The sequence below is a fragment of the Alnus glutinosa genome, chromosome 4 (assembly GCF_958979055.1).
Source record: "Alnus glutinosa chromosome 4, dhAlnGlut1.1, whole genome shotgun sequence".
Lineage (NCBI taxonomy): Eukaryota > Viridiplantae > Streptophyta > Magnoliopsida > Fagales > Betulaceae > Alnus > Alnus glutinosa.
The window spans coordinates 26787464-26930012 of NC_084889.1; the positions used below are offsets into that span (position 1 = coordinate 26787464).

At 38.8% G+C, this 142549-nt stretch overlaps 11 protein-coding genes across 18 annotated transcripts in view; 4 read left to right on the forward strand and 7 right to left on the reverse strand.

The window, feature by feature from the left end:
• The first annotated feature begins 8928 nt into the window (after positions 1-8928).
• Positions 8929-12603, forward strand: LOC133867232 (wall-associated receptor kinase 2-like). 4 transcript variants are annotated; one of them, XM_062303946.1, is made up of 4 exons: positions 8929-9150; positions 9246-10137; positions 10281-10439; positions 11259-12603. In XM_062303946.1, exons 2-4 carry the CDS (start codon positions 9306-9308, stop codon positions 12473-12475), a joined length of 2208 nt encoding a protein of 735 aa, XP_062159930.1. In that variant the 5' UTR covers positions 8929-9150; positions 9246-9305; the 3' UTR covers positions 12476-12603. The 4 variants fall into 4 exon arrangements, with proteins under 4 accessions (XP_062159930.1, XP_062159931.1, XP_062159932.1 ...); XM_062303947.1 differs by having other exon boundaries at positions 9270-10137; XM_062303948.1 differs by having other exon boundaries at positions 9279-10137.
• Positions 12604-26388: 13785 nt separating this feature from the next.
• On the forward strand, positions 26389-30987 carry LOC133867084 (ras-related protein RABA6b). The gene is made up of 2 exons (XM_062303765.1): positions 26389-26815; positions 30500-30987. The coding sequence occupies exons 1-2, from the start codon at positions 26475-26477 to the stop codon at positions 30933-30935; spliced, it is 777 nt and encodes a 258-aa protein (XP_062159749.1). The 5' UTR covers positions 26389-26474; the 3' UTR covers positions 30936-30987.
• Positions 30988-32959: 1972 nt separating this feature from the next.
• On the forward strand, positions 32960-40927 carry LOC133866250 (uncharacterized). The gene is made up of 4 exons (XM_062302782.1): positions 32960-33192; positions 33285-33513; positions 34338-34384; positions 37927-40927. Exons 1-4 carry the CDS (start codon positions 32960-32962, stop codon positions 40925-40927), a joined length of 3510 nt encoding a protein of 1169 aa, XP_062158766.1.
• A 1482-nt stretch (positions 40928-42409) lies between these two features.
• Positions 42410-68831, reverse strand: LOC133866015 (DNA mismatch repair protein MSH2-like). Its single transcript, XM_062302567.1, has 13 exons — positions 68673-68831; positions 68456-68505; positions 68245-68277; positions 57571-58644; positions 56491-57045; positions 56306-56416; positions 56101-56190; positions 55932-56003; positions 55252-55362; positions 53380-53506; positions 45566-45768; positions 44302-44454; positions 42410-43254 (listed from the first exon to the last, which is right to left on the reverse strand). Exons 1-13 carry the CDS (start codon positions 68719-68721, stop codon positions 43054-43056), a joined length of 2829 nt encoding a protein of 942 aa, XP_062158551.1. The 5' UTR covers positions 68722-68831; the 3' UTR covers positions 42410-43053.
• Positions 68832-70914: 2083 nt separating this feature from the next.
• LOC133866252 (protein FAR-RED IMPAIRED RESPONSE 1-like) lies at positions 70915-72344 on the reverse strand. The gene is made up of 5 exons (XM_062302783.1): positions 71643-72344; positions 71382-71474; positions 71187-71252; positions 71023-71101; positions 70915-70922 (listed from the first exon to the last, which is right to left on the reverse strand). The coding sequence occupies exons 1-5, from the start codon at positions 72342-72344 to the stop codon at positions 70915-70917; spliced, it is 948 nt and encodes a 315-aa protein (XP_062158767.1).
• Positions 72345-72413: 69 nt separating this feature from the next.
• On the reverse strand, positions 72414-73799 carry LOC133866253 (protein FAR1-RELATED SEQUENCE 5-like). The gene has a single exon (XM_062302784.1). The coding sequence runs from the start codon at positions 73797-73799 to the stop codon at positions 72414-72416; it is 1386 nt and encodes a 461-aa protein (XP_062158768.1).
• A 10706-nt stretch (positions 73800-84505) lies between these two features.
• Positions 84506-104545, forward strand: LOC133866460 (golgin candidate 2). The gene is made up of 10 exons (XM_062302995.1): positions 84506-84803; positions 85185-86294; positions 96612-96722; positions 96919-96978; positions 98323-98380; positions 99459-99511; positions 99995-100087; positions 100781-100906; positions 104029-104076; positions 104168-104545. The coding sequence occupies exons 1-10, from the start codon at positions 84750-84752 to the stop codon at positions 104513-104515; spliced, it is 2061 nt and encodes a 686-aa protein (XP_062158979.1). The 5' UTR covers positions 84506-84749; the 3' UTR covers positions 104516-104545.
• Positions 104546-108783: 4238 nt separating this feature from the next.
• Positions 108784-113186, reverse strand: LOC133866536 (uncharacterized). 2 transcript variants are annotated; one of them, XM_062303091.1, is made up of 10 exons: positions 113014-113186; positions 112856-112925; positions 112503-112570; positions 112190-112251; positions 111457-111538; positions 111080-111313; positions 110325-110453; positions 110179-110240; positions 109980-110096; positions 108784-109096 (listed from the first exon to the last, which is right to left on the reverse strand). In XM_062303091.1, the coding sequence occupies exons 1-10, from the start codon at positions 113062-113064 to the stop codon at positions 109048-109050; spliced, it is 924 nt and encodes a 307-aa protein (XP_062159075.1). In that variant the 5' UTR covers positions 113065-113186; the 3' UTR covers positions 108784-109047. The 2 variants fall into 2 exon arrangements, with proteins under 2 accessions (XP_062159075.1, XP_062159076.1); XM_062303092.1 differs by having other exon boundaries at positions 108784-109090; positions 113014-113184.
• Positions 113187-116859: 3673 nt separating this feature from the next.
• Positions 116860-118436, reverse strand: LOC133866682 (peptidyl-prolyl cis-trans isomerase FKBP17-2, chloroplastic). The gene is made up of 3 exons (XM_062303289.1): positions 117999-118436; positions 117391-117435; positions 116860-117299 (listed from the first exon to the last, which is right to left on the reverse strand). The coding sequence occupies exons 1-3, from the start codon at positions 118361-118363 to the stop codon at positions 116945-116947; spliced, it is 765 nt and encodes a 254-aa protein (XP_062159273.1). The 5' UTR covers positions 118364-118436; the 3' UTR covers positions 116860-116944.
• Positions 118437-130244: 11808 nt separating this feature from the next.
• Positions 130245-132085, reverse strand: LOC133866254 (uncharacterized). Its single transcript, XM_062302786.1, has 2 exons — positions 130723-132085; positions 130245-130606 (listed from the first exon to the last, which is right to left on the reverse strand). The coding sequence occupies exons 1-2, from the start codon at positions 132083-132085 to the stop codon at positions 130245-130247; spliced, it is 1725 nt and encodes a 574-aa protein (XP_062158770.1).
• Positions 132086-137412: 5327 nt separating this feature from the next.
• The window catches only part of LOC133866663 (probable serine/threonine-protein kinase SIS8), a 19077-nt gene continuing 13940 nt past the window's right edge, over positions 137413-142549 (reverse strand). For all 4 annotated transcript variants that reach the window (XM_062303261.1, XM_062303260.1, XM_062303262.1 and 1 more), the window contains exons 11-13: positions 139063-139112; positions 138773-138949; positions 137413-138152 (exon numbers count right to left, since the gene is read on the reverse strand). In XM_062303261.1, coding sequence (XP_062159245.1) covers positions 138017-138152; positions 138773-138949; positions 139063-139112 — 363 coding nt within the window. In that variant the 3' untranslated portion in view covers positions 137413-138016. The remainder of the gene's footprint in view (positions 138153-138772; positions 138950-139062; positions 139113-142549) is intronic.

The following is a 142549-nucleotide window of genomic DNA, read 5'->3' on the forward strand; positions in this document are numbered from 1 at the left end:
TAAAATTACTATCCGAATTCGCATATGCAAATAATAGCTTTTACTAACTACATCTGCATGTGTGGATAATGAATGAGACGGTTATTATTCGTTTGCATTTTCACCCCTAGTCGTTGGTACGGCAAAGTGTAGGGAATAAGGTGTGGGTTCCTTCTCATCTTTTTTGTATTTTTTATTTTTTTACAAATTGTCTATATGAATGCTTTTCTATGTTGAATTACAATTATGAGCTATCGTATTTAGTTTTGTAATATAAATGAACAATTTATATTATTTATATAAAAATTTAAAAGACACATTTTATATAGTCTATAAAGTAATAACAATAATTAAATAATTATAATGTTTATCGGGAATCTTAAAAGAGAGAGAGAGAGTTTAAAAAAGAAAAAAGAAAAAAGAAAAAAGAAAAAAGAACTCATATTCTTAACCGAATAACCCATCAAATCCACAGTTTCTCAAAACTTCACAAGAATCGCAACCTATTAAGCTCGGCAATAAAAAAAGAGTAATACTACACATCATCCCCTTGTCCTCCTTTTGTCCTCCCAAAATTGATGTGGCTCTTAAAATCACCATTGAATTTTTAATATATCACTATTGAATTTTGATCCAATGGTGATTTTAAGAACCACATCAATTTTGGGAGGACAAAAGGAGGACAAGGGGATGATGTGTAGCATTACTCATAAAAAAAGAAAAAAAAAAAGAAAAATAAAAAAAGAAGAAGCTCAAATTACTAAAAATCACGAAAAAAAATAAAATCTCTCCAATAGCTTCAACAAAATGGTGATTTTTGTTTGATAATTTGGTGAGTACTCGTCACTCACCAAAAGAGTTAAAAATAATATAATTTCTCTCTTTCCTTTTTTTTTTTTTTTTTTTTTTTTTTCACACTCAAAGTAAATGTTCATTTCTATCCCCCCCCCCCCCTTTTTATTTCTTTTCCCACTCAAAGCAAACGTTTATTTCTTTCTCCCCATTTTTATTTCTTATCCTAATTGAAAATAATAACTAGACTCCAAACAACACCTAGAAGGGGGGTTAAATATGTGTATGCCAATATAATGCGGAATTAAAAATTTAATCAACCACAAACAAACAATCACTAAAATATGAAAAACACTAAAACAATTGACACAAATATTTGGTGATAAAGTGGAAACTCTTTGAACACATAGAGAAAAACCACTTCGGGGTAGCCAACCCAGGAAATCAATCTAATAATGAAGAATCCGCAAATGACAAGATGTTAATACTCACAAAACTTTTGCGATCGTCACACTCTTGAATTACAACAAGTGACCCACTTGTCTGCTTGTCTCCCAGAACCTCTTGAGAGTTATTCTTCTTAATCTCCTTAAATTGTTTAAGGTTGATGGTTAAATAATAATCAAAACTCTAAGATAGATAGAAGATTAACACTCCAAGTCCAAAACCCTCTCTTAGCACACCGAATCCTAGAGTAAAATCTTAATAAATTAGTGCCTAGAAGTCCCTTTAAATAGACTTATAAAGAAAACTTAGTTCAAGTTGGAATAGGATTTCAGTAAAAATTTGCCCAGATTTTCAGTCTTACAGTGCGAGACGATTTTGACATAGTAAACGTCCGAATTAAAGAAATCCTATTTCAGCTATATTTGTTTCAGATTGAGTTAGCTTTCCAATGCCACTAATTTCATCTCAATTCAATACTTGAGTCGAAAGTATGGTTAACACACTAAGACGTGCTCAATTTGAAATTGACAAATCCGATTTTAATTCCATTTAATGAAATTTCGGTTTGCTCATTCCCTCAATTGATTAGCCTTAACCATATCATATAGGTCTTCTACCCCTTTAATGATTAGGCTTAACCATATCTTATAGGTCTTTCCGTTTGAGTTGGATTCAACTCACTTTGTCGGGTTTTTAATATTGGCAAATTTGGTGTCAAAACTTATTTGTTTTATGAGAAAATTATAATTTGGTCCCCCAAACTGCTAGCCGTTTTGCAAATAGCTCCACAAACTGCTAGCGCTTGGACTCTAGCTCCCAAACTACCAAAAAGTTTCAAAAAGTCAATTTTGTTGAAATATGCCTATAATACCCTTGCCACGTATCATTTTTTAATTAAAAAATAATTTAAAAAAAACTAAGAAAAAAGAAAAAGAAAAAGGGGTGTTTGGGGGGTGGCCCGAAAGCCATCCCTAGGGGTTGGGGGGTGGCGCGAGGCCATCCCCAGGGGCCTGGGGTGGCCATGCGGCTACTCCAGTGTTTGAAGGTGGCTGTGCGCCACCCTCCAACCCCTGATGGTGCCTTTCGAGCCACCCCGATATGAATTTCGAAGGCCACTCCTAGGCCATCGAGGTGGTCGTGCTGCCACCCTCGGCCATTGGGGGTAGTTGTGCAGTCACCTCTGGCCCTTGAGGGTGGCAGCGCGGCACCCCTAGACCCCTAGGGGTGGCTTTCAACCTAACCCTAGGCCATGGAATTGGCCACGCGGTCACCCCGGGCCATTGGAGGTAGTCATGCAGGCCATGGCGGTGGCTGCACGGCACCCCTAGATCCCTGAGGGTGGATTTCGGGCAACGCCCAGGCCATGGGGATGGCCGCGCGCCACCCCTAGATCCCTGGGGGAGGCTTTCGGGCTACCCCTAGCCCCTGAGGGTAGCCGTGCGGTCACCATTTTTAGGGCTGTAATCAACCAAAGGTGAGTATTGAATGTTTAAGCTTGGTTCATTTAATTTTTTAACGAACTCGAACTTGTTCACGAGCTACTCAATTTATTTATTCATTTCATATATAGAGTAAATGTCGCGATTGATTAATGTTTTTTTTTTTAAAATTAATACTAATTATTAGTTACTTAATTATGGTTAAGATTTATGTTTGAGTAATTAGAGAAATTAACTCAAATATTAAATAATCTAACCTCAATTTTATATGTTTATCTTATAGTTTATTCATACATTCATATACACACAAATGCAGTCATATCTATATCCAGACTCACAATTACAATAATCAACTTATATATATATTACATTACGAAGAACCTTTCTTCTTTTTTCTTTTTTTCTTTAAATACTTAACATGTTCTCATTGCAAAGTTAAAAATGATATTATAAAAATAATAAAGTGAAGTTATATGAGCTTATATAAGTTTATATGAGTCAAGTCGAGCCGAGCTTATATGAGCCGAGCCTAAATTTATACGAGCTTGAATTTTTTGTTCAAGCTCTATTCGTTTAATAAATGAACCGATCCTGAGCTGAGTTAATTTGAACTGAGCCTGAGCATATTCACGAGTAGCTCTGCTCGCTTATAACCTTATCGTCCCTATGGGGTAGCCGCGAGGCACCCTTTGAGGTGGCGCCGGCCACCAGGCCACCCCCCAAACACTCTTTTTTTCTTTTTTCTTTTTTTTTTTAAAAAAAAATAAAAAAAAAATTAGTTTTTTAATTTTTAATTTTTAAATTTTAGTTTTTGATTTTTTAAATTTTTGATTTTTTTTTTAATTTATTTAATTGAAAAATGATATGTGGTAGGGGTATTATATGCATATTTCGACAAAATTGGCATTTTTAAAACTTTTTGATAGTTTGGGGGCCAGAGTATAAGCGTTGGCATCAGGATGGCTTTGACAGTAGTGTAGGCCACCCGAAGTTGGACTCAGTCGGGTTGCTAGTATATGACGTTATGTGGCAATATCTGGGGCACCTTTATTGTACTACGAGTCCTTGGAACAGCGCGAATTCTACCAATAAGGTGTTAAAGGCTTGGATAGACTATATAGAGTTGAACTATGACATGATTTTCTTTTTACAACATATATTATATCTTTATTGTATTCATGATAATCTTGTCAAATGAGGAACTATAACTTTACATTGCTGCATGTGATTTATACCTTAAACATCTGAGTTCACCATATGATCACATGTACATCATTCGCATTTATACTCACTAAGTTGTGGGCTTACACTTGTACATTTTCCACCTGTAAAACATATGTTGTTTTATAGATAGTTTTGGAGAAAATATAAAATGGTATGAGATATCAAATCAAGTGTGATTAAAATGTGTTCAAATTTGATTTGATCACAACCAATTACAATCAATGCTGAAATCAACTCCTATAATATAAAATCAAATATTGTAATATATTCTAACATCTCCCTTCAAATTCAAGGTGAAAGATTCTGGAAGCTTGAGTTTATTTTTTTATTATTTATTTTGCTGGAGATGGCAGCGATTAACGGCTGTCGGTGATGGTGATCAAAGATACGCTTTAAATAACATTTAGCCAGAATGATTTGGATTCATTGATGGTGGAAGCATTGATGGTGGCCAGAATGATTTGGATTCGTCGGAATTCAGTGGTTTTTGGGGAGGGTTTTAGTCCTCCAAGTCAGATTATGGGGGCTGTAAAGCTTTCTTTAGAAGAATTTCTCCATTCTGTCACAAGCTCAACTGGCTCACCCATGGATCCGGTAGGAGACCCACCTGGGTGGGAAATTCCTCCACCAGGAAGTTGGAAGATTAATTGGGATGCAGCAGTTTCAAAGCAATCTTAGAAGATGGGTGTGGGAGTTGTTATTCGGGATGATTTGGGAAGAGTGGTGGCAGCTCAGTCGAAGGTTATCCCCCTTATTACTGATCCTACCTCAGCAGAAGCAGTGGCAACCTGTCATGCGGTTTTATTAGGAAGAGAAGTAAGAGGGGTGAGGCTTTTGCTGGAAGGAGATCAGCTGAGGTGGTCTCTGCTCTAAATGGAGAAGATCCTTGTTACCAGATGTATGGCCAGCTTATTGAGGATATTAAATCTTATTTTGCCCATTTCTCCTCTATCAAAGTACGACATGTTTGAAGGGAGGCGAACAAGGCAGCTCATATTTTGGCCAAGTGTGTGATTTCTCAGTTGCTAGACAAAGTTTGGGTTCAGGAGTGTCCCTCCTATATCTCGGATTTTGTATTAGCAGATTATGATGGAACCATTTAAGTAATAAAGATTATCCCCTATTTTACTAAAAAAAAAAAAAAAAAATTTAGCCAAAAGAGGGTTAATCATGAGCCAAAATGAAAGCCAACAAAGGGCTGAAATAGGCCAACTATGGGCCTTAAATGAGCCTGAGTCTTTAAACAATATTACAAAGGCCAAAAATACGTTTGGGTCAACAAATGAAAATAAATCAAATAATAAAAGCCAACAAAGGGCCAAAATATGGGCAACTTTACGTTCTTCTTCTTCTTCTTTCTTTCTTTTATTTCTTATTTTATTTTTTATTTTATTATTTTTTATTTCATCTCTCTTTTTAACCAATTTTTTTTTTCTTTTAGGTTTTTATATTTTTTTTTCTCATAAAGATCATTATTACATAGAGAAAACCTCAACACCCATTGAACAAACCTCACCTCCTCTATCTTTTGACCTTTTGGAACTGTGGACTTTTTCTTAGATACAAGAATGAACTCACCTAACATCCTGCTATTGACACCATCGATCTTGTTGGGAATAAATTCCAGTCAACCCGGTCTAAGGAGGAGACAGCAGAACTCCTGGAAAGTCTAATTTCGAGAGATAGACACTTAGCAGCTATTCCTGAGAAATCAGGTATTAGTTATCCCAGTAGATCCGGATTATGATTCTACTCCAAGTTGAATTGAAGTAAAAGTTATAATCTGTTCAGCAATCTTATCTCGGTAGAATCAGGATAGGACTCTTAGTCAATGTATAGTTTGATCAGTAGTCCTATTCCCGGTAGAATCGACACAGGACTCATGGCCCAATCAGATCAGAAGTCTAATAAGGGATCAGTTCACAAATCTAATAAAGGATCAAAGTCCAATTGGAACTCTAACAACAATTCTAGATCAACAAGGAGCATGAATCCAAATTCAGGTTTGACTCCACCCAGTGGCAGAGTTAGGAATTTGTTTTAGTAAGGGCGGAATTAAAATAATAAAATATAATGATAAATAATTTTTTTTTTCTTTTTATATACTATTTTTATAATATATAAAAGTATGGTAATTACAATTCAAAATATAAATTATAAATAATATATGTATCACAAAAAATGTATCTATCAAATTAACTTCATAAATATATGTCAAATTCATATATCAGTTAACATGTAGACACTAATACAAAAAATAAAAATAAAAAACAAAATACAAAATTAACTTAAAAAAAAAAGGAAAAAAACATGTGGTTGTGGCCACGTTGACAAGTCACATTGCAACTTGCAATGACTAAAATTCTGAAAAGTATCTAAAAAAAAAAAAGGAAGGAAAAAAAAGAGAGAATTCTGAAAAGCAAAGGTTTCATTATTATCCTGAAAACTAAAAAGCAAATGAAGAAAGAGAACAACTCATCAACCATTGTCTCACACAATCACACTCTCAGCTCAGTAATAGAAAAGAAAAAAGAAAAAAAATAAAAAAAATAAAATAAAAGGTAGAAGGCTTACGGTGCCAGAGATTGTCCAGGAAGAAGCGGAGATGCTGGAGGCCAAATAACAAGATTTGTGTTTTTTTAAAAGATTTGTGTTCTTGGCTTCCGATTGTTGGTTTTTCTATGTAGGAGTTTTGAAGTTTTCTCAAGATGGAGAGATAAATGTAATTTTTTTATTTTTTTTTTTATTTTTTTTATTTTTTGTGTTTTTTCACAAAATTGTTCCGTTCCTCTTTTTGAGCATTTAATGGTTGTTTTTTGATATATATATATATTTTTTTACAGTTGGTTTTTCCATGTAATTTTTTTTTTCTTCTATTATCAGCAGGGGGCGGGATTTGTTTCCTTTCCAGGAGAATACTCCTTTCCAGGAAAGCATGCAGGGGGCATACCATACCTGATACAAGAGTTCTTTTTAATGTAATTTTTTTTTTCTTTTTTCAGATATCTAAAAAAAAAAAATCTTTAGACATTTAGGGGGGGCGAGAGCCCCTGCTCGCCCCCCTTTGTCTCCGCCGTTGGCTCCACCTATTTACCTATAAATAGGCCCATTACCTAGGTATAAACTCAGATTCAGTATTTTATGCATTGAGCAAATTTTTCCCTTATAAGCTAATTTAGGCATCGGACTGAGATTCATGAAAAGGTCCCGTAATTTTAATTTTTTAATTTTTTTTGTAGAATTATTGAGAAGAGTGAAGAACATCAGAATAACGTGTAGATTCATATCATACCGAAGACTATACCAACAAGCAACAGATCTCTTTTACCAACGTTTTGTACGTTGTTGGTGACGTTGTCAAGCCCACAATTTTCACTATAGTTCCCAAACTTTGTGTTGAATGTTTATTGTAGTCAGGGTTTCCCTTGAAAGACTTGTGATGAACAATGGACTCATCAAACGCACATCCGGCCAAGTGGGTATGCCGAGTGCAACAAAATCTGCCCACCGAATCGATTACAGAATGGAAGGAAGACAAAAGTTGTGATACACAATGCAGAATATTGGTGATGGACTAGTCTCATGAATCGCTTTGTTCTCTAATATTATTTGAAAATCAGAGACAAAACGATGAGAGGATAAAACAAAGAAATAAAAATTGAAATCCACAATATCGAAACCGGCATTACCCTCTAACTCGAGTAATGTTCTACACCATCCTCTCATCCTCCTCCTATTTCCCTAAAGTTTATGTGGCGTGGTGTGGTCCTCCAAACCAAAAAATAAATCTCTGATCCATGCATCAAATACTCTAGAGGACCACGCCACGTAGGCTTTAGGAAGATAGGAGGGGGACGTGGGGTACCATGAAAAAATTAATAAGACTAACTGAAATTTGGTCTAGGACTTATGTTCACAAAATAAAGTCTTAAGGACTGTATTGTTGCTTCTATTCACTTGATGAATTTACAATACAGAAGGTCTTTATTTATAGCTAGGGAGGTGAAGAAAATACAAAATGATATGAGATATCAAATCAAATCAGTAAATATATTCAAATATGATTTGATTTATTACAATCAATTACAATTAATGCTGGAATCAAATCCCATAATACAAAATTAAATCTCTTAATATATTCTAAGAGTTTGTTGGTAGCAGGTAACCTATATAGTTTTTGTTTTGTTTTGTTTTGTTTTTTTTTTTTTGTTTTTTTTTTACATATTTAATATGAATGAATTTCTATTAGCAACAAATCAAAGAATTACAAAACTCTAGCTCCAGCCAACACGCTCGACCACCAAATTCCATAAAAAAAAAGCATCTACCACCAAACTACATCAGTTCCTCAATACAAAAAAAAAAAAAAAAAAAAAAAAAAAAAAAAAAAAAAAAAAAAGAAAAGAAAAAAAAAAGAAAAAAAAAAAAGAAAAGAAAAGAAAAAGAAACCAATTAGATTTGTGTTATAACAAATTGATTCCAGATAAAGTAACCAATAGTGAAAATCAGTGTAAGGAATGGCCAATAAAAATATTCCATAAAAGCATAAAAAAGTCAAACAATTGGAAGAACAAATGCCAAATGGGCTTTCGTTTAACTGGTTTGTCTCCAGGTGGATTTTCCTAGTTCGTTAATGACACCCAATCTTGACAACGTCAAGAGACAGCCATGATCGATGTCTTTAGCATTAATGTTTCAGATGTAACCACTCAATACCTTCAAAAAACAAGGCCACAGGAACTGCTAAACTCCTTGATTTGAAAAATTAATATAAATCAAGATCGTCATTGCAAACAATTGGAAGAACACATGCAGTATTACAAGTGAGCTTTCCTCTAACTGGATTATCTCCAGGTGGACTTTCCTAGTTCGTTAATGACACCCAATCTTGACAAACTCAAGAAGCACCGATCCATGATGTCTTTATCAATGTTTTCACACGTAAACACTCTCAATACCCTCAAAGAACAATGCCACAGGAACTGCTAAATTACTTTATTTGAAACTAGTATAAATATAGACCATGCCTTACCACCAAGCATGCCTCAATAGTTTCTCTTTTCTAGTATTTTTCAACGAGTTCTAGCACACGTACAAGGCTGATTCATTTCATTAAGAGTGTGATTACCTGTACGTTCAAGGCTGTTCTTATTGAAGACTCCAATCTTCTTTCAAGATTTTCTCTTAGATTCAAAGCCCACCATATATAGGAGTTGAATTTGCTTGCCGGAATATAAAGGTTGGTGATCGACACTGCAGGGCAAGAAAGGTATATATGCATCGATCTTTTTCTAGTTTTAATATCTGCAATCCATATTATTTAATTGGGTTCTGATTTTCTATTAGTTTTTATATCTGCAATAGAATAATAGACTAAATTATACAAAGATCGAGTAGCAGGACACACACATAAGGCCGCAAGCGATGGCTTTCTTGCAACAACTGGTGGCTGGGGCCATAATATTAGCAGGAATAGCAGCATCAGAACCCAATCCAAGCTGCATCAGAACATGTGGATCGCTTGATATCCCCTACCCATTTGGAACAAGCGAGGGCTGTTACCTTGATCCATCTTTTCTCATCACTTGTAACAACTCAACCCCGTTACTGAGCCCTGGTAATATTATAAAGGTCATCAACATATCATGGGATGGTGAGCTGCGAGTCTCAAACTCAATAGACCGTTATTGCCCCGGGAACTCCAGCAGCGATATGGCTTCCGAGCCCACAGTGTTAAACTTTCCCGTCTCACATACGAAGAACAAGCTGACTGCAGTCGGTTGTGACACTTTCGGGTTTATTAACGCTACAGAGGCACAGAAGAAATACTCCGTTGGATGCTTGTCGCTCTGTGACAGTATTGACAGTGTTGTTAACGGGTCCTGCGAGGGAATTGGCTGTTGCCAGACTTCTATCCCAAAAGGAATGACTAGTTTTGCTTTTACTGCTGGGAGCTTGAGCTATCCCTCCACAGTAGACAACTTCAATCCATGTAGTTTCGCTTTTGTAGTAGAAGAAAAAGCATACAACTTCTCCTCCTTGGATCTTGTAAACTTACAGAATAGACAGACTGTTCCTATGGTGCTTGATTGGGCAGTTGGGAATGAGACATGCCGAGATGCTAAGAAAAATTCGACAACCTATGCATGTAAGGCAGCGAATAGCGAATGTTACGATTCCACCAACAGTCCTGGTTATCTTTGCAAATGCCACTCAGGTTATGAAGGGAACCCATACCTCTTTGATGGTTGCAAAGGTAATGATATATATATATATATATATACCCATTTTGTTTAATTTCTTCCTTTCTTTTTCCCATTTGGCTGAGCTATATATATATATATATATATATATATATATATATATATATATATATATATGACAAGTTGGTTGTTTCAGATATTAATGAGTGCGAAGAAAATCCAAACGTCTGCGGCAATGAAAGAAAATGCACCAACACTCCGGGGCGTTTCAAATGTGATTGTCCCAAGGGGAAGTCCAAAGAAGACGATTGCCGTAGTAAAGTCGGCTCTTCTCAAAAAAGCCTTATTGCAATGGGTGAGTATATAAGGATTGTAAAAATTTTGGAAAATTTTTACTTAATATTTTATTAATTTTGTAAAAATTTACTCAAATTTTAAAAAAATGTCACGTATTTTATAGTATCCATCTTTTAATTATTTTCAATTTTAACACTCCGTTAAAATTTTTCCTTAAATCTTATCAAAATTTTCAAAATACCTACGTGTTTATTTTTTATTTTTTTAAAAAAATTAATAAAAATTTTGAAAGACTCATGCATTGGTATTTTTGTAAATTCAGTTAAATTTTGACCAATGCCTAAATCCTAGCAAATTTTTTTTTTTTTTCCCCAAAAAAGAAAGGGATATTTTGAAAATTTTGATAGAATTTAATAGAAAATTTTAAAAGATGATTGAAATTGAAACATTTTTTTTGAGAAAATTTTTATTTTTATTATTATTATTTTGATAATTTACCAAGTACGTACACGACGGGATTTGGTTTCTCTATCTCCAAAAGAAAAGTAGTTACTGTTAAATTACTACTTATCCCAAAAGTTTAAACTAATAAAAAAATATAAATTTAATTATTTAATCAATACTTTAATAGTCACACCCATTCTTTTGCCCTTCTTCTGAATGTCCTAAACATTTTTGGCTTCTAGCAGTTGGATTTAATAAAGGTTGAATAATTAACAAAAGGAAGTCAATTCAAAACATGTTTCACTTTTGTATTTTATGAAACTTGTTTTTATTATTATTATTATTATTTAAGTACTATACCATGTAAATTTATAACGAAGACAGCGGTAATGACAAATTACTTTGGTTGAAATGCTTGGTTGAACTTGTGTAGGTATTACCATAAGCCTCTTAGGCCTGCTTGTGGGAGGTTCTTGGATAAATTTAGGGCTTAAAAGAAGAAAGCTCATCAAGCTTAAGAAGAAATTATTCCAACAAAATGGTGGCTTAATGTTACAAAAACAACTCTCGAATCGCAATTGGACGGTAGAGACAGCAAAAATTTTTAGTGCAGAAGAGCTTAAACGAGCTACTAACAGCTACGACGAGAGTAGGGTCCTCGGCAAAGGAGCCAATGGAACTGTTTACAAAGGAGTATTATCATGTAACAAAGTGGTTGCAATCAAGAAGTCCAGAATTTGTGATCATAGCCAGATTAAGCAATTCATAAACGAGGTGTTTGTGCTTACCCAAATCAACCATAGGAATGTCGTTAAGCTATTAGGTTGCTGTCTTGAAACAGAAGTGCCCTTGCTAGTTTATGAATTCATCACAAACGGGACTCTTTTTGACCACATTCATGATAAAAGCCGCTCATCCTCACTTTCATGGAAAATGCGTCTAAAGATAGCAACAGAAACTGCAGCAGCCCTTGCTTACTTACATTCTGAAACTTCTATACCAATTTTTCACAGAGATGTGAAAACTACAAATATACTTTTAGATGATAACTACACAGCAAAAGTGGCCGACTTTGGAGCTTCCAGACTGATTTCTCTTGATCAAACACAAGTAACCACTTTGGTGCAAGGAACTTTCGGGTACTTGGACCCGGAGTACCTGCATACTGGCCAACTTACAGAAAAAAGTGACGTCTACAGCTTTGGTGTTGTTGTGGCAGAGCTATTGACAGGTAAGAAGGCAGTTTTTTTTGATAGTACGGGACGTGATAGAAATCTTGCTATGTACTTTGTTTCTACAGTGAAAGAGGATCGCCTACTACAAATTCTTGAAAATCACATTATAAATGAGGGTAATATTGGGGAACTAAAGGAAGTGGCTAATCTTGTAAAAATGTGCTTAAGTGTAAGAGGGGAGGATAGGCCCTCTATGAAGGAAGTGGAGATGGAGCTTGGGGCTTTGAGAATTATGGAAAAGCATCCAATGGGAAAGGAGAAGCTCGACACAGAAGAGACAGAGTGCTTTCTCCCTGCATCTGCACGCTCTTTTAGCTTTGACATCGATCGTGCTGGCTATTCTTCTACCAAGTCAATTGCCGAGTTTGATAGCATCAGAAACCATCCATTGAAATCACTGGGTGGTGGCAGATAATAAGTTTCCATCTCCATGCCATACAATCATCATGCATGGCTCATGATTGTCTGAGAAAGTCAGCTAAACAATGTTGTAAAAAAAATTTAAAAATCAATAATAAATTTGCGTATATGTTTTGGGTTTTATTTGTATGATCTGGTGGTGAAATGACTTGGATTGTAAGATTAGATTAATTAACTATAATTTAATACTAGTTAAGATTAGATGACCATTAGTAAAAGGATGCATTTTTTTTTTTTTGTAAAAGATTTGATCTTTGAAATCATATGGTCCAACTTAAGATTTGATCTTTGATTATCTAAAAATCATACAATCTCTCGTTCTCTCTCTTAAGAGACTTTGATTACTTGGAAAAACGTTTTCATCAAATTATCATTACAATCTGTTAACTGCATAAACATATTTCTAATCTCTTCACAAAATATATCTTCAAGGGTCGGGTTTAATGCAGTTAAAAAACAGATTGAATATGGACTTCATTGTATCATGTTGGCGAATTCATTGTAACCCAAAATATATCCTTTTGGAAATTCACGGTAAAAAATTTCATTGAGCCAAATCCAAAAAGAAACCTAATTAAATGAGTTATGAGAACTATATATAGACTGACTCAGAATATGTATATTATCCAGAAAAATAGATATAATGTATATATCCTATATAATTGAACTATAAGAAGCTGCTGGAGTTGTTTTTCATCTGTCATGCTTCTCAAAGAAAAAAAAAAGAACAAAAAAAAGGAAAATACCAATGGATTGTTGATCAAAACTAAAAGCCTGCAATACCATGGGAAGCTTCTTAGCTTGGGGGTATTCTATACAAAAGAATTTTTGTTTGTATATGCATATTACAAGTTGGTTTTGTCAAAGAAGGTTTTAGTCTGAATACGTCTCTTCGTGGGAGTTGCTTAATTTCTTTATATAGAGATTGTCGCACACTACAAGGCTGAAAATCAGCCATTATATCGGACTATACTACATATACACAAATATCAGTTCCTGATGGCGATGACGAGAGAGAGCCTTAGTGAAAACATTAGCGGTTTGGTTTTTAGTGGAAATGTGTGGAAGAGTAATCTCCTGACGAGCCAAGGCTTCAAGATTGGAATGACAATCCACACTACAAAAAAAAAAAAAAAAAAGCAAATTCTGGACAAAACCATCCAGAAATGCAAAAAAAAAGGGTCTGGAATCAATTCCAGACGGTTTAAAACCGTCTAGTATATAATGTCGCTAAATAAATTTTTGGACGGTTTGGGCAAAACCATCCGTAATTCCAGACGGTTTGGTCCAAACTGTCCAGAAACAGTTCTAGGCGGTTTGCCCAAAACCGTCCAGAAAAATTTTGGACGGTTTGCCCAAAACCGTCTAGAAATTTTTTGGATGGTTTTGCCCAAAACCGTCCAGACTTAATATATATATATATATATATATATTTTTCCTGTTTCGTTTATTTTATTTTTTATATTAATTAGTTTTTTAATATTAAAACTAATTAATATGGTTGATCTGAATGTTTCATACGCCGGTCGGTGATAGAGAAGGAGAGAGGAAGAGAGATCTGTCACCAACACACACCAGCTGGCGACAGAGAAAGAGAGAGGAAGAGAGAACTGACCGGAATACATGGTATTCCGGCCAAATCTCTCTCTGTATCTGGCCAGAGAGATGCCGAGAGTGGGTTTCAGCCGAATCCGGCCGGAAACCCAGATGACCTCGCTAGATCTGGCCGAAAATGTCGTGACAGAAAACCCACGCACACCGGCGTGGGTTTGACAGATTCAACACTCCATCTTCGGCGCTCTCTCCCGTTGTCCCAATCCCGTCGTTCCATTGAGATCCCCTCGTCATGAGGGTTGTCGTTCAGCCGACTGGGGTTCAGATCGAGGGGCTGGGGTTCACATTTGCGATGTATGTGGGGTTCAGAGCTAGGGGTTGTACGCCTTTTTTGCTTGGTGAATGTACGATGTGGGGTTCAGATCGAGGGGCTGGGTTCACATTTTACTCATTTTCTTCTCAATCCGCGTCATTTTCTTTGGACCCGTTTAAGCCGTTGATAATGTTTCAATCTACGACTGAGGGTGTCAATCCGCGTGTGACTACCTTATGAATTTCCAGACGGTTTGAAAAAAATCGTCCTTAAATGTAAATTTCCAGACGGTCTTTTCCAAACCATCTATAAATTTATAGACGGTTTGCATAAAACCATCTGAAAATTTACATTTCTGGACGATTTTTTTTCAAACCGTCCATAATTAATAATTTTTTGTTTTGTTTTGTTCTTTTTTTAATCCATGCGATTTTTGTCACCATTTTTTTTTTTAAAAAAATATCATTAATATCAATAATTCCAGATGGTTTGAAAAAAACCGTCCGAAACAAACCGTTTATAAATTTATAGACGATTTCATCAAAACCGTCTGAAAATTTACATTTCCGGACAGTTTTTTTTTTTTCAAATCGTCAGTACATTTATGGACGGTTTACTCAAACTGTCAATATTTATTTATTTACAGACGGTTGTTTAAAAATCGTCTGTAAAATTTTAATTCTAAATGGTTTTAGAAACCGTCTAGAAAAAAACCGTCCATAATTGTCATTTTTTTAGCCATGCCACTTCAATATGTTTGGTGCGCTCATGAAAAACAGGATTGGCAGCAATCTGAATAGCACTGGTATTATCAGCATGAAAGGGAGTAGGAGTAAGCTGCGGAACACTAAGTTTGCTTAAGAACCCGCGAAGCCATACAATTTCAGAACAGGCAGACGACATAGCTTGATATTCAGACCCGGTGAATGAGTTCAAGACACGAGCCTACTTCTTACTCTTCCAAGAAATGAGGGCATCACCAAAGAACATACACCAACCCGTAACAAAACGATGAGTATCCGCACAACCAACCCAGTTGGCATCACTAAAACCCTCCAACTATAAAGAATTCCCTGAAGGAAAGAACTAGCCACGACCAGATGTCCTTTCGAGGTATCAAAGAAGACGACAAACAGTGGCCAAATGTGTCTGGCATGGAGCCTGCATAAATTGATTGACCTGCTAAACAGCAAACGAGATATCAGGTCGAGTAATGATCAAATAATTCAAACTGCCCACCAGCTGCCGATACATCAAAGGATCAAATAAGGGATCACCAACCGCCTTAAGCAGCTTCAAATTGACCTCCATAGGAGTAAGAACCGAATTACCATCTTGAAGGCCAGCTAAAGAAAGAAGTTCTTGGGTATACTTATGCTGATGTAAGAGTGTGCCAGTCGGACAATGTTGAACCACAAGTCCAAGAAAATATTACAAGGGACCAAGATCTTTCATATGAAAGGAAGATTTGAGGCGCTGTTGGAGCTGGTTAATTAACTGGAGATCATATTCAGTAATCACAATATCATCAACATACACAAGAAGTATAATGATCCCAATGGCAGTCTTGCGAAAAAATAGTGAGGAGTCATACTAACTATAAGTAAAAGTGAAATCCAGTAGAGTAGTACGAAACTTCTCAAACCATGCCCGTGGTGCCTGCTTCAAACCGTACAGAGACCACTTCAAGTGACAAACCTCAACAGAAGAGGAAGGAGACATAAAAATTTCTTCCTTTAGGTCACCATGTAAAAATGCATTCTTTACATCCATCTGACAAAGCGACCATCCTTTTGAAATAGCAATGGCCATAACAATGCGGACAATAGTCATTTTGGTCACAGAAGCGAATGTTTCCTCATAATCAAGCCAATACTCCTGCCACCATACTAGCTTTAAGTCTTTTAATAGAGCCATCAACACATAGCTTAATGGTGTAGACCCATTTGCACCCAATAAGCTTAACTCCAGTAGGACAAGAAATGATGTCCCAAGTATGATTGTCCTGAAGAGCCTGAAGTTCCTCATGCATAGCTTGGCGCCAACACTCTTGAGTAGAAGCCTGAGAATAAGAACTAGGCACAGAAGTATTATCAAGAGTAGCCTGAAGAGCAGAAAAAGAAAAACCATACCAATCCGGGGGCTGGGAAACCCTAGTAGACTTGCAGGGCGCATGCAAGACAGGATCATGTGGCGGTTTAGAGGAAGGAAGAGGCAGTGGGCGACATTGCTGATACACAATACCTGGCTTAAAACGAGAAGGAATACTAGACATGTCATCAAAAGGAGGAAGCGAAATAGAGGAAGACACTGGATTAGGATGAGACAGAAAGAAATATTGATTTTTTTAAAAAAATCACATTGCGAGAAATACGAAGCTTGTTAGCATCCGCATTATAACACACAAACCCTTTATGAGAGTTACTATAGCCAAGAAAAGCACACTGAACAGATTGAGCAGCAAGCTTGTGACGTTCAATGGGAGGTAAGTGTACAAAACAAACGCAACCAAAAACATGCAGAGAATTATAATCAAGTGGAACACCAAACAAACGAGAATATAGAGAATCAAGATGCAAAGTAGGAGAAAGCAGATGATTAATCAAATATACAACCGTAGATAAGGCTTTTACCCAAAATCTAGAAGGAACAAAAGATTCAAGCATCAAGGTACGAACAACATCTAAAAGATGACGATTCTTACGCTCAGCAACACCATTCTGTTGAGGGATGTAAGGACACGAACGCTGAAAGAGAATACCCTCCTGTTGGTAGAAAATTGGGTTTCTACATAGGCAACAAAAGTTTGGAAGGTTGAGAACACATCAACTATCGAACGAAGAAAATAGACCCACATGAAATGATTGTAATCATTAATAAATGTCACAATACTTGTATTAAGCATGAGAAATAACAGGACTCATACCCCAAACACCAGAATAAATAATTTCAAAACATGTAGAAGCACGATTACCCTACAAAGGAAAAGGTAAAGATTTGCTTTTGCCAAGTTTACAAGGAGCACAATCAAATGACAATGAAGAAAACTCATTTGTATTATTCAAATAACCATGCTTCATAAGATGTGTAAGAATTACAGAATTGGGATGACCCAATTTCTTATGCCAAACTTAGCTATTATTATTAGCAATAGCAAAACAACCAATAGAAATTGAATGAGGAAGGAAAAATGAGTGAAGAGGAAAAAGACATCCCACTTTAGGCCATTTCGCTATCTCCTGTCCCGATGCTTGATCCTGCACGCAACAACCAGAACGATCAAAATGAAGAGAACAATTTCCTTCTACTAATTGTGCCAACCGAAATGAGATTAGTAGATAAATCAAGAGACACAAAAACATTAGTAAAGGAAGACCCCAGATTTCCAACCACTGTAATAGGAAGAGTACTACCGTCGGCGATCTGAATATGCTGCTTACCATCATACTTACGAACATCATGTAAAGCTGCCGGACTGCCAGTCATGTGATTGCAAGCCGTAGGGTCAATTAATCAAGAAGAAGTAAGAAGACGTTTCTTACCTTGGAAAGACCAAGAGAAGAAAGGGCGAAAATAATTATTTGTTGAACCTGCTCGGGAGTAATGTTGGAAGAAGAACTTGGAACAGGGGGCTGTGCGGAAGATGTAGGCACAAAAGTGGGTTGAACAGCAGTATGTTAAGCAGAAGCAGATCGATTTTGAGGGCGAACACGGCAATCCTTAATGATATGACCCTCATTCTTGGAATAATTGCAAAATTTCTTGCTGCAATGTTATGCAATGTGCCCAATTTCCTTGCAACTATAACATTGTGACAGAGATCTGGATCGTCCTTTTCCGTGAGCAACGTAGGCCATATTAACCATTGCAAAACCACCAGCATCTGAGCAAGGCCAAGCTGTGAGGCGAGACCCTGTTCTTCACGCAAGAGTTCACCCAAGCAAACCTCCAACAATGGGACAGGTTGGCGATTGATTAACCCAGCTCGTGCACTTTCAAACTCAGGTTGGAGCTTCATCAAGAATTGATCCCATTGGCTCTCAGAGTGAACCTTTTGTAGTGCTGCTAAAGCTTGTTTGGGAACTTAAGAATGCACCAACCTAGAATAATCATTCCATAAATTAATAAAACCAGAATAAAATTGCTCAATAGAGAGATTCCCCTAGCGATAGTTTCTGATGTCTAACTCCGATTGAAACTTTTGTGCAGAATTATCTTGATAATAAATTCACCGAAGGTAATCCCACATCACCTTAGCAGTAGTGAACCCACCACGAAGATTGTTGACCATATGAGGTTCAACAGATCTAAGTAGTCAGGAAGTAATTTTGACAACCTCTCCTTCCCATGAACTAAGTTCCTTGGGATCAATGGGAGCCGTAGAAGACCCATCCAAATGACCCCATAACTCCTTCCCTTTCACAAACATCCGGAACTGGAATTCCCAACTAGCATAATTCTTTCCAGTAAGGTGAACAATAGAATTTTTCTCCCAACATAATAACCACCAAAAAAATTGATAGAATAGAAAAATCACCACAGGTACAAGATGTGCGAACAAGACTTCCCAACAACACTAGAAAATCAACAACCCAAACCAAAATGCGATAGGTGCAGAGAAATATTCAACAATACCAAAAGTATGATAGCCCAAGTCACAATAGGTGCAACAAAAAAAAGTATCCAATAGCGAATAAAACCAAGCAGCAACCACCGCAAGACCAAATATCCAACATTCAACAATACCAAAAAAATTATCCCAGCACCAAAAATACAATCAGGAAAAATAAAACCTGATGCATTGAAAATTCTCTAAGAACCAAGGCTATACAGGACCTGCCGACACCCACCAAACCAGAGACGGCCAAGAATTCTAAACCAGAGAATCACCCACCACCGAAGAATATCCAGAACCTCCGAGAAACACCGCATTGCACTAGAAACAGAACCTCCGAGAAACCAAGAAACAACCGCACCAGAAACCAATGAAACAGAACCTCCGAGAAACACCGCACCGCACCAGAAACAGAACCTCCAAGAAACCAAGAGATTACCGCTACCCAAGAAACCAAAAGAGGCGGTCGAGAACTTCACAGAACTGTCTGACACCTTTTGCCACTACCCAAAAAATTCAAAACCTACTCTCTGTCACTAGCCACAAATATTTTTTGAATAAACCAAGGGACCAAAAATTCAGCCAAGCTGAGAGAATACTATGAAAATAATTTAGAGCTCTGATTCCATGTCAAGGAAGGTTTTGGTCTGAATACCTCTCCTCGTGAGAGTTAATTTCTTTATATAAAGATTGTTGCACATTACAAGGCTGAAAATTAGCCATTACATCGGACTATACAAGGTAATTATAAAGCCTATCAATTGTATAATATATATTTTTAAATAGAGTTAGACTTAATAAGGTAGCAAATATCGAGCCGTTAATTCTACTAACAAGTTTTCGTTGCTATATTGCGTGTCGGGATCATGGGCTGCACTATTTTTTAGATATTAATGAGTGCGAAATTTCAAGCTCTTGCGACAAACGAAAGTTGAATCAAAACGTAGTTCAACATCATTATCTTATATAATCGTGGCTTTCTTTGTTAATTTTTTTTTTATTGTCAAAACTAAAATATTAATAAATAGCCTAAAATACAAAATACTCAAAATTAGCTATTTTCACATTTATGTAACATCAGAACACTTTTTCAAATTAAAAACCAAAAACACCTCGTAAAACACATTATCCAACGTTTTGTATTTTTTAACAAGAAATTGCAGATAACTACCTTGCCATTTGATTCGCTTTTAAAAATGTCACTCAATTTTAATAATAATCTATGGATATAGTCATATCAACTATATCCCTAAAAGATATAATTTTTTTTTCAAAAAATGTAACAAAATGAAAGTAAAAAATAAATAAATTGAGAGCTAGTTGAACCACCCTGCCACCCCTTGACGGGGTGGCCCGACCAGTAATGTGAAAATATTAAATGGTACACCGATTGTGCAGGATAACAGCTATAAGCTTACTATTATACAGGTTAACCCTATGGTCAAAGAGATTTACTTTTATATTGGTCCTTGGATCCAATGGTTGTTTTGTGACTGGCGCACCATGTACAGATGGTGTCACGATTATGACTTTGCTAGTAGCGTATGCCACCCGAAGTCGGACTTGGTCGGGCTGCTAGTTTATGATGGTATGCATACAATATCGGGAGTACCAATATTATTGTTATTATTGGTGCCTTTGGACAGTGCTAACCCTGCCGAAAAGGAGTTAATATCATGAGTATGCGATATGGAGTTGAACTATGACATGATCCTCTTATTATAGGATATGTTATATCCATATCGCATCCACGATTAATTTGTCAAATGGGAAAACTATAATTTTACACTACTGCATTTGATTTATATCTTTAACATTTGATTTCATCATATGATAATATATACATCATGCATATTGTTTCTCACTAAGTTGTGGATTTACGCTTGTATCTTTTTTACCTATAAAACATGGTTGTTTTGTAGACATTTTAGTAAATGACGGACCCTGTGAGGAGGATGGTTCTTTTGGTTGAAGGGCACGTGAGATGAAAATGGAGATACTCATCATGACATGTTGGAGGTCCCTCATCTGCTTTACCTTATGAAGATTAGGCCCTGAACTTTATGTTATTTTGTTACTGTTTAGACTTGTAATATTCATGTTTTGTTGGAAACTGGTCTTTGACCGTAACATTTGGAGGTTTATCTATATTATGATGTTTTAGTTGCTTTGGATGTTTACGTTATTGTGATTTTGAAATTAGTAAGCTATTAATGTATGTAAGTGAAAAGTCTTTCGTTGTAGGATCTCTTCAGAGAGTGTGATATTCCCGAATCTTATTCCGTAGGGAATAGGACTGGGAGGCGAACCATGAAATTAACTATTGGTTAGTTAATTTCACTGGAGCGTTACAAAATTTAGGGTACTTGGACCCAAAATATTTCCATACTGGCCAACTAACAGAAAAAATTGATGTCTACAACTTTAGTGTTGTTTTGGTTGAGCTGTTAACAAGTAAGAAGGTAGTTTTTTTCTTTTTTCTTTTTTTCCCAATGGGACAAGAAGTGATAGAAATCTTTCTATGACATTTGTTCCTACAATGAAAGAGGATTGCCTACTACAAATTCTTGACAATCACATTATAAATGAGGGTAATATTAGGGAACTCGTCAGTTCACGGTTAAAGGGACTCCACAGCAGAACGGGGTTGCTGAAAGGATGAACATGCCATTGTTGAAAAAGGCGAGATGCATGAGGTTGAATGCATGATTGCCAAAGAGTTTCTAGGTTGGGGCAGTTAATTATGCATGCTTCATCACTAATCGATCTCCATCCATGGCAATTGACTTCAAGGTTCCAGAGGAAGTGTGGTCAGGTAAACTAGTTGATTATTTTGTGTTGAGAATATTTGGCTGTCCTATATATGTTCATGTGCAAAGTGGAGAGTGGTCGAAGTTAGAGTCAAAGTCAAGAAAGTGTATTTGTCTTGATTTGGAATCTGGTGTTAAAGGCTATAGGCTATGGGATCGAGTCTCAAAGAAAAATACTGTTAGCAGAGAAATGGTGTTTGATGAGTCCTATACGCTAAGAAAGGGTGAGGATGGAGCATTAACTGACGGCCAGAAAGGATAACAAATCATGGAGGTGGAGCTTGATGAACAGCGTTCACTCACGGATGAATGTGATGACGAAGAATTTTCAAGAGACTCACAGCACCAAGAATAGCCTTATTATTTAGCAAGAAGTAGAGAGAAACATGATCAAAAAGCACCAAAGAGGTATGGCTTTATGGATATGGTTTCCTTTGCTCTGATAATTGGTAGTGGAGATCCATTGTCTATTTAGGATGGTATGTCGAAAGAGGTGGACTCATTATAGAAAAGTAAAGCTTGGGAATCAGTAGAATTGCTCAAGGGAAAGAAGGCTAAAGGGTACAGATTGGTCTACATGAAGAAAGAGTCATCAGAAAATCTATATGGCCGAGAGGATTGGTAGGGAAGCATGGTGGTATGTCTAAATCAAGTCCTATTCTTAAGTTCAAGAGATGCTTGGACATGAGTGGCACTTGTGGATTGTAATTACCCTTAGGGGCTGAGGTGGAGACATCTAAAAAAGATTCGTATTTATCAAACTTGATGGGTTTCAAGTCAAGGTGGAAATTGTTGGAGTTACATATGACTTCCACCCATCATGAGTGGGCCCCACTCTTTTTCATTCCTTGTGGGTTTTGGGGACCTTTTTCCTTGTTTGACTCATATTTGGAGAATAGGTTAACCCAATTATGTTTGGATTTTTTGTTAACTCACTTTATGTGCTTATAAAACGCACTTAGTCCTTTTTCTTTTTCTTTTTTTTGGTGGAAAAATGAGAGCATTAGAGTAGGGGTGTAAAACCGGAGCCAGTTCCCAGTTATTAAAAAAAATTCTAACGGCTCTAGAACCAGGGACCCCGGTTATTCGGATTGGGTACTAGTGTTGTTCTTTACTTTCTCAGTTTCTTGGAAATCAGACAGAGGGTAAATCTACTAAACCGAGAGCTAATCTAACCAAATGTTCCTCTCAAACAATCTAACCCCAAATTTTCCTTCGAAACAATCACTATTCAAATATCCCAAAAAACAAGAAACAATCAGACCCTTCATTTCTCTAATTTCTCTAATTACTTCTAAATTTTCCTCTGATTTCTTGGCAACCAAACAGAGGCATAACCAAGTCAACCAAATCCAATTGAGTCAAAACGAAGCAGATCAGACATAGAATAAAACAATACCATTAAGGGTTTTGGATTATTACCTCATAGTTGGTGAGAATAAGTGTGGATCTGTGGGCAAAGAGGGGATTAGAGCGGAGAGCTTTGGTGAGGAGAGGCAAGCTTGATCTGATGAGCCCAGCCAATGTCATATCCCTTCGAAACCCTAATTTCTCTGATTCTTCTTCTTCTTCTTGTCCTAAGAGACCGACAGAGAGATTATTACAGATAAATAGCGAAACCAGTGAAGACTGAAGAGATTAGAGATGAAGTCGAAGATCGGCGTTGAAGCCTGAAGGAACTTTGATGACTGATGAGGAGCTCAAGAAGCCTGAAGTGAAGATGGCGCTGATTCGACGAAGGAAGAGCTGAAGAAGAGTCTAGAAACTAAAAGAAAAATGAGTGAAAATTGAAAAGAAAAGACTAAAAGTGAGTTTGTATATTTTATATTTTTTTAATATATATCCGAAGCCGGTTATAACTGGGTTTCTAAGAAATGAATAACCGGCTCCAGCTCCGAGTGCTCGGTTACCCGGTTATAAATAACCGGGTACCAAACTGGTTCCTCAGTTTTCCGTTTACCCAGAGCTGATTGGTGCTCGATTACCATTTCTCGGCCGATTATAACCGGTCCGGAATTACCCCCTTACATTAGAGTGTGCAAGACGTAGCAGAGCATAAGAGAGGCTCCAGTTCTTCTTGGTTTTGATATTCAAAGCAAGAGATAAAAATAGAGGGCTTGCAGTGCAATTCACATGGTTTTTCTTCTTGGTTTTGGAGAGAGCCAAAAAAGAGAAAAAGAAAATGGTGTTATAGTGAGAAAGGAAAATAGAGAGACCAGCTGTCATCTATCAAATTAAGAACAGAAGCTCATTGCTTTTTTTGTTTCCCTTTAATTGGAGTCTAGCAAAAGAAGAGTTTGTATTTTTGTCTTTTGTATTCTTCTTTGGGGAATAATCTCTATTGTGTAATAGTGAAATTTGGGTGTGTTGAGGTTTTGGATTCTAAGTGATTTTCTCTCTACTATTTTTGCACTCCATCTTCATAGTGAATTTCTTTATGATTGCCTCCGCCCGTGGGCGTATCTCACATTGAGGGAACCACTTAAATCTTGGTATATTTTGTAATTGCTTATTTTTTGCTTTCTTCTTATTTTTAGCATCTCATGGGTCTTGGGAAATAGGATAAATTTCTTAACATTATACGGTAGTTTTTTCCCAGCTAATTACACGTTAATTAATTTGGGAAGTACTGTCGGTAACTTTATAAGTTAATTACTTTAATTAATTAAATATGGGGCATTACAGATTCGTCCCTAAAAGAGAAAGCAAAAAAAAAATGATAAAGGTACAAACTCCTCTTTTGCTAGACAAACAACAATTTTGTTAAACTATTTTTCTCTATCACTATTTAATCTCGTGCCGCGCTAGCTCTCTTAGCTTTTCTTTCACCTAGTTCTGTGCAAACAGATTTTGTGCAGCAATTCAAGAAAAAGGAGTTGAGCTCGTTTGGCAATCCACTATTTTTTCTTTAAAAAAAAAATAAAAAATCAAACTCTTTTCTTCATATTACCATTGGTCCTTTGAGTTGGATTAAATTACAAATCACTCCCTATGGTACAAAAAATTAGTATAGAGTCCTTGTGGTAAACTAAAATTATGAATCACTCCTTGAACTCATTTTTCGTCCACCAAGTTAACAAAATCCATTAATTTGTCATGTCATACCCAATAGAAACGCGACATGTGTCCATTACAATAAAAAAATAAATATATTAATAATATAAATAAATAAAACTTAAAAATTAATTAATTTTTTTTTTTAAAAAAATGAAAATACTTAAGGGATGACTGCCCAACCGGCAACCACCCCTTTAGGGGTGGCCACGCGTAGGGATGTAAATAAACCAGTCTGTTCGACAACCCGCTCGGTTTAGTCCGATCCGAACTCGAGCTCGATACTGTAGAAACCCACTCAATTAGTAAGTGATACATACCTGACTCGCTTGACAAAACTCGATAGGGACTTGCCAGCTTAGCTCGTTTAAAGCTCAATTGGATTGTTCGCCTGGCTCGTTAGTTTGACTCGTTAGATCATTCATATATATATATAAGCATATAGTATACTAGCGAAGTAAATATAGGTTATAATACTTTGATAATAGTATTTAATATGTTAAACTAACATATTAAGTTATTAATAGTTAGTATATAACAATATAACTATATTAAATAGTTAGTATATATAGACACAATATATCACATCACACATGGTTAACAATAGTATCATACTTATATTATAGTTACTTAGTTATATAGAATATATTAGACTTACTACTTGTACACATTATACGTATACCATAGTTTATACTCTCTAGTTATATATAATAACATATTGTTAATTTGTTACTTATAGACTATAGTAATGTACTATATTTTATAATATGCCTTATATAGTTATATATTATATATTTATGTGATTAATAAATGTATAGAGGTTGTTCATAAACTTAGGCTTAAACTCCGCTTTAATCACACATTGAAAAAAAATTAATAGCTTAACTCAAGCTTTCGTTGAGCCGGACTTGTCGAGTAACCCGGCTCGGCTCGAATGACATTCTCAACGAGCTCGAACTCGCTCGAGTTTTAAACGAGTCGAGCTTGAACACACATTTCAAGGTTCAGCTCAAATTCGAGCTTGACTCATAAACGAACCAGTCTTGAAATCTTAAAGCTCGGCTTAGTTCGGCTCGATTACATCCCTAGCCGTGCGCCACCCCCAGAAAAGGTCGGGAGTGGTAAATATTAATAAATTTTAAATAGCCAAGATAAATTCTGCAGAAGTAGCCAAGATAAATTCGAATCCCCAAACAAAAAATCTAGTTCCGCCCGTGAACATATATAACATATGTACAATGAGGCTCATCACAAGACAAACGGAATCTAACAACCAACATACGGTTACATTTAAACATTTATTTTCTAAGATTAGAGAATTTGGAATGATTAACTATGATCACTAATGCTGTACTTTTAAGCAACCAATGAGATGTATGTTATAAACAATTGTTTCTAGATAAGGTAACCCATCGTTAGAATCATGTTAGGAATGCCCAATCAAAATATGCCACGTACATATTAGCATACAATTAACTGGTTTTATGTCCTAGTTTGTCAAAATGACACCTAATCTCGACAACGTCAAAGAAACAGCCATCATGTCTTTATCAATGTTTTCACAGTAAACACTCGATACCCTCCAAAAACATTGCCACAGGAACTGCCAAATTACTTGATTTTAAATTTATATAAATATAATCAGACCATGACTTACCACCATGCCTCAATACTCTCTCCTTTTCTGGTATTTTTCCCACTGCAAATTTTTCCCCCTTTTTTTTTTCTCTCCTTTTTCAATCTTTCTTGGGATAGATTGATCAGGCCGGACATGGCTGATTCATTCGATGAAGAGTGTGATTACCTGTTCAAGGCTGTTCTTATTGGAGACTCCGGTGTCGGGAAATCAAACCTTCTCTCCAGATTTGCAAAGGGTGAATTTCGCTTAGATTCAAAGCCCACCATAGGGGTTGAATTCGCTTACCGGAATATAAAGGTTGCTGACAAGCTCATCAAGGCTCAGATATGGGACACTGCCGGCCAAGAAAGGTATGCATCTTCTTCTTCTTCTTAATTATATCTGCAATCCATACTCTTTACTTGTGTTCTGATTTTCTATGTATTATATCTCCATCCATCTATCTTTTGGAATTCATGCTAAATTTTTCCAAAAAGAAACCCAAAGGAGTTGTGATTAAGCATATGAAAGGTTTTTATTCACTCCTTTCTTTAATTTTTCTTTTTTTCTAGTTATATGTTAAGAGTTCTACATTGCCGATATATACTAAGTTAATTGCTTCCATGGCTACGTTACCCAATTAAGTGGCTTCAACCCTAAACTCGTTATTCATTATCTTAATGTGTTTTAAATAATTTTTTATGTCAATCATTTAAAATATATTACGTACATTAACCAATAAAACATATTATATATGCTAACCAATAAAAATAAGCGTGAAGAGTAGCGTTATTGAGAAGATTTTGATTTCCTGAGTTTGATTATGTGATCTTTTAGAGATTGTGGACTGCTCATCCGTGATTTAATGGAGTTAGAGGGTTGTAATCACGATCAAGTAGAGAAAGAAAAGGTGTGATCCCACCGAGATGGGACCCAGAAACCGAAAGAAATTTATCCTTAAGTCATATCCGACGGTGTACAATTCATTCATAATGGAGTTCTTGAAAAGTTGAACCACCCTGTGAGCTTTGTTTGACTCGTGCCTGCTTTTTCCGGCCTCTTTTGTTGTGATTGGGGGTAGGAACATGCTCTTTTCGTTTCACAGCAATTTAGGAATTCTGGAGATGTTTCTCATCTGCCACGCTTTGACATGTGGCTTCCTAGTCTCATCAGAAACAATAATGGCTATGATTAAAAGAGAGAAACATTGCCCTCACTAGGATAGATTTGGCTGAGGTGTTTTCTTTTTCTTTTTCTTTTTTTTTTTTCGTTTTATTTTATTTTATTTTTTGAATTGGGTTAAAAATATTTTCGTTGGGTGTAAAAAGTTGTCAAACATGAATTTTAAAAATAAATAAAAATAGTTGAAAATAATAGGAGACCAAACAAACCCTAAAAGTGTCTTGAGTTTTTTGAATGGAATATTTTAGTTGGAAGAAGTTCACGTGCCCTTATCAATCTATTATCCAATTGATAATATTCTCCAAAACTTTTAGTTTAAACAGTGTATTTTCCAAATTATCAAAAAGTTGTTAATATCCTTCTAAGGCCAACATAAAGACAAAAATGACCTCAATTTTTTTTTAATAAGACAAAAATATTCCTATAAATTCGAGAGGAAAAAAAATAGAAACTTTAAAGTAAAATGAAAAATCTCGGGGCCAAATGGGGTTGGTGGCTCGGCCACCCCTTTGGCCGACTAATTCTCTTTAACAATCCCAAACGTACGCATCCGCTTAAATGTTTATCAAACCTAGCGTCTTTTTTAACCTCAATTTTGCACGATAGAGAGAGATGTAGAGTAATACTATTTAATAGTGATCCATCATAAATTCAATTATGATAAAAGACATATTAACTTTGGGGATAAACATGTAATATAAGTCCTACTTATAGTATTACTCAAAGAGATGGGTGCCAAAGTCAACGGTTAATTATATCCCATGCTCTGTCTATAGGTCACTTGCTTAGAAACAAAACCTACCTTTTTCTTCAACCTTCAATCTTGAAGAGAGAGAGAGAGAGATGGCCAAGGCAATTACTAGCAGTCGTGACTTTCTCAGCAATGGAAGTGATATTTTTGAGGGAGAAAGAGAGAGAGATGGTCAAGGCAATTACTAGCCGTCGTGGCTTTCTCAGCAATAAAAGTTATATTTTTGCCGGAGAGCTTTGGATCGAAATTATGAACCACCCACTATTTTTTCTTTCTTTCTTTTTTTTTTTTTTTCTTTTTTTTTTAAAAATAATATATCTTTATTAAGAGTATTTTTTTTTTTTATTATTTTGAAACATTAATAATTTTTTAATAGTTTAGGAGGATGTAACTTTACTAATTTTTTAGAGTAATAATATAGACATTATTAGTTGTTTTTTTTTTTCTTTCTTTCAATGGAGAGAGAGAGAGACATCATGATAAGACGCGCACTCTATGTGCCCCACGCGCAAGGAAGCTTCCTAGATTGGGGCTTTTTGCTATGACATATTGTAAGGTACAATTATGACATGTTGCCCCTATTTCATCTCTTCGTACTCCTCCTTCCTTCTCTCCTTCTATAAACTATGATTTTATCTGAAATATTTGTAATTTTTTTTTAAAAAAAAAACCTTTGAAAAAGGAATTGATACTCCAAAGTTGAGCCTCTTGCAATGCATGGGGGAAATTTGATTGGGGGAGAAATACGTATACTAGCTTGTTTGGTATCGTTTGATGATTATAAAGAATAAGAAAAAAAAAATTGTAGAGAAATGCTATATGGTATATTCTAAGGGTTTATACGTGGATGTGGATGCAGATGCGGGTATAGTTATTTGTAATCAGATAAAAATTAACTATAAATTGGTTTGTAACTAATTCTTATAAACATGTCTAATAAAGTGACATATATTCTTGAAGTATATATGTAAGAAGCACATGCTAATGATGCTATTAAAAAAATATGTGCTTCTACATGTTAATGGACAAATGTACTTTATTAGACTGGTTTGTAAGAATTACTTACAAACCAGTTTGTAGCTAATTTTTGTCCTTTGTAATATCCGCAAAATGTGTATTTCACTTTTAGATATTCGCATCCTCATATTTTTTTACTAACCACACTCATGCGGTTATTGAGGTTATTAAATGTGATTATTATCCACTATCTGCATATTAGGTAATGAGCCTTTTGATCATATTTTAGTTTTTTGGGTCTGTATAGCCTATTTTAAATGATTTTGAAAATACATTGAGTCAGTTTTTAGTGTTTTAGGCTTTTTTTAAAAAATTTTAGGCCCTAATGTTTTGAAAATATATTGATTTCACATTAATTTTATCTTTTCGCCCAAGTGTTACACGAGAAAACAACACACCTAACCAAATTATCTACATCACCTACTGCACAATTATATATATAAAGGGTGGGTAGATATGGATATTAACTGCATCTGCATATGTAAATAGTAATTTTTGCTAACCATATCTACATCTGCATGTGCAAATAGCGGATAGTTACGGATAGCAGATTCGAGTAATTAATATTCCCCCACATGTATACCCCTAATACATTCTTTTTCAATTAGGATGATGTGACAGTGTTACATCAACCCAGTTGAATAAGATGGGATAATTGTGTAGTATATAGCATTACTCTAAAATTTATTAACAAAAATATTTAAAATATCATTATGAAGTTCCTTGTATGATCATCATCAGAGGAAAATAAACTTTTTTAGTCTTTCCATACAATAGAATTTGATTACATATTCTTTAGAAATGCTTTTGGAACTCTTAAATGAAACTCATGATCCTTTAAAATTCTCTGGCCGAATTGCACGCAATTCAAGCAGCCTTAACAAATAGGTCAGGTGCAGGGCATACTTACCTTAATCAGTTCCGAGTTTCTAGATGCAGGTGAGCTCCGCAGTCTGCCCCCTTTTTGTAGATTAACCAAACTGCGCGTAATTCAAGCAACATATTTTAAGGGATCCATCTCTTAAATAAATTAAATGTTTACATTTTTGGTTCCATTAATTAATCATCGACATGAATATATATGCATGTAACTTGCATGTTGTAGGTTTAGAGCCATTACCAGCTCATATTACCGTGGAGCATTAGGAGGGTTGCTAGTCTATGACATAACGAGGCGAGCAACGTACGAGAATGTGAAGAAATGGTTGCGGGAGCTCCGACAGTTCGGTAGTTCAGACATGGTGGTTGTTCTTGTGGGTAACAAATCTGATTTGGGTCACTCCAGAGAAGTGGGCGAGGAAGAAGGAAAAGAACTTGCCGAGGGAGAAGGTTTATGCTTCATGGAAACATCTGCATTACAGAATCTGAATGTGGAGGAAGCATTTCTGCATATGATTACTAAAATCCACGAAATCACAAGCCAAAAAAGTTTAGAAGCTAAAACAAATGGAACCTCCATAAGTCTTGGCAGTGGAGAAAAAATAGTCTGTATTGATCATGAAGTAACGGCTACTAAACAATCAAGTTGTTGCTCAAGGTAGAGCTAGAGCTAATTACAAGATTTGGAGATGTTCTTTTCTTTTCTTTTTTTCATCTCTCATGTGTTCTTACATACATGCCTTTTCTTTCTTTTGTTTTTGTTGTTTTTTTGTTTTTCGATATAGAATGTAGATGGTGAGAGAAATCTTTTAAAAAAAAGTTAAAAAATTGTTATTACATTTTTTTTTTTTATTTGTGGGGGAAGATTGTCAATACATGAAATTGATTGAGTTTGACCCTTTTGAACTAATGGATGATCAGTAAGTCCCAACCTTTTATTTTATTTTATTTTAATTTTGATAGAATTATCCCTACAAAGAAATCTAACATTTCTTAAGAGAAAAAATATATATATATATATAAATTGTACATTTCTTAATAAGTTAAAATTCAAAATTCTTCTATTCGCAAATTGATCAGATAATTTTTTTACAGTATTTTGTTATAAAATATTTTTTGGTCCTTCATAAGTAAATTGCACACTTGAACAATGGTTGTCTCTTCGTATTTATAGAAGATTTACAAAGCAACAAATCAATACAAAAACATAAATACTATAGACTAATCATTATATAGCACACAAACTTTTCATCTCACTCTTTCACATTACAAAGTAAATGCTAACCCACAACCCTTTCACTTTACTCTCTCACGTTATAGAGTAATCGCTATAGAATTAAAAAAATAAGAAACTATTGGACTTCATCTTCAGATGTCTCAATACGCCCCTCCAATCTCAACATTGGAGACCATACGTTAAGATTGGATTTCAATTGTTGAAATCGATAAGAAACCAATGGTTTGGTGAATATATCAACAATTTGATCTTTATTAGATAAATATTTCACCATAAGAGTCTTGGATGCCACACGATCACGAACAAAGTGGTAATCAATCTCGATGTGCTTAATACGTGCATGAAATGCAGGATCAAATGAGAGATATGTAGCGCCAATATTATCACAAAATAAAATTGGTGAAATGAGAGAAACACACCAAGTTCCTGAAACAAAACCTAAAGCCATAGTAATTCAGAAGCTCCATTGGCAATAGCCTTGTACTCAGCTTCAGTGGAGGATCTAGAGACCGTAGGTTGCTTCTTAGAACTTCATGACATAAGGTTTGAACCAAGGAAAACACAATAACCAGATGTGAATTTGTGATCATCAGGACACCCAACCCAATCCACATCAAAATAGGAAAATAATTGAGTGGAGGAACACTTCTTGATTAATAACCCATGATCATTTGTGGATTTTAAATATCTCAAGATCATTTTAACAACAGACCAATGGATATCTCGTGGGGCATGTCAAGGCGTGTGAGTGAAAAATATTGTAACGCACCCACTGTGCTACGATAAAGAGTAACATCACTGTATGGAGAACTTGAAAATTTACTAAGGGACATGTTGGCTGCTATAGGGGAAGTGATTGGCTTGGCATTGGACATCTTTGTGCGAGCCAAGATGTTAGAGATATATCTTGATTGGGATAAATGAAGCCTAGGAGGTACACAAGCAACATAGATGCCAAGAAAGAAATGTAGATCACCTAAATCCTCCACTGGAAAATCACGTGATAAAGTCTGAATAAGTTTTGTAATAGCATCTGAATGTGACCCAGTAAATATAATGTCATCCACGTGCACCAATGCCAAGATAGTAACTGAAGCAGATTTGAATATGAAAAGAGAGCGATCAAATTTCAATCCCTAAAACCCCAACTCCAAAAGACGAGAACTCAACTTCTAATACCAAGCTCGTGGGGCTTGTTTAAGACCATACAAGGCTTTCTTGAGAAGACACACTGTATCGAGATAAATAGGATGGACAAAGCCAAGAGGTTGAGTCATGTAGACTATCTCCTGCAAATGGCCTTGATTTTCCATGAAGGAAAGCATTACTCACATCTACCTGTTTTATGCACCATCCTGCAGAAATAGCCAAAGAAAGCACAGTACGAATAGTAATGAGTTTACAATAAGACTATATGCCTAAAAAAAAAAAATTAACACCTTCTTGCTAATGAAATCCTTTAGCAACAAGGCGAGCTTTGTAGCAGCCAACAATACCATCAGCCTTACGTTTGATGCAGAAAACCCACTTAGCCCCAACAATATTCATAGCAGAAGTTTTTGGAACCAAATTCCACATTCCTGTTTTGATGAGCGCATTGAATTCTTCAGCCATGACATTCCTCCACTTAACATCTTTAGCAACTTGAGTATAAGAGGGTGGCTTCATCAGAAATCAGAGAGGTAGTGTAGGCACGAGGCAAGGGATAGCGCATAAAAGCATCAGTGTAACATTTAGGCTAATGAATATTATTTTGGGCTTTAGCGACCATCAGATGTGTACAAGGGGTTGGAGCAGTAGATGAAGAGGACACTGAGGACGGAGAAGGGGAGGATACAAGCATAGACTCACTGGATGGAGAAGCAGCGGAATCTGAGGCAGTGTTGGACGCCAAAATTGGAGAATCTGAGACAGATGTTGACATTAAAGGAGTAGATGGAGACAAAGGGGGATATAGAATTGAAGGAGACAAATTTGGAGAGACATTAGCTGCAATGGAATGGGTAAGATAGTAGAGTTGGAATTGGAATTGGAATTCAAGGGAGCAACTGGCACAGGTTAAACCTGAAACGGAAATTTGGTTTGATTGAAAACAACGCATCATGCGATATAAAGTTGACATGTGAGAATATGTAAATATTTATAGCTAACGTGGGTTTTGCTATAGCCTAGAAACACACAAGACAAAGATCTGAAAGACATTTTGTGAGAGTTGTAAGGCCTAAAATATGGTCAACGCTCACACCCAAAAACTTTAAGAAGATTAAAATCAGGAGATTAGTTGAAAAGTAATTCAAATGGAGACTTGACAATATTGATAGAAGAGGGTAAGCGATTAATTAAGTAATATGTTGTATCAAATGCATCATCCCGAAATTTTAACGGGACATGAGAATGGGCAAGAAGAGAAAGGCCAATATCAACGATAGGGCAAAGCTTTCTCTCCACACTCTGACTTTGATGATAAGTATTTGGGCATGTTTGGCGATATGAGATACCATTGGAGAAAAGAAACTTCTGAACAGGAATAAACTCCCTTCCCCCATCTAATTGTACAGACTTGACAAGACAACCAAAAAAAAAAAAAATTCACCAGTCGTTTGAATTTAGTAAACGTCACAAGTATATCAGATTTGTACACAAGAGGAAAAACCCAAGAGTAACGAGAGAAGTCATCAACAATACAAAGGAAATAACGTTTATTATTATTATTTGAAAACAAAGGAGCAGGACCCCATACATCCATAAAGAGAAGGTCCAGCGGACCATTTGGCATAGAGGGACTTACAGGAAAATGTAATTTATGAAGTTTGCCAAGTTGACGTAGGAACAAAGTGTAGTGGATTTATTGGAAGTAATAGAAGTTGGTGAGAGGTAAGAACACGACGAACAACAAACAAGACATGATGACCCAATCAAGAGTGCCATTGATCAATAGAGACCCGTTCACCAATAAGAGCTGATGGAGAAGTTGAACATGACAACCGAGAGGGCCACGGATACAGACCACCATTACTCAACCCTTGGAGCACTAATCTCCCTGACTTGAGATCCTTAACACAAAAACAAGTAGGATGAAATTCAATAAAAACGTGATTCTCACGAGTAAAATTTTTAACCAAAATCAAGTTTTGAATTTTAGGAACATGAAGTAAAGATTTTAAAGAGAAATTTTGATTATGAGATGGAATAGAAGCAAGACCAGTGTGTGATATATGCGAACCTTGCCCATTACCAACTCTGATTTGATCAGCAACCGTATACTCATCCGCATGAATGTTGAGGTTGGAGAGATCATTCGTCGAGTGATGGATGGAGCTCGTATCATGATACCATGAGGAATCAAAAGCCACATGAGGAGTAGAAGAAAAAAAAAGAAAGAAAAAAAGAAGAAGCTAGACCCTGGGAACTAGCTTGGAAAGAATGATTAAAGCGATTGTAGCACTTAATAGAAAAATGACTCACCCTACCACAAATTTGGCACAGAGGCCAATTACTGGAATTAGACTGAGAAAATGAATTGTTGTGAGGAGAACAACCTCTCCCATGACTAGCATGATTAGAACCATGTGAATTGTTGTTGGAGAATGAGGGGTGACGTTGGGCCATATGCACACTGGAAGAAGACAAATCCAAAGCAATATTGTGGAGCTTAATCTGCTGCTCATGAGTCAAAAGATGCCCATAAAAGATCTTCCAAAGAAACAGGGTCAATACGAGTGGTGATAGAAATGACCAATGAGTCATAATCGGTGCTCAACCCAGCCAAAATATAGGAGACAACTTTAGAGACCTTGAGAGGCTCATCTATGGTAGCTAACATATGAGCCAAGGTCTGGGCCTTTTACCAAGTTTGATAGTCAGGATTGGAAACTATAATAAACTTTGGTGGACAAGAAACAAAACCGTCCACATGCCCAAAAAGCTCATGTTCTTCAAGGAATGAGACCATCAAAAAATGCCATAGTGGATAATTGTCACAGGATAGTTTGAGAATTATATGGTGATTGATAGTGACAAGTGGGGTAGGGCTAGAACCAGATGTGAGAGTGGAAGAGTTTGATTGTGTGGAAGCCATTGAGAAAACTGATGTAGTGGCGTGAGTCTTACTAGGCTCTAATACCATAAAATGACAATAATATACTTGTGGTGTAAATTGCACACCTGAACAATGGTTGTCTCTTCATATTTATAAAAGATTTACAAAGCAACAAATCAATAAAAAAAAAATGTAAATACTATAGACTAATCATTATATAGGACACAAACGTTTCATTTCACTCTTTCACGTTACAGAGTAAATGCCAGCTCACAAACCTTTCCCCTTACGCTCTCATATTATAGAGTAACAGCTATAGAATTAAAGAGATAAGAAAATATTAGACTTTATCTTCAGATATCTCAATACGCCCCCGTAATCTTAACGTTGGAGACCATATGTTGAGATTGGATTTCAATTAATGAAACCGATAAGTAACCAAATATTTGGTGAATATATCAGCAATTTGATCTTTACTAGATAAAAATTTAACCATAGGAGTTTTGGATGGCACCCGATCACGAACAACGTGGTACTCAATCGATGTGCTTAGTTCGCACATGAAATGTAGGATTAGATGAGAGATATGTAGCCCCAATATTATCACAAAATAAAATTGGTGCAAATGAGAGAAACACACCAAATTCCCGAAACAAAGCCTGAAAGCCTGAAGCTATAGTAATTCAGAAGCTCCATTGGCAATAGCCTCGTACTCAGCTTCAGTGGAGGATCTAGAGACCGTAGGTTGCTTCTTAGAACTCCATGACAAAAGGTTTAAACCAAGGAAAACACAATAAACAAATGTGGATTTGCGAACATCAGGACACCTAGCCCAAGCCACATCAGAATAAGAAAATAATTGAGTGGAGGAACACTTCTTGATTAATAACCCATGATCAATGCTGGATTTTAAATATCTCAATATCATTTTAACAGCAGACAAATAGATATCTTGTGGGGCATGCATAAATTGAGAGACTTTACTCACAGAAAAGGCAATGTCAGGGCGTGTGAGTGAAATATATTGTAACACACCCACTGTGCTACGATAAAGAGTAACATCACTGTATGGAGAACTTGAAAATTTAATGAGGGACGTGTTGGTTACTATAGGGGAAGTGATCGACTTGGCATTGGACATTTTCGTGCGAGCCAGGATGTCAGAGATATATATTGATTGGGATAAATGAAGCCTAGTAGGTACACGAGCAACAAAGATGCCAAGAAAGAAAACAAAGAAAACTCAAACCACACACGTGTGTGTGTATATATATATATATATATAATTGACTATAGAAGATTGTGCGTGGTCGTGTAATACACAAATGAAATGATATCCCACACGTGAAAGTCAAAAAGATGTCCCTTTTTTGGGGCAATTTACGACATTCTATCCATACGTGGCAAGACATGAATTGAGGTTGGAATAAAGTAAGCGTGGACCTCATCATGCACACTCACCTCGCACCATCTTTATCTTCCGGTGAATCATTATTTATTACTATTCATTCATTCCCACCTTTGGATAAGATATTGACTAATTATTTAATTGAGTTTATTGCTCCATAAACATACATTTAAAATTAACTAATGCTTAATCATATTTTATTTTTGGTTTCAATAATCAATACAATGGTATGTTTTTATGATTTTGGCGTTTTCTTCTTCTTTTTCCTCGTTCCGTCAAACCAGGAAGCAAAGCATGTAACCCTCCAAACTAATCATTTTTAGGAGAAATTTTACTTTTTGAATTTTTATCGCTTTTTTGTAAACACTCATTTCAAGTTTAAAACTCTTCATTTGGTGTATTAAAATTTAAAAAATTTATAATGTCACCCATCTTGTTAATTTTAGAGTTAAATCGGACATAATATAGGTAAAATGTTTCCTATATCCATGTATTTAGAAATTATTCTATTTTTAGATAATTAAAAATTCTACAAAAAAATAAAAATAAAAATAAAAATCACGGGACCCATGGGCATAAAATTTTTCTTTATTTTATTTTATTTTTTAAAAAAATGGGTATTTTGGGTAATTTAACATTCTCCCTTAGAATTGAACAAAAAATCCTAATGAATGGGTGATATTACAATTTCTTTTAAAGTTGTATACACTAAATTAAGAGTTTTTAAACATTAAGAAGTTAATTGCAAAAACGATGAAAGTTAAGGGGGTTAGATAAAGTTTTTCATAATTTCTATAAATAAACATCGGACATGCTAGTCATTTACTCTTTTGACCTTCAAGTATATTATTTTACATTTTGCAATAAAAATGTAATAAATATACAAGTCAAAAGGTTTGAGCAACGGAAAAATTTAAACTTTATATATCGCATACAAATAAGTTGACCATCTTGATTTTTTCATACTAGCACCCTTATTCGACGGAGAAGAAATGCTATTGATCTTCTACATTCCTCCAATGATGGATGGATTTTAGATAGGAATTCTATTGGTGATTGTTTTGTTTCAAATTTCAAGCTTCTATTTGCCTCCACAAATCCTACTGCTAACAATGAGTTATTAGATCTTTTTCACTGCTCTGTCTCTACTGAAGAAAATAGTATGTTATGTGCTATTCCAACTGAAACTGAAATTCATGCTGCTCTTGCCAGCTTGGGTGCCTCTAAGGCTCCTGGCCCTGATGGTTTTACAGCTCTTTTTTACATGAAATATTGGGGTAGTATTAAATTGACTGTTCTTCAAGCTGTCTGGAATTTTTTCAGGAATAATCATCTGCTTAAGGAACAGAATCACACTTTCATAGCATTAATTCCAAAGAAGTTGGGTGCCTCCTCGGTGCATCACTTCCGCCCCATCAGCCTTTGTAATATTATTTACAAGATCATTTCAAAGCTGCTTGCAAATAGTCTGAAGCCTCTCCTCAACAATATTATCTCTCCATTTCAGACAGCCTTTGTTCCTAATCGCCATATTCAGGACAATTCTATACTGGCTCATGAAATGCTCCACACTCTCAAATCCAAAAGGGGTAGAGGGGGCCTAATGGCTATTAACATTGATATGGAAAAAGCTTTTGACAAGATGGAATGGTCTTTTCTGGTAGCTATTCTTACAAAACTTGGATTTCATCCCACCTGGATCAACTGGATCAGGCTCTGCATTTCGACCTCTTCCTTTTCGGTTCTTCTGAATGGCAGCCCTTTTGGTTTGTTTTCCCCATCTAGGGGTCTTCGTCAAGGTGATCCCCTATCCCCATTTCTCTTTATTATTGGCACTGAAGTTCTCTCTCGACTGTTTCATCAACGCCTTCGTGGTTTCAAAATAGCTAGATCTTGTTCTCCCTTAAACCATCTTTTATTTGCTGACGATCTTGTTATTTTCACCACTGCCACCTCTAGTGAAGCAATTATTATTAAGGAGTGCCTCAACAAATATAGCTTTTGGTCGGGACAGACTGTCAATGCTAGTAAATCCAATATCCTTTTTAGCAAGAACACAGCTGCTTCCACTATTTCGGCTATCAGAAACTTTCTCCCTTACCAGACCACCCCAGCTACTGCTAAACACCTTGGGCTCCCTATCCTGTATGGAAATTCAAAAAAAGCTGTTTTCTCAGATATCTTAGATAAGGTAATTGGTTGGAGATCCAAAACTCTGTCACAAGCTGGTAAAACTACTTTGATTAAAACCGTGGTCTCTGCTATTCCTTCCTATGCCATGAGTTCTTTTCTGTTCCCGGATGGTTTCTGTAAACAATTGGACAGGGCTTTTAAAAATTTCTGGTGGCGTTTCCCAAAGGACAAAGCCCGCAATCTCTCACTTAAATCTTGGGCTTCTTTATGTTTGCCAAAAGATCAAGGTGGCCTTGGATTCAGACTTATGAAAGATGTGAATTTATCTCTGATTTCGAAACTGGGTTGGAAAATGCTCTCAAACCACAACAGCTTATGGGTTTCTCTTTTTCAGAATAAGTACATCAGGTATGGTAATTTCTTATCCTCTCCTTTTACATCTGGTTCCTGGATTTGGAATGGCATCAAGGCTACTCTCCCTATCATTTCTGCGGGAGCTTGTTTTATTCCTCATAATCACTCATGTCTCCCTATATGGTCTACACCATGGATTCCAACATTATCTTCTTTTACACCTATCCCAAGATTGGCTTCTATCCCCTCTAATCACCCTTTAGCCATTTCTGATCTTATTCATTCTCCTACCATGTCCTGGAAGCTAAATCTCTTGCATTTCTTGTTCGACCCCACTACCACCTCTGAAATTTTAAAAATTCAGATTCGTACCCACTCTGACTCCCTTCTCTGGACCCCTTCAACCACTGGTGTTTTCTCAACCAAATCTACACATCACCTCATTAGCTCTTTCTCCCCTTCCACTCCCTCACCTCTCCCCAAATCTTGTTGGACAGCTCTCTGGAAGTTAAAGCTGAATCATCGTTTAAAACTATTTCTTTGGAAGATGGTTTGGAATATTATTCCCACAAAATTTCGTATTTCTCAATCCATCCCTGCTTCCCTATCAGACACTAGTTGCTCCCTTTGCTCTTATCCAACAGACTCCATTTTTCATCTCTTTTTCACTTGTCCCATTGCTCGTGTGGTTTGGCGTCAATCTTTTTGGCCTTTGGATACAATTGCTTTAAATGTTACTAACATGACAGATTGGCTCATTATTATTCTTCACCCACACCGTATGCTTGGAGTCCCTCCAGCAGAGACTCATAGGTTTCAAATATTTGCTGCTGTTGCTTGTGACTACCTTTGGTTTACCAGGAATAAAGCTTGTCATGATGGCATTATCCCAAATGCTCTTCTTATATCAACTACTATCAACAAGACAGCTCAGGAACACTTTTCAGCGTGGAAAACCAAATATGATAAAACTCCTGAAGTCTGGAAGAGTCCCTCTCCTCCATTTTTCAAGATCAACTATGATACTGCTATCAGGCCTACTTTTTCTGCTCAAGCTGCAGTCTATAGAGATTCCACTGGTTCTATACTCAAGTGTTCCTCCATCATTAGCCCTCCTTGTTCTGCTCTTTATGGTGAGGCTATTGCTGCTCTTCTGGCTGCTCATTTGGCAGTTTCGTTAGGGTTACCCTCTTTTATCTTAAAGGGTGATTCTCTCAACGTTACAATGGCGCTTCAACAACCAGCAATTACTATTGATTGGCGCATTGCTTCCACCATTTCCATCATTCACTCCATCATCCCACCAACAGCTAGCTGGAAAGCTAGTCATGTAAACCGAAGTGTAAACTTCTGTGCCCATCATGTGGCAAATTGGGCCGCAACCAGAATTCATTCTGGCTGCATTCCTATTCTTTCCCCTCTATCCTCATCTTTTCCTCCATGTTTTGGAAAAGACTCCCCCTCCACTTTCTTTATTCCTTAAGTTTTTGTTTTCTTCACAATGTACTCACAAAAAAAAAAAAAAAAAAATTGACCAGAGCTCTAATAAAAAACCTCTTTATCATAAAACCATTTTACCACCTACCAGCTTATCTCATAGAAAACAATGTTTTGTAAAACATTGCACACTACATAAAAACTCTCTTACTTGGTGGCTTATGCAGTTTATTTTCTTTCATTTTTTTAATTATATATATATATATATTTCTTGTCCTTGTTGATGTGCTCTGTTTAACCCCCAGAGCATAGTTTATGCATCGTATGGATTGACTCCTCTTTGCAAGACTAACATGTACCTTCCCTCTCTATGATATATCACCATATTCACCAGTCCCTATAACACCTGAAGAATTTATGTCGCTTAAAATTCATTTTAGACTTGATAATAATGGTGAGAAAACATTATCATTAAACTTTTATAATTGTTCTAGAGATGCCCCGGAAGTTTGAAAACTTTTTGATTGAGTTTTAAGGTCTTTAAAAGACAAAAGTAACTTTGAGCTTAAAACTTCCAACATATGAAAACAAGGTCAAACAAACTCAAAATGAGTCAAACGAAAAGCCATAGTGTTTGTCTCAAAGTCCTCTATCCACTTGTAAAATTTTAAAAGAATCTATTTTTGGTAGAAATCCATAAATTTTTGAGAATGCCACTAACTCAGTACCATGTGGCAGCTTGTGCTGCTGCTGCTATGTCAGCTTCCAATTTTGGGGGCTGACAGGGGCATTTTGTCCTTAAATAAATCAAAATCAGTAACTAAATAGTTGTCCATTTTAGTTAGACAAGTTAAAACCAAATAGGATAGAATTTTAAAAATAAGAACAGATTTTTGGCATTGTTTTTCTCCTTACGGCGGGCCACCCTAGCTTATTTTTGGCCATTGAATTGCTTAAAATTAGGAAGCATGCCTTAAGTCATATTTACAAAATCTAAGCTTTCATTTTCACACCCATTCCATACAACATACGTGGCCTTGGTGAGGAGAGAAAAGAGGAAGAAAAACCTAGGTGAGAAGGAAGAAAGGAGTTCCAAAAGTGATGTTAGAATTGATTGGTAAGTCTTCGGTGCATGAAGTTGTCTCTCGAATATTATCGTGTCCAAAAAGTCACAAAATATAGATTGAATGTGAGCTTTTTAAAATATATTTGAAGATTCACTAAGCATATCTCTAATCTTTGCTTTAGATTATTATTTGATGTAATGTCTATAAGATTATTGTTTTATATCATGTTTTTCTTTTGGATTAACATGTAAACGTTATGCCACCATGGCTTCGGCTTTACTTCACCGTTTGAACATTAATCTTGGGTTTTAGACCATTGTAGATGCTTACTTTTTATTTCAATTGATTATAATAGCATTATTGCGAACGATACGGACGTGTAAACCACAATAACTCTATTATAATCCTTATTTAATTGTCACAGACTCTATTAAAAGTAATGGACAAAAAGTATCAAGAGATGAGGGCTCAAAACAACGAATTATTCAAAAAGAAAATGATGCATAGTCATGCAGAAAAGAAGTGGAGAATCCAGTCAGCAGACTCCCTATATCAGTCCAAAGTAAATCGCCATACATTCACAGGAATCATAACTTGCTAAACAATGTAAACCTTGAGTTCAATCTTTGAATCCAATTAGAAATTTCACGACTTCGTGGTTTCACTACTTTTGAATGCCAGACAATAATATTGGAGCAGTTAGATAATTTATACAAGAGCTAGCCCCTGAGTTATCCAATCTCATGGCATCCTTAACCCTGTAAAGAGTTTCTCCACCATTTCAAAGTTAGCTCCCAAATCTCCTCCCCTCTGCCTCCCCCCAAAATGAGAGAGAGCATTGCCAGGCTCAGATCGAGAAGCATCTTTACGGACACAAAATTGGCATTCCGCATTAGAGAGAGAACACCAGCCAGGGCTCAGAGACACAATCTTCCCAGCAAAAAAGCCACGTGCCACATGAGTGGAAGCCTGCATTTGAGTTGAGGTCTCCAGGGGGAGGCAACATTCCGCCTTAGCAAAATTCATTACAAGCCATCTTATTTACAGCAACGAGCTATACAAATATCCCAAAAAACAACCAAGCCCACCTACGTTTTAAGGACCTCTAGAAGAATTGCTGGAGCCAGCGACAGTTTACTGCATCCTTCTGCAATTCCTCCTTCAATTTGTTTACTTGTTGCAGAGCCTGCTTCAAATCCATTTTCTCTAACGGGAGATCAGAGAACTCCTTCAGAAACTGGTGAGCCCGGGCAGCGCCTCTAGACATCTCATCAGGATCACACTCTCTCTTTCGTTTGGATCCTACCTGTGGATCATAATAACAAAATTAGAAACACAAAAATGAAAAAAGGGAGCTAACAGGACATCATATAAGCTAACAAATTGAATTCTTTTTGGTCTCAGCTAACCAAGTAGTATAGAAGGATATCTACACTCACTTCCCAAAAAGGGGAACTTTGAGCTGGCTTCCAAGTGCAGAAAACCACGCTCCATACACAGTTTTCTTTTTGTCACAACTCAACTTACAATGTCTATATGCTTCTGAATCACTTTGTTTCATTTATTAGTTTGTAGTACTAATTTTCAATTTTTGAACAGTGAACTGAATATTTTACAGAACAAGAACTTAATGAGGCTACATTTACTACAGTGTAAATGAAGATTGAGGATATTCTACAATGCCTTTTCAGTTAGTTAGCTAGGGGAGATTGATATCTTTATACGTTATGTTTTCCCGGAAAAAAATTTCTTGGTAGTAACTTACACTTCAACATGTGAAATATAGGAGTCTCGTATATTCAAAATGTTAGTTGACTAAACTATTTTTTTTTTTTATTATATTATTTTAGAGGTTCATTTAAGTTCTCTAGAGTTCCTGAATACAATAAATTTTTGAACATACCTGAAATGGTGACTTAAGCTTTCAAGTCATAGTTCTCGTGTAATGTTAGAAGAAATCAAACTTGAAGAATGTTACAATGAGCTATTTGTCCTTGCACAAAAGGTAGACATGACATCTCTCCAAGACTGATTCAATATGAAGCTGGCTCTCTTGTTAGCATGGCATTAAGTCTTTCTATTCTTGTGGTGCAAGTATTGTGCTAAGTTCACCACCTAAGTGGTATCGACACTTGGATTCAGAAAATTGAATGACACTTATATTTGCAATTCTAGAGCAATTAATCAATGCATCAACTTATGTAGTATGACCTGGGTTTTACTTTAAAGTATATGCATTTATAGCTCATCAACATAAAATCAATCAAAAGGTTTGCATAATCAAGAACCAGTGCCAAAGCAACACAGCTAGTTACTGCCTTGCCATGAGGACTGAGATCATTACAGATCCCACCTCTTCTTGAGCATCATTGGAAATGATTGCAGTAGGTGAGAAATCTTCCAATTCAGCAGCCTTTTCTCTAGCAAGGGCAACAACGCTTTCAGGAAAGTTTGCAAATTCTGCAACATGGATGCCAAAACTTTGATCACAAGCCCCTGGCTCAACCTGGAGAGTATGGTCAAATAAACGGGCATGACCACATGAGTGGATACAGTTTTGTTCAAGCATTCAAATAAGCAAGGGGGACAAGCAAATATCTTGGAGCAATTCAACAACGGAATTATTAGTCTCAAATCTTCTTAAAATGTGTAACCCCAAATTTATTTACACAGTTCTGCAAAATCTTTTGAACATTCTTCTCAATGGAAGCAAATAACTACTTTGTATCAACATTTAGACTTTATGACACAATGTGTGTAAATATGAGAAAGCACATTCAAACTTTGCGCTTGGAAATGCCAAAATACTTTTTATTTTTTATTTTTTTTTATGCCAGATAATACTAGAAATAATTAGAGCACAAACAGATTGAAATGAGATATTATGACAATTGACTTGCTTTTCAACAGAAAATGTCTGAAGTGAATTTAAGAATATCTTTGACAATCAATATTCCTATATATTTGTCATCCTTGACTATTTGAAGCCAACCCACTGGACCAATACATACTTGAAATTCTTAAAAAAAAAAAAAAGGGCAGGTGGAAAATCTTATCTGCCTTTGAGGTGAATGTAAACCTCGTGGGGTGTCTCCTCATGGCAACCATCACTGACTTGAAATTCAATCATAACTTAAAATTGCAATACAGAAGGCGATTTTTTTTTTTTTTTTTGGTCTTTTCTTTTTCATGAATTCATCCCCATGAAGTGCACATATCAGAAGCATACAACAAAATCTTCTGTAGAAAATTCTATGAAGATCTTGATTAATTGTATTTTTTAAACAAAATAAAGACAAAGTATTGACAATGATTGAAAATAATTTGCCATTAAATTCATGCAGTACAATATTAATAATATACATCATCAATCATAATGGTTCCTTTCAGCATACACGACTTTTAAATTAGAAACTCACTTTCCCTCATTTCCATATTTTCTTGGTTTTTAGAAACAACCACCTACTTCTCAATCTAAAATCGACCATTTTAATGCTACGAAACAAACTTGGCACATTAAAAGTAAAAAAGAAGTAAGCTGACTCCTAGAGGTTGGATTCATTACAAGGAAAAGAGTGCTGTAAAATAACCAACATATTATTGGAGTGTGCATCTACCTTAAAAAGCATAGTCAATTTGCGACTTGATGAGTCAATGTGTGCACTAACATGGTAGTTTGCCACACCAACATTTTGCTTCTTATGGGGCTCATGATCAGGATTTTCATGAGTTAATGCAGTCAGTTCATGAAAGTGGGTCGCAAATAAAGTGGGTGCTTTGATCACTTCAACAAGATGCTCACAGATGGCCCAAGCTAAACCTGAACACCAGAAAAAGACTTTTTGATGAGATGTTAGTTGAACCCACAATGAAGCCTTACTAAAAAATTAAAAGCATACTTCAACGGATATGATTAGAGCAAACAGCCAGATCATTATTCTGCAACCAAAATGCAAGAAAGTTACTTGACTTAAAATTACTGTATAAACCACGCATAAAAAATTAAACTTCAAAAAGTCTGAAGCCTAGTTCTTAGAATCAATATTTGTAAAAGCTTATGCACAGTAGTAATCCATGAATACTTTGAATAAATTTCCCCAAACAAAAAACTTGTCAAATTCATAGTAGTTTTTAGACTAGTATATCATTCATCATTTGGACAGAATAGAAAAAGGAACAAGGAATAACTTATCAAAAAAAAAAAAAAAAGGAACAAGGAATCAATACAATCTGAAGAATAGGAATTCGTGGTAGAGAATCTAGTCGCCACCTCCACCGTCCACGAATAAAAAAAATTCTTTCTTTTCCTTAAATCAATACAATATGAAAAAGAGGAATTCGTGGTAGAGAATCTGGTCGCCACCTCCACGAATAAAAAAATTATTTCTTTTCATTAAAAAAGACACTGCATGTCATCATCTTTCAACAAAGATTCACTGAAACCGCTTGTCCAATTTTTATTTTTTCTTCTTTTCTATATATACCAAATATTGATATCGTGCAATTAATTTATTTACCACAAATAAGTAGTTTCTCTTCACAAAACAGCTCAAAATAACCCTCTGCACTTTGATGGAAAATTAAGAAATTTCGGTTATGCCATAAAGACATTATTACTCAACAGAACAAATTGTCTGCAATAAAATGAACAGGTTTGATAAACTAAGGTAAACATGCATTAATGCTATATATAAATTCGAACGTTTCTTATTAATGGTTTGCCAGGCGAGCCCCATATGAAACATAGTATGACTGCTGGATGTGTCGAGCACTAGTCTTATTTTATTCTTTTGAATAGTCTGGAAATGGATGATTAGTTTTGGACTGTTCATACATTTTATAGTTTGTATGACTACCTGATAGGAACCCGAAAGTTGGGAACCAAAAGAGAGAACTTTTATCGATAATTCATAGATGATTAGCTCATAGGCTAGGGTTACATTTATAGGAGAGATTATTTGGTAAACAAGGAAAAAAATATGGCTTATTGTCTTGCTATATTGGGATAGAGCTGAGAGGGAAAGTAGCCGTTAGTGGCTATGCAGAATTGGCGCCAGCTGGTGCTTGCCTTAGGTGACCGCTGGCCTTAGGTGATAAAACCCTAATTGATAGATATCCCTAATAAGCTACTCTTGCCTTAATTAGAACTTAACATTCCTGCCCTCTCAAGATCAACCTTGACCTCAAGGTTGGAAATTAGGGAAGCGTTCGTAGAGGGAATGAACCTCTTCCCATGTAGCGCATTCCGGGGGTAAATTGGTCCATTGGCTGAGGACCTAAGTTATGGTGCAACCCAATTTGTGGACTTGGCGACGGTCGAGAATGCGGCATGGCGAAACCTGCAGCGTGCCCTGGTCATCGAAGGAGGGTAAGTCCTGAGCTGAAATGTTGGTGTGGCCCATGACCTGCTTTAGACAAGAGACATGAAACACAGGATGGACCGTTGAGGCTGCTGGAAGTTCCAGGTCATATGCAACCTTGCCCACGCGGTTGAGGACGCGAAATGGCCCACAAAGTCCAGGCGCCAGCTTCAGGGATCGGCGGTTGGCGATTGAGCTTTGGCAATAAGGTTGGAGGCGGAGGAACACCATGTCACCTTCAGCAAATTCCCGTTCTGTTTGGTGTTGATCCGCTTGCTATTTCATGTGGTTCTGAGCCTCGGTAAGGTGCTGTTTGAGAGCTCGGAGTATGCTGTCTCGGGTGGTTAATGAGTCATCCACCGGCCTCATATTCTACCATGGTTGGAGGGAGCCGCCCGAAAACAGCCTCGGAGCGGGTCATCTTTGTTGAAGTATGATAGGTGGTATTGTACCAATATTCTGCCAATGACAACCATTGAACCCACTGCTTGGGTTGGGTACTGACAAAGCACCGCAAGTAAGTTTCGAGGCAGCGATTTACCACCTCCGTTTGTTCGTTGGTTTGGGGGTGATACCTGGAACTGAGTTTCAGCTTAGTACCCTGCAAGTGGAAGAGTTCCTGCCAGAATTTACAAGTGAAGATGCGATCGTGATAAGACACAATTGACTTAGGGAGTACATGGAGTTTGACGATATTATCCATGAAGGCTCTTGCCACCGATGTTGCTGTATATGGGTGCTTAGAGCCACGAAATGGGCTGCTTTGGAGAGTTGATTGACGATCACCATGATCATGGTATAGCCACGGGAGTTCGGGAGTGCATCAATAAAATCCATGGACAACTTTGACCAGATGCAATCGGGCACGGGCAGTGGCTGCAGCAACCATACAGGGGACATGGTCTCATATTTATTGCGTTGACATACCTTGCATTCCGCAATGTAGGCGCGGATATCTGGTCGCATATGTGGCCAATAGAAGAGCTTATTGATGCGTTGCACCATTTTCAAGTAACCGGAGTGGCCCACGGCGAGGCTGGCATGAAGTTCATCGAGAATAATGGTCCGCCAAGGGGAGGTTGGGCTAATAACCAAGCGGCGATCGTACTGCAACAACCCATCTTGCACCAAATAATGCTTAGCCAAAAATTGATCATACTGCAACTTATCGATCTTGGCTTGTATCCAAGGATCTTGCTTCAATTCTTCCTTCATCTGGTCCAACCAATCCAGGTGCACATAGGATATGGTTGACAAGGATGCCGGATCCTCATGCTGTCGAGATAAGGCGTCTGCGATTCGATTTTCGACCCCTCTTTTATATGAAATGGTGCAGTCATACCCGAGGAGCTTGGTGAGCCACTTTTGCTGTGCCGGGGTAGAGGTGCGAGCATCCAGAAAATGCTTAAGACTTTGATGGTCGGTCTTGATGATAAAGTGGCGACCAACGAGGTAAGTGCGCCATTTAGTGACCGCATGAATGATGACTATCATCTCCTTCTCATATGTGGAGACTGAGATGGCGAGGAGCTAAAGCCTTGCTTGTGAAAGCAATAGGTCGGTTGGACTGCATCAAGACAGCGCCGATACCGGTACCACAAGCGTCGCATTCAATGATGAACGACTGGGAGAAATCAGGCAATGCGAGGACGGGGGTGGTGGTCATGCCTTCCTTGAGAGTTTGGAAAGCCTCTTCGGCAGCCGCATTCTAGGCAAAGGTCCCTTTCTTGAGAAGGGCGGTGAGAGGCATGCAGATTTTCCTATAATCCCGAACAAACTTTCGATAATAGCCTGTGAGCCCGAGGAAACCACGTAGCCCAGTGATAGTTTTTGGGACGGGCCAATCGAGCATGCTACAGATTTTGGCAGGATTGGCAGCGACTCCTTTAGAGATGATGTGACCGAGATACTCTTGTTCCACCCTGAATGAGCATTTAAATCTTTTGATGAACAGTTGATATTGCTGGAGTTGCAACAGTGTCGTCTCGAGACTTTGAAGATGAGACTTTCAAGTAGGGCTGTAAACCAAAATATCATCCAGAAAAACCAAAATAAATTTCTACAGAAATGGGCGAAATACCTTGTTCATCAAATGTTGGAAGGTAGATGGTGCATTGGTGAGGCCAAAGGGCATGACCAAGAACTTGTAGTGGCCATCATGCGTACGGAATACTGTCTTTGGAATATCTGTGTCATGGTCTCGAATTTGATGGTATTTGGAACGTAAGTCGAGCTTGGAGAAATAACATGCACCATGCAATTCGTCTAGAAGCTCGTCGATCACCGGTATGGGAAACTTGTCCTTAACCGTGATGTGGTTGAGAGCCCGATAATCCACACACATCCGCCACGTACCGTCCTCCTCGCGTACTAATAAGACCGGGGAAGAATAGGGGCTATGGTTGGGTCGGATTAGCCCGGTCTCTAGTAGTGCCTTAACTGCCTGTTCAATCTCATCCTTCTGGATTTGGGCATACCAGTAAGGGCGCACGTTGGTAGGAGCGTTGTCTGGCAATAGCGGAATCTGATGGTCGTGTGAACGCCGATGAGGCAACGACGTAGGCTTGGCAAAGAGTGACTAAACCGGTCCAAGAGAAGTTGTAGCTTCGGTGCAGCCTAATGACCCGAGGTGGTGATCTCCAGTAGCTAGGCATCTATGATCCATCTCGGTTGGACCAGTAAGCTGCTCACCGGGCTCTCTTTTTTCCAGACATGCTCCATGGTGCGAACTCCTATCTCGTGGACAGGTTGTATCTTGTTGCCCATGATTCTGTACCGCTAACTCCCCACTGTAAACACCATGCTCAATTCCGAGAAATCCAAGAGAATAGGACCCAAGGTGCGAAGCCATTGAGCGCCCAACACCATGTCAAAATCTCCGAGTGGCAAGATATAGAAATTGGTTGAAATAGAAAGGTTCTACAATTTAACCAGCATGCCCGGACAGCACTCGATGCTTGTCAGTTTGCCCCCATCTACAAAACGTACCTCCAACACTGCATCGGTATCGACCTGGCAGAGAAGACGTCGCACCACCCGAGGATGGAGGAAATTGTGCGTGCTTCCGGAGTCGACCAATGCCTTGAGTGGCTGCCGCATTATGTACGGTGTGACTTGCATGGTTTGTGGGTTTGTTGCACCGGCTAGGGCAGCAACGGATATCTCCAATACCTCCTCTGTTTCTGCATCTTCAAAAACGTCGTCTGCATCCTCCGCTGTTGTATCGTCAATGTCAATGAGGAAGAGTATTCTGTTTGCACTTATGTCCCGCTTCCCAGCGCTCATCGCAAATATAGCAAAGGTTCTTGTGTCGTCTCTCTGTGGCTTCAGCATGAGTTAGCCGTTTGACCAGTGGAAGTTTCTGGGCAACAGGGGCCATGGGCCCGATGGTGGTCTTGGTGAAGATTTTGGATGGGGGCTCGCGGGTCTGCCACTCCTCCTATAACTAGGCTAGGCCGATGGTTAAGGTCAGGGAAGTGGGTCTAAACATCTTGACATTCAAATGGATCTTCCTTCAACCCACCAATGAAGCAACTGATCAGGAATGGCTCGCTCAAGCTGGGCACCTGTGTGGCCAGCCTCTCGAGTTCGGTTTGGTACTCTTGGATACTACCTGTTTGCTGCAGTTTTGCCAGAGCTTCCGCGGAGTTGTCATACTTTGTTGGCTTGAAACGGGTCAAGAAAGCCTTGGAGAATTCTGGCCATGCTACCATGAGGTTGGTAGCCATCGCCCATCGATACCACAATAAAGCCTCTCCTTCCAGATGAAAGGAAGCAATGCGAATCTACTGTGTTGGCTGGGTCTGATGGTATTCGAAGAATTGCTCCGCTCGGTATAGCCATCCTGAAGAATCACCACCATCGAAACGTGGGAAGTTGAGGCGTAACGCCCGAGTGTGGATGGAGTTGTCATGTCGCCATGGCTCAAGGTTGTGTCCTGTACCGGAGTTGGGAGTTTGGTTCACGGGGCGGTGGAGGGGGTGTTGGAGCACCACCATTAGCACGGCCGTTGCTGGACTCCGATTCTAGCCGTTGAACGCTGGTGGACAACTGAACGCACTTCAAATGGAGGGCTGAAAGGACTTCGGCCATCTCCTTCATTTGCTGTTCGGATCGCTTCATTTGTTGCTCCGAACGTTCCATGAAGCGAATGATGTCTTGATCTATCCTTTGTTGTTTTTGCTTGCGAGTATGGACCATACACCGGATGAGAGGTGCTCTAATACCAAGATGATAGGAACCCGAAAGTTGGGAACCAAAAGAGAGAACTTTTATTGATAATTCATAGATGATTAGCTCATAGGCTAGGGTTACATTTATAGGAGAGATTATTCAATAAACAAGGAAAGAAATATGGCTTATTGTCTTGCTTTATTGGGATAGAGCTGAGAGGGAAAGTAACCATTAGTGGCTACGCAGAATTGGCGCCGGCTGGTGCTTGCCTTAGGTGAAAAAACCCTAATTGATAGATATCCGTAATACGCTACTCTTGCCTTAATTAGTACTTAACACTACCACATAGTTTCACAATTAACATCACTCAGCAAGAAAGAGTAATACACATTAAGCATTTTCATACTCAAAGGTTTTGCATGAAAATGGAAATATTTCTGAATTGAAAAGATTCACAGTTTTGCACTTATCCCACAAACAAGCACAATTTTTCGGCAAGAGGATGTTTCTCAGAAACTGATCAGATATGGACAACAGAATAATCCATTTCTACAAAATATACACAGCAGGGTAAATAAAGTTGGTACAGAATAAAAATCAAACAAGCAAATTTCTGTTGACTTTAAAATCACACTCAAAAACCTCCAACCTGTATTAGATGCAAATTTTTTACTAAGTGCTTGTTTGATAACCTCATTCAGCACAGAAAATAAACATTTCTTCATTGCTTGAGAGTGATGGCACACCTCACCTCAAGCCAAGTTGTTACAAATAAGCAGGAGCGCATAAGACAAAGTCTCGGTGGACGGCAGTGGTCTGCCGGCAAGCTCGTTCCGATCTTGGACGCAATACATTGGAATCTGAAGCACCACCACAAACGTTACCACGCATTCACCTATGGCGGTAAGGCACCACCCTATTGTGCCAGCAGTCAACTCCAGCGTGTCAGCTTAGTTATCCTCATCAAGCCACTTACTTGATGTCTAGCTTCCCAACTGGTAGACGGCTTTCCTTTTGCCCCAGATCCCTGAACTATTAAATCCAGGGGCTTTGTTCCCGAAAGTCCCTCCCCCCTCCCTGTCCTTTACTTGTCCTTTGAGGCGGCACAACCCCCAACCAAGGGAGAGGTTTGTCCAATACGTCCTCCATTGTTACTGACATGATATGTTGCCCCAGGAACCTTCTCTATTGTGTTTCACACATTTAATTTTATTTTGTAGATCTTTCATAATTATGAACAAGCCAGTCACACTATATGGGATACTTGGGTGAGGTTGTTGCAACCAAGACTTCCGCCGAGAGCATATAAAAACTAGTTAAATCATCAACCCAAGGTGCTAAACTCCAAACCAAGAAATTACTCTCCCACCTAGCTCAAAGCAGGCAGAGCTAGTTAAATTGGCTTTGGTAAAGTCATGCTTGGTTGCAATAGCATTTGGGCACGGTAGCACAAATGCATTGTATCTCTAGAGGCAAGTGGGTAGTTAAGGTTCAATTCTCTTATCACCAACAAGGCACATTTGGCTTAACTCAACTAAGCCTTCATCCAACTACATGATGTTGGCCACTTGTATTGTACCAAAAGTGGCTTGATCATAGAAAAACGTGTATAGTGTTACCAGTGTATGAGATCTGAATTTTGTTTTTGGCAGTCAATATACTTATTTTCTTTTGGAAAAGCATAAATAATTTGCAGTTAGTTATATTTTTGAACCATCCACAAAGTGGTATGCGAAGAAGCTAAAAGAGAAGCATAAGCAGTGTTATTCAGTCCTATCCTAAATGTCTCACAACAAAAAATTCAGGAGAGAGAGAGAGAGAGAGAGAGAGAGAGAGAGAACAGTACATGATCAAGATAGAAAACATGAAGCTAGTAAATAGGTTCAAGAGATACGAACCAAATCCATCATAAGTTGATGTCCCGCGGCCCAACTCGTCAATGATTATCAATGACTTATCTGTAGCTCCTTTCAATATTGATGCAGTTTCAAGCATTTCTTGCATAAAGGTAGAAACTCCACGTAACTAGAAAGAAGAAGAACACAGTTCATTAGAACTTCTACAACAAGCACATAACGTCTCCCAAGCCAATTGGGTAGTATTTTCTACAGTGATTAAAATCAGTCCAGCAATTGTATAACAGATGCATGGCAATGGAAAAACACAAGCTGGTCATTGCCAGGGAATGAGTGGAGTCTTGAGAATCCTACAAGGTCTTGAGAATCCTACAAGATCCATTCATTATCTTTTCTTTGGCAGATTATCAGAACTTCACCTAGATACGAATCCGATTGAGAGGTCTACAAGAGATCATAAATTGTTGAAGAAATAACTAGATGTTTCTTTTGTTCTTTCCAGGTGATCGGAAAATAAAGGACTGGTCAATGTAATTATATAATTACTTATTTACATAATACTGACTCACTCTATCCCATTTCATCAGATTCAGGATGTGAAGGACGGTTCCAATAAAATATAAATGCCTACTGAATCGCATCATATAGCTTGAAGAACTTCTCTCCCTATATCTAAATGTTTTGAGAAGTATTATGCAATAAAAAGGCTACATCAGAGTTACTGCCCCAAACAGTGCCAAACCAACCTATCCTCCTAAAATAATCTTGGGTCAGCCTATACGTTAAACAAATCAAATTTAAGTGAATTGATCACTAAATTTGGTGGGGCATGTTTGGGTTAGGCTCCTAAACCAGATCAGCTTGAGACAAATCCAAGAAAACATTCATTTCATGCAATGTTACAATAAATTAATTTTTTTGATATGTATACTTTGAAATAGTTTTTATGTCGATAGCATTTAGACATTCTTACAAATCAGTAGTGGGTAAATAATCAAGAATCTGTATTAGCAGGTTTCAAGTTAATGTCTTCAATTCATTATAAGAGAGCACAATCTTGCCCATGAATAATCAAATTCATACATTTAGCAGCTTTGATAAAAATATTTTGATTAACACAACTTGCACCACAAATATCTCAAACTGATCTGGTTAATGTTAGGGTCCTGATAATTTACTTTTGAAAATTATAATCAATGCAAGACTTAAGTACAACAGATAAAAAATGAGTGTAAATGCATACTTTTCTGAGATTGGACACATTGTTGTTGTCCCTTAATAGTGAAATAAGTCTGTAATTTAGTTGCTTTTGCTGTTGATGCGGCATGTATAAGAGTATAGATGTTTAAAATCTGAATCGTGCAATTTTTCCTTTTGAAATTTCACTAATATACTTGTAGTTATTTATTCTTTTTCTTTTTTGTTTGTAGTACGTGCGAATATTAGGAATACACTGCAATAAATTCAATAAAAGAGATCTGAAATACATTATTCAATATATTCGGTGAATGTTTCTTATATTTAATTGTAGAAGCCGGGAGTGTGAAAGCGTTAAAAAATTCAGAGTGAACGAAGGAGATGTATAACTTTGCTTGTCTAGGCCCATCTAGACAGAGCTCAACTGCCTAGTTTGTGAGTGCATAATTATTCAGTATTTCAAATGTTGTACCAAAGCTGCTGCCTCTCATCCATATTCAGAAAAAGCCCGTGATTGATGAAAATAATATAGAAACCAAAAAATGCAAGCAAGTTTAAAAAAGTACTTCATTTTCTGAGGTTTATAAAACTCTAGGAACTAAGAACAGGGTGGCAGCTCAGCAATTATAGATAGTGCGAAATAAGATCCTTGTGGAACCAATTTATAATATTAGGGTCAATTTTAAGGAGTCCAAACTAAATTGCTGCTGAACTCACTTGGCAATCACCAGCACCCACACGAGCAAAAATGCAATCACGTACAGAAATGCTAGCTTTGTCACATGGAACAAAAGAACCAACTTGTGCCATCAGAATATTCACACCGACCTGCAAGTGCAAATTATAAATACAGATGTAATCAAACCCATACAAATCTTAACTAGTAATTGCGGAGTTCAAGGGATCCCATGTAAAGAGAAAGTTTTTGGTACGTTGAAACTCGTTAGAGTGATGAGGTGCATTGGTGAGGTGTCCCTATTCTAGAAGATCGATGAGGTGTCTCTATTCTAGAAGGTGGTGAGGCATCCCTATGAGTTATCCTGTGGTGAGGTGTCCCTATGTGCTGTCCTAATCTAGAATACTGTAAATTCTTCTATAAATGGTAATGACATAAAAGCCCTTTCTCTTACATACAAACCCAAATTTTACATCATAACAAAATCAAACAAAATTGTATGAGTTGGTAACTAGAATAGATGGAGGTGTTCAAAATGATAAAATCAAACAAAACTAAATAACAAGGAGATCAGTCCCTTAATTGGTATTACCAAATCATCATAAGAGTAAAATGCAAAACTAGGAACTTATAGTTACATGAATGGAAGCAATAACCTAGTAGTTATTTATTGTCTTGCAACTGATAGAGAAGAAGCACATAATTGAATAATCAGTCACACCTGCCGAATAAATGTGGATTTTCCACCCATGTTAGGCCCAGTGATGATTTGGAACCAACTTTTCCCCCTGACCTGATTTGCAAGGAAAGCCAAGAACGAAGAAAAATTAACCATTCTGATTTAAGAGTGTAGATAAAGAATCTTTTCCCAGTATCTTATAAATACCCACAAGTTTACAATCATTTGGTATAAAATTCACCCAGTCTTGAGCCTCCACACAAGGATGTCTGCTCCCTTCTAAGATAATATCTCCTTCATCCTATCATAGCCAATATAATCATAATCTTACAGTGGGGAAGTGAACTTTTCTAAACAGGGAAAAAAAATCACTAATCAAAGAAATCAAAAGCAGCAAATAACTAGTAACTAATTACCGAGGGGGTGATGTCTGGTCTTGTGTAAGGAGTAGGACAGCTAGAAGCCAAATCAGCAAAACTAAGTAAGACATCCAACTCAGAAAGCAATCCAGCTAAAGAACCGAAAACCTGTAGAGCAGAAGTTTTTTCAATCCACAATAATAGCCCAGAAGCAGCAACAAGAAATTATAAAGTATAACTACCTCAGAGAATGTTGCTGCAGTTTGAACTACACGGTCGACCAGCTCTTTCTGACAATTCTTATACTCCTCAAGTTTCTTTTGATACTGGTCACCTAATTTTTTAAGCTTTGCATTCGTAAATTTAACTCCATCCTTTCGGGTTTCAAGGACGATAAATTGAGTAGTGAGCTTTTTCCTTATTTTTGGCTCCTCTTTCTTTGTAATTCTAAAAACATGTCCAAACTGTGTGCCCCTATCTAACTTTAACGCCTTATCTAGGGGCAGATCAAGTTCATTAGCAGTTTGTGTATGTAAATTGTGTATTTGGCGCTCCAGTGACTCTTGTTCATCTTTCAGCGCAGAGAGTGCAGGATCATAACTGGAAGAAATCATGTATTCCCCATTCTCAAGTTGATCAAGGTCAACAGAAGCTTCTACAAGGCCAATGAACTTATTCAGGTGATCATCATCAGTCCAGCAATCTAGGGGATCCAAATACCTGTCCTTGATCAGGGAGGAAAAATGTCCCTCATAATGTTCCAGGGCACTTTTAATGTAGGGAAGTCTTACACTTGACTGCGTCCAGAAGATGTGAACCAAATTAAAAACAGAGGCACTTTCAACTACTGGATACAACTTGTGACATAAACATGTAACAAACTTCAAAGGAAAGCAAGTAGGCTGCACTAATGCTGCAAAGAGGCATTATGGTAAACTCAATGCCAATAATAAGCAGAACAAAACATTTTATAGCTTGCAACCCAATGAACAGAAAATACATCAAGATCACCAAAACTACTTCCCTGAAGATCAATCATTACTAAACTTTCGGTATGAGATGATATTCCATTACAACAGGGCCTATATTAACATTCTCAACAAAAGAAAGTGATAATTAAAGAAGATGTGTAAGTGAGCATCATTAGTTAGAAACCAAATACTAGGTTGTTAGTGAACAACGTTAGTCAGTTTGGAAGGAAGAAGAAAAAAAATATTCTATTTTGCTTGTTGCTAGCAAAGACAAAAAATACTAAACAGCCATACCAACACCAGGATACTACTGAACCCTACCAATTACTAAGTACAATGTAATGAATCTACCTGATAAAGTTTTACAATATGCTGCAAACCGGCTCTTTTCTTCTCAAGATTGTGCATCAGTCGCTCAATGTCTGATATTCTTTTCAGGTGCTGCCTCAGATCTTGACGAAGTGCAGCATCCTCCACAAATGCTTCTACCAAATCCAACCTGGAGTTGATTTCCTTTACATCTAATAAAGGCTGCTTCAGCCACACGTGCAATAACCGTTTTCCCATACCAGCAGTACAAGTTCTATTCATGAGACCAAACAAACTGAAATTTTTGTTGGCATCCGTCTTGCTTTCCAGGACATTCAGTGCCCTCATAGCAGCAAAATCTAACCTCATATAGCTGTCGAGATTGTACCTGCAGATCGTATAGTTCCCATAATTGCTCTCATCTACAAGTAATTCAGCATAAGACAGTAATGCCCCCAAGGCACCAGGTGCAAATTCAAATACAGAAATTAAGTCTCTAACCGGTTCTTTAGAACCTTTAACAAGCCTACCAAGATCCTCCACTAAGTCCCTTGCTTTGAACTCAGTTTTCTTTCTCTCAGTTAACATCACACCACATCTAGTCAAAGCATCATGCAAGGATCTACTTTCACTGGATTTAGCACTCTCGACAGGCAGAAGGCATTCCTTACAACCAAGAGCAACTAAAGCTGACTCCACATTTGTAAATTGGCTATCGTCAAGAAATTCAGCCAACCCAAGTACTCTCTTAGTTAGATCAATGTAAGCTAATCCAACAGTGCACCCATTTTCACGGAAGTTGGGTGATAGTGCAACAACAACCGGGGAAACCTGCATCTCATTGTTGGCAAACAAAACATCTTCAAAACTGCCAAGATTTCCAGGAGTTCCACTTTTCACCAGTCTCCAATTTGAACCACTACCCTCATAGAGCTCAAGAGTATGGTCTGTTCTCTCCAAGAGTAGATCACGGGCAATTGTTTCGAACATGTTTTTGCTAATAGTTACACTTGAAAGGGCATCAGATCCGCTACCCAATTGTCGCAAAGAAGTAGTAGTATGATAGTAGATCTTTGCAATAAAGGTTGCATTTTCACCATGAGCAGTATAGTAGTCCTGAATAATTTACACAAACAAATAAAAAATTGACAACAAAATCATGCATAAATAAAGAAAAAGGTGTAAAGATATGACGTACTTCGAGAAAGAAAGAGGATTCCCCATAAGCCAATAAAAGACTTATAGTTACCGTTAGAGTGATGAGGTGTTGCCTTCTAGAAGGTTGTTAGGTGTCCCTATGAGGTGTCCCAATGAAGGGTCCTTAATCTAGAACATTGTATTTACTCCTACAAATACTAGTGTATGAATGAAAAAATTGAGAATTTTGGAATCACTATATTTTGTAAGGTACCTGCTCTTGTGTTACTAAGCATCCCATTAGTGATTTTGTTTCCACTCATTTATTGTCTCTATTTTCATGTTCTACCTCCCAACTATCTGCCATCTTTATCCTAAGACAGTGCATGAGGCTTTATCTAACCCGGGTTGAAGGAAATACAGAGAAGTGAAAATGGCGGCCTTGCATCAAAATAGAACTTGGGATCTAGTTCCTCTTCCCCCTGGTAAGAAGATTGTTGGTTGTGAATGGGTATACACAATCAAGTTTAATCTTGACGGCTCACTTGACCGGTGGACAGCACGGTTAGTTACCAAAAGATACACATAGACCTATGATGCTGATTATAAAGAAACTTTTTTCCCTGTTGCTAAAATTTCTTCTGTCTGTGTGATAATTTCTCTGGCTCGTTCTTGAATATATTAAAATGTAGGTTGAACCAAAATACGTTCTTGCCTCTCCTATTTTCTTTCTCGGCTCTTTCACCCTAGTGATGGCGCATGTAGGCGCGTCTCGCTAGGGCTCCATTCTCTCTTGCCGCTTTGAAGCTCGGATGACATATTAGATTGCGGAGTTTTCGGGTGGTGGGTTTTCATTTAGCGCTCTGTTTTTGGTTGTGTTATGGTTTGGTTTTGGGTTGTCAGTTCTAAGCTAGGCTGGTGCTGGTCTCCGGCTGGTGGTGGAGCAAGTTTGCACGCGGAGATACCATGCGGTGTTGATATGGAGAGGTGTTTCTCCGTGGAAGCAAAAAAATTCTTCTTTTCAATGAGAGTTGATAAGGCAGACTTTCGTTTGGAGGAAAGGAAGAAGGATTTTGTAGGGCATGTATTTGTGGGTGCTCCGTTTGGCTGGTGGATACGGTTGAAGAGATGCAGAAGTCTCTGGGTGAAGAAGATTTCGTCAAGTCTTACTGTGAGGATGAGAAGGTGCTGATAGTCTGTGGGAGTGGTAATAAGGCCAACCGTTACCTGGAGGTGGCTGTTTATGCAGAGGGTGATCGGAAATGTATCATTTGGCTTCCCAATGGTCGTGAAGGGTGGGGATGGCGACGGCTTGTGGGAGAGCTGCGTCAATTATTGGTGCCTTTTGAAGCCAAATCTCGATTGCCGGGTTCTGTTGAGATTTCATCGGAGTGGAAGCAAATGGGAGTAGGCGTAAAGGCTTCTTTGTCTAGGCGCTCCTTCGTAGAAGTGGTGCGCGCAACAACCAGTTCTGCTGTAGTCTTTGGTGAGTTAAAGAAGCTGCCTTGGGGTCATCTTGATTTGTTTCCAATGGCGGATTGTTTTGAGTGGATGAATGGAGGTGAGAATCCAAGATTGGCGATGGATTACTCTAAGTTGGAGAAGAATCTAAGGAGGGCGGAGGTTGACTTAGTGGGGATCGTTGGGTTAGTGAAGAACGCGAAAAAGAAGAAGGGCACTCTTGTCAATCGCTCGCAGAAGAAGATTCTAGGGTATGCATGGAGAAAGATGTGCGGTCGGATAAAGGCTAAAGTGGGTCGGGTGGTTGGTTTTGGGCTGGACCAATTACCCTCTGCGGGTTTTAGAGGTGTTCGTTTGAGCCCAAACCGGTTTGTGAGACGATGGGCTCTGGTTTTGTTTGAGCGGGTATGGATGTTGGTTTGGGTTTGAGACTCGTTGCGGGTCCTAGGCTCTCTATAGATCCCAGGTCCGCATCGTCGCCTGAAGTTGCCATTTCTTCGTCGTCGAAGGTCATGGTGCTGTTTTCATCTGCAACTGGGGATCTGGAAGTACGCCAAAGTGGGTCTTCTTAGGTGTGGTTTGCTTTCGCCGGTGGGTGTGATTCTGCCCCGGTGGTCACAAAAGATACCGTCATGGTGTCAGCGGTGGAGGACGTCGCTCAATCTTCTTAGGTGTTTGAGAACCCTGCTGCTCCAGGGTTTGTCTTTCCTCCCTTGCTGACTTCCTCTCTTGATCCTTTGTTTGTTGCTGTTGGGTTCTCTGCTATGGCAAAGGGGATGATGTCTTCAGCATCACTGGAAGGTTCCCTCAAGTTTGTGGGGCCATCTTTGGCACCAGTTAGCAATGGTGTTGGGTCTGTTGAGCTCCGGATTCAGACCACCTCCACCAGGCAGAACTCGCTTTTATTCGGTGACTTATACTCAGGGGCGGCAAAATTGGGAGAAAGGATACGTCTCTCTATTCCAACATTGTCAGTATCTAAGCCTTTCTAGAGTTACTATAGGAAGGCTAGAGAAGGTAGAGCAGTGCATTTGGATGAGAGTATAGTTGTAGGGTCTGTGTAGCAATGGGTATAGATATTGACAATGAGACTAAGTTTCTGCAGCGCTCGAAGGGGGTGGATCCTCTGCCTGTCGAGGAATCCTCGGTGGCTGCGGCGCAGCCATTGCTGGATTCTGGTGGAGTGTTAGCTTCCTTGAAGGTTGTTAAGCAATCTGTTCCGGTGAGGGGTATCCTCAATCTAAGCATGTCTGTGCAACCTCTTCTCTCGCTTGAAGTGTCGGCCGCGTCATCATCTTTTCTTGTTGCTAAGGAAGTTGGGGCGGAAGGGATTCCAACCCTTTTGAGTGGTTGCAACACTCCAAATGATGAAAAGGGTGAGGATTCCAAGATTAATGGCCTGATACAGTCTCAGAAGTGGTCGGCAGGCGTTGGCTTGGATGGTGAGATCGTAGTGTGGGATCATGGTGATGAGATTTGGAATGGGGAGGATGGAGAATCCCCTCTCCCTTTGGGTATTTTACATCCTGATATGCCCTTGGATTGGGCGATGGATGGTGTTCATGGCGAGGACCCGTCCTTGGCAATCATGGATGCCATTGAAGAGGAGTTTCATCGAGAAAGAATAATAGCGCGCCAAAAGACCAAAGGTAGAAGAGAGTTGTTGAATTTGAAAAGCTCCATTAATTACGACAATGCAAGCTTACATGACGTAGTGTTGTGTGCCTTTTGTGGGTTTCTTTTTTTTTTTTTTTTTTTGCTGGCTTGGTGGTTCCTGTGTATACTTCTTGTATACTTAGGGGCGCCTTACACTTGGTTTTAATAAAAGTTTTATTACTTATCCAAAAAAAAAAAAAAATTCTCTGGCTACTAATCTTGATCGGCAACCATTTCAGTTAGATGTAGAAAATGCATTTATGCATGGTGACCTACTTGAGGAGATTTACATCGAGCAACCATCAGGGTTTGTTTCTTAGGGAGAGTATCAGAGCAATGTTTGTAAGTTGAAGGCCCTGTGGCCTAAAATAGTCATTGAGGGCATGACTTGGGAAACATTTTGAAGTAGTCCTAAAATTTGGTCTTCATAGATGTCAAACAAATAATTCAATGTTTCATTATATAATGTAGGATGTATTCTTCTTGTGGTATATGATATCGTGATTGCAGGAAATGACTTAGTAAATATTGCTAGATTAAAAGAAATTTTGCAGCAACGATTTCATAATAAAGACCTATCAATCTTTTTTAGTGAAAACATTTTGTCGATTTGCTGGATGAAAGTGGTCTATTGGGAGACAAAACCTAACGATGTTCCTATAAATCCGAATAAGAAACTGTTGAAGGATAAAGGGGTACTATTTGAAAATCCCAATCGTTTTCGTCAATTAGTTGAAAGCTAAATTATTAGACGATTACTAGACCAGACATATCATATGCAGTCAGTGTAGTGAGTCAATTTCTGAAGGTTCCTAGAGTACCACATTGGGCTGCTGTTATTTGTATTGTTTGTTATCTCAAGAGAGCTTTGGGCCTTGGTATACTCTATGAAAAAAATGGACATCACAAGATGAAAGGTTTCACTAATGCAGATTGTGCAAGTTCTCTCTCAGACAAAAGATCTACTATAGGGTATTGTACATTCTTAGGGGGTAAAGGCTCACACAAAAAAAGAATTAATATGGTTGCAATGCTTCCTTCAAGAATTTGGTTTTCCAACTCCTACTTCCATGTCACTATTTTATGATAACCAAGCTACCTTGCATATTGCCTCTAATCCTATGTTTCATGAAAGGGCTAAGCATATTGAGGTTAATTGTCACTTCATACAAATTGTCCATTTCTCTAGCAATTGATCCTTAATCTTTTTGGAGTCTTGTGGGTTATGCCTAACAACATCCAAGAACTTCTTCATTGCTGGAAAGTTGAAGGGAGGGGACATCCCAAAGAGGCTATCTAGAAAGTTATTCTTGCTCTCTTATTGTGGAGCATTTGGAGAGAAATGAATTGCCGTATTTTCGAGAATAGTGAGACTAATGTACTCTTTCTAAAATCTTCCTTTTTGAGATCTCTCTTGGGTTGGTTTCTTGTTAATGTTCCTAACTTTGTCTCTACAAATCTAGTTGATTTGACTAGTTTTTTACATTGTAAGGGTTGAGCCCATGAAGAGTACGTGGGTTTAACCCTTTTTTTCTCAATAAAATCTGAATTATTCATCAAAAAAAAAAAAAATCGTTTGAAGTTGGGTTATATGATATTTATGCTTCAGCATGAGGGGGAGTGTAGAGTGATGAGGTGTCCCCTTCTAGAAGGTGGTTAGGTGTCCCTATGAGTTGTTCTAGTGTAAGGTGTCTCTAAGAGGTGTTCTAAATCTAGAACATTGTATTTTTACTTCTATAAATACTAGTGTATGAATGATAAAATTAAGAAGTTTGGAAGCACTGTATTTCTTATCTGTTACCATGAAAGAGCCTACGCTGTACTAAGTCAGTACAATAACAAGAAATTGTGGGAACTCTATTGAACTTAAAATCAAAATTTAATTTATAAACATAACAAATTCCATGCAAACAAAAAAGAATGCAAGGACAATTGAGAGAGAGAGAGAGCAGAATTTCTAGAAGCTTGGCACATGTGACCGGCTAAAATAAAAAAAATGGCTAACTATAAGGATTATCGTGCTGTTAAGAACACAACTGAAATACTATTTCATTGAAATCATAAGCTGGATATAAGCCAAAACAACGTAAGCAAGTGCATGTGGCAGTGGAGCCAAATTTAAACACCCAGGTGTGCAGCCCAGGTTGGGGGGATCTTTTAAAATGTTTTAATAACAATTTGGAAGGAAAGGTTTCTTTAAAACTCTTCTTATACTTTATTCAACACAAGGATCTTCACAGACAATCCTGTGCAAAATATGTCATTACCACCCAAATATGTTAAGTGATGATGACACTTCAAGGAAGGAGACACGAGGATATTGATAACCGCAGATATACATATTATAAAAAAGTATATACTTTTTAGACCAAGCATACTCAACTCAACTAGACAAGCCTTAGCCCCATCAAAGTCTTAATGAATAAGTTACATTAGAAATACTCCAGCAAACTAATACATAGTATATTTTTAAAGTTCCGAAAAATAGGGTGCTAAAGAGGGTTAAGTCTGTTTTTAAAGGGATTCGGGCTGGGGCTAAAGTGATTAAGCCTAATGCCAAGTTGGACGCGATTTCGGGTCATAAGCTGTCTTCGATTTCTGGTGTGTTTTCGGGGCGGGGATCGGGTCCGGGAAGTCTTCTTCGTCCGACAGAGGTCCTTGGGAGCGCTATTCGGCCGGAGGTGACGTTTATGGCAGAATTTGGGGTGGATTTGCGTATGTCACCATTCGGGGGTGGATTTAGTGATCGGCAGCTCGTTCCTGTGGTCGAGTCCGTCAAGCAGGCCGTTCTTTCCCCCCTGCCGGCACCGGTGTTGCTTCCTCCGATGCTTCTGTGTGATTTTCCTTCTAGGGTGCGGCCTTCTGTGGACTTATGTTCTTCCAGTTCAGGGCTCATCCTTCGGTAGGCAGTTTCGTCGGCTGGCTCTATCTTGGTGAGGTCGGATTTTGAGGACTATCAATTTAGTAAGCATGGTGCCTCGTCTGGCGGTGCTGAGCATGCAGAGTTTGGGCGTCCTTCGGTAGGCAGTGTTGCTTTTGGTACTCCTTCAGGTTCTCTCCTTCGGCAGGCAGTGATGCATTCGAATGCCCCTACCTTGGTAAGGATTTTTGGTGGGGGTCCTCAGTTTGGGAAGTTTGAAGGTCCTCTTGGGGTTTCGGCTACCTTTCCTCCTTTTCAGCGGGTTTTGCTTCCTCCGTGGCCAAGGCCGTTCTCCCCTGTGTATGGGTGTCCCCAGTTTGTGTCGTCGGGAGTCTTTGAGGTGGGGGAATCTTCAAAGGGGGCCGGTCCGGAGGAAAGAGATGTGGTTTACTCCAGGGTTGTGCAAGATGCTAGATCTTGTTTTCGCACGATGGGGGTTTCGTTCTTGGGATCTGATGAGAAAGGTTTTTTGGACTTCTTGACTTGGACCGAGGATCGGAGCTATGATTCTGACTCCCCTCCTAAGAAGGAAAAGAAGATAAAAAGGAAAAAGGGGAAAAGAGAGGTCAAGAATTTAGAATGCTCGATTAATTTTGATGCTAGGGATGTGGGTTCCAGTAGGATTAGAGGCAAGAAGTTGGGGGTTTGATGTAACTTTTCTTCTGTCTTTTGAGTTTTTCGGGTGTTCTTCTCTTTTTTGTTTTTCTTTTGTTTTGGTGTCCTTTTTGTATACTCTCTGTATGCTTAGGGGCGCCTTTACGCTTTTTTAATGCATTTTGTTTACCTATCCAAAAAAAAGATATTAAACAAAACTTCCATGGCCTTCTAGCCTAGTAGACACAAATGGGGAATCCATATTGAATGCAAGATAAATGGGGTTCAATCAATTATTTATTTATTTGTTGCATAGTTTACTTTGATAATTCATAAAACACAGGAGGCAGGAACTTCTGTTATAAAACGTCCATAAAATGGGTCTTTTTCAGCAATATATAAGCTGCCAAACATCTTATGACTTAGTTTTCAAGGACAGGACTGATTTACAATCTAATTCAAACCCTACATGCACTAAGAAGCCACAAAAGACTAAAAAATAAATATGAAGAAGAAGACCAGTAGCCACTAGAAATGCAAAGGTCAAGTTCTCAAGAAGCACTAATCACCTCGCACAACTTGAGGAAAAAAAGAAGAAAAGAAAAAAAGGTAACAAGCACACCCAACAGGAAATATAGCTTGAATGCTTTTCTATGGCCTTCTTCCAAGCGTGCTGGGATGTCGTGAGAGTGGACATTATGAAGGTTTTTGATGATTTTCATGCCAGAGGTTTGTTTGAGAAGAGCTTGAATGCTTCGTTTATTTCTCTTATTCCGAAGGTTCCAAGGGCCACTCCATCAAAGATTTCCGGCCTATTAGTTTTGTGAGAGGTCTCTACAAGATTATTGCTAAAGTTCTAGCAAACAGATTGAAGTCAGTCTTGGAGAAGGTCATCTCCAAATCTCAGAGCGCTTTTATCAAAGGGAGGCAGATTCTTGATCCGATTCTTATTGCTAATGAATGCATTGATAGTAGGCTTAGATCGGGGGTGCCAGGCATCATTTGCAAGATGGACTTCGAGAAAGCATACGATCATGTTAACTGGGATTTTCTTTTGTATATGTAGAGGTGTGGCTTTGGGGAAAAGTGGTGTAGGTGGATCGCTCATTGTATCTCAACTGTGCGGTTTTCGGTGTTAATCAATGGCTCCCCTTTTGATTTTTTCAGTAGCTCCCGAGGACTGAGACAAGGGGATCCTTTGTCACCCCTTTTGTTTGTTTTTGTGATGGAAGCCTCGAGCCGTATGATCTCAGCTGCAGTTAGAGGGAGTTTGTTGGATGGATTTAAAATAGGTGACGTAGATTTTTCGCATCTTCTGTTTGCAGATGATACTCTGATTTTTTGTAGTGCTCATTCTTCTCAGTTGCATAATCTGCGAAGTCTCTTCCTCCTGTTTGAAGCAGCTTCGGTTTGAAGGTTAATTTGACAGAGTCAAATTTAATTCCAGTGGGGCATGTTGATCAAGCGGAAAGGCTAGCCGACATTTTAGGGTGTGGGTTTGCCACTTTGCCGGTTAAGTATCTTGGTCTTCCTTTGGGGGCTTCCTATAAGTCCACTCATATTTGGGACGGGGTTGTTGAGAAGATTGAACATCGTTTGGCTAGTTGAAAAATGATGTATCTTTCTAAAGGTGGTAGAGTAACCCTTATTAAGAGTACCCTTGCCAATGTGCCTACTTACTTTTTGTCTCTGTTCCATCTCCCGAAGAGTGTTGCTGCTTGTTTAGAGAAGCTTCAACGGGATTTTCTTTGGGGTGGATTGGGTATTCGAAATTTGTTGTTGTTCAACCATGTTTTGTTAGGTAAATGGTTGTGGCGGTATGGGATAGAAAGAGAAGCTTGGTGGAGAGTTGCGGTGAATGCCAAGTTTTGTAGTTTGTGGGGTGGGTGGTGTTCTCGCGAGCCGGTTGGTGCTCATGGGGTGGGGCTGTGGAAGAATATCAGGAAAATGTGGGGGATTTTCTCTGGTCTCTCTAGATTGGAGGTGGGGGCTGGGGTTAGGACAAAATTTTGGCATGATCTGTGGTGCGGGGATAGGGTGTTGAAGGAAGCATTTCCTATTCTTTTTGGTATAGCTCGGATGAAGGATGCTTTCGTTGCGAATAATATGGAGGTTTTTGGGCGGCTCTATACAGTTGAATGTAAGTTTTGTTAGAGAGGCACATGACTGGGAAGTGGGTGTCTTTGCATCCTTCTTTCATGTGTTGCATTTAGCCAGGGTGAAATTGTGCTGATAGGCTTAGGTGGGTCCCTTCCAAGAAAGGGGTGTTCAAGGTTAAGTCCTATTTCAGCTCCTTGGCCGGCTGTGAGGGCAGTCATTTCCCTTGGAAGAGTGTGTGGAGGACTCAGGCTCCTTCGAGGGCGGCGTTCTTCGCGTGGTCAACAGCCCTTGGAAAGATTCTTACAGCGGATAATCTCAGGAAGCGAAAGATAATCATTGTGGATAGATGCTACTTGTGCAAAAGAGACGGGAAAACTGTAGACCATCTTCTTCTTCATTGTGATGTGGCTACTACTTTGTGGAATCATGTCTTTTCTAGGTTTGATATGTCTTGGGTTATGCCTAGGAGAGTTGTCGATTTATTCGCATGTTGGTGGAAGGCGGGTAGGTCAAGGAGTGCTGTAGTTTGGAAGATGGTGCCTATTTGCATTCTTTGGTGTGTTTGGAAGGAGAGAAATTTTAGGTGTTTTGAAGACTTGGAGAATTCCATGGAGAATTTTGTTGCTTCGTTTTTTCATACGTTGTATATTTGGACGAAGGTTTTTTTGTCTCCCGTGTGTATTAGCTTTTTTTGATTTTCTTGTTCGTTTTTCTTTGCCTTCTTAAGCGTTTCCTTGTGTATACTTTCAGTGTACTTAAAGGGGCGCCTTACGCTTTTATAAAATTTCATTTACTTATCAAAAAAAAACAGGAAATATAGCTGGAAAGACTTATGAATTTGAACTGACCCTGCGATCAAAGAACCGTACAGCCCTTGGGTCCTGCAAAAGAAACATTCAAAATAAGCAGAAAGCTTTAGGTTTAGAAAGCACACACAAATTTCACTTCCTTCTCTTTTTGCTCCATTTTCCGGGCAACCAAGCAGACAACTAGAACCTCCACAAAAATCTCACAAATTTCAATCCCACATGTCGGGTAAGAGAATAAGAAGAGAATTACATGGGGTATCGCCTTGAAGAATGAGAGAAACCCTTGAGCCTGCTTAGCATCTACCAACAGCACAACAAAATTAATCACAAAAATTCATCACGAAGTTTCATCAACTCAAAAATCAAATCAGACAACTAATCGCAAAAATAGAAATGTTTTGGGCTAAAGCTAGGTTTTTGTTTTTGTTTTTTGTTTTTTGTTTTTTTTCTAAAAAAAAAGTCCTTACCCAGTTTCAGCTCAGGAAGCTTGTTCTGCTCCTCAAAATTCTCTTCCATTGCTGTTATCTTAGGGTTTCTGATCTCTCTTTTCCGGGACAAAAGAGAAATGGCTTTTGGAGTCTCTGTACATAAAGGAAGGTGGACCGGGCTTTTGGAGTCTCTGTACATAAAGGAAGGTGGACCGGGATCCCCTCAGATTTTTAGAAATCTGAGGAACTCAGATTTTTAAATCTGGGTCGTTCAATTGATCTAAGGGACCAAATGGCAGCCACCTCACTTGCCCTTTTAAACTAAAAAATAGAATAAAAAATTCAAAATCACCGTACAAAAATTTGTCTAAACTCTAAAGCAAAACAAAATTCAAAACCCCAAAATTTTCCCCATCTTCATCTTCAGAGCTCATCCATCCCCTCCACGCCCTCCCCCCAAAATCCATCATATCCAGACAAGTCGACGGATCAGCCAACCAACAGACGCCAAATCGTGGACGGAAAGCACCGTGTGACGCCGGGTAACGACCGTACACCGCGAGCCCTCAGCCACCGTACTTTGCTAAAGAACCACCACACACCCGCTAGGGATGAACCACCACCGTACAGAGATAATTTTTCTTCTTCTTCTTTTGATTTCCTCTGGTGGTATGACCCCAGATCTGGCTTCTCCTTGTTGTTTTCGATTTATTTTTGGTTTGTGAGTTGTTTGGTTTTTCTAGATTTTTCCCAGATCTACAAGGAATTTTCTGGGATTGAGCAGAATTTTCCCAATCGCAAGGTCTCTCTCTGTGGGCTTGAGCTCCCATTCTGAACCAAGAACGCTCTCATTCTTGATGCTTGTAGGTATATAAGGTTTTCTCATACTTTGGGTTTTGGTTTCAGTATTTATCATTTCAGATCTGCTGATTTCTTTCATGTTCATTACTTTTTCTACCTGCTGTATTCTAATCAGGTTTCTGATAGATGAGACAATGGAAGAGCCTTTTTTGTTATGTGATGATAACTTGGGCTAGAGTTGCAACTGTTGCAGGGCTATATATTTACATTCCGTTCTTTCTTACTAGTTTTTGCCTTGGGTGCCATGAGTGTTGAAGCTGTATTGCATTTCTTTACTAGTGATTCTTTAGATCTCTCTCTTAAGTCTTTCTTTGTTTGAAAATCTTATCAGTTAGCATACTTTTGCTTTTTTCTTTCACTTTTCTGTGCATTATAATTTTAATAGCATATTGTTCATATGTGATAGCCTGTAAAAGTGACGAGATTGATAAAGATTGCTTGAAAGGTATGTAAAGTGATATCAATTGAGTGGAATTATGAAACTTGGATGGTGATACTAGACTTGCTCACTAGGTGTTAAAGAGTCAACAACATAGACTTTCAGGGAAACTGTTTTCAGGGAAACTGTTCAATACTCTTTTCTCACATTCACATACAACTATTGCTAGAATGTTCACCGTTATTTTTTTCATCAGATTAGAATTTCGCTCCCTTGCCATTATGGGGATAAACTATTATCATTACTACATGACTTGTTTTTCTTGTATTTTATTTCAGGTATCATTTGTATAGAGATGAAGATATCTCGGGACTTCTTTTCCTCTCTTAGGAGGGTTTAATAATGCCTGTAATGGAGCTCCATTCACCTTAAGGAGCTGTGTTCTGTTTCTTGTGAACTGTTTGAATCCATCAGCATGTCATGGGCAGTTTTATATGAAGTCAGCAGCGAGAACATAAGCCTCAGAAGCGCAGATCCTACATTCACTATGACTTAAGAAGCACATAATTGATATGGATGAGCCTTCATCTTACTTATGTGATGTAACATAATAGAAGTCATATTTGTGAAATAAGTTGTGACTTGCTGATTTGGTTGGTTCTGGAACTCGTCAAGCTGTAATAAATATTTTTAATGGTATTTACATTGGTGCAACAGATTATGTCAAACTCTACCTACTACTTGATCATATAGCATCTACAACATCAAATTGAAATAAGAAAGCATTTAATTACAATGTTTCACGAAAATTGTCATTTACACTCAAAAACCTTGGTACTAAATAAGATACCTGATCAATTTGCTATATGATAAACAAAATAAAGCAATCTTGCCAGAAAACAGCTTGATCAATTTGCTATATAATAAACAAAATAAGGCAATCTCGCCAAAAAAACAGCCTTTTAACTCCGATTCTTCCGCCACAAAATCAACCCAAGAAAGAACTGCAATCAATGCCACCATTCAAATTTGCACCACTGTTCAATGTCCTGAACATGTTTCAAAATCAAAGTTTATTTGTCAAATGAATAAGAAAATGCAAAAAAAAAAAAAAAAAAAAAAAAGTCAATTAGTAATTTTTTTACTCACCAAGAAAATTCCTGAGATCCAAATTTTCATTTGTGCTATCAGCAAGGAATGTTGGTGTAAGATTGAACCCACTAGTTCTCTAAAAAACATATTATCATTTAACTTGTAAACCATTAGAGAGATGTATTATTATTTTCAAGTATGAAAGAAATGTATATTTTTACCTGATTAACGTACGCATTATTTGATACTTCAGAAGATAAAGGCAATGAACTTCTATCAAATGGTTCCTATTAAATCACAACAATTACATAAAAATGGAAAAATTGTGTTAGGGTCCATATATAATAACAACAATCACATAACAATCAAATAAAAACATTTTAATTTTTTTGAAGAGTGAAATGGTGTAAATTTACCGGTAGAAAGTTAATGAAACTGGTTTCGCATCTATATTGAAATGGTTCTTCAAATGTTACTCTTGGTATCGAATAAGGCACTTGATCAATTTGCTATAAAATAAACAAAATAAAATATCATTAACAAAAGCCACAAACAGAGCATAACATCCCTACAATTAATTTCCTATGAGTTAGAATAAAGTTTAATAATTGAATAATATTAAATCTAATAAGTAATATATATGAGATGAATGTGAATCTATAAAGCTAGAATGTTACCTGAGAATAATTTTTTCCAACACTATCCTTTGCTATACTTTTTCTTCTATTATTTGGTTGCATCTCAACCCAACTTTTTGCACGCTTTTTACTCTTCCGACCTTCCTTCTTCTTGAACCCTTTGACTGTTTCAAGTAATTTCTCAACAGATTGGCTATGATTTGCAATTTCATTGCCATTTGACAATAACAATTGATCTTCATTATTAAGAGCAGCACTCGAACCTTTTTTAATATTTTGAACTTCTTGTTTCATTTCTTTTACCATCCTCTCTACAAACGCACATGCCTTTTCATTGTCAGCTGCTTCAGTGGCTAATTCCACTAACATTGGACACAATCTTCTATATCGTTGTGTACCATTTAAATTTATATTCTCTTCCACATTCCTACTTGTAGTATTTAAGATATATTCACTCTTTGCTTCTCTTGTCCACCTCTTCAAAATATATGCATCAGGAATTATCTTTATATCAAGTAAGTCAAAAATTTTCAAAGCATGACAACATAAAATCCCAAATGTTTCGAACTTCCTGCAACTACATGAAATTATCTTATTGACATGGTCACAAACTACTTTATACTCTCTACCTTCATTGAAAATTCCAACAATATATTCATGCACTGCTTGGCTATCACTGCGATGTTTTATTATTGCTGCTGAGGCATAGTCATACTCATCATGAAATTTTTTGAATATCATAGAAGTATATATTTGTGCTGCTTGCTTCAACAAAGGGGAATTCTTCAATCCCAATGTAGGCAATTTTTCTCAAGCATTAAATTCAGCCTTCAATTCTTTATGTCGTTTTTGCTCTACCACCCGCTCAAAATGTTGAAAGAATTCCACTATTCCCAAGTCTGACTTTAAGTAAGCTTTCAAGTCACCATTCAAGCTCTCACTGAGTTGAGTACTTCGTACTCCCAAAGTAAATGCATTCTTCATGTGGCACCTGGCCCATTTTGTCTTCAATTTGTATATACCAACCAACCAACTAACTGATTCGACATTATACTTTTGAATTATTTCATCCCAAGCATTTTGAAATTCAGCCACATCTTCATACTCAAACATACAAGCTTTAAAGTCTCGTAGAAAATGAGAACCATCTTTCATGAAATTCCCTAAATGCTTGATGCCATTTTGCATTATGTGCCAAGTACATAATCCATGCCAGGTTTCTGGCATCACTTCAACTAATGCCTTTGCCATTGCAGCATCTTGATCTGTAAAGATCGATTGAGGTTTTTTACTCGCATATGCATCTAAGAAACTTTCAAAAAGCCATTTAAATGACTCCACTGTTTCATCATATAAAAGTGCAGCCCCAAAAATCACAACCCCTCTATGGTGGTTAAAACTAGTAAAAACAGCTAGGGGTCTCAATTCTTTATTAGTGCCGAATGTAGTATCAAAAGTCATTACATCACCAAAATAAACATAGTCAACGATCATTCTTGCATCAGCCCAAAAAATGTTAGTAATTTTTTCATCAGCATCTAATTGGACTGCATAATGGAATGATGGATTTTTATTAATTTGTTCTTGAAAGTACTTCAATAAACTACCCGCTTCACCATATATCAAATTCTTTTGCCGTCTTGTTCGAAGATAGTTTTTTTGGTCAAGCTCAGTATATCCAAGAGTTGCCCTACCACCAGCCTCTCTACTCATTAGTGCATGAGTTGCCTTAGGAGATATTCCAGAAGCACATGCTAAATCAATTTCAGATGCTTGAATATCTGACATTTTACGATGCGACCTCATCATATAAGCAGTTTCTTCAAGATGCATAATATGATTATGATCAGCTACAAACTCATAAACCTTGTACTTTTCAGTCTCTCGTACTAATGAAATAAAAAACCGTACAGGACAACCAGTTCTTATTTCATCTCGATGACTAATGTAATGATGATCTCGCTTGTCTACTCTTCGAAAACCTTCTTTACAACAAACAAATCCCTTTGTTGTTATTTTTCCATTTAACTTACTTTTGTTTTGAAAATGTTTCCTCACACCAAAACCCATTTGCTTTCCATAATTTTTCCAATGGTTCCATGCATTCTCTACAGAATCAAATTCCATACCAATTTGAGGTGTCCAATCTATCTGAGTATTCACATTTTGAGAGGAATCTCCCACAATGGCATCCATTTTTTTTGTATGTAAAAGTATATCACTGTAATTAACAAACAATAAACAAAAATTAAAATATGCCAAAATAAACGGTGCAGCATTTAATATGTACAAGGGCAACTCACACAATCTCAAGTCACAGGAATCACTAAGGCTATTGCTGATTACTGTTCTCTCTATATTCCTTTTAAGTAAATATTGTTTCAGTTTACTGACTCGGAGATCAACACACATATATATATATATTTACTGTTCATTCCAATTGAAGCAAAATCTTTGCTGCTGCTTCTTCTACCTCTTATTCTACACTTTCTGTTTTTTTTTTTTTTGGATGATTTAATCTTTATAAACAACACAAAACAAATGCAACAAATAGCTGCAGCAAAATTTCAGCACAAACAAAGCTACAATAACGAAAGCAAATTCCAAAACCACAATAATGGTTGCTTGATCTTAAAGAGTCTTTCAAAAGTCTCTTTGTAGAACCAGAAAAATTGCACAGCACATTCATTGAAGGCCCGACTAGAAAAAACTGATGCAAATTCTTTTTTTGATTAAGCATTGAAGAGATTCTTACCAGATTCTTGTGTTGGAGACGACACAGCATTGCAGTACAACCACCACTCCAACGGTTTGAAGAGAAGAGAAGGGAAGTGAGGAAGAAGACGAGTTGCAGGAAGGAAAATGAAGTGAGGAAGAAGAAGAGTTTCTGGAGGGAAAATGATATTGATTACCTCGTGGAAATAAAAGTTGCTGTCATGTTTTTAAGCCATTAGATTTAAGGAATGGTTGAGATTTAAAATAATTTTGATTTTTTTTTATTTTCTCCTTTAGTTTAAAAGGGCAACTGAAGTGGCTGTCATTTGGTCCCTTGGATCTAATGAACAACCCAGATTTGAGAATCTGACTTCCTCAGATTTCTAAAAATCTGAGGGGATCTCTATCCCATAAAGGTGGGTTTGCAATTTATAGTGCACACTCTACGAGTGAATGTATGTGTAGGGTCGAGATGGCGGGAAAGAAATTGGCGGGGGTTATTTTAGGGGCGCGTTCACGACACGCGCCAAACACTGGTGTGGGTTGAATGGGGGTTTTTGTTGGGCCGGGCCGGGCCGATTAAGTCTGCCCAAACTCTGTCCACGGGTGTTTGTCTTGGGGTAAAATGATTTATGAAGAGTTGGGGCTGCGGGGCAACAAACTGTGCCGAGTTTGGCTGCCAAAATGAGCGAGTTGGATATGGGCTATACTTTGAGCTGAATTAATATTATTGCTTCTAATTTTTGGACCAACCTTAAATAAAGTTTTTCTGTAGGAAACTAAGGAAAGAGTGATGACATTTACAATAATATATATTTTAATTGTAATTTCTGATTTATTTTCTTAGTAAGAAATGACAAAGCTGAAGGGAAGAGGGAGGTCAGTGCCCCCGAGGCCCCTAAAGCCCCCATGAAAGGTTATTAAAGTCTCCCATTATTTCCCCCTCCCCATGCCTAAAATGTTTGTTTTCTATTTTTAGCGGTGGCCATGGTAAGTCCCAAAACTAGTTGTGTCTCGACAATACAAAAGAAAGAAAGAAAGAAAGAAAACTATGCAAAGGGTAGGGGCATACCTCTAACAACATACAAGAGAAAGCTAAATAAGTTCAAGTTGAGAGGGACGCTCAACATAAAATAGCAATTTGGTATTATAATTGAGGAACATTAAGTATTATAATTGTTTTCAGTTTTCATGAGTTATCATTTTTCAATTTTTGATGTTATGATTATAGAGTTATTGTAAACATTACCTGATTTTAATTACTTGTGAGAACCACTGTGAGATCATCTGATGACGGATTGAGAGGCACACCGCAATGTTGGGAATATATCTAAAAGATACAGTGGAAAAACCTAAGAACAAGTATCATGAAAGCATAGCAAAATGTTGGTGTGTAACTGGCTTCATTCTGTTGGACAAAATCACTTCATTCTGTTGATCACCTAAATCCTTCACCGAAAAATCACGAGATAAAGTCTGAATAAGTTTTGTAATCGCATCAAAATGTGACCCAATAAATATAATGTCATCCGCGTACACCAGTGCCAAAATAGTAACTGAAGCATATTTGAATATCAAAAGAGAGCTATTAGATTTCAATCCCTAAAACCCCAACTCCAAAAGACGAGAACTCAACTTGTTATACCAAGTTCGTGGAGCTTGTTTAAGACCATACAAGGCTTTCTTGAGAAGACACACGGCATCGGGATAAATGGGATGGACAAAGCTAGGAGGTTGAGTCATGTAGACTGTATCTTGCAAAATGGCCATGATTTCATGAAGGAAAGCATTACTCACATCTATTTGCTTTATACAACATCCTACAGAAATAGCCAAAGAAGTAATGGGTTTACAACAGGACTGTGTCTCAAAAAAATCAACAACTTCTTGCTGATGAAAGCCTTTTGTATCAAGGCGAGCTTTGTAGCGGTCAACAATATCATCAACCTTATGTTTGATATAGAAAACCCACTTAGCCCAATCAAGATTCATGGAAGAAGTTTTTGGAACCAAATCCACGTTCCTGTTTTGATGAGTGCATTGAATTCTTTAGCCATGGCATTCCTTCTCTTAACATCTTTAGCAGCTTGAGTATAGGAGGTTGGCGTAACTTCATCAGAAATCAAAGAGGTAGTGTAGGCACAAGGCAATGAATAGTGCACAAAAGCATCAGTGTAACATTTAGGTTGATGAATATTATTTTAGGCTCTAGTGACCATCAGATGTGTATGAGTATGAGGCATTGGAGCAGTAGATGAAGAGGACACTGAGGACGGAGAAGGGGAGGATACATGCATAGACTCACATGATGGAGAAGCAACAAAATTTGAGGCAGTGTCAAACGCCAAAGTTGGAGGCTCCGAGACAGATGCTAACATTAAAGGAGTATATGGAGGCAAATGGAGATCTAGTATTGAAGGAGACAAATTTGGAAAGACATTAGAAAGCTACAATGGAATGGGTAATATAGTAAAGTTGGAATTAGAATCCAAGGGAGCAATTGGCACAGGTGAAACCTGAAAAAGAAATTTGGTTTCATTGAAAACAACGTGTCGTGCGATATAAAGTCGACCTGTGGGAATGTGTAAACATTTATAGCCAACGTGGGGTTTGTTATAGCCTAGAAACACACAAGACAAAGATCTGAAAGACATTTGTGAGAGTTATAAGGCCTGAGATATGGCCAACACTCACACCCAAAAGCTTTAAGAAGATAAAAATCTAGAGATTTGTTGAAAAGTAATTCAAATGGAGACTTGACAATATTGACAAAAGAGGGTAAGCAATTAATTATGTAACATGTTGTATCAAATGCATCATCCCAGAATTTTAACGAGACATGAGAATGGACAAGAAGAGCAAGGGCAGTATCAACAATAGGGCGTAGCATTCTCTCCACACTCCCATTTTGATGGTGAGTATGTGGCATGTTTGGCGATATGAGATATCAATGGAGGCAATAAAACTTCTGAACAAGAATAAACTCCCCTCCCTCATTTGATTGCACAGACTTGACAAAACAACTAAAAAAAAATTCAACAAATTGTTTGAATTTAGTAAACATCACAAGTATATTGGATTTGCACGTAAGAGAAAAAACCCAAGAGTAACGAGAAAAGTCATCAAGAATACAAAGAAAATAACGTTTATTATTATTTGAAAACAAAGGAGTAGGACTCCATACATCCATAAAGAGAAGATCCAGAGGACCATTTGACACAAAAGGATTAACAGGAAAATGTAATTTATGAAGTTTACCAAGTTGACATGAGGAACAAAGTGTAGTGGATTTATTGGAAGTAACAGGAAGCTAGTGAGAGGTAAAAACACGACTAACAACACACAAGATAGGATGACCCAATCGAGAGTGCCATTGATCAACATAGATCTGTTCACCAACAAGAGCTGATGGAGAAGTTGAACATGACAACCGAGAGGGCCATAGATAGAGACCACCCTTACTCGACCTTTGGAGCAGTAATCTCCCTGACTTAAGATCCTTAACACAAAAACAAGTAGGATGAAATTCAATAAAAACGTGATTGTCACGGGTAAATTTATTAACCGAAATCAAGTTCTTTTGAATTTTAGGAACATGAAGTAAAAATTTTAAGGAGAAATTTTGATTATGAAATGGAATAGAAGCAAGACCAATATGTGATATATGCAAACCTTGTCCATTACCAACTTTGATTTGATCAGTACCTATATACTCATCCGCACGAATGTTGAGGTTGGAGAGATCATTTGTCAAGTGATGGGTTGAGCCCATATCATTATACCATGAGAAATCAGAAGCCACATGAGGAGCAGCAAAATAAGCAACTAGACCCTGAGAATTAGCAATGGGCTTGTGAAGCACAACCATTGGGTGAAAGAAGTTATAGCAAAAGTAATGGCAGAGGCTAATCATTAGCCCCGCCAGTCCCCAAGAGTCTCCTTAGCCGAAACTACTGGGGGCTTGGGAACCCCCGAACAGTTAGGGACCTTTGCCGGTTGGTCAAGGAACATAAACTTGATATGGTTTTCCTCGTGGAAACCAAGTTACATTCTGCAAGGTTTGATTCTATTAAAGCCAAACAGGGATTTACATGTTTGTTTGTGGTCGATAGTAAGGGTAGAAGCGGCGGACTGGCGTTGCTCTGGATGAGGAAATTAGTGCTACTCACATTGTGTTAATTCCGAAAAAAAAACAAGCCTTTTTTCAATCACTGATTTCAGACCTATTAGCCTCTGTAATGTTGTCTATAAGATCATTTCTAAGATTTTGGCTAACAGGTTCAAAGCAGTGCTTCCTTATGTTATTTGAACAAATCAATGTGCCTTTATTTCGGGTTGCTTGATTTCTAATAATATCTTGGCGGCTTATGAGACGTTGCATTCTATGCAAACGCGTCACTGGGGGAAGACAAGGTATGTCACTATGAAATTGGATATGAGTAAGGGGTATGACAGGTCGAATAGAGTTTTTTGGTTGCAATGATGAGGAGGATGGGGTTTGTACAAAAATGGAGGGAGTTGATTATGTAGTGTCTTAAATCAATTCGATTCTCTAGACTCCTCAATGGGCAACAAAAGGGCCAATTTCAACCTTCTAGAGGGATTTGAAAAGGGGACCCCCTCTCACTGTACCTCTTTATTATATGTGCTGAAGCCCATAGTACAATGCTTTACAAAGCCAAGCACTCAGGTTGGCTCAAAGGGGTCCCTTCTTCTCCTAAGGGACCTCGATTGCATCATCTTTTTTTTTGTGGAAGACAACTTATTGTTTTTCAAGGCTACTTCATGGGATTGGGAACGTTTGTCCCAACTTCTAGAGCGCTATGAGAAGGCCTCTGGGCAATAGCTAGGGGTGGGCAAATTATCCGCCTACCGCCTACCGACCGCTTACCGAACGGAACCGAACCGCCATCGACCGCCTACCGACTTTAACCGACTAATTTCGGTTCGGTAGTCGGTATAAAATTTTATTCCGAAAGCCGGATCGACAGCCGAACCGAACCGCCTTTTAAGCGGCAGCCGAACCGAACCGAACCGCATTGTAAGCGGTAACCGGACCGAATTCTATTTCGACCGATTAACCGAACCAACATAAAACGAAACGACGTCGTTTTAGTAAGAACGAAACCTATAATATTTTTTTTTTTTCCTTTAAAAAAATCAAAACGACGTTGTTTCATTACCCATTTTAACCGAATGTTAACCGATTTAACCGACTTAACCGACCGCCTATTAACCGCCTTACCGACTTAACCGACCGCCTATTAACCTCTTTACCGACTAAACCGACCGCCTATTAACCGTTTAACCGACTTAACCGACCGCCTATTAACCGCTTAACCGACTTAACCGAAATAAATTCACCGACTACATTCCGACAAAAGTCGGTTAACCGACCGAATTAACTGACTTAACCGCCTATCGAACAGACGCCCACCCCTAGCAATAGCTGAATAAAGAAAAAGCATCTATTTTCTTTAGCTGCAACACAACTCAAGAGGCCCGTGATTGTATTATTCAGTTATCTGGTGTCCCCAGTATGCAAAGATATGATAGATATTTGGGTTTACCTGCTTTAGTAGGCAAATCCAGGATGAGTGAATTCAAGAGCATCAAGGACAGGATATGGAAGAGACTGGACGACTGGAAGACCAAATTTATGTTCCAAGCTGGTAAGGAGATTCTTCTTAAGGCGGTGGTTTAGGCCATCCCCACATACTATAGGAGCGTTTTCCTTCTTCCTTTGGGGCTAGGTATGGAAATTAACTCATTGATACAAAGATTTTGGTGGAGGCACAAAGACAATGCATCCAAGATCCATTGGATGAGCTGGAAGAAGTTGGGTTTTTCAAAAACCAAGGGGGGGCTGGGTTTTAGAGATTTGAGGTGCTTTAATCGAGCGATGTTAGCCAAGAAGGGATGGTGGCTAATCCATAATCCCAATAGTTTGGTGGGGTAGATCTTAAAAGCAAAATATTTTCCTAGGGCTTCTTTTTTGGAAGCTAATATTGGACGATGACCTTCCTTGGCATGACATAGTATTTTTTATCCTCTCAAGAGCTACTAAAGGAGGGCCTGTTATGGCAGATTGAAAATGGGAGATCGATGCAGATTTGGGGGACAAGTGGCTACCTTTTCCAATGACGTATGCAGTCCAATCACCCACGAAGATACTATGTATGGATGCTACGGTATGTGCCCTTATTGACTCTGATACGAGATGGTGGAATGTTCCTCTCATCTATTCCATATTTAGTAAGGAGGAAGCCAATTGCATCACTACTATTCCTCTTAGCAAATATGGTTAGCCGGATTTGAAAATTTTGAGGGGGACATCAACAGGTGAGTTCATGGTTCGAAGCGCTTACAACTTGGATAAAGACCGTCAGGTGGTGCAGCGGGGGGAAAGCTCTCACTATCCAAATTTCCAAACTCTGTGGAAAGCTATATGGGGAATGCATGTTCCAATTCTGGTCAAGATGTTTTTATGGAGTGCTTGTTACAATATTCTTCCCATAAAAGTTAATTTGCAGAAGAAAGGTATTGTCTTAGATCTTGTTAAAATAAATATATGAGATAGAGAAAGATATGTTAAAGAGCAGAAGACAGAGCGAAAATATATTAAGGACTACATTGTATTAAGTAGTGCTCCATAACATATTACAAGAGACCTCTACATATAGAGAGGCTATGAGTAGTGACCAAGAAACCCTAGAGTAATTAAGGTAGGGAATAAACTCTAATAGGAAAGATACGGTAAACATAATATTGAGAATATAAAATATTCTAACAGATCTATTATGCGTCTTTTGCAATTCTGCATAGGAGACTGCTCGTCATGTCCTTTGGGACTGCCCCTTAGATTCGGATATGTGGGGAGCTTGTGACCGGAAAAACCCAAAAGAGTTTTGTGGCTGGTAGTTCCTTTGTTGAGGTGATCGAGTATCTGATTGAGAGGTGCACTAAGGAGGAATTTAACATGCATGCAGAAGTGGCATGTCGAATGTGGTTTAGGTGAAACATAAGTTCTTCACTGTTAGAGATAATATGTTGGTTGTCCCACATTGCCTAAGTGAGGAGAAGCTTTGGCCATTGGCTTATATAAAAGCTTCATCCTCTTGTCCCACATTGCTAAGATAGAAGGCTCATTTCTATTCTAGTCTCTATAAATAAGAGAGCACTCATTGTATTCAATTGATTCAATAAAAAGCATAATGTAGCCCTTTGGGCTTTATCTTGTGGATGTAGGTCATAGACCGAACCACGTAAATTCTCTTGTCTCTTTTATTTTATTATTCTGCTTTTTATTTTATTATTCAGCATTTTATTTCTTTTAGATTTAGATTTCTTTCATGGTATCAGAGCTAATAGGCTAACGCCAATTATTAGATTCTGGGTTAAGTCTTTTTCTTCCTTTATATTTTTTTTTGTTGTAATTTATTTACTTTTCTTTAGTTCTTTTATTTTTATTTTTCTTTTGTTTTGGTTCAGATTGTTTTACAATCATGAAACCCTCATTTTCTTTTATTCTCTTTTCTTTTCTTTTCTTTTTCTTTTGTTTTGGTTCAGATTGTTTTACAATCATGAAACCCTCATTTTCTTTTATTTTTCTGTAATTTCTTTTATTTATTTCTTTTTTGGATTTTTTTTTTAGTACTGTATTGCCCATGTCTCTTTGAGTCATGGCTTCTTCCTCTCTCTTTCTTATGGTTCACCATATCATTCATCGATCAATGCCTTTTGTTTCTTTTATTTTCATTCTCTGTTTTTCTTCTGTTCTTTCTTTTGTTTTGTCAAATAGTGATGTGCATGAGTTGGAGATAAACTTTCCTCCAACCCATGCTACTAGTGTTTTTTATGTTGCTGTTCAATCAGAGGAACCCAACAACAAACAAAAAAAAAAAAAAAAAAAATTCTGTCCATTTAGCCACGCACCACCAAAGTCCTCCAACCACATCGAAAGTCACTCTATCAGACAGATCTTCCTCCGTTCGTCCCAAATATGCCCAGAAAACTTCCTTCCGATCATCCACGCGCTTTCACGCGCCTCCAGAAGTTCCTGCATGTTTCTCACGCGCTCCACGCGCCTCCACCGGCCACCACGCGCCGCTTCTATCAGTCTTCTTCCACCTTGAAGACCAGATCCGGGATCATAGTCGGCCGATCTACTCGTCGATGGAAACTACGTGCCCAAAAACCAACTCACGCGCTTCTACGCGCCTCCCCAGATGACAACCTGCTCCACGCTCCACCTCACGCCGCCACGAGCCACCTTTTTCAGACACGACCACCGGATCCTTGTTCGAAGGCTGCCGATCTACTTGACATAGCCATGAACGCGCCGCCAAATTCAGCCAAGCGCTTCCACGTGCCACTATCCATTTTGTTGTTCAGTTGGGCTCATCTGTCCAACCTATACCTGCGCCACACCGGAACCCAGCCCGAGGTTCCACCTGAATTGCACCACACCGAATCACAGCCATGAGGGCTCACAGGTTTAAGGTGCTCCTGCATGCACCAGATCTTAACCCATCCAGTGGGTTTCAAAAAAAAAAAAAAAAAAAAATCAAAAGAGGCCAAGTTGCTCATGTTTTCTTTCAAAAAAAAAAAAAAAACAATCAAAAGAGGCCAAGTTGCCCGTGTTTTCTTTCAAAAAAAAAAAAAAAAAAAAAAATTAAAAGAGGCCAAGTTGCCCATATTATTCTTGCCCATAGTTGGCTCATTCTCTTTTGGCCCATTGTTGGCCCCATCTCTCTTTTCTTTTGGCATTTGAGGTACTCTTTAAAACCCATGCCCTTTTTCAGGCCATAGTTGGCTCACTTTCTTTTGGCCCATAGTTGGCCCCATCTTTCTTCTCCTTTAACTTTCTTTGGCCCATAGTTGGCCCCTTCTATTTTGGCATTTGAAAAGTGTTATCATGCCTTATTTAGCCCATAGTTGGCTCACTTCTTTTTGGCCCATAGTTGGCCCCATCTTTCTTCTCCTTTCACTCTGTTGGCCCTTTGTTGGCCCATTATTTGTATTTGGCCTTTGCGATATTGTTTCAAACCGAGGCCTATTTCAGCCCATTGTTGGCTCTGGCCCAGAGTTGGCCCATATTATTTGACATGTGGTATTGTTTCCACCCATGTCCATTTCAGCCCATAGTTGGCCCTACATATTTTTGGGTCCTGTGGTATTGTTTCAAACCCAGGCCCATTTCAGCCCATCGTTGGCTTTCATATTTAGCCCATAGTTGGCCTATTATTTGTAATTTGGCATTTGTGGTATTGTTTTAAACCTATGCTATTTCAGCCCTTAGTTGGCTTCCATGTAAGGTCATAGTTGGCCCGTTCCGGCCCAAAAGTTGCTGCTGTTCAAGAGCTGCCGATGCTTCCAAATCTGACGTCATCAAGAAGCAAACTCAAGATTTCACAAGTTTCCACCTTGAGTTTGAGGGGGAATGTTAGAGATAATATATTGGTTGTCCCACATTGCCTAAGTGAGGAGAAGCTTTGGCCATTGGCTTATATAAAAGCTTCATCCTCTTGTCCCACATTGTTAAAATAGAAGGCTCATTTATATTATAGTCTCTATAAATAAGAGAGCACTCATTGTATTCAATTGATTCAATAAAAAGCATAATGTAGCCCTTTGGGCTTTATCTTGTAGATGTAGGTCATAGACCGAACCACGTAAATTCTCTTGTCTCTTTTATTTTATTATTCTGCTTTTTATTTTATTATTCCTCATTTTATTTCTTTTAGATTTAGATTTCTTTCATTCACGGTGGAGACTTCATCCACCCCAACGAAGTTATCAATTCAGCTACCAAATTTATAGAAGGCTACTGAGCAGCCATGGAGAACGAATGTGTTGTGGGGGCACCAGTCGACAATCTGCTGGGACCGTCTGATGTTGTCTGTTGGAAACCACCAGCACCAGGAACGTACTCTTAAAACAACCTGGGATACTGCTCTGGACTTAACACGAGGTTTTTGAATGAAATCAGATCTATTACTAAAAAAAAAGAAATTAATAAAAAAAAAAAAGGTGGCCGATCGAATGATGATAACGATCTCACAGTGTAAACGGTTGGTCGCCCAGTTGTTTTCGGCTTCTGGCACACGTGCCAGGAGTCTTTCTCTCATGCCCTTTACTTGCCATAGGTAAAGGGCCCACTCATCAACCAGTGTGCGTCACGGCCACAAAACGTGTTTTCATTTTGACAAATCCACACACCCGCTCGTCACTATAGCATTCACTAGGCGTCCTCTTTCACCTCCGTTCTCTCTCGTCACCGCCTCCTCCTCCTAACATCCTCCGCGAACGGGGCGCTCCGCTAAAATGCGCCGTGCGTGACTCACTCTATCTCCATTACAAGTCACTGCTCACTCTTTGATCTCTCTCTTTCTCTGAGAAACTTCACAGTCCAGCTTAAGCGAAACTGTGATGGCGAATTGGATCTCATCCAAACTCAAAGCAGCCGAAAGTATTCTCCATCAGGCATTTCTCTTTCCTTCTTCTTTATTTGTTAGAAAAACGCTTCTTCTTCTTCTTCTTCTTTTCCTTCTCTATGTTTGGTTCCCGAGAGAACGGAGGAAAATTAGAGAAATTTTGATATAGAGGTCTCGCATTTTTTTTTTCTTGGTCAAATGCTTAATTGAGTTAATTTCTGCATTTTTCTGATCCAAAACAACGACTTCAATTTGTCTTTTGCTCATAAGTTTCTCAATTCTCAGCGATCAGATATAGCTGTATGATATTATTCATGTACATGTGTGTTCATATATTATGACATATTGATCTGCCTTTAATGCTTTTCATTTTTTCGAATTTTTATGTTTAGTAATCATATTAGTATTATTTGTGTAATGGACGGTTCAGATCGATCAGCAAGCGGCTGATTCGCTTCGCAAGAACGAAACGACTCCTGCCGACGAACTAAATTTTGATTCACCAACAAAAACCGGAGACGTTGTGCCTCTGAAGGATCAATTGAAGAAGAGAACGTTAGATAACAATGACTATCAAGGCAAATTGCTCAGAGATCCAAATTTTACCACACCTAATACTAGGGACAAAGAGATTTCTAGTTCTCCAAAACCCTCTCCCAAACCCAAGTCTACGCTTACGGATAGTGACTGGACCGAGCTCCTTAGTACGCCAAATCAGAGCACAAATTCTGGGGTGAATCGCAGTAATGGGGGAACTGTGATTCGTGGGTTGAAGAAGAAGGATGGTAAGAGACAGGGGAGTTCAGGGTCAAATTTGTTGGTATCGGAGGTAAAGAGGAATCAAAAGAATACTAATAGTGTTTTGAAGTCAGGGCAGAGGTTGGGAGAGGGAAGTAAGTTAAATGGGAAGGTGGGTGATGGGGAAGACTCTAGCTCTTCTGATTCGTTGGGGAGGTCTTCAAGTGTTGATTTGCAGAGGGATGGTAGGTACTTGAAAGGGAGAGAAAGTGAGAGAAATGAAGCAGGTGTGAAGCTTGTAGGAAAACCAAAGAGTGAGGGAAATGAAGAAGATGGTGGGATTTTTGAGTCGAAGGAAATTCCTTTTGAGAATTCTTCATGGTCGTTGAGCAAGAGTCAACCTATGGAGATGTTGTCGGTCTTGGGGAAGGTTGATGGGGTATCTGATGTGAAGACAAGGGTGGATAATGTTGAAGGCAGGTTAACAAGTAATATCAGGGGGAAGCACGAAACCCTTGCAGCCTTCCGAAATTCTGTCTCTGATGATTTAAAGAGAGGTTCTTCCTCAACAACTCACGGGAGCTCTGATTCGGATTCAGATTCAGGTTCATCTTCTGACTCTGAAAGTGAACGCGAGAGGGAGGAAAAGAAGAGGAGGATGGAGAAGATTCTGGCTGAGAAAGTGGCAGCTAGAGCTGTGGAGGCTATCAAAGAACGGGAGAACAGGGTTGCCAGATTAGAGGGGGAGAAGCAGAGCTTGGAGAAAATATTTGAGGAACGAGCTAAACAACAAGCACAAGAGGTAACATCTTTCACTTTTTGTTATTCCTTTTCTTTCTTATAATTTTGGCTTTGGATTGGCATTGAGGTTGATTGACATCATGTTTGGTTAAGAAAAAGAAACCATGTTATTTGATTTCTTTTGGGGTCTTTGAAGTTATGTGCGCGTAATTATGAAAATATGATGCACTTTTTTTTCTTTCTTTATTATTATTATTATTATCAGTTTGTTTCTTGTAGAGAAAGAACGTTTCTTGTAGAGAAAGAACCTGCATAGTGTATCCTTTTTTATGTGACTGCAAAGCATTGTAAATTTTTTATATTTTTCTGGATAAGTAATAAGATTCTATTAAATGAAAGGACATAACCCCAATGCACTGGATGTATTCAAGAGATATGCAGAAAGAAAGAAGACCATCATAAAATCTAGAATAAACAGAAGTGCAAATTTGATGCAAAAGGCGAAACGCGAAATATTGATTTATGGGGCTGTTAGGATTTAATTTTATGTTTTATCGGTGCTCTTGTTTCTCTTATATTCTTCGTGTACAAGGATTTTCCTTTTTCTTCAATAAAATTATTATTATTCATCAAAATTTTTTTTTATGTTTTATTTAGTTTTTAAGAGTAAATGGTATTGTTTTTGGTAATTCAATAAATAGGTGATTGTCCTAGAGTATTTTAGGCAATTTAATAAATGGGCATTGTTCTAGATTATGTTATGACGGCGCCTAGGGCTACAAGTCCATTTTTAGCAATTATTTTCCTTGCTCAATAAGAGATCTTCAATAAGAGATCTTCCCAAATGACAAGTATCTTGCTCATTTGGCAAGTATCCGTTAGGCTGTTATTTAGTTTGGCAAGTAGCCGTTGAGTATTATTTTATTTCCAATAAGGGTTCTACCTTGAAATGGCTAGTAATAATGTAATGTAATAATGTGGGCAGCACGTAAGTCCACTAGGGGTAGGTTTTGGGACTCGATCAAACTCTATTTAATCTTCCTATTGTAATGGACGGGGATCATTACCTTTTGATGAATAAAGCCATGGTTTTTTCTCCTTGAGGTGTGATTCCTCCGTTGCCCAACGAGACATTGGTTGCTCTCTTGTTTTTTTAATCGTCCCTAACCCTCTGCTGCGTCAATTTTGGTATCAGAGCGCCCTGGTTATCTTTCTGCAGATAATCGTAGATCCAACCATCACTACACTCTTCTGTCATACCTTACCAGACACCCCAAACCATACATATAGACCACCTCCCTAACCGCGACCTTTAACCTGTCTTTCCTGATGAGTACCCGCAGCGGAAGAGCGTATAACGCTGCCCAACTCACCCAACAGTAGCGGGATGAGATGCTATTGAATCTGGTCAACCAGATAGGTAACCTGAGCAAGAAGGTGGACACGATGTGGAATCACCACGTGGAAAGACCAGGAGGTTCGGGGGAGAAGAAGAACGGTGAAGAAGCCGAGGGAGAAGATCCGATTGGAGGTGATGACATGCGGCCGCGTTTTAACGCAGCTTACCATGACTTAGACTATGCGCCCCGCTATCCCAACAACACTGGACCCCGTTTCTATAGCGGAGAAGAGAACCCATATTTTGAAGGCTATACTAACCAAGTTGACAAAGCAACAAAACGGGTCCGGATTGAGGTCCCAGACTTTCATGGTAAGCTTGATCCTTATGCCTTCCAGGACTGGTTAACGTCCTTAGAAGACTACTTTGAATGGTTTGGACTGGCGCCTGCACGACAGGTTCGGTTCGTGAAAATGAAATTGAAGGGGCAAGCTCGGGTTTGGTGGCAAAGCGTAGACACTTGCATCGTCTTTGTCAACCACCCATTGCTGATTGGAGCGAGATGAAACTCAAACTCCAGGAAAAATATCTACCAGTCGACTATGAGGAGGTCCTATTCGAGGAGCTGTTACTGCTAAGGCAGGGTCACTTATCCGTTGAAGAATTCACCAACAAGTTTCACGAACTGTCCATCCGTAGCCGTATATTGGAGACACGCCAAACTATTGCTCGTTATAAGGCGAGCCTACGGGAAGACATTAAGAAGGAACTCCTCACGGTGCGGCTTGTCAGTATTGAGGAGGCATACCAGTTGGCGTTGCGAGTGGAGCAGCAACTGCGGAATTCCACCACCCGCCGCACGTTCCAAGGATGGAACAATCCCCCATCTCGCAGTTCCACCACTGCGGCTTCACGAACAGCTCCCAGTGTACTAGAACGTCTTCCCGTCAGGGGGGGCCAGCTGGCAAATTGTACCACAGTGGAACGTGAGGATCCAAAGGGCAAGGCTGCAATTCACAACCGGCCCGAAAGAGGTAAAGAAGAATGCTACCGCTGTGATGGCCGAGGCCACTACACAGTAGTTTGTCCTACAAGAGAGCAGAAATTCACAATGATTTGCAGAGAAACCGATCCTCAAGTGGAGGCCGATGAATACCAACCAACCCCTACTATACAAGAAGATCTCATAATGTGGAAATACCCGAGGAAGTTTTGGAGTGCTCCACCCTACCATTGTGTGTCATCCGAAGAGTACTCACTGGACAGAAGAAGCCCGAGCTTGAGGCAGACGACTGGCTCCGAAACAACATCTTTCATACTAGAGTTGAGCATAACGGACGAGCATTGAACCTCATCATTGATAACGGAAGCGGTATGAACATAATTTCCAAGGACATCATGCGCAAGCTGGAGTTGCTGTTGGAGAAGCACCCGCAGCCCTACAAGCTTAGTTGGGTGGATGATACCTCCATACCGGTAAGGCATCGCTCTTCTCTTACTTTTTCCCTGGGCAACTCATATGAGGATATGTTGTGGTGTGACGTCATCCCCATGCAAGCGTGCCATGTGCTGCTTGGTCGATCTTGGTTATATGATCGACGGGTACTATATGATGGGTTTGCAAACATGTATACTTTTTTGCATAAGGACAAAAAAAAAGTCCTTAAGCCCATGAGAGTCCAGGATTTTAATGCCCCCTCTGAAGAAGCTAGAGTATTGTCCTTGCGGCAGTTCTCCATGGCTTGCCGAGACCACCAGGTTATCCTTGCTGTGGTAGCCAAGTCTGTCGTAGATGAAGTGGCATTGTCGTGGCCGGAAGAAGTGCAAAACCTCCTAACAGAATTTGCGGACTTGACTCCTGATGAACTCCCACAGTCCCTCCCATCGATGCGGGACATCCAACATGCTATTGATTTGGTCCCGGGAGCCTCCCTACCCAACCTCCCTGCCTACAGGATGAGCCCCGGAAGAACACCGTGAGATGCATCGACAATCCAGGATTTATTGGACAAAGGCTTCATCCGAGAAAGCCTAAGCCCATGTGCTGTCCCGGCCTTTCTCACCCCCAAGAAGGATGGTAGTTGGCGGATGTGTGTTGACAGCCGTGCCATCAACGAAATAATGGTAAAGTACCGCTTCCCTATTCCCTGTTTAGATGATATGCTGGATGTCTTGTATGGCTCACAGGTGTTTTCAAAAATCGATCTCCGGAGTGGCTACCATTAGATTCGCATTCGCACCGGCGATGAATGGAAGACCGCTTTCAAAACCCGGGCAGGGTTATTTGAGTGGTTTGTCATGCCCTTCGGGCTCACTAATGCCCCAAGCACATTCATACGCGTCATGACACAAGTCCTACGGCCATTCATTGACAAATTTGTTGTCGTTTATTTCGACGACATTCTCATCTTTAGCCGAGACTACTTAGAGCACCTGCAGCATATTCGCCAAGTCCTGGAGGTCCTAAGGATTGAGAGCCTCCTCATCCATCTTAAGAAGTGTACATCTGCTCAAACATCTGTTTTGTTTCTGGGCTTTGTTATCTCTGCGCAGGGAATCTCAGTAGATTCATCCAAAATTCAAGCTATCACTGAGTGGCCTACTCCAACCACTGTACATGATGTTCGGAGCTTCCACCGGTTGGCATCTTTTTATCGCAAGTTTATCAAGAACTTCAGTGCGATCATGGCTCCCCTAACCGAATGTACCAAGGCAGGACCGTTCACATGGACCCCTACCGCCCAGCGGGCTTTTGACACCATCAAGAACAAGCTCACGGAAACCCCTGTCCTAAAGCTTGTAGAATTTTTGCAACCTTTTGAAGTCACCTGTGATGCGTCACATGTGGGTGTTGGGGGTGTCCTCAGCCAACAACACCACCCAATAGCCTATTTCAGCGAGAAACTTAACGAGACACGGCAACGGTACCCCGCCTATGACTTAGAGTTATATGCAATCATCCAATCACTCAAATATTGGCGACACTACCTTATCCACCGGGAATTCGTACTCTACACTGATCACAACTCTCTACGCCATATTCAGTTTCAGAAGAAGCTTAATGCCCGGCATGCTCGCTGGGTGGATTATTTGCAGCAATTTACATTTGTGTTGAAGCATAAGGCGGGTAGCGAGAATCGCGTTGCGGATGCACTTAGTCGTCGGGCTCATGTTCTCACCTTGCTCGCGGTGACTGTCACAGGGTTTGAAGAACTTAAACGCTGCTACTCGGGAGACCCTGACATCGGTCTCATTCATGCGGAAGTCCTGAACGGGGCTTCGTCCACTCACCCCCACTATATTGTCCAAGATGGGTACCTCTTCTTCAAAAACCGATTGTGCCTCCCCAAGACCTTCACCCGTGAGTTTGTGATTCAAAAATTGCATGAAGGAGGGCTAGCTGGTCACTTCGGTCGTGACAAAACCATTAGCCTCATTGAAGATTGTTTCTTTTGGCCTGGTTTGCGCCGTGATGTTACCACAGTAACCCAGCGTTGCCGTGTATGCCAACTAGCTAAGGGGCAACGTCAGAACTCGGAACTGTACACGCCCCTGCCTATCCCACAACTCCTTGGACAGACCTGAGTATGGATTTTGTTCTTGGCCTTCCCCGTACACTTCGCGGCCATGACTCCATTTTTGTGGTGGTGGACCGGTTCTCTAAAATGGGCCATTTTCTGGCCTGCTCCCGCACCTTTGATGCATCCCGTATTGCTACTCTATTTTTCACTGAGGTGGTTTGCTTACATGGGTTACCCTCCACCATTGTCTCCGACAGGGATGTCAAGTTTGTCAGTTATTTTTGGAAGACATTATGGGCCAAGTTGGGAACAAAGTTGCAATTTTCCAGCGCCTACCATCCGCAGACGGACGGCCAAACGGAGGCGGTCAATCGCAGTTTGGGCAACCTCTTACGATGCCTTGTTACTGACCATGTTACCTCATGGGATCTCCTCCTTCCCCAAGCTGAGTTTGCATACAACAACTCAGTCAACCGCAGCACTAGGCGCTCTCCGTTCGAAATTGTTTCTGGACTTCAACCCCGCACTCCAATCGACCTGGTGCCGTTGCCCCTGCCTCCCCGGGTTAGTGAGGGTGCTGTCGACTTTCTTCGACATATTCATGACATCCACGAGGAGGTTCGGAAAAAGATCGCTGTGAGCAATGATCGTTACAAAACTCGGGTGGACGCTCACAGGCGAGTCGTAGAATTTCAACCAGGGGATTTGGTGGTGATCCACCTCCGACCGGAACGCTTCACCAAAGGCTCCCTCCATAAGCTTCATTCCCGCCGTGCTGGGCCATTCCAAGTTCTTCAAAACTGGGAAATAATGCTTACCGCGTTGACCTTCCTTCCCACTTAACCTTCAGCCCCATCTTCAATGTGGCCGACCTCACGCCTTGTCATGGCCCTCCAGATACTTCCTCTACTCCGTCAATCTCTCTCCCATCTACTGCCAAACCTCGGGAGAAAATCGAAGACATCTTGGACGACCAAATTGTTTCCACCCACCGTGGTGGCTACTAGAAGTTCTTAGTCAAGTGGAAAAACCGCCCACCCTCCAACGGTTGTTGGTTACAGACCGAGGAGGTCCAAAGGTTGAATCCCGACCTCTATGAAATTTATCAAGCCCGCCATCCGCCGGAGTCGAATGCCTGTCCGGTGGGGGGAAATTGACGGCGCCTAGGGCTACAAGTCCATTTTTAGCAATTATTTTCCTTGCTCAATAAGAGATCTTCCCAAATGAAAAGTATCTTGCTCATTTGGCAAGTATCCGTTAGGCTGTTATTTAGTTTGGCAAGTAGCCGTTGAGTATTATTTTATTTCCAATAAGGGTTCTACCCTAAAATGGCTAGTAAAAATGTAATAATGTGGGCAGCACGTAGTCCACTAGGGGTAGGTTTTGGGACTCGGTCGAACTCTATTTAATCTTCCTATTGTAATGGACAGGGATCATTACCTTTTGATGAATAAAGCCATGGTTTTTTCTCCGTGAGGTGTGATTCCTCCTTTGCCCAACGAGACGTTGGTTGTTCTTTCTCCTGTTTTTTTAATCGTCCCTAACCCTCTGCTGCGTCATGTTAGGGAAGTCAATAAATGGCTGTTGTACTAAGGTTTAATCATTAGTCTATTTAAGTGTCTTTTGTACTCCAATGGAGGGGCACTGATTGAAATTAAAACAAAATAATAAAAAAAAATGGAGAATTGATTCTTCTCCTTCTCTTTCTCTCCCCCCTCCCCAGCTTCTTCTCTCTTTCTCTCTTCTCTCCCTTTGCTCTTTTCCCGGCTTCTCCCTTTCTAGCTTTTTCTTTCTCTTCTTTCTCTCTCCTCTCTTAGCTTCTTTCTCCTTTCTTTGCCCTAATTTGGCTTTGTGATTTTTGTGACTATTTTGTCCCCCATCAAACTGGTATTAGAGCAAAACCCAATTGCTTCCCATAACAATCGTGTGATCCACATTCGTCCTACACCAACGGATCTAGTGCCATGACAACCACCACTCAAATACAACCGCTATCCACCATCTCAGGCCTTCTCCCTGCCACCCGAAGCAACCTATAAAAGCTCAACTTCTAACCACCAAAAACAACCACTGTTCAAAAAAAAATCCCACACAACCACATCACCCATCAGACCAAACAATTGAGAGCATAACACCTGACAGTTTTCCAAACACCCATCACCCAACATTCGCCGCAACCCCACACCCAAACCCACCACTGCACGTAGCCACCCACTCCCAAACCCAACCACCGTGCCTTTCGACGCACGACAGTACACCCTTCGTTGGCCACCACAAACGCTCTGCCCAGAACAACTGCCCCAAGCCACAATCTTGCGACCACAGTGCCCCTGTTGGCTGTCCTCATTGTCAGCCTACCACCTAGACAACACTGTGATAGCCGACCCGCGGTGCATGAAAGAGAGTGCATGAAAGAGAGAGACCGTTGCGTAGTCCTGCCATGTCAATCACCAGTGTGTTGTCCCTGTGCCATCACAATCCCTTCAGCCACCGCAGTCTCTATCGGTAACTGAGAGTTTGAACCCACTTGGCCACACTGTATCCACGCCCAATTCTCACTCCCATTGTTGTTGTGCACGAATAAACGTGTGTTTGAAGCTTTGGTCAGCAGGCCAACGTAAAATAAAAATAAAAATGTGTTTTGGACACTATTGCCGTTACTAGTTGGACCCTTTTTTAGAGGTTGGGCTTGGACCCACAAATTTTTTGAGCAAATGTTTTCAATCTTTTTGCATTTCAAATCTCAAGGTTCAGTTTTCTCCAACCAGAGAAAAATGATACAAAAGGCAAAAAATGCAAAATATTGATTTATGGTGTTATTAGGATTTTTATTATGTTTTATTTAATTTGTAAAAGTCACTGGTAATGTTTTTGGTAATTCGATAAATAGGTGACTGTCTTAGCATTTTTTTTTTATAAGTAAGAAAACTTTATACCTAAGCGTAAGGCGCCCACAAGTACACTGGGAGTATACACAGGAACAGCCAAAGCTAACCCATAAAAAGAAAAATCCAAACAAACCCATAAGAACCAACCATAAAACCCATATGCAGCACCCACAGCACCCAGAACCACAAGAAGCCCAAAAATGGGCGTTATTCTAGATTATGTTAAGTAAGTCAATAAATGGGCGTTGCCCTAGGGTCTAGTTGCTAGTCTATTTAAGTGTCTTTTGTACTCTAATGGAGGGAGACTTGCTTGAATAAAACAATGAAGAATTGATTCTTCTCCCTCTCTCTCCCCCCTTCCCCAGCTTCTTCTCTCTCTCTCTCTCTCTCTCTCTCTCTCTCCCCTTTTCCTCTTTTCCCCTCTCTCATTCTTGCTTCTTCTTTCTCTTCTTTCTTTCTCCTCTCTTAGCTTCTTTTTTCCTTACCTTGCCCTAATTTTGCTGTGATTTTTGTGACTATTTTGTCCCCCATCAAAATTACTTCCCTATGTCTTCTACAAATGTTGTATCTTCTTGATATTTTTTAACTTAAAAAGAAAAGATAGAAACACAGAATCAAATTAAGTGGATGGGCTAAGTTAAACTGTATTTTTCTGTACTGAATCTAACCTTAGGAATCCGATGGTCCATTTGCGTGTTGGATTTTTTGAAATCAAAAATTCAGAATTCAATTCTAATTCACTGCGCGAATTTCAAGGTTTGACTTTGTGAGATAAAATTTGAAAAAGTTGAACAAAATATGATTTGTTTTTTAAAAAAGTAGAGAAAAGTAGAGAAGAATCAGAATTCAACTCTGTTCCCAAACAGACTACCTGACACTTTCATTTGGAGCAGGGTCAAGTTAGTGGGTAATTAGTAGAGACCTAAGTTGGATTCAGGATTGAGGTTACCCCGTACAGTCCAGATATTAGTTGTGTTTAGTAAAATTACTCTGCTACCTTAATTGTTCCACCCCTCCCCGCGCACCAACATAAGGGACTGACCTTTGTGAACTAAATCCCAAACGAAGTGGGAGAGTTATGTGGAGAGGGGAATAATTTGCAAATTTTTGTTGAGAGGAGAAAAGTATTCAGTTGGAGAAGACGAGATGAGATTGTCTTCTCAAATAGAAACTAGAGAGATAAAGGGAATAAATACAAATTGCTGAAGGAAATAAAAAGAAATTGTGTGAATTCACATACCATAAAGTACTTTTGTCTCTCTATTTAAGAGCGCAAATTGGATCCTGAATCATTATTCCTGGAGCTCAATGGAACTGCATGACAGACAAGAAGTTGCTAAGTGATCTGTTATCATCCAATATTTTAGCATTAGCGTGATTCTGTTCCACAAATATTATTCAAATTATTATTTTGTTACCCCTAGTCCCTCATAAAAGCTCTAAAAGCTCCACTTTAAGAGTGTCTTCCTCACAACAGGTATTATGGGAGGCATTATTGCCTTTATTATTTATACAGAAACTATTAATAAAAAATGTTCTACAGATTGATTAAAGCATTGATCCTTGCTATTATTCACTATGTCACCTCCCATTGGAGAGACTTGGTGTGATCTAGGGTTGAATCCATGTCAGGGAAGGACATAGGAAGGGGGAGGATTATTTGCAAGACAACTGAGCTTTTGTTCCTCCATGGTCTTTAAGAATAGCCTTTATAACTGATCTCATCCATAGGGCAGCAACTCAGGTGGGTTGTCAGGTCGGAGGTTATCCAAAGCTCAAACACAAGAATTGGAACATACATCTATAGCCAACTTAATTTTTGAACCCGTCCAATTCAAGCTCAAATCTAATGCTAGGGCGAGGCCAGGTCCAGTTGGCTCAGATAGTTTGACAAAAGAATCACAAGGTATAAACAACAAAGTAAATAGACCACTGCAGCACTGCAATTTCTTACTTCTAGTTATACAAATGGTACAAGGGCTTGTTTGGTAATGTGTTTGGAAAGTCTTTTCTCTTTTTAATCACAAAAACTCACTTTTTTGATAACAAGTTAACAAATAACACACTTTTCAAAAAACAAAACACAACTCTTTTTTTTGAAAAAAAAAAAAAACACAAAACACTTAGAAATTTTTTCTAAAAATATTTTGAGAAAGCACATGCTTATTTTTTTCAAGTGTGGAGGCTGACTTGTTATTTATTAAAATAATAATAATAATAATAAATAAATAAATAAATATTAATAATTAATTAATTAATTAAATTAGATAGACAGAGATGCTAACTTGTTATTTTACCAAACAATTTTCTTTTGTGAACCCTACAAACAACACTTCTCAAATGTTCCATCGAAACACTTCTCAACTATCTATCACATCAAGAACTCGTCAAATCAAAACACAAAAACCATTTTCAAAACACTTTCCAAACATACATTAAGTTGTGCTTGACATATGAAGAGCATATTGCACGCAAACTGCAACTTTCAAATGAAAACACATCTTATCTTTTGATGCTTGTAGTCTCTTTCTCTGATGTGTATGATTGTGAAATAGGCCACCTGTTGTCAAATTGTCCTTGAAACTCTTGTAGCGGTCGTATACTTAGTCTTATCTTCTTTCTTGTTTCAGGCTTCAGAGCTGCAGACAACCATGATGGAAACACTAGAAGCTGTTGACTTCGAGAAACTGAAGCATAATAATACTAGAAGGGAAGCCTTTGCACGATTGGCTAAATTAGAGGTAATTTAACATGCTTCAGTGTCTGCTTTTAGACCGCTTCCATCCTTCCCCCCCCCCCCCCCCTTCTCTCTCTCTCTCTCTCCATTTTGGGGGTATGCTGCTACTTATGGCAATAAATATTTCTGCTTTACTAAAGCTTATACAATGCAGTTAACCAGGTTATACTGTTGTTACTAAAGGTAAAAAATTCTTGCAGACTGCCAATGCTGATCTTGCAAGATCCCTTGCTACCATGCAGTGGAATATTGAAGCACAGGTATGATGAGATTCTTGATCCAAATGATTGTGTCAGTCCAATCTGTGAGTTCTTAATCAAGTTTCTGACTTAAAAAAAGTAGTTCACTTGGTTTGAATTCTTGATTTGTGTAATGATAGTGGATACAACTAGAAAATTTTGTGACTTCTGATTTTATGCTTATCCTACATTTTGGTTGTTTTCTATATTTCATATGTGCTTTGGCATCAATTCTAACTGTGCTCTTTGGATTTGGAGTGCTTTGATTGTGTGGTCTCATATATTACCTCTGCAGTTAGTGATGTTTCAGAGATTTTATACAAATGTTTATCTTAATATTGTAAGTTTTAGGTCCCATATCAGCTCTCTGATTTGCCATTGCTATGGAATGTCTATAGTTGCCATACAACCCTAGTTTAGATGTAAAGAAACATGTCTATAAATATTTCTGTTTATAAAGAAATATTTGACCATGATTAAAAAAAAAAAAAACTGAATTTGCAGGAGAGTCTGCAAATATATCAAAGTACACTGTAGTTTGATGGTCTTGCACCCATTGTCCCTTTCAATGCAAATAAGTCTATTTATTCAATTTGAATTTGGAGCATGTGGGTACTGCTATGGAAGTGCCCCAAAAATTCGTTATATTTTAAAATCAATGTGCAAGCCCCAAAAGTCAAAAAGCATACAGTCGAGTTCCTGCATGACATTGCTAGGCTAGTCTAAATTTTAAACACCAAGACATCAACAAAAGAAACCCTAAACCAGCAAATTCATCTTCTTACTTTACACAAGTTAAATTAGTTGGATGTTTTGAGCCCAGGAGCTAATAAGTAATTTCCTTTTCTGGAATCACATGCAGTTGGATAAGGAAACATGAATCAACTTTCCTTTTCCAATTTATAGCTTTTAAATTGGTCGATATTTGGAATCCTGAATCCATGTATTCTATATTCCACCTATGAGACACGATTAACACAGAGACTGACAATCACACGACTCCAATCTGAGTCCATTTGAAGCTGATAGAGGTTCATGATTTGTCATTAAAGGATCACTTCTATCTGTGCTTATCTAACCTTGTTTTCTTTAGCTTATTTTACTTGCTACAAAAACTTACTGGGCATTCATATTGTAAAACAAATCTATTTCATGTTAGTCTCTCCCTGTAATGACATTATGGAATTTTGTTACTCCACTAATACATGTAATGTTTATGGCCATTGGCTCAGGTGGTAATGGGGTAGGGATAGCATAGGTCTGAGTTTCAAATGTCAAATCAGAAATGAATGAGTGAATCAATAAATAAATAATATATAGAAACATTTATGCTTATGCCTTTTATTTTGCATATGTTTGGACCAGGTTAATCGGGTAGCAGAACTCCGACAACAAATTGACCTGAAAGAAGCAACCCATGAAGGTATACCTCCTAGATAACAAAGCAAAAAAACTGAATGAACTTTTTTTCCCCTTTGATTCTGCCTTTCTGTTTTCAACTGCAGCTGACACAACTACTTTGCCAAAGGAACTGAATATGATATCTATAATACCTAATTACTTCTCAATGAAAGAGGATTTAAAGGTTTGACAAGGGCAAAAATCTCAAATGCAAGAATGTAGTTTTATGCGTACTTGGTTTCTACAGATAATAATAAATGAAAAGAATAAGGATGTCGAAATTTAATTAGGATGTCGAAATTTTATTAGAAGTATGGATTTAGGGCAACTTATGTTGTTAGGTTTTGTGCGATTAATTGACATATGACAGATTTGAAACCTGCGTACACTGCCTTATGTAGTAGGCTATGGCTAGGGGAACCTGTATTTTGGAGTTTGCCATGGCAGCGTAAGAAACGCTTCAGAGTTTATGGATTAAATCATGGTGTGAATAGGCATGGTTTAGGAGCAACAAGGGGCTAAAGTTGAAGATTCCACTATGTTCTGGGCTGGGACTAATATTAAGGGTTTTAAGGTTTGTTTTGATAGGTTATTTGGTGTCTAAGGCTTGGGTAAAACTAAGGATTATTGGCTTTCAATGGTTGTAAGAAAGGGTTATGGTTCTGAGATGCTAAGAGCTAAGAAAACAGTAGTATAAGGGGCTGTTCTAGGGATGAGCTGGAACCCTTGAAAAATAGTAGTGCATAGTGAGAAGAAACTAGTAAACTGTCTTCAGTACTCAAAACACCAAATATTCATGTTATGCACTAACAAACAAGCAAGGGATTGAGCTTTAAAAAGCCGTTGCGCTAATGTGCAGTACTTTTTTTGCTGCAGTACTTTTCTTGCTAAAAACTCTTTTCAAATCTTCTTTGGACAGCATTAGGTAGGACTTCATGTATATAGCAATCAAATTTGAAGTAAATAATATATTATGTATGCATGTATGTAGTTCATTGACTGTATATTATTAAATCAATGTCTAACATTGCCAATATTATGATCAAATTATCTTGGCTTTTTGATAGCTTGGTCCTTAAAACTCCCTTTTCTCCTTGTAGAGCTCAGGAGAAGGATCTCAGATTCTTACCAGACTGGAACGTCTCTAAAACAAGTGAGTTATATTCTGTATGTGATGATATTGGTGCATAAATAGAGGTTAGAGAAAGAGAAAAGAGGGGGGCGGGGGTGGTGGGGGTTTCACAATTGGAGGAGCTATGCACTCTTTCTAGCTTTCATGATTACTCGTGCCACAACAGGAATTTCTTGGAGTGTTTTGGGCCTGTGGGTTTTTTGGAGGGTTGTTCGGGTTTTCTTGTGGGTTTTGGGGGATTTGTTGGGTTGGGGCGTCTTTGGGGCTGGTTTGGGTGTTTGATGGGGCTTCAACTGTTTTTTGGGATTTAGGTTTCATGTGGGTTTTGGGTGTTATGAGTGCTTTGGTCCATGTGGGTTTTTTGGGTTCTGTTTTGTGGGTTGGTTGGGTTGTTCCTGTGTATTTAGGAGCGCCTTACGCTTTTTAATAAAACTTTTCTTACTTATCAAAACAGGAATTTCTTGACCTTTTGTGATAATCTTTGCATTACTGAAAATGTTGCAGTTAGCTGCTTCAAAAGGAATTGAACTTGAACGAGAGATACTTGAGGCAGAGTACTCTATTATATCTGATAAAGTCGTACAATTGCAAGATAAGGTAAGGTTTTCAAGTTTTTGATATATTTCTATCAAGTAGGTTTAGGTTTAGGTTTAGGTTTGATCATTTTATCAGGGCAATGTCCTTGAGATATCCACTCCACCTTTCTTTTGGAAATGAAATCCAGATAATTAATTTATTGAACTCCTGTCTTTGTTTTTTTTTTTTTTTGATAAGTAAAAAACTCCTGTCTTTGTTAAGTGACAAAGTGTACGTTTTAGGGGTAAGTCTAGAAAGAGGAAAGGTTGTGGTACAAGTCATGTCCTAGGCTTATGGTCCCAATATGCTGAGATTGGCTTGATGCAACACCTCCAAGTGTGCTACGACATCCACTTTGTTTTTCTTATGATGGAGATGGAGTCTCTACGTCATCTATTGTAATGGATGTCAGAAGGGCCATTTTGGTTGGCATACACTTTTGCTAATGGGTTTGGACAGAAGCTAGAGAGTTTGGAGTTTTATGGATCTTATAAGCTTTGGATTTCACTAACAGGGCATATCAATTTAGATAAAGAATTGTTATTTCTGTGGTTTTCTGATGGTTTTCAAAAGTTGCATTCTAAGTTCCTTATTCTAACATATCCTATTGACCTGATTTATCTTGAGTTTGACTGATGTGTTGATACTTCTTTTTGCTATATGTACTCTTTTTCCAATCAATATATTATGCTTACAGCATCATCTACATTGCAGGCAAAGAAGCTGGAAGAAAACATTGAAATGACAAGGAAAGAGATGGAGGATCCAACTGAAGTAGAAATTGAGCTCAAGCGAAGGCTTGGTCAGATGACTGACCATTTAATCCAGAAACAAGCCCAGGTTTGTGTTAAAGCATCTTTGATAATTCAAAGGGTTTCCTAGTATTGTTATTTCTTTGATGAATGAGACCATTTGATACATCTGGTTTAGCTTGATAAGGCCTTACATAGAAGTGATGAAAACATACAATTAAAGCTTGTAAGGTGCTTATAGATGCATGAAGGCAATAGTAGAGTGAGCATATCTTAAATATGTGCAGCTGATATGCCTTTTGAGCTTTGGAGGGATGGGAGCCATGAAAGTTAATTAGCCATATCGAATTTACAACTACTACTAGGTCATTGACCCCTGAGTACTTTCCAAGAAAAATATGCTCTAATGTTATCTTCCCCAAATTTTAATATGATAACTGTTGGGAGATTTGCATGGAAAATGTTAGAGAGAAAGAGGAGGCTTGTGCAACTAACATAGCCTACCTCACACATAATCATATAGGCTTTGAGAAATATGACAATGACTAAAATACCCCCAAACCCTAATACATTCTTCTAACACTCCCCCTCAAGCTGGAGCATATATATCATGTAAACCCAGCTTGGAACAAATAAACTCTTAACCGGTTACGATTTTGTAATCCAAACTTCATGAATGTTGTAGATATATCTCCATCAAGTATTTTGTCTCGAACGATGACGATCGACCTCAATATGTTTAGTCGTTTCATGAAAAGCTGGATTAGATGCAATATGTAAAGCAACCTGGTTATCACAGATTACGGGATAGGAGTAGGAGCTGAGAACCCAATCTCCTAAAGAAAATTTTGTAACCATGTCAACTCACTAGTAGTATGAGCCATTGCCCTGTATTCTGCTTCAGCAATGTCTGTGTCTTACTCTTCCAAGTTACAAGATTACTCCTGAAGAATGTGCAATATCCTGTAGTAGACCGTCTATCTGAAGGAGAACTTGCTCAATCTGCATTAGTAAAACCTTCTACCCTAAGATGTCCATTTGGTCTATACAGTATTCCTAGACCAGGTGTCTCTTCAAATACCGAATAATCCGAGTAACAACTTCCCAATGTAAAACCCGAGGAACTTCCAAGAACTGATTAACAACGCTAACTGCATATGAAATACCTGGCTTGGTGATAGTAAGATAGTTCAACTTCCCAACTAGACGACGGTACCAGCCAGAATCTTCAAATAATTTACCTTCACCCTTAAGTTTTTCTTATTTGGATCCATCAGAAGTGAGAACCCAAAAGAGCGGTCTCTTCTAATAACTCAAGTACATACTTTCTCTGAGATAAGTTGATACCCGTTCGAGATCTAGCAACTTCAATACCTAGAAAATATTGAAGTTTGTGCAAATCCTTTGTATGAAACAGCTCCTATATAAATTGTTTTAATCAGCCAATGCCTCTTGAATCATCTCCAGTAATAACGTTATGTTGGAGATGATCCCAAATATCTTTGGCAGTAGGAAGATAGAGACATGAGGATCCAGTGTGAGGCTCAATACTTTTCAACATAAGAGATATACTTTGATTGTCTTCCTGGTCCCAAAGGCTCTTGGAGCTAGAGTCCGGAGGTTTCCCTGATTGCAAATGAGAATACAGACCTTTCCCTCTCAGGAATAACTCCACATATAGCCACCAATAAACCTAGTTTTTTCCCATTTAGTTTCACATGTCATAGGAGCAGTGCCCATGGAAGCAGAAGTGATTAAATCTGAGCTAGTGGTCATAATGTGTCGGCAGTGCTGAACAATGCCAAATAACTACAACAGTCTGCCAAAGACAATGTAGAAATAGGCCAATACTCACGTAAAACAGCCACAAACCGAGGCAAAACAACCAAGAAAGTGCATAAAATGAACAAAGACCGGCTGAAATATACTTGTGGCAACTGAAAACAACTCAAACCATGTCAGTACCGAAAGAAATAGACAAAAACTGACCTGAACCAGAGTGAACTGGATTCAAAATAACCTGAACCGTGTTGAATCGTGCTGAACTGGGCGGTAAATGAACCGAATCTGATTGGACCCGGCCCAAACCAAAATGCGGATAGCCTTATCCTGGTTTGAGATTGGCCTTATCCCAAAAAGCGACAGGGAGCACCTGTATCCAAACAGGTTGCTTCTTCTCTGAAAGCCATCGGAAAGTTGCCGGTGACACCCAGACCTTGCCAGCGAGTGGCAGCAACCACTCTAACGACAACGAACAAAACCAGCGCAGATGACAACCACACAATTTCCACCGAGACCCACGCAGAGAAGAAACCAAACCACCACAACACTTGTCTCCGGCCACCGCAGACAATACAAGCCACCAAATATAGCACTGACCAACCGACTACACCAATCAATCACCAACAACATCGACAGAGCCAACTTAAAACCCAGAGCCATGAGTGTAGTTCCGCTGGCCACACCAAACCCACCAACAAAGACGAAGCCAACCATGGCAATGACGACGAGATCACCCCACTTATGACTGTGAGCTCGGCGCCTTCAGTCTCCTACTATGGGCATGAAGCCCTGTAATTCAGTTTTCTTCGATCAGCAGCAAGACGAGTGGGTGAGAGACAAAACAAGAAGAAAAAAAAAAAAAAAAAAAAAAAAACCCTATGATCTGATACTATGTTGAGTGATTTGCATGAAAAATATTAGAGAGAGAGGAGGCTTGTGCAACTTACACATTATTATATAGGCTTTGGGAAATATGACAATGACTAAAATACCCCCAAACCCTAATACATTCTTCTAACAAGAACAATTTTCGAGGACCAAAAATTTTCATTTTCTTTTTTAATGAAACTGATCTTGCTTCCTGGTTTGCCATGAATAGGCTTCTCTCCTTATTGTTAAGGCCCCAGGTCTGATTAATTGCTCATTTGATCAGGACTATCTTGCATAATGTGTCCTACCCGTTATGCTTCTCTGCAATACGTCTATCAGCTACTTCAGAACTTTATTATGATCTGATTCTATTGTTGGCAAAAGACTCCTTTGTATCGATAACACAAATTATCTTAGGACCTAATGTTCGATTTTCTTTCTATGAGTAGCTAAAATGTATTTATTTTAGATGATTAAGTCGATTATAATAGAATGATATGAAATGCCAGTGGTTTGTGGTAAGATCATCAAATTTTAAAATTCTTATTGTTCAACCAGGTCGAGGCTCTCTCCTCAGAGAAGGCGACTCTTCTCTTCAGAATTGAGGTACATTGTCACCCTAGAGTATCATCTACAGACAATTTCTACATAAACATATAATAATGATTTGCACTTTATACTTCGATGCACTCTGTAGGCGGTTTCAAGGTTACTAGATGAAAACAAGTCTGTTACTTCATCGAGGGACGTGGAATCAGGAACGTGGATGCTCTCAGAATCAAACTTGGGACCTCTGCTTCATGATAGGATTCGTTCAGGCAGGAAGCACTTGGGATCATTGCTCCAGCAGTTGGACTCTATTTTCTTGGCTGGTGAGGTATTTCTGAGGAGGAATTCCAGAGCGAAGGTGTGGTCTCTGGTTTACCTTGTATGCCTTCACTTCTGGGTCATCTATATTTTAATGTCCCACTCTCAAGAATCAGATGGGGCTAAATCTGGTGCTATCATTTCCTTGGAAAACATCAATAACACTGCAGGTGTATGATTTGTAATAAATGGTGCCTTTTTTTTTTTTCTTTTTCTTTTTTATTATTATTCATTTGGATGCCTCAGCTTTTTAGAGGTCTTAAATGCTAGGGGTGTGCCATGTGCACTAGTGCCCCCAGGCCCCCCGCAGCGATTAACACAATATGTAGGGATGTAATTGTTCATACATATATGGAAACTTAACATCAATTCAAAGCAAAAAAAAGTAAAAAAAGGAATATTCTTCTCGGATTTAATTTTAGTAACCAGGAAGTAGGAGGCTAGAATGCTTCTCTGTTTTCTTAGTTTTCCACTAAGATTTCACTTTGATATAGGAAATGAGAGACAGTTGTTAAAGTATTAATTAATGGTTAAATTTATTATTTTTTATAAGATTAAGTTTTTGGAATAAGTGGTGATTTAATCATTTAATTAATGTTTTAACAGTTTCCTTTTACTTTTATTTTTTGATAATTCCTTTTATTTGGATGTGGTGTAAAACTTTACTTTTATAGTCTCTAATAAAAATTTGATAGGTCAGCTAAAAATACCAAATAGAAAGGAGATGAGCATCGGATTATTAAACCAAACTAACCTATAGACGAATCCTTTTATCACTTTTCCCATTCATTCTAACTTCATTCCCCACCACCATTACCACTGAAACCCCACACTCACCTTAGAGCCTCCGACACCAGAGTCTCCGGTACTCTCTGCTCTCACTCTCAGGCCCCTGATACTCCACTCTTGCAGGCCATTCTCTTCAACCTCCACCAACAAACCCAAGTGGAACTCAACCACCAGCGTTATCATCACCAACCCAACCCTGCTAATCATGGGGTGTGCAAACATGTTCCAATTGAAACAAATTCAAGGCCACATGACCGTCACTGCTCATTACTCACATTCCCTGTGAGCCGGGTTTTGGCCTTTTGTGATCACGCCGGTGACATTGATTATGCCCATGCGATTCTTTCTCAGATTGAAAACCCAATACTTATATCGAACGCAATGATGAGAGGCTACTATAAACCTAAAGTTCCCACTATGGGTTTTTTTATTATTATTTGTCGTCAACTGGTTAGAGAACGCGTCAAAATGGACCGCCGGAGCTTTGTTTTTGCGCTCAAGGCGTGCGAGGAGTTTTGTGCAGTTGTAGGTGGGGAATTAGTTCACTGTAGGATTTGGAAGATGGCTTTTGATTCGGATTTGGTTGTGCGAAATAGGTTGGGGAAGGACGAGAGGGTCTTGACCCATTGGGGCAAGCAGATTTGGATTGGGTCCTCGTTGTTGTTAATGGATAGAAATTCTTTGATATATCTGTTGATTTGTATCTCATAAATCAAGAGATTTAAATAATTTGATTATCTGAAATTAAGGAATTTGATTTGTATTTGAAATTATTCAAACATTTGTAAATCTTTATAAATAGAAGCATTGTACTCAAATTATATTATCAAGGAACGATGTAGCCTATAAGAGCATTTCTAATGAACTCCTCAAAGTTTAGTAAAATTTTGGCTAAAAAATAAACTTTTGTTATTTTAGCTACCCACTTTTTAAAAGTATCAAATGTCAAATTCTCTAAATATTATCTTCTTTAAATAAATACTATTTTTTATTGGTTTTAAAGCAACTACTACCAACCATTCAATTGTCATTAAACCAAAATTGAATATCAAACTCCAACGACTTCAACATCAAACATCTCAAAAATTTACTTTGCTTGAACGTCGTGTATATGGAGAATTAATGACAATTAATGTGGAGAATTAATGACAAACACAACCTTTCCATCCGTATCTGACCATTCAATTAATCAAACCAACTACTATGAATTAATGTGGAGAATTAATGACAGTTTGAACCTTTCTATTCATCTGGTGCAACTTTGACATTGGATGTTGATAACAAATAGCACCTAGGACATTAACAAACAACACATGGGACAAACAGCACCTAAGACACAATTACATTTTTAGTTTTAATGACAAATAGCACCAAAGATACTTTACACTTACTTTTGATAGATTTTTAGCCTTGCCAATCCAAATTATTAACATATCCCAAAATTGAACATCAAACATCAACTATTTAACAAGCTTTGAAGCATCTAACAATTCATTCTAACAAACAAGAATTGAAATTGAATGCATATCGTGTTTCCATAATAAATTGAATCTGAAATGCACAATTTAACAAGCTTTGAAATACTGAATTTGATGAGCCTAAAATCTCAAGTCCCTTATTTCAGCATTTATCCCCTCTTGCTTCCAATCCATACTAAAATTTACAAAGCATTTACAACACAAACCCAGTTAGCAAAATTGTTTTTTTTTCGTCCTTTTCATTACAATTTATAGAGACTATACAGTAGGCTATACATGGTGAAATTCCCTTGGGTTAATCTTTCCAAACCATGGATAATACAAGCAATAGCTCTCCCAGCTAGTTATAAGAAAATAGTCATGAAAAGAGTTGAGAGAATCACCTAACTAAACATGCATAAGATAAATATCGCTCAAGAGTATTTCCAAACAATATTCAATCATTTCTAGAGAATCAAAGCCTCAATCAAGGAGGTTGTTGACCTTCCTTATAAGCCCAACGTGAGCTGTCCATAATGGTAGGAGTTGGTGCCTTATCAGAATTAAGATCAGCCTAGCTAACAAAATCTGCGGCCATTCTTCCAAGAAATATCACATGGAAGCACAAAAAAGAGAGACAAAAATAAAACCCATTTACCAAATCGAAATTACCGGATACTCAGCCAAATCGAAACTACCAAATACACTCAGAGAGAGAGGAAGAGATTTAAAACCCACAAACCAAAATCAAAATCTGAGATTCCGAATCAAAACCCATAAACTAAATCAAACTTAGGATTCAGAAACTTGCAAGAGGTGATCTATGAGGCGTGAATGAGCTTTTCTGCTACGGCTTCAGGAGAGAACGCGGGAAGCAAGGGCGGAGCCAGCATTTGGGATTTAGGGGGGCCAAATTGAAAAAATAAATAAATAAATTATGAGGGCAAAACTTTAAAAAATAAAATAAAATTAGAGGTAAAATTTATTTATTTTGGGAAAACCTTGGGTCTAGGCCCCCCAAAGATCAAGGTGACTCCACCTCTAACGGGAAGACTGAATAAACAAATGAAAAATATGAAAAGACGAAAGAAATTTGGTTCCGCAGACCAGATGAGCATGTCTGGCAATAAACAAATTTACTGTAGCACTAACAAGCTTGTTACAAACGAGATTTTGGGGAAACTTGGCTAAATTTGGCGAAACCTTTACTTTAACGAGCTTGCTGCAAATGCTTTAAGGGTTTAACGTGTAGATATAGGCCATATGTCAAACTACTTTAATCTCTGTCTCTTTCATTTATCTCTTTATATTATTATCAGTTTCTATACTCCTTGAGGAGTATGGGTCTAGCTTGGTTTTGGAGACTGGTGTCGGGGGCTCGGAGGTGGGTGTGGGGGGTTCGGTGGTGGTGGTGGGATTAGAATGAATGGAAAAAGTGACAAAAGGGGTTGATGGGTTGGTTTGGTTTAAAAATCATGTGTTTCAATCTCTAGTATATTTTGTGTTTTTAGCTGACGTGGCAAATTTGTATCGGAGGTTGTATAAGTGGGCTTTTACAACACATCGGCTATAAGGTTTTCTCTTACCTTTCATGAGCAACTTTGTATACTACTATTTGGGACATTAACTTGTAGTATTCATTTTTTCATAAGAGTTAAAATGTGATATCATACATGTAAAATCTATTTTTTGCATCACATTTTCTATGGCATAATTGTTTCTATTTGAGAATATGGCACAACCACACCAGAGATTTGTACATCACATTTTGAAGGCAAAGTTTTGGTATTTGGAAAAACGACAACAACAAAAAGGTCACTTAAAGATGGTGAACGGGAAATTCATTATATATGAGAACAAGATAGAGAAGTGAAAAGAGCTCCAACAGTTTAAACGAATTGCATAGTACGGAGAGAATGAGCTTGTTGTTAAGGAAAGAGCTAGGGGTGACAATTCGTGTTCACATGCCGGGGTTCAGGTCGTGTCGAGGCATTTAGTGTTAAATTAGCAAGTTGTGACAATGATTGCCACCAGTGAGATACATCAATGAGTGCTAGTGCCTTGATGGAGCAAATTGATCATTCAAAACAGTAGAGACGTATACCGCGTTAATACGGATGATTTATCTGTTAAGATTGACTGATGGAGGACCACTGACATTTGATAATATGATTCTGAATTTAGATAATGGTGTACAAACTGAGTCAATATATGTGTTTGCAGCTGCAGATTATTGGTCTGACAAATAAGTCTGGAGGGATTGCCTCCATTACTGAAATAACTCGGACGGCAATCATATGTACATGTTTTACAATGATCCTTATTGGGGATAACAGGACAGCTTGAAAATTAGCAAATCAGGATTCCATTTCATCATAATTGCCATAGAGAAGAAAAAAAACTGATGAACCACATAAAGGAGTATAAAGAAACGAAACTTGGCAAGTCAAAGAATCGTCCAGCACTAATGCATCTTCAATCCGCCGCTGCTTTCTTCCCCGCTTGCTCTATACCTTGCACAGATTGTAAATGCCTTAAAACAACCGCAAATCGGCACCATCAACAGTTAATTTTTCCAAATACACAAAAGCAATGCACTGCCAATCAAAAGCTTAAACCATATAACAACTACAAACAAGTTAATGACTTCTTGCACAGACGGAATGATTAATGATCGAAGTCAAGCAAATCAAGAAAATCATGCACTTCAATCCAGCCCAAACCTTAAATCATACTATGATATTACCATCCCATTTACTATCTCATTGTTCAATTCAATATCTCCATTCGGGTTCTTGTACACTAGGTGTGAACGATATATAACCTAAAAGTTATTTCCCTCTCTGTTTGGTCTGGAACCCAAGTTGATAAGGACATGATTATTGTAATAGAAATTCCAGAAAACTGCAGTCAATTTCAGATCTTTTTCCCATTCATATTGCACGCATTACTGATAGCTAAAAAGAAGTTAGGTACTTGGAATTAAGGGCAATTAGGGAAGAGGAAAGCGATAGGACAGCGAGCAAGAAGATGACAAGGGAAAGATTGGGAAGCAACTTGCAGCATATTCTATGTAAGGCCCAGATGAACCTTCCAGAAACTAAGAATGTTAAAGACACCCTCCAAAGAGAGTAAAGAATATATGGAAAAGACTACAACAATAAGCACCACAAACGTATATAATATGTTGCTACAGAGTCATTTGCCTCCAATACAATCGCACTGTAAACACTTTACCACAACAGATGGATATAAAGCTTCAAACATTGTTAGATATTCCATGAAGAATCATGCACATAAATAACTTCAGACATGAACCCAACTTAGATGAAAATTGCGATTATAGCATGAGTCTCTTATCAAGATTAAAGTATTCACAAAAAGTTTTAATCTCACCAGTTTACCCTTTCTTGTGGAAGACTACGACTGTAGAAAGGAAATTCAAAGAGAAAAGTTGCTTTGAACCATAAGGGTAAATTCCCATATACTACTGGTGGCAGTAGAATTAGAGGGCTGCAACATAACATGTTAATATTAGCTACATTCTCCTCCAAAATACACTTAAAACAAAAACAGAAGTAAAGATGAATATAACCTAGTTGTTCTTTTATAAAGCATATATCCAGCTTCATTTCCAAACTTCTTATCTGCCGATTCCTGTTTTCATTTGTGCAGTGCATCATAATCCAATTCAGAAAATGGTGAATATTGGAATAAAATCAGAAGCAAGAAGACCCAAACCTCAAGCAATGGTATGCCACTGATGAAAAGAAGCAACAATGTGAGGAAGATTGGCCCAAGGATTACAAGCCACTCAGCACCTTCCAGTACCGGTGTGGAAGCCACAAATATTCCCCACCAGAGAAAAATCTGAGCTCAACATTCATCAAGCTCCCATTATTTGATGGAAATGGAATCAAGGTAAATAATGTAACAAAGTTGTTCAATGACTGATGCGTCATATAAGTGTGCTGATCGTGAGGTATGAGGCAAGCATATGGAACAAGACTCCCAGAACCAAAGAAATAATTCTAGTCACTTCCTCAAAGAAGTTAACAAATTTAGTATTAGTAAACTATCAATTTTTCTAAAAAAGTATCAGTCTTCTAGTGCCACAATACTGGAGATTCATATCTAAGATATAGTTCCACCCAAAATCAAACAGCCTAAATGAACATAATGTCCAATATATTCAGCTGAAAGAAGTCCAGTAGTTGCAAATTATGAATGGTTGATACAGATCCATATGGAGGTGCTTATAGTAAAGATAGTAAAGAATAAGAAGCACATAAACTTTAAAGTGGTGAAGCTTGCATCTATTACGCAACAATAACCATGAAAGAGATATCATCAATTACATATGAGATTGATATAAAGGTATAACTTAAGTTCTGTTGTAGTAACACCATCACATATTTCTAAGAAGCATCAAGAACAGCTGCATGTAGCTACCAGTGCTAGAAGTAGTGGGATTTGAATGAAATAGAAGCACTAACCTCGCCAAAATAGTTTGGATGACGAGAGTATTGCCAGATTCCAACATTGCACCATTTCCCTCTATTTTCTGGAGAGTTTTTGAATGCCAATTTTTGCTGATCAGCTGTTGCTTCAGCCAAAAAACCCACGGTCCACATAATCCAGCCAATTATGTCTGCAGCCTGGAGAGATGGATTTCTTGAGCTTGAATTAACCATTGTGACAGGCAAACTAACTGTCCACACCCAGACAGCCTGCAGTGAAGGGGAAAAACTAGGTTGTAAATAACAATTTGAATGTTTAAATTACAGCCACTCCAACCGGCCCCCACAAACTAAAAGCATCAATCCACAGCTGTAGCTAATCCAAAATAGAAAATAGAGAAAGCTATAAAAACCTGAAATATCCAGAATATTGCCAGCTTTCCCAAATTACTACGCATTTCATCAAAACGTCTATCCTCCCCCCACTGCAAGATCCTAATCATATCGACCAGAAAATAAAAATCAAATAGAAAGTTGATATCTAGATAATACTGTAATAAACAGCAACAATGTCTTTAAGCTTCGGCCAGGCCCTAAGGATAAGAATATGTAATAGCAGCAGTAGTAATAGTAGTAAGTTGAAGTTTTTTGATAAGTATATAAACTAATTTAGAAATACCAAATAGGTGCAACCCAAAAACCCAAGTATATGGAAGTACACAGGGGAAGACACCTTCATTAATGACATTTTGGAAAGAAAAAAGAAATAGTTTTACAATCTAAAAGCAAAAGTGACTAAAAGAGCTAATTGATTCCATCAAACCACTATGGTCTAAACGAAGCAGGGGCCCAAGTCAGCAAAAAAAAAAAACTGCCTATAACATAACAAAGGACATGGCCCAAGGTAGAGGTGAATGGTAGAGAATTTCATCTAAGAGACTCCAAGTGGTTGGAAAACTGAGGCTTTGTCAAGTCAAGTCTGAAAAAATGAAATCAAGTTGTACATTTGATGACCTGACTATAGCTTGTAAATAAACACTAGCCTAGCTACTAATAAAATTCATTCACGTTAGAATCAGAATTTTCATCCAGAGAAGAAATGAAACTAGAAGAAGTCTGCTTTATGCAATGTTACATTAATCATACCTCATTAACAGAAACAGTCCCAGGCGAATACCCCATATTACTACAAGTAAAGTCAAGACTATCTGAAAAACAGAGCAGCAAAGTGATATGCAGTGAGGCTATGTTCAAGTTCAACAACACACTGAGCCACATAAGGTATATATTGCACTTAAGGAATATAAATTCCAATTATTTATGAAAACCTGACCAGAGAGAAAACGAATTTATCAAAATATATATATATATATATATATAAAAATTCAAATTTCATTTTAATCATAATGCAGTACATTTACCTTATGTGCCTTTCAGAATTAAAACCAGGAGATATTACCTGTCTAAAATTCCATGTGCCTTTCAGAATCAGAGTCAATATTGCAATTAACACAAAATTTGTGCTTCCTGTAAATTGAATGGAAGAAAAATAAAATTTAAAAAAAAAAAAGAAAAAGCTGGAAGTAACATATAGTCAGCAAAAACTGAAATTATATTATAATAGACGACTGTCCCATCATTTCTTCTTCTCTTCTTTTCTTGGTAGACATGTTCAAAGAGCTCAGTAAGGAAACAAATTCACTTTCACTAGTGTTTTCCAACCATTTCTCAGCAACCAAACAAGAACCCATTTCTTTTTCAAATCCGAGAAAGCAAAGAAATTAAAAGATAAGGAGAGAAAGAACAAGATACCGGCAAAGTCAGTGACTTTATCGAATTTGAGAAGGGCTGTGACTATAAAGAACAATAGCTGATACCCCACCTGCAATACCCATCAAACTTCTTTCATCTTTCAAGACTAAAAACTCAGACATGAAAAGTAGTCAAGCAGAGAGAGAGAGAGAGTTTACAGTGACAATGGCAGTTAGGCTTAAGAAATGGGAGTCGATAACGGTTCCCATGATGATGACGCTATGTCTTTTCTCTGCTCCTATCTCTCTATGCTACTGCTGATGCTTGTCAGCTCGCGGCTTTTGTATCAGGATTTTAATTCTTTTTAATTAAATGGATTTATTTAATTAAAATATATTATAGAAAGAAAAAAAAAAATAAAAAATTGGGTTTTCGGCGTTCTCTCTTCATCCATTCGAGGCTTGTGGTTGGGATATCAGCAACGTTGCCCTTGGGATGAAATAACTGACTTTTAAGATTTGAAAGTTCTGATCCTATCTACGGGTAAGCTTGGTAAGTGCCGGAAAATAACATAGTAGGTTTGTTAATTTTAAAATTAATAAAAAGTGATGATGTGATATAAAGTAAAAAAAATTATATAGAAAAGTGAAAAAATTTTATATTGTGATGAAATTTTTTATTTGAATAGTAATAAAAAATTATTAATGTAATATAAAAAGTAAAAAAAGTGAGAATGTTTTGATGTGGATAATGCGGATTGTTATTGGAAAATGTAAAAATTAAAAAAAAAAAAAAATGTGAATAGTGACGGCTCACTATTTTTGTTATGCTCCGAAGCTTGCCAAACAACGCCTATATTTGCATTTGCCTACTGATGCTTTCCATTCTCTCAAAGTTTATTTATTATGGTCACCCATAATATTTTATACATAAAAATTGATTTTGTAGTTGAAAGATCACCCCATATAAACTTTGGAATGATGCAAATGTAATAGGATGATGTATAGCATTATTTTAATTTATACTACTACAATTAATCATGTAAGCTCGGAATATACTGAAAGCCCTAAGGCCGGATACCCAGAGCCCAAAAGTATCCAGGCAAGCCCATGCCTTTTTTTGAGGCCTAAGGACAAAGCACTCTACTTACAAACCTCATAAATCGGCGGCCCAACACATCCCATTGGATCGACGGCATTTCGAACCCAAGCACAGCTACAGAGAACCTATCTCTCACATAGGAGATCAAGCCCCAAGACGGACGTTAGCAAAGATTCTCCCTAACAAACACCGGGTCCTCGCTACCCTAAATTAGGCTGGGCAATTTTGACACAACCTGCGAATCCGACACGAACACGACACGAATATATAAGGTTTGGGTTTAGGCTATAACCCCGTTAATGACTTGTTTATAACCCACCAACCTGTTTATGACCCATCAATCCGTTTATAACATATTTATGACACAATAATTACACATTTTTTACCAAATTAGTTAAATGGGTTGACACGCTAACCTGATGGGTTGACACGGTAACCCGAATTGCCAAGCCTACCCTAAATGGCCTAGAAAGAGAAAGCCCCTTCGTCAGCACCACGTCACTCGTCTTCTAGAACGAATCAGATCTGTAATGTGCCTCTAAAAAGGGGATCAAGTATCATTTTGTAAAGTAACGTCTATTTTGTCAAGTCCCTACTTTCAAAATACCTAAACTCATTCCCTACTAATTTGACCGCCGGAGGGCCTCACTAGCTAGCGTCGGTGAGCCATCTGACCTCTCCTTCTCTTGTGCAAATCTCAAATTTGGTTTGATAGGCGTGGGGTCATGTGTTGATCTCATACGTCAACAAATCCCTTTTGATTTTCATGCTTTTCTTGGGTTTTTTTTTAATTAAAAAAAAAAAAAAAAAAAAAAAAAAAAAAAAAAAAAAAACAAAAAAAGGGGGGGGGGGGGGGGGGGGTGTTAAGATCCACAATAATTCCTTAATCCAAACATAAAGTCAATGACAATGGAAGTGTCACGGCAGTTAGTATAGGTTAATATTATATCACCCATCTCTTAAGTGAGAATATCCCCTCTTTTTTTTTTCAAGAATTGAATTTTAAGAAGTTGAGTCAATTGACATTTATACTTTAGAACGTGATCGATCCAGGTTACTTCATCAAATTCACTCCTAATGACAATTCCATGAGACCGCCACTATCTGCATGGAGTGCTTGAATCACAGGCTATACCCAGGTGGCTGGCCCCAAGACGGAGGTAGCACCCAGCGAGTTTCAAACTCGTGACCTCATGGGTATCACAACCTAGAAACCCCAAGCCTTAATCACTAGGCTACCCCCTTGGAATGGCTTGAAGCTAATGCATTTAATATTTAATATTGAAGGATTTTATAATGGGAAGAAAGTTAATGATGATAATCATTCTACTTTTTTGGGCCGGAAAAGATCAATGTTCACACCCAACAACAATGTTGTTAAGTATTGTGATTATTTTATGAACCAATCCTTACACATTGATAAGATGATAGATAAGCAAATTTTGAAACCTAAATTAAACAACCAGTTGCGATTGAAAACTTCAATCGATTGTATTCAATATTCAACATCTAGTATGTTATCTTAGAGGTAATGGTAAGGGTCTTGATTCAAAAAAAAAAAAAAAAATCATGACAATTTCCTTGAGTTGATAAAGTTTGTATCCATGTAAAATAAGAAAGTTGTTGAGCTTGACAGCTTGTCTTAAAAAAATGCTCCCTAAAATGTTAAGTGTACTTCACATCCAATCCAAAAAGAGACTTTACATGTCTTGGAAGGTAGGGCACAAAGTGCAATTCGTGAGAAAATTGGTGATTCAAAACTTTATATCATAGTGGATGAAGCTCGAGATGAATCCAAAAGAGAGTAAATGGATCTTATTCTAAGGTTTGTTGACAAAGAAGGTTTTGTAAGACAACGTTTCTTTGATCTTGTGCATATTGAAGACACTGTCTTGACTTTTAAGAAGAATATATTTGTTGTCCGTTCTCGTCACAATTTCAACATACAAAATATTCGGGGTCTAGAATATGATAGTGCTAGTAATATGTGTAGTGACTAGAGTTACAATCTTTATTTATTAATGATGGCCCTTATGCTTATTATGTGCATTTCATTGCTCATTGACTACAACTAACATTAGTTGCATCATCAAGAGAATTAATTTCAATTGGTCAATTTTTTTTTTTTACAAACTTAAGTTCATTGTTAATATATTTAGCGTTTCATGTAAACGCAATGATGAACTGCAAGCCGCTTGAGTAGCAGAAATTGCGCATATGATTTCTATTGAACTTGAAACCGGAAGAGGGACAAATCAAATTGGTACTTTAAAATGAGCTAGAGATACAAGGTGGAGCTCTTATTTTAATTTTGTAAGCAGCTTGATAAGGATGTTTGGAGCAACTTTGACAATTCTTAATAACATAATAAGTGATGGCTCCACGTATTCTTAACGGGTGATGCCAATGTAGCATACAACGTTAAGATGTCATTTGAGTTTGTCCCTCTTCAACATTGCGTTTACAAGATCCTATTACAGTCGAGCACCATTATCAAATTGACATATTTATGGCTACAATAGGCTGCCAGTGCAAGAAATAATTTGGGAAAAGTTTAATGAGAAAGCAATGGAACTTCTTCTTCTTTAGCTCAACCTTGGAAGTTGGATCCCAAGAATGCATTACAAATCCTTCAATATCAATGATATTTGTTGGAAGAATCGCACTTTGTTTTGTTTTGGAATTCTTGATTGCAAATGCAGCAATAAAGCAAAAACTAGCAAAAAAGAAAAAAGAATGCTCGATTGTTCACTCAATGTGTTCTGTGCAAGAAGTAACAAGATTCCCTCTCTTTCTTTTTTTCTTTCGTTTTAGTTTTAAGAGCATTCACACCCGGCTAGCTGAAAGTTACTTAGGCCTACATCCCACTAGCTACTTGAGCAAAAAAAATTTGATGAACTGCTACAATGCTCACCAAATTTGTTGAGCCAGATGTAAATGCTTGCTGAGCGAAGAGTAAATGATAAACAATCAATGCAAGGGGTATATATTATATACCTATAAAGAACCATTTCAGGTAAGTCATAAACTACCCAATGACACTCAAATTCAAGCAGGTGCAATGGAGACTTTATCAACCTGAACAATGTACTCAAGCGTTGCAAAAGCAGGAATTTGCACACCAGTACCCAACTCTGCACCCTTCTCCCCAAATCCCAAACTAGGAGGAATTATCACTTTCCTTTTACCCCCTGCCTTCATAGATCTTAATGCATATTCTATTCCTTCACACACTCCCTTGCTGTATGGCCTAGACCCCATTACCAGAGCCAATGGCTTCTTGTCACCACCAAATGTATCCACAAACACTTCCCCACTGCCTTCTACTTTTCCCTTGAGATCGATAACAACCAAGTCTCCTGGCCTTGGAGAAGCCCCGCCGCCAACTCTCAATTCATAATACCTGATCAAAAATTTGTGCATGTAAGAAAAATGAGGATAATTAAGTAATTCAAACGTCATGTTATGGGGCAATGATCATAAAACACATATACCTTATGCCATTAGCCAAGACCACCTCCTCTTCCTTATCAACATTTCTGTAGAAAATAAATTTGGTTATTGGTTGCATTTCGAAGGACCACTTTATGAAGAGTATCTCTATTTCCATAGAAAGATCAAAGCAATATATTTCAGTCATCCAGTCACTCAGTGGGTATAGCACAAAATTTTAGATAGATGACATCTGTTATTTTAAAAAACAATGTATCAAAGCCTTGACATGTTGCCAAAATTTGAGCATTTGTTCGAAGCTAAGATTTTGTGTTTCTCAGTTAGCTGCAGGCGTTTATCAAAATCTTTGTATTGATTTCTTACATGCTTGCCTTGATTTTGGTATTGATATATTTGGTGTTTGCCTTTAAAGTTATTAACTTTGTTAGTCTGATTGATAATAATTTGGGGTCTAAATCTTAATTTTCACACTCAACACTGCAAAAAATAAAATTTTCACTTTGTCGACTGGTTATGATGAAAGACATTTGTTCGAGCATGTAGAGAAAAAAAAAATTATTATATAAACCTCATATTTTCAAGAAAAACTCAGCTCGAACAGTTGGCATATGAAAATTTTTGTGACGGATAGTGGACAAAGATCACAAACCGGGTATCTGCTTCTTGCTGGGAGACTTCAATGCGGGTCTTAATCTGTTCAGAGATTACACCGGCGGCGAGGAAGCCAGCCCACGCAAGGCCAGCACCGAGCCCGAAGCGCCTGGTCAAGGAGGAAGCTATCCAGTCTGTGGTTTCAACAGTGGAGCGCTTGGTGGGTTTCTGCCGTTCCGCTTTAACAGAGACTGGTGCTTGCTGCTCCGATGAAGTGGTAGCTAGCGGCGGAGATGGTACTGTTGGAGATTGAGGCTGTGAAGGTGGAGTTGGTGGAGGAGGTGGCGTTTGTGATGACGAAGAGAAGTGGGGTTTTACAATTGGGTGGGAGAGAAATGGTGGGGAGCCGAAGACTGAAGCCATTGTCAGTATAGAAGATAACAGAAGAAGCTTTCCTTTTGTAAAGATAGAGATGTAAGATATGAGAGACAGGGGACACTCGTACCATATTCACAGCAATATGTTGGGTTTGGTCCCTACCTTATCCACAAATTTGGGCGTTTTATTAAGGGAGGGAATGCAAAATGACATGAAATAAGAGGAATGGAAATATTTTGATATAATCGTTAAGATTAAGTAGTCATTATTAACAATTACGATCTAACTGTTATTTAAATTTAATCTAACGGTTAAAAATAGGTGTCTGTTAATATCGGATGATTAGATTTTAATGATAGTTGAATTAGCAGTTATTTATTGTTAATTACAAAATTAACTGCTCGTGCATCCTTCGACCTCATTGATTTGCTCCTCATGTCAACATGGAAAAAGTCAGGCTTCACTTTGGCTCTTCAAGTTCATTATCTTCTTTTCTTCTACAATTACTTTTTCTAGATGTATGGGGCCTATTGCTCTTCTTTCTATCGATAATAAAAGATATTATTTATCTATTGTTGATGATTTTAGCAAATACACTTGGTGTTTTCCTTTATTCAACAAATCAGATGTCACCAAATCTTTTCTGCAATTCAAATTAATAGTGGAAAAACACTTTGGTTTCCAAATTCGGTCTGTTCAAAGTGACAATGAAGGTGAATTTCAACCTCTCAAAACTGTCTTCCATTCAATGAGCATCTCATATCGTTTAAGTTGTCCACATACTCATCACCAAAATGGTACCGTGGAACGCAAACATCGTCATCTTGTTGAAACAGGTCTGGCTTTTCTTGCTCATGCCTTAGTTCCCCTCAATTTTTGGGATGAAGCTTTTGAGTCCTCTTGCTATCTAATCAATCGCCTACCCTCCAAGGTTACATCCCACAAATCTCCTTATGAAATTCTCTTCAAATCATCTCCTGATTATGCATTTCTCAAAGTTTATGGCTATGAATATTGGCCATTTTTACACCCTTACAATAGCAATAAACTTGCATTCAAATCTAAATCCTGCATATTTATTAGTTATAGCAAACAACATACCGGTTATAAATGCCTTCATCTCTCATCTGGTCGAGTTTACATAGCAAGACATGTTATTTTCAATGAAAAATCTTTTCCTTTCACTCAAGTGTCTTCAACTCCTCCATCATCATCCACTCATTCCTCCCTCTTTGTCTCTTCCGACCAATATCAATCTTGATCTTCCTTCACCAGTCAGTCTGCCCTCCCTTTCCTCAATGGAGCATTTACCTCATTTAAATAATTCCTCTCCTATCTCCCCACCTTTGACTAATATTAACCCAGAAGATACTGCACTGCCCATTATTTCAGCACATCCACATGGCATGGTAATCAAATCTAAACACCACATTCATAAACCAAAAATATTTCATGATGGTACCATTCGATACCCTGCTCCTCAAGCTCTCACTACCACTCTTGGCAGTTCAGTTGACAGTGATGAAATTAAGCCAACCTCCTTTACAACAGCTAATAAATCTCCAACATGGAGACAGGCTATAAATGAAGAGTTTGATGCTCTTCTCAAGAATGGCACCTGGAATTTAGCTGCTCCTACTCCTTCGATGAACATTGTTGGCTCGAAGTGGATATTCAAAATCAAAAGACATGCAAATGGCAGCATTGAAAGATACAAAGCCTGGTTAGTCGCCAAGGGGTTTCATTAACAATCGGGAGTGGACTTTGCAGAAACCTATAGCCCTGTAGTGAAACCGATCACTATACGAACTGTTCTCTCACTTGCAGTCTCCAACAGTTGGGAAATCCGGCAGATTGATGTTAGTAATGCATTTCTCCATGGCTTCATCAAAGAGGATGTCTATATGGTTCAATCCTCGGGTTTCAACCATCCTCAATATCCACATGCAGTGTGCAAATTGCAAAAGGCATTGTATGGCCTTAAACAAGCTCCCCGAGCTCGGTACTCTCGGTTGAGCACAAAACTTCTTGACATGGGGTTTGTTAGTTCCAAATCTGATCAGTCCTTGGTCCTGTTTAATACTGATACACTTGTGATGTTTGTTCTAGTTTATGTAGATTAAATTGTCATCACTAGTTCTGTTCCAGGTATCATTGATAAACTTATTCAAGAATTATAATTTGATTTTGCGATAAAATATTTGAGTCCTTTACACTTTTTCTTAGGGGTTGAAGCTACATGGCACGATGATATGTTGTATCTCTCACAACAAAGGTACATCATTGATCTTCTCAAAAGAACAAATATGTCTCTTGCCAAGCCAATTACCTCTCCTATGTCGTCTACAACTATTCTAAGCAAAGAGATTGGTCACAAAGTTGAAGATCATTTTCTCCATAGAAGCACGATTGGTTCTTTGCAATACCTCTCCTTGACCCAACCTAATCTTGCATTTGTTGTAAACAAAGTTTCCCAATTCATGCAAGACCCCTGGGAAACACATTGGGCTGCTGTGAAGAGGATCCTACGTTACTTAAAATTCAACTTCAATCAAGGTCTCTGCATTCAGAAATCTCCTTCACGTCAACTACTGACCTTTACAGATTCTGATTGGGCTAGATGCCCGGACGACAGGCGATCAACATTAGGCTATTGTGTTTTTCTTGATCCAAATCTACTCTCATGGAGCTCTATAAAGCAACTAACGGTATCCCGACCCAGCACAGAAGCATAATACAAGGCACTTGCTAATGCTGCAGCCGAACTTGTTTGGATTCAATCCCTGCTCAAAGAACTTGGTATTTTTCTCCCAAAGGCTCCTATCTTACACTATGACAATATAGGTGCTACATTTCTTACCTCCAATCCAGTATTTCATGCTAGGATAAAGAATATTGTCATTAATTACCACTTTGTTCATGATCAAGTTGCAAACAAACCATTGGATGTCAGATTCCTATCCAGCAAAGACCAACTTGCAGATGTGCTTACCAAACCGTTAGTCTCTCATCGGTTCTCCCTTCTCAAAGCCAACCTTAACGTCTGCACATCCCCGTCAAGATTGAAGGGGCCTATTGAACCACCTGAAGATAACGACACATCAAAGCAAGATAAAGACAATTCAAATCCCACTAATCTAGGATGATCAAATGAATCATCTATGTATATTCAAATGAATAGTTATCTTGTAAGCTTAGTTATCTAGTTAGCTTCTTATCTCTAGAGTCATAGCTCTTGTATTTCAAACATTCTGTTGTTCATCACTGTTATATATACATTGGTTATCCTACAGATTAAGTAGGCAATAACACAGCAAAGTATCTTTGTTTAAGACACAAAAAATTCTCTCTTCTTCTGTCTCTCTCTCTTGCTAGAATAGAAACTCTGCAAAATGCGACCAAATCTTTTATATATATATATATAAGCCGAGTTCTTCATGGGAATGGCATAGAATAGTGACACGTGGCATAAACCCATACTTTTTAGTGACTAAACCGGTCATTTAAGTATTGAATCGGTCTTTTAAATAAAATTGAACCAGTCTATTTAATATCTCTCTCTCTCTCTCTCTCTCTATTAATGATTCAAGTAGTATCTCTCTCTCTCTCAATTAATGATACAAGTATGACTCTTTTGTGAAGACATGTGTTTCTTTAGTATTTTATATTTTTTGTTGAAATCTAAATATGTTTCCATTTATTTTGTGAATTTTTTTGTTGAGCAATTCATTTGAATGTTTGAGTTTTTTTTTTTTTTTTTTTCATTTGCTTTGTCGAATGTACAGAATTATACAGGATTGAAATTTAATGGCTATCATATTGACCAAAAAAAAAAAATTTCCTACTAATTTTCTATTTTATGCTTTGATAATCAAAATCATAGTTTTCTTTTTGCTATTTTTCTTGTTCATACTTATTTTCATTCTAAACTATACTTATGGGAACAAAGATTTTAACATGTTTTAATTTATATGAATAAAAATAAAAATAGGGTCTTATGTTTTAATTCATTTGAATGTGTTAGGGATAAAATCAACCCTAGAGACACGTGGATCCAATGACATCTCGGAGTTATGTCTCGGACATTTGTTCCGCACAGTTCCGCCCAGCGAAGGGAAGGTCGTTTAGGTCCAAAGACATCTCGGAGATATGACAATGTCTCGGTCTTAACATTCCAGGTTACGATATATATAATATCCCGAGATCTCCTAGCCGAAACGAAGTGAACATATCTCGGATATTTGTGTCTCGGAGTAATAACGCCTCGGTATGATATCGAGTCAGTGTGATATCCCCTCGGGGTGATACCCATTGGATGTGTCAACATCTCGGAGTATAAACATCTCGGACTTACACAACCCCGTTATGGTGCGAATATATCCCGAGATCTCCAGGTCGGAGCGAAAACATCTCGGATATCGTCACCTCGGAGGTTGGCTGAAATGTGCTACAGTCTTCTAAAAGGTGCCATGCGCCACACTCGTCTTAGAGTGCGATAAGGATAGAATCCCAGAAGATCAGGGATAAACTACAGATCCTTAATTTATGGGATAGAATGGTTATTGACACGGAATCAAGTTTAAAGAAGTACAAACGCAATCAACTACGGACTTCACACTCCTACTCGAATTCCCTGAAGATATGATTAAAATTCAAACAGGCTAGGACTCAAACTCCTAATCCAACTAGGTGTCAAGAAGGTCCGGCCTATAAATAAAGACCGTCACACCAGGTATGAGAGAACGAATTCTCTAAGCTTTTGAGATTAAGATTCAGAATACTCTGCAGAAAACTTTTTAGACTGACTTAGGCATCGGAGTGGGCGTGGTCGGCACCCCCGACGAGTTGTTTGTTCCTTTTTGCAGGGTTGAGGTATTCAGTAGAAATCAGCAACGAATCTTTAGGCGACACGTCACCATACCGGAAACTGTACCAACAGTTTGGCGCCGTCTGTGGGAACGATCAATTGTTCTTACGAAAAACAAATCCACAATGGTGACGACGAGACGTTCCAAATCGATCTTAAACGAAGTACCGCCTACCAGCCGAGACGATGCTCGTGGAGAAGCAGAATCTGCAGGACCAGAGGCCCGGATAACCCAACTGAGTCAACAGTTGGCCCAGGCGCAGAAGAATGTGGAGGATTTGCTGGCTCAGAATGCTGTGCTCCTAGCCGCACGAACTCCGCCGCCGTCCAATCATGATGCAGCCGATGGGACGAACCCCGAAGAATCATGGAGAGAGAGCCGGGCGGAACGAGAATCATGGAGAGCCCATCAATCCGGTTCCACCCACGGAGGCAGAAAGGAGGTTGCAGAAGATGGTCCAGGATCTGGGTGCAAAATATGACGTGCTGTCAAAGACGATTGACCAGAAGCGTGATGGGAAGGAGTCCCTTGTTGACAACCTCTTCCAGCACAAGGAGTCCATATTCACCGAAGAAGTGTCCAACTGCGACTTACCTGGAAGATTCAAGGTACCTGACATTCCTGTCTTCTCAGGCAGCGAAGATCCAGTGGAGCACTTGGACAATTTTCGGTCCCATGTCTCCTTGCACAAGACACCAGATGCTGTGGCATGCCGAGCTTTTCCTCTCACCTTGTCAGGAAAGGCCCGAGACTGGCTCAGGAATCTCGCACCAAGGTCGATTGATTGCTTTGACACCCTTGGAAGAAAATTCCTGGCCCAGTTCGTATCCGGGAGAGCTAGAAGAAAACCCCGAGGGTACTTACTCTCTGTACAGCAGGGACCGAATGAGTCTCTAAAAGACTATCTGTGGAGGTTCAACCAGGAGAAGCTGGACACAGAGAGTGCACCAGACGACTTCATTTACGGTGCGATTTTTCAAGGCTTGAAAAAAGATGGACCTCTGATGGCAGAATTGGCGTTGAAACTGCCGAAAGATCTTCAAACCTTTATGGTGAAGATGGACAGGTACATCAACCAGGAAGAAACGCTCCGAGCCCTCCTCAGTAATTCCCAACAACAACAACAGCCGTCCACCGAGAAGCCTAAGAAAAAGAAGAATCCTGAGCCCATACAGGATGCTGGTCCCGCAGAGTATAAGAAGGTGAAGAAAAATTTCAGAGATTACAAGTGGACACCGTTGAACACCTCCATCACCGAGGTGCTCATGGAACTCAAGAAAGATCCGAATTACCAGAGACCGAGACCCATTCAAGGAAATCCCCCGCCGCACTTGGCTCACAAGTACTGTGCCTTCCACGATTCACGCGGTCATCTGACCGAGCAGTGTGTTTCGTTGAGGCAGTTGATCGAGAAATTCATTGAGAATGGGAAGCTAGTCCGATTCCTCGTCAATGAGAGGAATCAACAGGAGCGAGATCACTATCCGAGGCCTAGGAGGGAAGAAGATCGGGATAATAGAAGAAACTATCAACCGAGACAAGATGAAAGAAGAGAAAGAAGCCGAGAGCCAGCACCTCGGCCTCGGAGGAATGAAAGAAGGGAGAGAAGTAGAAGCAGGCCTCGGGGGGAGCAGCAAGGCAATATCCCTATCATTCACACCATCTCGGGAGGATTCGGAGGAGGAGGTGAGTCCAACTCGGCTCGGAAAGCGTATGCCAGGCAGCTCGATGATTTCGAAGTTTACTCGGTCCAGAAGCCCCTAAAGTCTCGGAAATATAACCCTCTGGTTATAGGGTTTTCTGATGATGATTATGCTGGAGTCTCGCTTCCGCACACAGACGCCCTTGTGGTCACCTTGACCATAGCAAACTATCAGACCCGGCGGATCCTCATTGACACTGGGAGCTCGGCTGATATTCTTTTTAAATCAGCTTTCGATCACATGGGTGTTCCATCAGAAAAGTTGGTTCCAGTCTCGTGCCAGCTACAGGGTTTTGCTGGAGAGAAGGTGTTGCCTCTCGGTTCTATCGATTTACCTGTGACAGCCGGGACTTATCCAAGGCAAAAAGTCATTATGGTGAAATTCCTAATAGTTGATAAGGTCTCGGCCTACAATGCCATTATAGGACGTACGGCTCTCAACGACTTCAAAGCGGTGACTTCAACACCACATCTCAGCATGAAGTTTCCAACAGAAGAAGGAGTTGGAGAGGTAAAAGGAGACCAGAAGGAAGCTAGGAGATGCTACAATCTGTCCTTGAAAGATACCCCGAGGCAGCACGGTCGGGGGGAGAAAACTAAGGAGGATGGAAAATAGCAATCACCGTTGGGGGAGCCTGTGGAAGCCTTGGAGGAGTTCGAGATAGGCGACTCGGGAAAGAAAGTTCATATAGGCTCACAACTCCCTCAACCCATGAAGGAAGATCTGGTCGCGTTCTTGAGGCGCAACAAAGATGTATTTGCCTGGAGCCATGAAGATATGCCGGGGATTGATCCCTCGGTTATTGTCCATAAGCTGAATGTGGACCCAAATTATCGCCCTGTGAAGCAGAGAAGAAGAGCTTTTGCTGCCGAACGAAACCTGGCTGTTGCTGAAGAAGTAGAGAAGTTGCTGAAAGCTGGATTCATCCGAGAGGTGGATTATCCCGAGTGGCTGGCCAATGTAGTGCTGGTGAAGAGGTCTAACGGGAAGTGGAGGATGTGCGTAGATTTTACCGACCTGAATAAAGCATGTCCGAAGGATAGCTTTCCCCTGCCTCAGATTGATTTATTGGTGGATTCGACGGCCGGACATGAGCTCTTAAGCTTCATGGATGCCTTCTCGGGGTACAATCAGATATGCATGGAAGAAACAGACCAGGAGAAAACTGCTTTCATCACAGACCGAGGACTTTACTGCTATAAGATGATGCCCTTCGGATTGAAGAATGCTAGAGCCACATATCAACGACTGATGAACCGGATGTTTCAAAGTCAAATTGGCCGAAACGTTGAGGCATACGTAGATGACCTGCTGGTTAAGAGTGTTCGGGCAAACAGACACATAGAAGACCTCCGAAAAACTTTTCGGACTCTAAGAAAATACAACATGAAGCTCAACCCCGCGAAGTGTGCCTTCGGAGTTTCTTCAGGCAAGTTTCTGGGGTTTATGGTGTCACAAAGGGGCATTGAAGCTAATCCAGAGAAGGTCAGAGCTGTCCTCGAGATGGAGGCCCCGAGAACAACAAAACAACTCCAACGACTGACAGGAAGGATTGCGGCCTTGAACCGTTTCATATCACGGTCGACAGATAAGTGCCTTCCCTTCTTTAAAATTTTACGAAAAACATTTATATGGAGTGAGGAGTGTGAGGAAGCTTTCAAAAAGTTGAAGGAATATCTAGCCAACCCACCACTGTTGAGCCGCCCAACCGAAGGGGAGATTCTTTATCTCTATCTGGCAGTCTCTCCCTCAGCAGTAAGCTCGGTGCTAGTCCGAGAAGATTCAGGGGTTCAGAAACCGGTCTACTTTACAAGTAAAGCACTGCATGGCGCAGAGGAGAGGTATCCTCGGATCGAGAAGTTGGCGTTCGCTTTGATCATTTCAGCCAGAAGATTGAGGCCATACTTTCAGGCTCACGCTATCAGAGTTTTAACCGAATATCCGATGAAGAAGGTGTTGCAAAAGCCTGACCTCTCGGGAAGATTAGTCAACTGGGCGGTGGAACTCGGACAATTTGATATCGAGTTTCATCCTCGGACGGCTATCAAAGGACAGGTTCTAGCAGATTTCCTGGCAGAATTCTGCAACATTCCTGAAGCAGAAGAACTTCCTAAGGAGTCAACCTGGGTTGTGTTTGTAGATGGCTCCTCTACACAGAGCATAAGCGAAGTAGGAGTCCTCCTCAGGAATCCCGAAGGGCAAGAGTTCGGTTTTGCTGTAAAACTGGACTTCGTTACGACGAACAATGAAGCTGAGTACGAAGCGGTGATAGCAGGTTTGGCATTATCCCGAGAGATGGGGGCAACTAATGTCGAAATCCGGAGTGACTCTCAGGTGGTCGTAGGCCAAGTCCAAGGGCAATTCGAAGCACAAGAAGATAGAATGGCTAGGTATTTGGAAGAAGTACGGCGATTCCAGTCCTATTTCGAAAGGTTCGTCATCACAAAAATACCTCGGGAGGAAAACATTTGAGCCGATGAATTCTCAAAGATCGCGTCGGGAACAGAGGAAGAGATGGAAGCATCAAGAAGGCAAATTATTGTTCTGACCGAGCCTTCGATAGCCCCGAGGACCAAGGTTATGGAAGTAGACTCAGCACCAGAGGAGCCAGAGTGGGCTAGGGACATTATCCAGTTCCTTAGACATGGGTTGTTGCCCGAAGATAAGGTTGCAGCTCGGAGGGTGAAGATACAAGCAGCACGGTTTTGCCTTCTCGGGGAGACACTGTACAAAAGAGGATATTCCGAACCCCTTCTCAAATGCCTCTCCAAGGCCGAGTCGAATTATGTCCTCAGGGAAATTCATGAAGGTGTGTGCGGAGACCACTCAGGAGGAAGGATGCTGGCGCAAAAAACCATCCGAGCGGGTTACTATTGGCCCACGATCAAGAAAGATTCAGCTCTTCTTGTCAAAACCTGTGACAAATGCCAGAGATTTGCAAGAATCATGAAAGCAAGTCCCGAGAAGCTCACCCCTCTCACTTCTCCGTGGCCATTTGCGAAATGGGGGGTGGATATAGTTGGTCCAATGCCGGTAGGAAAAGGTGGACGGAAGTTCTTGATTGTAGCTGTAGACTACTTTACTAAATGGGCAGAAGCAGAAGCATTAGCAGCTATAACTACAGCGAATGCCATAACTTTCCTCTGGAAGTCGGTGGTGTGCCGGTTCGGGATTCCTCATGCTTTCGTCACAGATAATGGGAAGCAGTTTGACTGTGAACCATTTCGGAAGTGGTGTTCGGAGCTCCGTATCCGAAACCATTATGCTTCGGTACAATACCCAAAGGCGAACGGTCAGGTAGAGGCGACAAACAAGACCCTGGTAAAGATTCTGAAGAAAAAGCTTGATAAGAAGAAAGGTGCATGGGTTGAATACGTTCCAGAGGTGCTGTGGTCGTACCGAACCACAAGAAGAACTCCAACGGGTGAGACACCATTCTCACTTACATATGGAACCGAGGCGGTGATACCTATGGAAGTAGGATCTCCAAGCTTCTGTGTGGCTCACTACAATCCAGGACTCAACGACGAGAATGCTAAGGTACACCTGGATCTCTTGCAGGAAAAAAGAGACGACGCTCATGTCACATGGGCGGCGTATCAGGACCGAACGGCTCGGTACTTTAACAAGCAGGTGGTACCCAGAAAGTTCCAGCTCGGTGATTGGGTACTCAGGAAGGTGAGCTTAATGACGAAAGATCCAATGGAAGGCAAAATGGGACCCGTATGGGAAGGTCCCTACAAGGTAATAGGATGCCATCAGAAGGGAGCTTATCGCTTGATGACCGAGACAGGGAAGATACTTCCGAGATCATGGAATGCCGAGCACCTGAAAAAATATTTTATGTAATTCATTGTTTTCTTTTTCAGCTTTTTACAAACAATTTCATATTCAATAAAAGAATGTCTACTTCCAGTATTTATTGACAATCGCAGAAATCCAAGAATCAATCTGATTTATGCTTAGGAAAAGTCTCTCGGTTTGTCCAAAACCGAGAGCAGGAAAAGTCTCTTGGTCATTCAACACCAAGAGCAGGAAAAGTCTCTCGGTCATTCAACACCGAGAGCAGGAAAAGTCTCTCGGTTTGTCCAAAACCGAGAGCAGGAAAAGTCTCTTGGTCATTCAACACCAAGAGCAGGAAAAGTCTCTCGGTCATTCAACACCGAGAGCAGGAAAAGTCTCTCGGTTTGTCCAAAACCGAGAGCAGGAAAAGTCTCTTGGTCATTCAACACCAAGAGCAGGAAAAGTCTCTTGGTCATTCAACACCAAGAGCAGGAAAAGTCTCTCGGTCATTCAACACCGAGAGCAGGAAAAGTCTCTCGGTTTGTCCAAAACCGAGAGCAGGAAAAGTCTCTTGGTCATTCAACACCAAGAGTAGGAAAAGTCTCTCGGTCATTCAACACCGAGAGCAGGAAAAGTCTCTTGGTCATTCAACACCAAGAGCAGGAAAAGTCTCTCGGTCATTCAACACCGAGAGCAGGAAAAGTCTCTCGGTTTGTCCAAAACCGAGAGCAGGAAAAGTCTCTTGGTCATTCAACACCAAGAGCAGGAAAAGTCTCTCGGTCATTCAACACCGAGAGCAGGAAAAGTCTCTCGGTTTGTCCAAAACCGAGAGCAGGAAAAGTCTCTTGGTCATTCAACACCAAGAGCAGGAAAAGTCTCTCGGTCGTTCAACACCGAGAGCAGGAAAAGTCTCTCGGTTTGTCCAAAACCGAGAGCAGGAAAAGCCTCTCGGTTAGTCCAACACCGAGAGCCAGGAAAAGCATCTCGGTTAGTCCAACACCGAGATGATACGAAAAGACTTCAGAAAAGAAAATGCCTAAGTAAAAGGTTACTTCGAATGCCATGATCAGAAAAGAAAGAGTTAAAAGGTAAAAGTTTCATTCAAAAGATTTCATATTCGAAATTTTGTACAGGTTGATAAAAAGGAAAAGAAAGAAAAAAGAAAAGTTCAAGACAAAGCACAGCTTCTAGCTTGCAGGATCGTCAAGAGGATCTTCTCGGGGATCTAGCGCGTCAATGTTCCAATTCGGAACATCAGGCATAAAGTCCTTACCGAACTCCTCCATCTCCTGGATGGCTTCTTCGGGAAAACCCACAAGCATCGGTCCAACCGTCTTGGGATCAAATTAATATTGGGGATTTGTCACCAAGGTTCGAAAATTTTCGAAACCCCAATGACAACCCCGAGCCCAACTCTGATCCCGAAGATGTGGTGCATAGCTCAACTGCTTCAAATAACGCTTGAGCTTTGCCCGATCTGCGTCATATCTAGCCCTGAGCCGAATCAAGAGACTCTCCGAGTGATCCTGCGCCTTAACAGCTTTATCTCTCTCGGCTGCAAGTCTTTCAACTTCATCTTTGAGCTTGTCCTTTTCGGCTTCGGCACTCAAAGCAATTTTTGCACGCCTCGGAGCATTCGTTCTGCACAGCCGACAAACGGATAAACAATTGATCTGCGCGATCCAGCTCGGAAGAAAGACTAGCAACAGAACGTGTGTACCGATCATTGGCCTCCAGTACTTCGTTCCTCAAACGAGCATTGGCAGAACGCATCTCGGATATGATCGAGTCCCGAGAGGCGAGTTCCTCGTCCTTGGACTGAAGAAGAGACTTCAGCGTCGCGACTTCGTTCTCTAAACTCGAGATACGAGCTTGCACTTCGGGGGCAAGAATAGGCGGAGGTGCAGGACGATTCTCGTACTTCTGCCAGAGGGCTGTCATCTTCACAAGAAGCTGTCAAGAGAAAAGTAAGCAAAGTCAGAATCAAGATGCAAGCAGAATGAAAAGGCCTAGCTCCAAAAACTTACTTGATAATGGGAGATAAGAATACCTTGAGCAAGCTTCTCGGGAGAAGACTTCCCAGCATTTCCCAGATACCCTTCGGGGATTAGGTTCTTTATAGCCTCCATTGGATGACCCAAAAGACCCCTGCCCAAAACTTCGAAACCGGCGGAGACCCTAGAGGAAGAGCTAGGACCCACATGAGGTACAGCCCCTACACTTGGAGCCGCTTCAGACCCGTCAGATCTTAATCCAGAAGGGCTGGCCTCGACACGAGTAGAAGTCTCGGGAAGCACACCTGCTTCAGGGATAACATTCTCGGAGTCGATCCGAGACTCCTCAGGCACTCCGACATGGGGAGTTACTTCGGGTTGACCTGCACCTTGAACTTCAAAAGTAGAGCCCGGTACCTCCTGATCAACCACTTCCCGAGAGGCGCTAGGCTCTTCGACATTTTTAGCCTCAGGTACTCCAGTAGGAGTCTCAGGTTGTATAGGCGCAGAACATGAAACTTGGGGGGTGGTATGCCCCGTTTCACGATTTTCTTCAGGAAATGGTGGTGTGTCTGGACGTTCCGAAGAAGGAGTTCGGGGAGTACCTTCGACTTCAGACTCCTCAACAAGAGGCTCAGCTCGGGGGGTGCCAACTTCCTCATCCATCTCTTCAAGAGATTCACCACTTGAAGCAGTAGGCTCTTGGCGCACTTCCTCGGCATCGGAAGGTCTTATAACCGCCTTACCCCACATCCGCTCGGCCTCCAAAAGTTTTTGAGCGATTCGGTCCTGGGCTGTGAACTTCCGCTTCCTGGCTGGATGCTTCACCCTGCGCGTGACGGGAATGTCTCGGGCCTCAGGTACATTCCCATCTCCTTCTCCAGACCCCTCGGGTTCCGGGGCGTCCGCTGTCGAAGTCCCGAGAGGAGGTTCAGCAAAAGAAGTTTCTGCACATTGTTCACCCTGGAACGAGGCTTCGGAGCCGGACTCATCCCTTAAAACAAAAGAGGGAGCAGCACTCGCTTCTGGTGTAGGAGAAACTTCTGGAATGAAACCCCGAAAACTTGCCGATCCCTCTTCAACGTTCACTCCCGATGACGGAACCGAAGGGGGAGTCCTCCTGGCTTCCAGAGCAGCTAGGGGAATGCTCTGTTTCTTCCGCGAAGGGACATCCTCGGAAACTTGCTCGGAACTTTTGAAAGGCCTCTTCTTAGTAACAGGCCTCGGAGATGGAGGGGCGTCATTCCTCTTCTTAATAGCCCCTCTCTTGGTAATCAGCTGCTTGTCTCTCGGGATGTCGTATCCGAGAAATTGCCTTAAATTCTCCTTGGTGACAAGGTTATCAAAATCAACCTCTTCAAACTTGTCAGCCTTAACCCTGGCAGCGGACCATCCACTTATCTTCTTGACATCCTCCATTTCGGATACACTGAGTGAAGGGGGGTCGCTTCGATCAGGTCGTAGCAATTGCCAAGTCCGAGGCATCATACGGTCTTCAGGAAGAAGAGTGCCTTCGGGGCATTCCCACACCCCGGAAACTCTGAAAAATTGCATCTCCCAGAATTTGTTGTTTGTTAGCCCACTCTTAAGCTTAATGAAGACAGGCGGGTGACGAACGCAGAGTTCAATCATCCCCTCTGAAGTTTGCCTCGGCCTGTAGATGTTGAAAAATTGCAGGATATTCATCTCCTTTTTCAACACGAGTCTCCAAAGGATATAAGAAGCGAACAGATACCTCCAGGCATTGGGCATAATCTGACTGGGTGCAACCATCAAGAAAAGGGCAAAATCCCGAGCGATCTCTGGAAATGGTAACCGTAACCCAGCAAGAAACATCCTCTCATACAAGGTAATATCGCCGCCGTTGATGATCCGAGCTCCAGGCGCCTGATAGAACATCTTCACTGTTGGAGGAATTTCATAGTTCAGACGAAGAACACCCTCATGCTTCGCAAAAAGAGCAGTTTCCACCCTACTCTCCAGGGGAGAGAGATCCACGAAGCCATCGGACCTTTTCGTCCGAGCCCGAGACGTAGCAGGAACGACCGAACCAGCTTTCTTAGGGGCCATGGAAGAAAAAAGAAAAGAAGAAATAGAGGGTACAGGGAAAGAAAAGAGTTGAGGAAGAAGACGACAATGGAAGATCGAGAAAAAGAATTGTCCAAGAATGAATAGTATTCGAAACTTTAAGTATCCCCTCTCCACGTGTCTGAAATGCCAAAGGGCGCCATCATTTCAAAATTTCCGAAAGTTGAAAAGGCGCACCTTCCGTATTCCAGAATTAAATGCACTGCCTCGACCATGCCGTTTCATGATGACAAAAGGGCGGCGGTACAGAGCTGACGTCGTCATTGGAAAAAGAAGCGGTAAGATTTAAATATTTGAACTGTTGAAAAGACGCGCCCTGCACAGCATCAGGTACAGACTGGCAGCCGGAAAGTAATTCTCTTATTTCCGTTTATTTCTGAAATCAGAGAATTAGGGGGGTAACTGTTAGGGATAAAATCAACCCTAGAGACACGTGGATCCAATGACATCTCGGAGTTATGTCTCGGACATTTGTTCTGCACAGTTCCGCCCAGCGAAGGGAAGGTCGTTTAGGTCCAAAGACATCTCGGAGATATGATAATGTCTCGGTCTTAACATTCCAGGTTACGGTATATATAATATCCTGAGATCTCCTAGCCGAAACGAAGTGAACATATCTCGGATATTTGTGTCTCGGAGTAATAACGCCTCGGTATGATATCGAGTCAGTGTGATATCCCCTCGGGGTGATACCCATTGGATGTGTCAACATCTCGGAGTATAAACATCTCGGACTTACACAACCCCGTTATGGTGCGAATATATCCCGAGATCTCCAGGTCGGAGCGAAAACATCTCGGATATCGTCACCTCGGAGGTTGGCTGAAATGTGCTACAGTCTTCTAAAAGGTGTCATGCGCCACACTCGTCTTAGAGTGCGATAAGGATAGAATCCCAGAAGATCAGGGATAAACTACAGATCCTTAATTTATGGGATAGAATGGTTATTGACACGGAATCAAGTTTAAAGAAGTACAAACGCAATCAACTACGGACTTCACACTCCTACTCGAATTCCCTGAAGATATGATTAAAATTCAAACAGGCTAGGACTCAAACTCCTAATCCAACTAGGTGTCAAGAAGGTCCGGCCTATAAATAAAGACCGTCACACCAGGTATGAGAGAACGAATTCTCTAAGCTCTTGAGATTAAGATTCAGAATACTCTGCAGAAAACTTTTTAGACTGACTTAGGCATCGGAGTGGGCGTGGTCGGCACCCCCGACGAGTTGTTTGTTCCTTTTTGCAGGGTTGAGGTATTCGGTAGAAATCAGCAACGAATCTTTAGGCGACACGTCACCATACCGGAAACTGTACCAACAGAATGTTTTATGGATTATTTGTTCTTTTATGTGATTTACACTATTTTCACTTATTTTTTGGAAGTGTTATTCTCCTTTTGAAATTCAAAAAAGACAAAATTTTATTTGATTATTGTGCACAAAAATAATATAAATGCTTTTAAAACACTAAAAAGTTAATTAAGCATTAAATTTGAAATGCTTTTTTTTTTTTTGAATATTCAAAATTATATGGATTTTATTTTTATTGAAACATAATATATAGGTATGTATCGCACTAACAATATCATAAATTCCTATTATTAATGCTTTGATAATCAAATTCCAGGTTTTTCTCTTACTATTTTTTTTTTCTTTGCACTTCTTTCCATTTTAAACTACACATATGAGAATATTTTGAATGCTTTAATTTATATGGATTAAAACTAAAATTATGGTTCTTTTGATAGTAAAATTTTATGTGATTTATAAATTTATGCAATGTTCTTTGTACAATGGAGAATTATGACACGTGGCGTGAACCCATAATTTTTAAACACTGAACCGGTTTTTTAAGTAAAAAAAAAAATCGGTGAATTTTAAAGGTTGAACCATTTTGGTCATGATTTTAATAAATTTATTGTGCTTTAATGAAAAAGATCGTGTGTTAATCTTCATGAGACCAAAATAATGATTTTTTTTTCGCATTATATCATTAAGTGTTATTATAGCCGCATTGAGTTGTGAAATTTTTTATAAAAAAATTAAAATTAAAACCATGCATTAATTCTAAGTGGTCAGATTTTTTTTTTCTCCAAAATTTTATTTCAAAATTTTAACGTACAATATTATGGTTTCAGAATTTACAACTCTTTAAAATTATAGAGAGACAAAATTTAAAACTAAGAACGTACTATATTAACTATTCATAATTGACCGTATAAGTATTACATGCATTAATTTTAAAGAAATCGTACAAGTAAGCTGAAAAGTCATATTACTCTCTTAGATTGGTTATTTATACCTCTTTCTCTTTAGGGTTTGAAACATCTTAAATTGTGAAATCAAGAGTATCCGGCAGCGACATTCAAGAGAAGAACAAAGTGTTAAAGTACTTAATTTTATTTTGAAGGACTTGGCTTTCTTTTTTTCTTTTTCTTTTTTTGGTTTTGTGGAGGTTGAAGGACTTTGTGTTTTATGTATTTTTATAATTAGAATCTAGATATTCTCCTGCTATTTTTTTTTTCTTTATACTTTCCGTTTTCAACCATGTCTACATATGGGAATAAATTTTCAAAAAAAATGTTTATTTTTCTCTGTATTTTTTTTTCCTAATGTTCAGAATTATTTGTGTTTTATTTGTATTGAAATATAATAGGTATCACACAAAGATTCCTACTAATTTTGTATTAATGCTTTAATATTTAGATTAAACTATGTATTCTTCTTCTTCTTCTTCTTCTTTTTTTTTTTCTTTATACTTTTCATTTTAAACCATGTATACCTATAGGAACAAAGATTTAAACATGTTTTAATTTATACGGATTAAACTAAGATAAAGACTTATGTTTTCTGTAATATATATTTTTTTTTATGTGATTTACTCCATTTTTAGCCATTTTTTGAAAGTGTTTTTATGTTTGTGAAAGCAAAACAATGCACAAATTTATTTGATTATTATGCATAAAATGAATATAAATACTTTTGAAACACTAAAGAGATATTAAGCATTGTAATGAAATATTTTGTTTTCTTTTGAATTCGTAAAAAAAATATTTTGTTTAGTTCATTAAGTAAAAAAAATATTTTGTTTAGTTCTTTCAGTATTATTTTAAATGTTTATAATTACTTGGATTTTATTTGTATTTAAATATAATAGGTATCACACTAACAATATCATAGATTCCTGCTAATTTTTTATTAATGCTTTGGTAATTAGATTAAACCATGTTTTCTTCTTGCTATTTTTTTTTCTTTATAAACTATTCATACGGGCTCAAAGATTTTAACATGTTTTAATTTATATGGATTAAATTAAAATTATTTTTTAGTTCATTTGAATGTTTTATGGAATATTTTTGTTTTCGTTTGTATAATTTACTCGATTTTTAGCCATTTTGTTTAGTTTGCTATGTATTTTTTTAGAATGTTCAGAATTATATGGGTTTTATTTGTATCGAAATGTACTATGTATCACACCTATAATATTAAAGACTCCTACTAATTTTTTTTTATTAATGTTTTGATAATCATAATCTATAGGTTTTCTTCTTGCTTTTTTTTTTTTTTTTTTTTTTCTTTCTTTATACTTCTTTTCATTTTAAACTACTGATATGGTAACAAAGATTTTAACATATTTTAATTTATATGGATTAAAATAAAATTAAGAGTCTCATTTTTTAATATATTTGAATGTTTAATGGTTTTTTTTTTGTTGTATGATTCACTCAAATTTTTTTTGAAGTGTTTTTCTTTTCTTTTCTTTTCTTTTTTGCTTTTGAAAGCAAAAAATTATTTGATCAAGCATTGAACATGATGTGAGAGGATTTATTTGATTTCATTAAATGTTGAGTGAAAAAATTTGTTATATTTTGTAGGATTTGGCTTAGGTGCTGTAAAAAAAATTATAGCACCATCTTGACCATTGAAAAAACTACAGCACATATGCTGTAATATTTGAAATTTAGATTTTCTTTATGCTATTTTTTATTTTTATTTTTTTATACTTCTTTTCGTTATAAACTACACCTATGTGAACAAATATTTTAAAAAGTGTTACTTTTTTGGATTAAAATAAAATTAAGGGTCTTAACCTTTATTGTCTTTTTTATTGGAAGATGTGTGATAATTTTTTTTTTTTAACAAGCATTTTTTAACCTATAATAAAAAAGTACGATGAAGATGTGTTTAAATTCTGAAACTAAATTATAATGAAGAATCTCACGCATAACGCGGATTATGAGCTAGTTAGAGATGATTTTCGAGTTTCATTGTATCTCGAAGTGTTCCCCCCCGGGGGCAAATAATTTCTTAAGATAAAACAACTCAATAACCCACCCCATGAGCATTTAATTTTCTGTTTTTTATTTCTTATCTAACAAACAACCCCCAACATCCTCAGCATTCCTCACCAAGATTTCCATTTCTTTCAAATTTTCCCAGGCCAATACTGTTGACATTATCTGATCCCCCATACAAGCATCGACCACCTCCACGCCTGGAAACAAGAAAGTAAAGATGGTAAACACCCCTCCCTAATTTCTCTCCTTTCTTTCTTGTATGTAAAATGTACAAAAAGATAATAAAAGAGTAAGTATGCGACCAATAAGCCAGTGTCTTGCTGAAACTGCACTATGTTTGCTCATGGTACAGGCCAGTGTTGTGCTCTAATTCTTATGAATTATGACAGTTTTGTGATTGACCATAATCCAGAGCTCCTTAAAACAATGTTTGCAACAAAAAAGTAAACAGATTTCTTTTAGCTCATATGAGCCGCAGGCCATCAGTGATCAGTGTATCAGATTCTGTAACTCCCAAAAATCAGGCACTTGGCACTTGGCACAATTCTTCCCGCATATATCTACAGCTTCAACTTCCCACACCCCACTCTCTACTCCTATGGCCACTAGTCCAGGCAGCATAGTGCTTTTGCAACTAGTTGATAGTACTCTATGGACAAGGACAATTTCAAACATTGGCTACAACAATTTCAATGGATTTTTACAAACAAATACACGACCTTGAGAATAGCTGTACCGTGAAGAATACAAAAAGGGGGATGGGGAGGGAAAGGAAAAAAGTAATTGAGGAAAAAGAATCACAATTCAAATCAGAGTGTATGTTGGGTCATCATCTCAACCGAGAGCACTTTCTCAGACTTGTCCCAGGCAATCTAGAACTTCTCAGCAATATTTTTGCAGTCCAATGAGCAGTGAGTCAGGTTGTAGACTTGCTCCTCTAGCCTGCTCAGTCTTCTGAAACTCATGACGGCTGAGCCTTTTCGCGTCCACTGCCTCTGGATGAACTTGGTCTGGGAACTTGAGAGCTGGTTAAGGGCTTCTGCAACGGCTTCAGAGCAGCCATGATCTCAGAAAATGTGGGTCTCAATTTTGGATCTCTAAAATGTTAGATGGATCAATTGTCAGAACTGCAGAAAATGAATTTTGAAGTATATTCGATACGCTGCAATAATCATTAAAAATATAAAAAAAGGAACTTCTCTCTACCACTCATTCACAAGTTGAAGCACACAATCTTTTGTGAACTTTTGCAATAAATAAGGCATTACCATTATCTGCTTGGTCAACAGATTTAATCAAGTCTTTAGTCTTATATACAGAAGGGGTAAAGATAAAGGTCATGTTACCCACAGGAAAGAAGTAGGTGGCCACGAGTTTTGCAAAGATAGTCCATCATTAATGGGGAGTAATCAGAAAGGATGAAATGTTTTTGAAAGAAATTATATAAGCAAATACGCTTTAAAGAACTTATTGGAAATGAGGAGTGGTAAAAACAGAGATTAAATTGAATAACATTTGCTATGTTCTCAGCATGTTTACGGCTCCAAATAGCATAAAGTGGAAGTTTAATCAGTGATATTTAGTAGAATAGACATGGGGAATAACTGTTGAAATCAGTATCATTTTCCATTGAATCTGGCATTGCATATTTTGAATCACAATATCAACAAAAATTAGTCACCCATTATCCTGATAGAACAACCAAAACAATACTTACGTCTGCCAGCATTTTTGAATAATATCTGCAATGCCAGGATCCATATCATCTGGAATATCAAGACGCCGATGTTGAAATCCAACTGCACCAACAACTTGCATCGGGTTCATTCCCCCCCATGGTTGTTGCAATGTAGAGAGCTCCCATAGTATGACTCCAAAGCTATACACATCACACCTGCATATTGAATTAAATGAAGTAATTATGAAAAGACCTCTATGAAGGGTCCAAACAAAACACAAGAAATATCAGGAGAAAAAATTTGGGGGGGGGGGGGGGGGGGGGCTTACTTTTCATCTGCAGGTTCGTTTCTTAGCACTTCTGGGGCCATCCACTCAGCCTGAAGCATGCGATACAAACATGAACTTATTCAATACCAGGTTCTAATGGATGCAGGGCAAATGATTAGAATATTCATTATCTTCTCCGCATATTCTACTAGATATAGAGTGCTCCTTTAAGTACTGTTGCAGATAACCAGGTTTCTTCTTCTTTTCTTTTTTTTATAAGTAAATAAAGTTTTATTAAAAGCATAAGGTGCCCCTAAGTACACTGAAAGTATACACAAGGAAACGCCTAAGAATGCAAAGAAAAACGAATAAGAAAATCAGAATAGCTAATCGACAATGATGACAAAAAGGCCACCGTCCAAAGATGCAGCATATAAAGAAACGAGGCTACAATATCTTCCTTGGAATTCTCCATGTGTTCGAAACACCTAAGATTTCTCTCTTTCCAAACACACCAAAGGATGCAAATAGGCACTATCTTCCAAACCGCAGCACTCCTTGGCCTTCCAAGCTTCCACCAACAGGCAAATAATTCGATAACTCTTCTACGCATGACCCAAGACATACCAAACCGAGAAAAAACATGATGCCACAAAGTGGAAGCCACATCACAGTGAAGAAGAAGGTAGTCCACAGATTCCCCATCTCTCTTGCACAAGTAGCATCTATCCACAATGATGATCTTCCGCTTCCTGAGATTGTCCACTATAAGAATCTTGCCTAGGGCTGCCGCCCATGCAAAAAAAACCGCCCTCGAATGAGCTTGAGTCTGCCACACACTCTTCCAAGGAAAGCGTCTACCTTCAGAGCCAACCAAGGAGCTGAAGTAGGACTTGACCTTGAACCCACCTTTCTTGGAAGGGACCCACCAGAGCCTATCTGCACAATCTCGACTCATCGTGGCTGAATGAAGCACCTGAAATAAGGAGGTAAAGACACCCACTTTCCAATCATGCGCCTCTCTAACAAAGCTAACGCTCCACTGAATAGAGCCACCCAAAACCTCCATACTATCCGCAACGGAAGCATCCTTCACCCGAGCAATACCAAAAAGAATAGGAAAAGCATCCTTCAACACCGTATCCCCGCACCACAAATCATGCCAAAATTTTGTCATAACCCCATCCCCCACCTCAAATCTAGTAAAACCAGAGACAATTCCCCACCCTTTCCTGATATTCTTCCACAGCTCCACCCCAAAAGGACCTACAGGCTCACGGGAGCACCACCCACCCCACAAACTGCCGAACTTAGAATCCACCGCAACTCTCCACCAAGCATCTCTCTCAATTCCATACCGCCACAACCATTTGCCAAACAAAGCGCGATTGAACAACAAATTCCAAATACCCAACCCCCTTTTTGAAATTGGGGTACAAACCTTCGACCAACTCACCAAGTGAAATTTTAACTCTTCACCCATCCCACCCCAAAGAAAATCCCGTTGTAACTTCTCTATGCGAGTAACACTCCCCGGGATAGGGAACAGAAACAAATAATAAGTAGGCACATTGGCAAGAGTACTCTTGGGTGACTCTACCACCCTTAAAGAGGTATAACCTTGCCAACTAGCCAGTCGATGCTCTATCTTCTCGACAAACCCGTCCCAAATATGAATGGACTTATAGGAAGCCCTCAAAGGAAGACCAAGATAGCCTTTCCACTTGATCAACATTCTCCACTGGAATTAAATTTGACTTCGCCAAATTAACCTTCAAACCCGAAGCAGCTTCAAACAGGAGGAAGAGACTCCGCAAATGACGCAACTGAGAAGAATGAGCACTACAAAAAATCATAGTGTCATCTGCAAACGGAAGATGCAAAAAATCTGCATTACCAACTTTAAAACCTTCCAACAAACCCACACTAACCGTAGCAGAAATCATACAGCTCAAAGCTTCCATCACAAACACAAACACAAACAAAAGGGGAGACAGAAGGTCCCCTTGTCTCAAACCTCTGGAACTACTGAAGAACCCATAAGGAGATCCATTGACTAACACCGAAAACCACACAAAAGAAATGCAATGAGCAATCCAGGAACACCATTTATCCCCAAAACCACACTGTTTTAGCATATACAATAGAAAATCTCAATTTACATGATCGTATGCTTTCTCCAAATCCATTTTACACATGACACCTGGTTCCCCCGGTCTAAGTCTACTATCAAGGCATTCATTTGCAATAAGGATCGGATTGAGGATCCCTGAGATTTGGATATGACCTTATCCAACACTGGCTTCAATCTGTTTGCTAGAACCTTAGCAATGATCTTGTAAACACCTCCTACAAGACTTATAGGCCGAAAATCTATGAGGGAAATCGCACCAAGAACCTTTGGAATAAGCGAAATGAACGAAGCATTCAAGCTTTTCTCGAACCAACCTCTCTCATGAAAGTCATGAAAAACCGCCAAAATGTCCGAGCTCAAGACATCCCAGCATGCTTGGAAAAATGCCATAGAAAACCCATCAGGACCTGGTGCCTTGTCACCATTCATAGCTGACACTACCTTCCTAACCTCTTCCTTCTCGAAAGCTCTCTCCAACCAGCTGGCTTCAGACTCTAGAATAGAATCAAAGGATAACCCATCCACCATAGGCCTCCATGGACACGGCTCAGAAAAGAGCTTTTGATAGAACTGGACCACGTACTCACCTATATCTGACTGGTTAGAAGAAATAGTATCTCCAATCAATAAAGAGTCTATAGAGTTGTACCTTCTATTAGAGTTGGCCATGGAATGGAAGAATTTAGTACATTTATCCCCTTTCTTTAGCCACATCACCCTTGATTTCTGCCTCCACCTCACTTCCTCTAAAAGAGAAACCCTTTCTATCTCGCCGACAATCTCTGTCTTCTTTAGTATCTCCTCCTCAACTAGAGCCCTACTACTTTCAAAAGAATCAAACGCCTGAAGTTCTTCAAACAGCTTCCTCTTGTTCCTCTCTACACTGCCAAACACCTCTTCATTCCATTTCTTCAAATCTTGTTTCAAGGCCTTGAGTTTACCTTGGAACGAATAAGAATCCCACCACTGTTTCACCCTCTCCACAAAACCATCCGCTTTAAGCCACATGTTCTCAAATTTGAAAGGCCTTTTCCCCCTAGAAACGACGTTGTAATCGAGAAGAATCGGGAAGTGGTCTGAATAGAGGCGAGGAAGCCCTTCCAAGATACCACAGGGAACCGAGCTTCCCAATATGGGGAGACTAGAAAGCGATCAATCCTAGACCAAATGAGAGGATCAAGCCTAAACGACCAAGTATAAGAGCCCCCAGTGAGAGGAAGATTCATTAGACCCTGATAAAAAATAAAATCAGAGAAATCTCTCATAGCAGACATACTACCCTCTCTAGATCTTTCACTAGGGAACCGAGTAACATTGAAATCACCCCTTGTACACCGTGGCATGCTCCACCAACTGAGAATCCCAGCCAGCTCATCCCAAAGAAGTCTCCTATCAAAATCAGAATTCGGGCCA

Excerpts from the sequence above, each read along its gene's own strand:
- LOC133867232 (XM_062303946.1), top strand. The coding sequence starts at position 9,306 with ATGGCTTTCTTGCAACAACTGGTGGCTGGGGCCATAATATTAGCAGGA. Across the intron at positions 10,138-10,280 it reads CCTCTTTGATGGTTGCAAAG|ATATTAATGAGTGCGAAGAA; the intron begins GTAATGATATAT and ends TGGTTGTTTCAG. Across the intron at positions 10,440-11,258 it reads AAAAAGCCTTATTGCAATGG|GTATTACCATAAGCCTCTTA; the intron begins GTGAGTATATAA and ends GAACTTGTGTAG.
- LOC133867084 (XM_062303765.1), top strand. The coding sequence starts at position 26,475 with ATGACTTACCACCATGCCTCAATACTCTCTCCTTTTCTGGTATTTTTC. Across the intron at positions 26,816-30,499 it reads GACACTGCCGGCCAAGAAAG|GTTTAGAGCCATTACCAGCT; the intron begins GTATGCATCTTC and ends TGCATGTTGTAG.
- LOC133866250 (XM_062302782.1), top strand. The coding sequence starts at position 32,960 with ATGAAATCCTTTAGCAACAAGGCGAGCTTTGTAGCAGCCAACAATACC. Across the intron at positions 33,514-34,337 it reads CATTAGCTGCAATGGAATGG|GAACAAAGTGTAGTGGATTT; the intron begins GTAAGATAGTAG and ends AAGTTGACGTAG. Across the intron at positions 34,385-37,926 it reads GTAATAGAAGTTGGTGAGAG|CACCCTTATTCGACGGAGAA; the intron begins GTAAGAACACGA and ends TTTTCATACTAG.
- LOC133866015 (XM_062302567.1), bottom strand. The coding sequence starts at position 68,721 with ATGGAAGAGAATTTTGAGGAGCAGAACAAGCTTCCTGAGCTGAAACTG. Across the intron at positions 45,769-53,379 it reads ATCAACTTATGATGGATTTG|GTTTAGCTTGGGCCATCTGT; the intron begins GTTCGTATCTCT and ends TCTGGTGTTCAG. Across the intron at positions 44,455-45,565 it reads AATTGACTATGCTTTTTAAG|GTTGAGCCAGGGGCTTGTGA; the intron begins GTAGATGCACAC and ends CATACTCTCCAG.
- LOC133866252 (XM_062302783.1), bottom strand. The coding sequence starts at position 72,344 with ATGATATTCAAAAAATTTCATGATGAGTATGACTATGCCTCAGCAGCA. Across the intron at positions 71,253-71,381 it reads GTTTCATTAACTTTCTACCG|GAACCATTTGATAGAAGTTC; the intron begins GTAAATTTACAC and ends GTGATTTAATAG. Across the intron at positions 71,102-71,186 it reads ATAATGCGTACGTTAATCAG|AGAACTAGTGGGTTCAATCT; the intron begins GTAAAAATATAC and ends TATGTTTTTTAG.
- LOC133866253 (XM_062302784.1), bottom strand. The coding sequence starts at position 73,799 with ATGGATGCCATTGTGGGAGATTCCTCTCAAAATGTGAATACTCAGATA.
- LOC133866460 (XM_062302995.1), top strand. The coding sequence starts at position 84,750 with ATGGCGAATTGGATCTCATCCAAACTCAAAGCAGCCGAAAGTATTCTC. Across the intron at positions 84,804-85,184 it reads CCGAAAGTATTCTCCATCAG|ATCGATCAGCAAGCGGCTGA; the intron begins GCATTTCTCTTT and ends TGGACGGTTCAG. Across the intron at positions 86,295-96,611 it reads CTAAACAACAAGCACAAGAG|GCTTCAGAGCTGCAGACAAC; the intron begins GTAACATCTTTC and ends TTCTTGTTTCAG.
- LOC133866536 (XM_062303091.1), bottom strand. The coding sequence starts at position 113,064 with ATGGGAACCGTTATCGACTCCCATTTCTTAAGCCTAACTGCCATTGTC. Across the intron at positions 110,097-110,178 it reads CTTTATAAAAGAACAACTAG|CCCTCTAATTCTACTGCCAC; the intron begins GTTATATTCATC and ends GTTATGTTGCAG. Across the intron at positions 109,097-109,979 it reads CCACAAGAAAGGGTAAACTG|GTATAGAGCAAGCGGGGAAG; the intron begins GTGAGATTAAAA and ends AATCTGTGCAAG.
- LOC133866682 (XM_062303289.1), bottom strand. The coding sequence starts at position 118,363 with ATGGCTTCAGTCTTCGGCTCCCCACCATTTCTCTCCCACCCAATTGTA. Across the intron at positions 117,436-117,998 it reads CAGCAAGAAGCAGATACCCG|AAATGTTGATAAGGAAGAGG; the intron begins GTTTGTGATCTT and ends TATTTTCTACAG. Across the intron at positions 117,300-117,390 it reads GTCTTGGCTAATGGCATAAG|GTATTATGAATTGAGAGTTG; the intron begins GTATATGTGTTT and ends ATTTTTGATCAG.
- LOC133866254 (XM_062302786.1), bottom strand. The coding sequence starts at position 132,085 with ATGGAGGATGTCAAGAAGATAAGTGGATGGTCCGCTGCCAGGGTTAAG. Across the intron at positions 130,607-130,722 it reads TCCCGAGAAGCTTGCTCAAG|CCCTCTGGCAGAAGTACGAG; the intron begins GTATTCTTATCT and ends TGAAGATGACAG.